General features: G+C 45.6%; 3 protein-coding genes across 6 annotated transcripts in view; all 3 read left to right on the top strand.

Moving 5' to 3' along the window:
- LOC135513915 (histone acetyltransferase KAT6A-like) overlaps nucleotides 1-22411 on the top strand; it is a 58416-nt gene extending 36005 nt beyond the window's left edge. Inside the window, exons 2-16 of one of the 2 annotated variants that reach the window (XM_064936925.1) lie at nucleotides 2234-2342; nucleotides 2619-2734; nucleotides 3014-3095; nucleotides 3462-3576; nucleotides 3976-4313; nucleotides 4594-4706; nucleotides 5597-5712; nucleotides 5854-5995; nucleotides 6834-6995; nucleotides 8296-8389; nucleotides 14825-15056; nucleotides 15264-15444; nucleotides 15548-16255; nucleotides 16417-16684; nucleotides 16862-22411. In XM_064936925.1, coding sequence (XP_064792997.1) covers nucleotides 2234-2342; nucleotides 2619-2734; nucleotides 3014-3095; nucleotides 3462-3576; nucleotides 3976-4313; nucleotides 4594-4706; nucleotides 5597-5712; nucleotides 5854-5995; nucleotides 6834-6995; nucleotides 8296-8389; nucleotides 14825-15056; nucleotides 15264-15444; nucleotides 15548-16255; nucleotides 16417-16684; nucleotides 16862-20157 — 6072 coding nt within the window. In that variant the 3' untranslated portion in view covers nucleotides 20158-22411. Of the gene's footprint in view, nucleotides 1-2233; nucleotides 2343-2618; nucleotides 2735-3013; nucleotides 3096-3461; nucleotides 3577-3975; nucleotides 4323-4593; nucleotides 4707-5596; nucleotides 5713-5853; nucleotides 5996-6833; nucleotides 6996-8295; nucleotides 8390-14824; nucleotides 15057-15263; nucleotides 15445-15547; nucleotides 16256-16416; nucleotides 16685-16861 lie in introns of both variants that reach the window. The other variant, XM_064936924.1, reaches the window with a different exon arrangement.
- Nucleotides 22412-23261: 850 nt separating this feature from the next.
- LOC135513914 (AP-3 complex subunit mu-2-like) lies at nucleotides 23262-32439 on the top strand. 3 transcript variants are annotated; one of them, XM_064936921.1, is made up of 9 exons: nucleotides 23262-23354; nucleotides 23824-24108; nucleotides 24340-24511; nucleotides 24834-24971; nucleotides 25108-25193; nucleotides 25733-25866; nucleotides 26485-26692; nucleotides 28813-28957; nucleotides 29372-32439. In XM_064936921.1, the coding sequence occupies exons 2-9, from the start codon at nucleotides 23836-23838 to the stop codon at nucleotides 29470-29472; spliced, it is 1257 nt and encodes a 418-aa protein (XP_064792993.1). In that variant the 5' UTR covers nucleotides 23262-23354; nucleotides 23824-23835; the 3' UTR covers nucleotides 29473-32439. The 3 variants fall into 3 exon arrangements, with proteins under 3 accessions (XP_064792993.1, XP_064792995.1, XP_064792992.1); XM_064936923.1 differs by having other exon boundaries at nucleotides 23262-23588; XM_064936920.1 differs by having other exon boundaries at nucleotides 23262-23604.
- Nucleotides 32440-41097: 8658 nt separating this feature from the next.
- Nucleotides 41098-106712, top strand: LOC135513913 (methylcytosine dioxygenase tet3-A-like). Its single transcript, XM_064936919.1, is given in 12 exon segments — nucleotides 41098-41891; nucleotides 52907-52966; nucleotides 72097-72603; nucleotides 72606-74952; nucleotides 89437-89527; nucleotides 95074-95167; nucleotides 96080-96288; nucleotides 97384-97534; nucleotides 97857-97946; nucleotides 99291-99428; nucleotides 99650-100010; nucleotides 100372-106712. Coding segments are annotated over 12 exon segments (6117 nt in total). The 5' UTR covers nucleotides 41098-41501; the 3' UTR covers nucleotides 102051-106712.
- The last annotated feature ends 37467 nt before the right edge of the window (nucleotides 106713-144179 follow it).

The raw sequence follows: 144179 nt of genomic DNA, 5'->3' as shown, positions 1-144179 counted from the left end.
GTAGCTGCCCTGTGTCTGTTATGACTGTGTGAGGATGCGTGTGTGTGTGTGTGTGTGTGTGTGTGACTCACTCTGTGTAGCTGCCCTGTGTCTGTTATGACTGTGTGAGGATGCGTGTGTGTGTGTGTGTGTGTGTCTCACTCTGTGTAGCTGCCCTGTGTCTGTTATGACTGTGTGAGGATGCGTGTGTGTGTGTGTGTTTGTCTCACTCTGTGTAGCTGCCCTGTGTCTGTTATGACTGTGTGAGGATGCGTGTGTGTGTGTGTGTGTCTCACTCTGTGTAGCTGCCCTGTGTCTGTTATGACTGTGTGAGGATGCGTGTGTGTGTGTGTGTTTGTCTCACTCTGTGTAGCTGCCCTGTGTCTGTTATGACTGTGTGAGGATGTGTGTGTGTGTGTGTGACTCACTCTGTGTAGCTGCCCTGTGTCTGTTATGACTGTGTGAGGATGCGTGTGTGTGTGTGTGTGTGTGTGTGTGACTCACTCTGTGTAGCTGCCCTGTGTCTGTTATGACTGTGTGAGGATGTGTGTGTGTGTGTGTGTCTCACTCTGTGTAGCTGCCCTGTGTCTGTTATGACTGTGTGAGGATGCGTGTGTGTGTTGTGTGTGTGTGACTCACTCTGTGTAGCTGCCCTGTGTCTGTCTGTGTAGGATGCGTGTGTGTGTGTGTGTGTGACTCACTCTGTGTAGCTGCCCTGTGTCTGTTATGACTGTGTGAGGATGCGTGTGTGTGTGTGTCTCACTCTGTGTAGCTGCCCTGTGTCTGTTATGTGTCTCCTGCTGTGTGTCTGTTATGACTGTGTGAGGATGCGTGTGTGTGTGTGTGTGTCTCACTCTGTGTAGCTGCCCTGTGTCTGTTATGACTGTGTGAGGATGCGTGTGTGTGTGTGTGTGTGTCTCACTCTGTGTAGCTGCCCTGTGTCTGTTATGACTGTGTGAGGATGTGTGTGTGTGTGTGTGTGTGACTCACTCTGTGTAGCTGCCCTGTGTCTGTTATGACTGTGTGAGGATGCGTGTGTGTGTGTGTGTGTGTGTGACTCACTCTGTGTAGCTGCCCTGTGTCTGTTATGACTGTGTGAGGATGCGTGTGTGTGTGTGTGTGTGTCTCACTCTGTGTAGCTGCCCTGTGTCTGTTATGACTGTGTGAGGATGCGTGTGTGTGTGTGTGTGTGTGTCTCAGAGAAAGGGTCCTGGGTGGCTCTCCTCTTCTCATGCTGAATGATTTATGGCGTCCCAGAAGCACATGTCAGATGGTGTGTTACAGTATAAGCAACAAAACAGAACATGGCCTTTAGTGGCCTCAGACTTAAGGCTGGGACGATACCAGGATCACTATATTGTTTTCCAAGGCAAAAATGAAATCACGAATCAAGCAAGTAACTCTTTCGTCATTTTAAAAACCTGCTGTATATAAAATATTGTTTGCTACAGCTTGGAAAATAAATAAATGTGACTCTTGATAACAACATAATGATGTTTCCAACATTAGGGCTGTTCTCCTAAAGAAGTTAAATCCGCTTGTTGTTTTGTTTCCTTGCCATGATACTAACAGGTATCCCGGCCTTACTCACACTGTACAGCGCAGCGCTGCTCTGGAAATGAAATAGGAATGTTGTGCAGCCATTCAAGCCGAGTCAAGGGAGGGACGGTTCATTCAGGTCATGCGACATGTTCTAGTATCAGATCAGGTCTGATCAAGCAGTAAGTTAGGAGCAGAACCAAGACCTCTGGGTACTGTAGAAACTATTATCTCTGGGCCCATATGTTGTAGTTGGACTGCTGATCTAAGATCATGTGTCCATTCATTATAATTGAAAAGGCAAAACTCATCCTAGATCTTCACTCTTACTCTGAGACACTTTGTGAATAATATGGGCCTTGATCTTCTGTAGTATAGGCAGGCTTTCATCATCATCATCATCATCGCCTTTAATGGTCATCTGTTAGATCACAACATCCTCACCAGGGAAGAGTCTGTTGCCTCTGCCACTCACTTAATCTCACTGACAAATGAACTGTATTCATTTCCTGTCTGATTGAACTTTAACTGCTGTCTCTGTGGCTGGTTCAAACCTTCTCCTCACAGCAGGCTCATTGACAGTGATCTGAATGTGGACACAACGATGCGCTGTTGTTTTACCCCTCTGTCTGGTACAATGGACCTGTTAATAAGTGACTCTCCCTCTGTGTGTGTGTGTGTCTCTGCCCCCCCCCTCTTTCTCTCCATCTCTCAGCCTGTGGCAGAGCCCATCCCTATCTGCAGCTTCTGCCTGGGCACTACGGAGTCGAACCGAGACAAGAAGCCAGAGGAACTCATCTCCTGTGCAGACTGTGGCAACAGTGGTGAGTCGCACTGTGGCAGCACGGTTTCTATACGCTGAGACATCAAGGCAGCACTGCCTGCTACTTCTGCCTGCACCTTGTTCTATTGGATTTGTCTTCACTTTAGTTAAACCTGTAATTTCACAGGTTGGTTCTCGTAGATGTCTGAATTTGTTGTTATGGTTGATTTTGGCTCTATAGGGCCTTTTGAGTGTATTTTTTTTCTATTGTGAGGTGGTGGTGTCCTGCGGTTGTCAGGATAGTGAGTGTGTGGCTCTGTTGAACTGTGTCCCCTAGGCCACCCGTCCTGTCTAAAGTTCTCACCAGAGCTCACTGTGCGAGTCAAAGCTCTGTGGTGGCAGTGCATCGAATGCAAGACCTGCAGCAACTGTCAAGATCAAGGCAAAAACGCAGTGAGTGTTTGTGTCCGTGTGTCGCTGTGTCAGCCAGTGTGTCTGCCTGTACTTCAGCACAATACGTAGGAATCAGATCTGTTGTTTTTCAACAAACAGAACTATTTTAGACAACTGCTGCAGATGGTTCTCTCTCTCCTCAGACCTGCCAAGTACAGTACAGTTCTGGTTGGAGGGAAATATGCAAATGGTGGAAATGTCAACTATGTAAACATGACGGCAGGGAGTGACCAAATGTTTACTGTGTATGTGTGTGTGTGTGTGTGTGCGTGCGTTTAGGAGAACATGTTGTTCTGTGACTCCTGTGACCGGGGGTTCCACATGGAGTGCTGTGACCCCCCACTGATGCGGATGCCAAAAGGTAACCCCCCTCTCCACTACTTCTTCTCCTACCCCTGACCCTCCTAATGTACCTAATAAACCCACTTAAACATGCGCTGTCCCTGGAAATTCCTACCTCTGTGCAGTAAATGGATCCACTGTACATCTAAATGACTATGGCCATGAGATAATTGGGAACAAATGACAAAGCTCAGAAGGACCACAAACCAAGACGGTACCTCTTTCCACCAGTGTAATGACATGGATCTTTATTGTGGTTTTAATGCTGGTGGTACTGTGTAGTGATGTCAGTGTATGGTGGTAGTACTGAAGAAGAGGTTTCAGGCCAGCTAAGCTAATACACTCCTGATCGGATCTCTTCTGATCTGTTCTGCTCTCCCACCAGGCATGTGGATCTGTCAGATCTGTCAGCCCAGGAAAAAGGGAAGAAAGCTTTTGCATGAAAAGGCAGCACAAATCAAACGGCGCTACAACGCACCACTGGGACGACCCAAGAACAGGTTGGTAACGACATGAAGAGAGCAGCACCGCCTGGGAGCTAGCAGTACGACACGGTGCTAGACCTGTAAAACACAGCGGGTCGCTTCAGATCAGCCCCACTAGAGTTTCACTGGCCAGAAAGACTGTTTTTAATGACTGCCTATTAGTCTAAGAGCTGAGTTTCATGCCATAAAAGAAGCTTCTTTGGAGCCTAGAATCTAGCTATATGACACTCGCTGATCAACCAAATGGAGTTGTTTAATGTGGGAGTGGGGAACCTAGCCGTACTCAAAACATTTTTGACTGTCTTCTGTTGCTCTTGTTGCAATGTAAATGTATTCCAAATGACCAGGCCTTAGTCTATATAGGGTGTTGCTATTAGCTGGTGGGTGTCTGAATGGTCCTGTCTCCCATTGCAGACCGGGCAGGCCATTCAAGAAGCTGCGAGGGCCGGGTGGGCGTGGCAGGCGGAAGGGGGGGCGTCGCTCGCAGGGCTCCTCCTCCCCACACTCGTCGTCTAGCTCGTCCTGCGAAGGTTATCCTGGCGACGACCGGCTGCTGTTCTCCCTACGAGAGGACTCGTCGGAGCAGGGAGGCCTTCGCTTCAACAAGAAGACCAAGGGCCTGATTGACGCACTCACAAAGTTTTTCACGCCCTCGCCCGACGGACGCAAGGCCCAGCACGAGGTGGACTACTCCCAGCAATACCGCATCCGCAAGAAGGCCATACGCAAGGAAGAGGGGGACGACAGGACAGGTGAGGAGGGTATGCTGAATAATGCATTGAATACTGAGGGTGAATGAGGGGTTGTAGTGGCTGTATTTGTATCAGTCAAAAGCTGTACTTCATACTATGTCCTTCAGACAGACCCAACACCTGCATAGTGGTTGTTGGTCTTTGAGAACTGGCCCAGTGTCCACACAGTTGTCAGTTCTAGCACTTTGTGTGTCAGTCAGAACCTTAAAACATGAATATACTGTCCCCTTTCTGTAAGTGTCCCACAGACGTACTGTCCCCCTCTGTCTGTCCTTCACAGACAATCAGGACAGTAGTGACTGGCGTGAGGATGAGGACAAGCTACCAGGAAACGAGAACCTGACAGAGAAAGACGTGGAACTCTTCAGACACATCCAGGAGCTGGCGCTACAGGTAACCACAAAGACGGAGACAAAGAAAGTGTTTGTGTGTGTGTGTGTGGGAGAGAGGGGGCACTGTGATTCAGTGCATTGTCAGGGCAGAGCTGATCTATCTATTCGTTGTGATCCCTCACTGGCACAGACAGATCAGAGCTTCAGATCACTGCCGTACATCACAGGAGAAACGCTCTGTCCCAACGCAGGGTTTGATTCTTGTCTTAGGAGAATAGGAAAGGCTGGTGAAAAGTAGGTGCAAGCTCAGCGTTATTTCAACTTTGTATTTTATAATTGATGGTTTCCTGTTGTGGTTTGTTTACAATTACATTGTAGACTAGACCCATTGTGAACCTGTTTGTGTTCCTCTGAGAGTGGATCCTCTCACATCAGTCAGTGAAAAAGATTCAAAGCAGACCTGACTCTGTAGGCAGGGTCGACTGGCCTTTGTGTGTGTGTGTGTGTTTTTGTTTGGGAGTGTGTGATTACCAGCGCGTGTCAGCAGAACCCAGTGGCAGATGCTTGGAGTTTCCCCTCAAGACAGACCAGAGAGCTAATAATAATTATGGAAGCAGGCGTCAGGGTGCCAGCTGCACAGGAGCCAGAGTGGGTGTGCCTGTTTGTTTTACTGTGCCTGTGTGGGTGTGCATTGGCGTGTGTATATGTCTTTCTGTCACTGTGTTTGAGTGCTGGTGCGTGCCAGGCCCTAGTGTGTGTGTCGGGCATACCGTGCTGGGTTAGGCAGGGGCAGTCAGAGGCCCAGTAATCCCTGGTGTGTAATCTCGGTCTGATCCATGTTCTTTTCTTAATCCCTTGTTGGAAAACCTGGCCTTCACTTGATACTGGAGCTCCAAACCTGAACCCCCCTTCTCTGCTCTCGTTTTCTCTCTCTTTCTCTTGCCTATGCAGAAAGTGGGGGTGACCGGCCCTCCAGATCCCCAAATGCGTTGCCCGTCTGTCATCGAGTTTGGCAAGTTTGAGATCCAGACTTGGTACTCTTCTCCGTATCCGCAAGAGTTCAGCAGGTAAACGAGCACAAACATTTCACATGTTCCACTCTGAGTCAGTCCACTGTTAGTTTGTGTTCGTATAATTGATGTTAATGACTTAAAGTCAGTTTTGCTCTTGTCTGGTCCTCATCCATTTCCCTCCATCTCCTGTCCCAGACTGCCTAAGCTCTACCTGTGTGAGTTCTGCCTGCGTTACGTGAAGAGTCGCAGCATCCTCTTCCAGCACATGAGGAAGTGTGCCTGGTTCCACCCTCCAGCCAATGAGATCTACAGGAAGGATGGTGTCTCCGTGTTCGAGGTGAGATAGACTTAGAGACAGAGGAATACAGACAGAGAAAGAGAGAGAAGCAGATGGAGGCCACCGCCATGCCACAAGCCACACCGCTCCTGCCACATCCTGTGCTCAGTGTCACAAAGACTCTCTGTGGACTGAAGGTTGAGAATTGAGAACTCTACATACTGCGTTTACACAGGCAGCCCAATTGTGATCTTTTTTTCACAAATTTGACTTTTGACCAATCAGATCGGCACTGAAAAAGAGCTGATGTAAAAACATCTGATGTGATTGGTCAAAAGACCAATTGGTGGGAAAGAGATCAGAAATGGGCTGCCTGTGTAAACGCAGCCTAATTGAGGGGCAGTCCGTCTGTCTGGTAGGATGGCGTCTGCAGCTCTGGTTTCATTGCCTCTGCAGCCCGTCCCGTCCTGACTCGTCCCCTACTGACTCACCCTCAGAGCAGAGTAGAATAGCTGGGATGTCAGGCTATGTGCCAGGGAGCCCCTCTCCTCCTCTCTCACTCCCAGCCAGGGACACCAGAGATGCCATGGCTCACATCATTGTCATTACTGTCTGAGACTAGTCCCCACCTCCCATATCCCACGTGTGCCTGTCTCATAGTTACTCATTTTAAGGTTCGGAAATAGGCTGAATGGTGCAGTCACGACTGCCCTTTTAAACGTGGATCATTGTAGTCAAACTCATGTAATACTTGTATTTGGTATATTCATGTGCACGTTTGCCCCGGCAGCTTGGTGGTTGCTCTCTGTGCTCATGTCATGCAGATCAGATTCCTTTCAGGCAATACAGGTTTTCATTCATTTCATTTATTCATGGTGTGTTTGTTTTGTTTTCTTAGGTGGATGGGAACATGAGCACAATCTACTGTCAGAACCTGTGTCTATTGGCCAAGCTGTTCCTGGATCACAAGACGCTGTACTACGACGTGGAGCCCTTCCTCTTCTACGTTCTAACACAGAATGACAGCAAGGGCTGCCACCTGGTGGGCTACTTTTCTAAGGTACGTCTAACCACCAAATTATCCAAAATAAACACATCCATAAATAATCACAACCGGTTAAACCCTAAAGTTGCCTTTAGGGACAGATCTTGGATCAGCTTACCCTCACATAAATCCTAACCTTAACCATTAGTGGAATTGCACAAAGTTGTCTTTAGATCAGTGTCTGGATGCACCTTCATTCTGTTCTAGTGAAATACCTCAGTATGCTAGTGAAATACCTCAGTATGCTAGTGAAATACCTCAGTATGCAAGTGAAATACCTCAGTATGCTAGTGAAATACCTCAGTATGCTAGTGAAATACCTCAGTATGCTAGTGAAATACCTCAGTATGTTAGTGAAATACCTCAGTATGCTAGTGAAATACCTCAGTATGCTAGTGAAATACCTCAGTATGCTAGTGAAATACCTCAGTATGCTAGTGAAATACCTCAGTATGCTAGTGAAATACCTCAGTATGCTAGTGAAATACCTCAGTATGTTAGTGAAATACCTCAGTATGCTAGTGAAATACCTCAGTATGCTAGTGAAATACCTCAGTATGCTAGTGAAATACCTCAGTATGCTAGTGAAATACCTCAGTATGCTAGTGAAATACCTCAGTATGCTAGTGAAATACCTCAGTATGCTAGTGAAATACCTCAGTATGCTAGTGAAATACCTCAGTATGCTAGTGAAATACCTCAGTATGCTAGTGAAATACCTCAGTATGCTAGTGAAATACCTCAGTATGCTAGTGAAATACCTCAGTATGCTAGTGAAATACCTCAGTATGCTAGTGAAATACCTCAGTATGCTAGTGAAATACCTCAGTATGCTAGTGAAATACCTCAGTATGCTAGTGATATACCTCAGTATGCTAGTGAAATACCTCAGTATGCTAGTGATATACCTCAGTATGCTAGTGAAATACCTCAGTATGCTAGTGAAATACCTCAGTATGCTAATGAAAAACCTCAGTATGCAGAGAAACCTCTGCTGCTTTGATGCTCTGTCTCACCGCTTACTGTCTGTACGGATGCAGGTGCTCTTATTAACATACAGAATAGCTGCCAAAACACTGCAATGATCTTTACACACACACACACACACACACACACACACACACACACACACACACACACACACACATACACATACACACACACATACACATACACACACACACACACACACACACACACACACACACACACACACACACACACACACAGAGAGACCTCTACTTTTTCTCAAGAGTACATTACCATGCCTTTCCCCCCCTCATTGGAATCTCTCACGCCCTCTTTCCCCCTCCAGGAGAAACACTGTCAACAGAAGTACAACGTATCCTGCATCATGATTCTTCCCCAGTACCAGCGCAAAGGCTACGGTCGCTTCCTCATCGACTTCAGTAAGGAGCTCCGCCCAGGCTCAGCTACAGCTTCTCTTTGATGCAGTGCAAATTGCTCTAAGCTGCTGTCGAGTTTTGGGTCAATGCCATCAGAATAGCAGTCAATCCCATTGAATTGAACGAGCTTCACTTTGGGATCTGATTCAAAGTGGCTGTAATGAAACCTCATTGGCCCCTTCCTACTCCGCTTCGGTGTTTGGAATGGGATGCTTTAGAAGGTGGTTGTTTTGAGGAAAGCTGAACCACTATCATGTTGTTGTAGAGAGAGTAGCATTTTTTTATACAGACTGAATTGTTACACCAGCAGTCAGACTGAATTGTATACACCAGCAGTCAGACTGAATTGTATACACCAGCAGTCAGACTGAATTGTATACACCAGCAGTCAGACTGGATTGTATACACCAGCAGTCAGGCTGAATTGTATACACCAGCAGTCAGGCTGAATTGTATACACCAGCAGTCATAGGCTGAATTGTATACACCAACAGTCAGACTGAATTGTATACACCAGCAGTCAGACTGAATTGTATACACCAGCAGTCAGACTGAATTGTATACACCAGCAGTCAGGCTGAATTGTATACACCAGCAGTCAGGCTGAATTGTATACACCAGCAGTCAGGCTGAATTGTATACACCAGCAGTCATAGGCTGAATTGTATACACCAGCAGTCATAGGCTGAATTGTATACACCAGCAGTCAGACTGAATTGTATACACCAGCAGTCAGACTGAATTGTATACACCAGCAGTCAGACTGAATTGTATACACCAGCAGTCAGACTGAATTGTATACACCAGCAGTCAGACTGAATTGTATACACCAGCAGTCAGACTGAATTGTATACACCAGCAGTCAGACTGAATTGTATACACCAGCAGTCAGACTGAATTGTATACACCAGCAGTCAGGCTGAATTGTATACACCAGCAGTCAGGCTGAATTGTATACACCAGCAGTCAGGCTGAATTGTATACACCAGCAGTCAGGCTGAATTGTATACACCAGCAGTCATAGGCTGAATTGTATACACCAGCAGTCAGACTGAATTGTATACACCAGCAGTCAGACTGGATTGTATACACCAGCAGTCAGGCTGAATTGGATACACCAACAGTCATAGGCTGAATTGGATACACCAACAGTCATAGGCTGAAATGGATACACCAGCAGTCATAGGCTGAAATGTATAAACCAACAGTCATAGGCTGATTTGGATACACCAGCAGTCAGACTGAATTGTATACACCAGCAGTCAGACTGAATTGTATACACCAGCAGTCAGACTGAATTGTATACACCAGCAGTCACACTGAATTGTATACACCAGCAGTCAGACTGAATTGTATACACCAGCAGTCAGACTGAATTGTATACACCAGCAGTCATAGGCTGAATTGTTTACACCAGCAGTCAGACTGAATTGTATACACCAGCAGTCAGACTGAATTGTATACACCAGCAGTCAGGCTGAATTGTATACACCAGCAGTCAGGCTGAATTGTATACACCAGCAGTCATAGGCTGAATTGTATACACCAGCAGTCAGACTGGATTGTATACACCAGCAGTCAGGCTGAATTGGATACACCAACAGTCATAGGCTGAATTGGATACACCAACAGTCATAGGCTGAATTGGATACACCAGCAGTCATAGGCTGAAATGTATAAACCAACAGTCATAGGCTGATTTGGATACACCAGCAGTCAGACTGAATTGTATACACCAGCAGTCAGACTGAATTGTATACACCAGCAGTCAGACTGAATTGTATACACCAGCAGTCAGACTGAATTGTATACACCAGCAGTCAGACTGAATTGTATACACCAGCAGTCATAGGCTGAATTGTATACACCAGCAGTCAGACTGAATTGTATACACCAGCAGTCAGACTGAATTGTATACACCAGCAGTCAGGCTGAATTGGATACACCAGCACACATAGGCTGAATTGTATACACCAGCAGTCAGGCTGAATAATATACACCAGCAGTCATAGGCTGAAATAGGTACACCAGCAGTCATTGGCTGAAATGGATACACCAACAGTCATAGGCTGAATTGGATAAACCAGCAGTCAGGCTGAATAAGATACACCAGCAGTCATAGGCTGAAAGGGGTACTCCAGCAGTCATAGGCTGAATTGGGTACACCAGCAGTCATAGGCTGAATTGGATACACCAACAGTCATAGGCTGATTTGGATACACCAACAGTCATAGGCTGATTTGGATACACCAACAGTCATAGGCTGAATTGGATACACCAACAGTCATAGGCTGAATTGGATACACCAACAATCATAGGCTGAATTGGATACACCAACAATCATAGGCTGAATTGGATACACCAACAATCATAGGCTGAATTGGATACACCAACAGTCATAGGCTGAATTGGATACACCAACAGTCATAGGCTGAATTGGATACACCAGCAGTCATAGGCTGAATTGGATACACCAGCAGTCATAGGCTGAATTGGATACACCAGCAGTCATAGGCTGATTTGGATACACCAACAGCCATAGGCTGAATTGTATACACCAGCAGTCATAGGCTGAATTGTATACACCAGCAGTCAGACTGAATTGTATACACCAGCAGTCAGACTGGATTGTATACACCAGCAGTCAGGCTGAATTGTATACACCAGCAGTCATAGGCTGAATTGTATACACCAGCAGTCAGACTGAATTGTATACACCAGCAGTCATAGGCTGAATTGTATACACCAGCAGTCATAGGCTGAATTGTATACACCAGCAGTCAGACTGAATTGTATACACCAGCAGTCAGACTGAATTGTATACACCAGCAGTCAGACTGAATTGTATACACCAGCAGTCAGGCTGAATTGTATACACCAGCAGTCAGGCTGAATTGTATACACCAGCAGTCAGACTGAATTGTATACACCAGCAGTCAGACTGGATTGTACACACCAGCAGTCAGGCTGAATTGGATACACCAACAGTCATAGGCTGAATTGGATACACCAACAGTGATAGGCTGAATTGGATACACCAGCAGTCATAGGCTGAAATGTATAAACCAACAGTCATAGGCTGATTTGTATACACCAGCAGTCAGACTGAATTGGATACACCAGCAGTCATAGGCTGAAATGGATACACCAACAGTCATAGGCTGAATTGGATAAACCAGCAGTCAGGCTGAATAAGATACACCAGCAGTCATAGGCTGAATTGGGTACACCAGCAGTCATAGGCTGAATTGGATACACCAACAGTCATAGGCTGATTTGGATACACCAACAGTCATAGGCTGAATTGTATAAACCAACAGTCATAGGCTGAAATGTATAAACCAACAGTCATAGGCTGAATTGGATACACCAACAGTCATAGGCTGAATTGGATACACCAACAGTCATAGTCTGAATTTGTAAGTCGCTCTGGATAAGAGCGTCTGCCAAATGACTTAAATGTAAATGAATTGGATACACCAACAATCATAGGCTGAATTGGATACACCAACAATCATAGGCTGAATTGGTTACACCAACAATCATAGGCTGAATTGGATACACCAACAGTCATAGGCTGAATTGGATACACCAGCAGTCAAACTGAATTGTATACACCAGCAGTCATAGGCTGAATTGTATACACCAGCAGTCATAGGCTGAATTGTATACACCAGCAGTCAGACTGAATTGTATACACCAGCAGTCAGACTGAATTGTATACACCAGCAGTCAGGCTGAATTGTATACACCAGCAGTCAGGCTGAATTGTATACACCAGCAGTCATAGGCTGAATTGTATACACCAGCAGTCAGACTGAATTGTATACACCAGCAGTCAGACTGGATTGTATACACCAGCAGTCAGGCTGAATTGGATACACCAACAGTCATAGGCTGAATTGGATACACCAGCAGTCAGACTGAATTGTATACACCAGCAGTCAGGCTGAATTGTATACACCAGCAGTCAGGCTGAATTTTATACACCAGCAGTCATAGGCTGAATTGTATACACCAGCAGTCAGGCTGAATAATATACACCAGCAGTCAGGCTGAATTGTATACACCAGCAGTCAGACTGAATTGTATACACCAGCAGTCAGACTGAATTGTATACACCAGCAGTCAGGCTGAATTGTATACACCAGCAGTCATAGGCTGAATTGTATACACCAGCAGTCAGGCTGAATTGTATACACCAGCAGTCAGGCTGAATTGTATACACCAGCAGTCATAGGCTGAATTGTATACACCAGCAGTCAGGCTGAATTGTATACACCAGCAGTCAGGCTGAATTGTATACACCAGCAGTCATAGGCTGAATTGTATACACCAGCAGTCAGGCTGAATAATATACACCAGCAGTCATAGGCTGAAATGGATACACCAACAGTCATAGGCTGAATTGGATAAACCAGCAGTCAGGCTGAATAAGATACACCAGCAGTCATAGGCTGAAAGGGGTACTCCAGCAGTCATAGACTGAATTGTATACACCAGCAGTCAGGCTGAATTGTATACACCAGCAGTCAGGCTGAATAAGATACACCAGCAGTCATAGGCTGAATTGTATACTCCAGCAGTCATAGACTGAATTGTATACACCAGCAGTCAGACTGAATTGTATACACCAGCAGTCAGACTGGATTGTATACACCAGCAGTCAGGCTGAATTGTATACACCAGCAGTCAGGCTGAATTGTATACACCAGCAGTCATAGGCTGAATTGTATACACCAACAGTCAGACTGAATTGTATACACCAGCAGTCAGACTGAATTGTATACACCAGCAGTCAGACTGAATTGTATACACCAGCAGTCAGGCTGAATTGTATACACCAGCAGTCAGGCTGAATTGTATACACCAGCAGTCAGGCTGAATTGTATACACCAGCAGTCATAGGCTGAATTGTATACACCAGCAGTCAGACTGAATTGTATACACCAGCAGTCAGACTGGATTGTATACACCAGCAGTCAGGCTGAATTGGATACACCAACAGTCATAGGCTGAATTGGATACACCAACAGTGATAGGCTGAATTGGATACACCAGCAGTCATAGGCTGATTTGTATACACCAGCAGTCAGGCTGAATTGTATACACCAGCAGTCAGACTGAATTGTATACACCAGCAGTCAGGCTGAATTGTATACACCAGCAGTCAGGCTGAATTTTATACACCAGCAGTCATAGGCTGAATTGTATACACCAGCAGTCAGGCTGAATAATATACACCAGCAGTCAGGCTGAATAATATACACCAGCAGTCAGGCTGAATAATATACACCAGCAGTCAGGCTGAATTGTATACACCAGCAGTCAGACTGAATTGTATACACCAGCAGTCAGACTGAATTGTATACACCAGCAGTCAGGCTGAATTGTATACACCAGCAGTCATAGGCTGAATTGTATACACCAGCAGTCAGGCTGAATTGTATACACCAGCAGTCAGGCTGAATTGTATACACCAGCAGTCATAGGCTGAATTGTATACACCAGCAGTCAGGCTGAATTGTATACACCAGCAGTCAGGCTGAATTGTATACACCAGCAGTCATAGGCTGAATTGTATACACCAGCAGTCAGGCTGAATAATATACACCAGCAGTCATAGGCTGAAATGGATACACCAACAGTCATAGGCTGAATTGGATAAACCAGCAGTCAGGCTGAATAAGATACACCAGCAGTCATAGGCTGAAAGGGGTACTCCAGCAGTCATAGGCTGAATTGGGTACACCAGCAGTCATAGGCTGAATTGGATACACCAACAGTCATAGGCTGATTTGGATACACCAACAGTCATAGGCTGAATTGGATACACCAACAGTCATAGGCTGAATTGTATAAACCAACAGTCATAGGCTGAAATGTATAAACCAACAGTCATAGGCTGAATTGGATACACCAACAGTCATAGGCTGAATTGGATACACCAACAGTCATAGGCTGAATTGGATACACCAACAGTCATAGGCTGAATTTGTAAGTCGCTCTGGATAAGAGCGTCTGCCAAATGACTTAAATGTAAATGTAAATGAATTGGATACACCAACAATCATAGGCTGAATTGGATACACCAACAATCATAGGCTGAATTGGATACACCAACAATCATAGGCTGAATTGGATACACCAACAGTCATAGGCTGAATTGGATACACCAACAGTCATAGGCTGAATTGGATACACCAGCAGTCATAGGCTGAATTGGATACACCAGCAGTCATAGGCTGAATTGGATACACCAGCAGTCATAGGCTGATTTGGATACACCAACAGCCATAGGCTGAATTGGATACACCAACAGTCATAGGCTGAATTGGATACACCAGCAGTCTGAATTGGATACACCAATGTCAATTGACCTTGTATAGTCCGATTATAACATTGATCTTGTTCTCACCCCTCCTCCTTCCCTTCCAGGCTACCTGCTGTCCAAGCAGGAGGGCCAGCCCGGCTCCCCAGAGAAGCCCCTGTCAGACCTGGGTCGTCTGTCATACATGGCCTACTGGCGCAGCGTGGTGCTGGAGTGTCTCCATGAGGTCCGCGACCGCCAGCTCACCATCCGACGCCTCAGCAAGATCACTGGCATCTGCCCCCAGGATATCACTGCCACGCTGCACCACCTCAACATGCTGGAGCAGAGAGGGGAGCGGTGAGAAACTCTCACACACTCAGAGGCATAATCATGACACAAATTCAACGATGCAGAAATTAGCAACAACCTGCTAAACTACAAGCTCATTGAAAGCTGGCGTGACGATTCTACAGCATAGAACGCGTCTGTTTGGCAGCCGTCATTTGTTCAGAGTAGTTCTTCCTTCCCTGTAGAGTTAACCAAACTGTCTCTGTCCCCCTGTAGGCTAGTCCTGGTGCGTAAGGAGAAGCTGGTGTCCAGCCACATGGCTTGTCTCACCGCCAGGCCCCGGCTGCTAGAGGTGGACCCGGACTGTCTCCGCTGGACCCCCGTCATCGTCACCAACACTGTGGTTTCAGAGGGCGAGGAGGAGGAGGAGGAGGAAGGAGAGGATACCTGCAAGGAGGTGCATAAAATAATACTTCAGTATATATATATTTTTTTCAGATGAATGACATTACAACAATGACTTGAATGGATTATAGGTAAATTTAGTTAATATATTACAGATCAAGCCTAGCCACAAAGTGTCTCCACTCCCCTGGCTCGTCCGAGGAGAAGAGGAAGAGGAGGAGGAGGAGATGATAAAGTGCTTCCCGGGGTTCCCCACCAGCCAAAGCTCTCCAGCCTCCTCCCCAGTCCGCTGTCCCCCGCCCGTCCCCGACCACCGGTCCCCTCCCCCCGCCAACGGAGAGCGCAGGGGCAGGGGCCGCCCACCCAAGAACTGGCCCTGGGGCAAGGTGAAGGATGGGCCACGGACAGAGAGGAGGCCGGGACCGGGACGACCTCCAAAGATACGGTTGGAGGTGCAGGATTTCGATGAGGAGGAGGACAGGGCTGAGGGCACTAAAATCAGCTCCACCTCTGGCAGCAGCCCACCCTCCCTGTTCTCTTTAGACAGACAGCTGGCTGATTCTACAGGTACCTTCAGGCCCCTAGAGATGCTTGGCAGGCACCCTGCTGTCCCTCCCCCACGCAGCAGAGGGCGCCCTCCCAGGAAGAAGAGTGGCCTCAAGCGCAGGCTGAGTGAGGGTCCCGGAGAATCCTTGCCCCAGCTGCCCCTGGCGCCCAGGCTCAGCGACCCGCCTCCAGTCAGACGGAGCTGCTTCAGTGAAAGCAGCGAGGAAGAGGAGGAGGATGAAGATGATGATGACGAGGAGAGGGGGACTCACTCCCCACCCATCCTCACAAAGCCCACCCTGGGGCTCAAGTGCAAGGTGAATGGAAAGAATAAAGTTCTTCTTGATACAGGTCACTTGAAATGATGAGATAGTAGGAACCTCTAAAGAAACATTTGCAAGATTATTTGTTACTACTTACTGCTTGTTTGCAAAAAAATGTCTATTATATTTCAATAGCTGTTCCCATGTCTCCACAGAAGCCATTGAGGAAGAGGCGCATGCGTCAGCGCAGCCACAGCCACGCCCACAGCAGCGTGGTGACAGAGACAATCTCTGAAACCACAGAGGTGCTGGACGAGCCCTTCGTAGACTCTGACTCTGAGAGGCCCATGCCCCGGCTGGAGGAGGAGAGCCCCCTGGGACACCCCCTGAGGTGTTACCCCCCGGCCCGCTCCGCCCTACGACACACAGAAACACCGCCCAAGAGAGCCCAACGAGCCAACCTCACAGAGTCAGAGGAGGATGGTGAGGCAATAGGAGTCCTTAGGGCTAACAGAGCAGTTATATATATACCACGGTGTTGGTGTATAGTACATGTTGGAGCAGAGCTGTATGTTAGCTAGGCATTGATATACAGTACTTGCTTGAGTAGATATGCATGTGTAACAATGGATTTCTCTCCCATTCTCTGTTCTTGTACAGAACCCACTCCTGTTCTGAAGCCAGCGTCCTTTCTACGGAACCCAGAGCCCACGGTCTCAGCAGAGACCCCGGTGGTCAACCCAGATACCCCCGTCAAGAAAAAGAAAGGCTGGCCCAAGGGCAAGCCCCGTAAGCCCCTGCACTGGAAGAAACGGCCGGGCAGAACCCCTGGCAGAGGGGCAAAGCCGAATGCAGGGGACACTAGCCTGACCAACTCGGGGGACCCTCCACCCCCCAAGATCAAGATGAAGCCGGGCCGCAAGCCCCAGAGCTGGTACCTACAGCGGGCCCAGGAGGAGGCCGAGAGGCAGGAGGCAGAGAGACAGAGGCTGGGTCTGGGAGGGGTGCAGCAGCTAGACAAGCCCCTCCAGCAGCTAGAGGACCGAGCATGCAAGAGGGCCTCCAGAGCCACAGCTACCGACAACGACAAACACAAAGACTCTGATGAAGAGGATGACTACCTCCCCAAGCCCGTGGAGCAGAGAATCCCCAAGAGGCGGGGGAGACCACCCAAAAACCCAGCCCTGCGACAACAACCAGTCCCAAAGCAGCCCACTGTCTCAGAGCCAGAAGAGGAGGAGGAGACAGCGAGGGGCTGGGTAGAGGACAAGCTCAGCCATCCACCGTCCCGTTCCCTGCTCTCTCCGTCCTCTACCGGAGGCCCCAGGGCTCCCCAGCCCAGTAGACCAGACATGGACAGAGTCATGGCCGACAAGGATGAGGAAGATGAGGAGAGGGAGGATGAAGAGTGTGCCACCCTGGGCACCAGCAGCAGAAGGACTGCGGCCACGCCGGGCTCAGGCAGCAGACGCAGCGACGACCACGATGCAGACGATGAAGGAGACGGACACCTGGAGGACAAGAGCAACAGCAAAAAGCGGAAGAGCCAGGACTCTGAGGAAGAGGATGAAGACGACGAGGAAGAACCTACCTCTCCTGCCTGCTCTCCTCCCGTCAAAGAAGAACCCCAGGGCGGGGAAGGTTTTTTAGACATGCAGGGCAGTGTGCAGGCCAGAGACTCCTACGTCAGCAAGCAGGAGGAGGACGAAGAGGAAGACGAAGAGGCGGAGGAGCTGCAGGAGGTGAAGTGCCGGCCTCTGGACGCGGCACAGGACGAGAGAAGGCGGCGGGAGGCAGAGGAGTCAGCAGCAGCGGCCGCGGCGGTGGAAACTGTGACGGCCATCTCAGTCCCCTCTGAGCCCCTGGAACTGCAGCTGCTGCACCCTGAGGACAAGACTGTCACGCTGCTGATGGAGCCCCAGCACCCTCACCAGCACCCCGACTCCTTCAAGGAGGAGCTGAGCCACCACCACGGGTCCCACCATGGTCAGCACCACCACAGCAACGAGCTGGACCTGGAGACGGTGCAGGCGGTCCAGTCTCTGACCCAGGGAGAGGCCCAGGACGAGGAGCCAGAGAGCCACGGGGTCTCCCACGGAGCCTACCAGGACTGTGAAGAGACGCTGGCCGCCTGCCGCACCCTACAGAGCTACAGCCATGCCGGGGAGGCCGAGGAGGAGACTACCCACCTTGCCCTGGTGGAGGAGTGTGGAACCTCCCAGCACAGCAGCCCCCTGCCCCACACTAACCCCCCCATGCCCCCCTTACCCAGCCAGTCAGTCCGCTCCATCAACAGCCCAGCAGGCATGATGGAATCTGGGCTGGGCCAGCAAAGAGGGGGCACACCAGGCCCTACTGGGGGAACAGGGGCAACGGGAGGAGGGTACACCCAGATCACTCCTGAGCACCCCAGTTCCTTGTCGGCCCCATCCCAGCAGAACATGGAGACCAGTCCCATGATGGACGTTCCGTCGGTGTCTGACCACTCCCAGCAGGTGGTGGACAGTGGCTTCAGCGACCTGGGCAGCATCGAGAGCACCACAGAGAACTACGACAATCCCAGCAGCTACGACTCCACCATGGGCGGCGGGGGCAACGGGGGAGGGAACAATGGCAGTAACCATGCGGCGGTGGCTGTGGCTGCCTCTTCCTCGTCATCGACGGGCTCCTCTTCCTCCAGCTCGGTCACACCCTCCTCACAGGGCAGCAGCTGCTCCTTTGTCCCGGCGCCCTGTCTCACGTCTTCCAGCGGCGCAGTGACATCACAGCTCGCCATGGGCAGCTGCAGTCTCATCCAACAAACTGGACCAGGGCTCAATAACGGGCCGGGAGGCAACAATGGTGGCAACAACAGCGTGCCACCGCCACCCCGTCCCCCATCTGCCAACACCCACCAAGGCATCAAGTCCCCTCAGAGCTGTGTGATCGAGAGGCTGCCCAGCGCCAGCCAGCAGTCCCAGAAAAAGGTGCAGCATCAGCCCCCTCAGCAGCAGCAGGCTCCCCACCCCCCGCCCTCGGCCCCTCCAACCCCCCACCCGCCCCAGCAGCAGCAACCTCTGTCCCAGTGCAGTATGGGGAACGGCTTTGGCTCCACGCCTATGATCATGGAGATCCCTGAGAGTGCCTCCCAGGGAGGGGGCCGCAGCCTGTATGAGCGGATGGGCCAGGACTTTGGCGCAGGGGGTTACCCCCAGCCCTCGGCCACATTCAGCCTGGCTAAGCTGCAGCAGCTCACCAACACCATCATGGACCCCCACGCCATGCCCTACTCTCACTCGGCCTCTGTCACATCTTACGCCACCAGTGTTTCTCTGTCTAACCCCGGGCTGGCCCAGCTCTCCCCCTCCCCACTCCCTCCCTTAGCCCAGGGCCAGGCCACCATGACCCCCCCTCCCCAACTGAGCTCTGGCTCCATGAACCTGGGCTCCCTGCAGCTGCAGTGCAACATGCCCTCCAGCAACATCGGCCTGCCTCCCCCGCCCCACACCCAGCGGCTGCAGGGCCAAATGGCCACGGTGAAGGGCCACATCTCCATCCGTTCCAAGGCCCAGCTGGCCCCCGCTCCCTCCCCGCACCAGCAGCAACTGTACGGACGCAGCTCTGGGGCCGTGGCCATGCAGGGCTCGCCCCGCACACTGGCTGTGCAGCGTGGCATGATGCCCAACCTCATGCCCACGCCGGCCGGCTACAACACCATGAACATGAACCAGCTGAACGCCATGTCGGCAGGCTACCGCATGCCACAGCCCATGATGAACAGTGGTTACCATGGAAACCCCCCTTACATGAACCAGCCCACCCAGTACCCCATGCAGATGCAGATGGGCATGATGGGGGGACAGGGGTACCCACAGCAGCCTATGCAGCCCAATCACCACGGCAACATGATGTACACGGGCCCCACCCACCACAGCTACGCCGGCGTCCCCAAACAGTCGCCTTACATGAGCAGATGAGCAGAGCACCGAAGAACACCGCAGCTCTAGAGACGGAGATGGGAGGAACACTCTCCAACCTGACCTGATACTCGCTGATGGAGGGAGGGACTCTGCCTCTCTTTACTGAATGACTTACTGTTGTATCCACCCTCTCCAAAGCCCGAGCGAGTGCAAAATGAGGGAGGACTATGTTTTTCTGTTTTGTATGTTGTCATTTTGTTCCATTCAGTTGGACACATTTCCCCCCCCAAGCTGGCTGTGTAGGGAGTGAGCTGGCAGAGCTGGGGCGATACATCACGGCTAAATGGTCCCCTGGTACTGTATGGCAGACTGCTCTAGTCTAGTCAGACCTAAACAACATGCTCCTCTGGCACAGTGTCTACGCTAACGGAAGCGCTCCTCTCCACTGTTTACCTGGCAGAGAGTGGAGGAGGTGGAAGAGGAAGATGGACTTTGGAGGACCTTACATTGTCAAAACTGAGAAAGGAAAAAAAGTGGTTAACTAAATATATGAAACCATGCACACAATCTTTTAATTGAAATAGGAAGCCTTACCTTTAAAAAAGAGACTATGATTATAATTGTAGATGGACTTGTTTTTTTAATTTTATTATTATTTTGAATACTTTAATTTTTATTTTGACAGCTGTTGAAAAGAACTTGTGTGCAGTCCAACCTGTCTATGCTTTGATCGTGGCATACTGGAATGGTGGTTCACCCTCTAGCTCCGACATGTTCTCACACACACGGTGAGCCGTGGCATTTGTCTCAGATATGAGTAGAAGTGGGGCCTCATTGGAGAACAGAGTTACAAGTGTGGAGGGTCTTCCAGGTAAGACGGTGTGTATCAGGGCAGAACAGAGGAATACAGTGATGAAGCAGAGACAAGGGGTCCATTAGTCTGTCCATAAATAAATAAACCAGTAGTAATCTCAGCATCACCCACAGGATGCTGTAGCTGTTTGTTCTGAAATGATTAGGTGTAAATGTTCTGGTACTTCCTGTTGATTCACAGCACAGTCCACCAGTCTCCCATTGCAGCATTCACACGTTTTTCATCACACTCCATAGAAGGCTATTAGGCCTTTTTACTCCATTGATGGTGTACATCTGTCAGCCCCATGCAGTTTACCTTCCATGGAATAAATAAATACACAGAGATTTGAGGTCAAACTCACTGCTTTAAGGAACATCCGCTGTTGGAAATCAGCTGAGCCGCTTCGTTAAGTGTTAGTGACAGGCATCCTCTCTGAAGGGTGTTTTCTGTTAACCAGTTAATCTGTGCAAGTCTAACGTGCACTCCCATTGACTAGTAGAGATGTCTGAGCTCTATGGACCATCAGCATCTAGAGAGGTGGCCAATGCCAAATACTGTGCATTGTGTACGCCCACCACACACGCAAACATCTGGATGGTTACTGTGTTCGGATGGGGAGGGTGGGTTAAGAATTTACCCAGTTGTCTCAGTGTTCCAGTATTCAAAGTCAAAATGAGGATACTTTTCTTACGGACCTGACGTTTCATATATTATTTGTGTGTATTGTTTTTCGTTTGTTTGTTTTATTTTCTCTGAATTTTATCAGACTGGGCAGCTTTCTTTTATGACACAAGCTGACTCTTTTTGACTTTAGAACCTATTGTAGAGAATGTTTTTTCTATAATATAAAGAAATTCTGACGTTGATATTGGTACTGTCATTTTTTTCACTTCTGTTTCAGGAACAAAAACAATACATATTTTTTAGCTTGACTCTTGAGGTAATATTATAAAGAAATAAAAAAAAAAAAAAAAAAATACCACTCACTTTTAGTGAATTTAAGATGCCTTTAACCTCTCCATTCCACTCATCTCTAGAGTTTTCTATCTTTGTGTAGTATATTAATGCTATTTTAAAACAAAAGGAAAAAACAAATATCTAAAGGTCACTTAGCTGTTCTTTTGTTTGGATTATTTGTGTGTGAATAGGACGACTTCTTTACATTTAAGAGGCATGTAAAAATGAGCTCAGTATATTTGTCTGTTTATATCGCTTCCCTTTTTGTATCCTTTGTAATTGTACATGGTGCGTTGTAAGCTAAGAGAGAGCGCAAGATATAGAGAGGAATGGGGCTGGCTGGGTGCCTTGTGAAGGTTGATAGTGCCCGGCTGCCTCGATCTCTCTACTTAGTCCCTGTATGTATTTCCATTTATTAGTTTTTTCTTTCTTAGCAAGTACTTTCAAAGAACTCTGTACATTTTAACATAAAACAAAAATAAATTATGTTGAGCCATTTATGTTGTCATGGTATTTCTTGGCTCTATTGTTCTGACTCCTACCAAATCTAATAATTGCTCCTTGGCAATGATAATAGTTTCTTTATTTAGAAACGAATGTTGCTTGCTTACATTATTTGTTCCTCTTTGCAGATAAAAAGCCTGTAAATATTGCTATGCGAAGCGGGCTCATATAAGATACAGGCTCGTCGGTGACTGCAAAAAGTCAGACATTCCATTCAAAGGAACCCTATGAAGAAAATGTACCATCATCCCCATCAACAGCTTTCTACTTGTCAAGACACCTGCCACATCTTCAATACCTGCTACATCTTCAATATAAGCCAGAGTAAGCGATTCTATTATCCTATTTATCATTTACAGAATCACATAGGGAACTGTCAAAGGGTCAGATGATATACTGATTTAACAGTTGGCCTATTATCTCTATTGCACATATGTATCACATTAGTGGCCTATTGTGTGTAACATATTCAAGTAGCCTTCGCTATTTTAAAATACAAAAATATAATACTATCCTGGCGTCGCAAACACCATGCTCTACCAACTGAGCTACAGAGGACCATTTAAAATTGCATTTCTCATGAATAGAATGTATCCACAAGATGAAATCTGATACGATCCGTGGACGATGTCTTGACACAAAATGTCAGACGCAACCGTTTTGGTGAGCCAATCAAGGTGCGTGTTCTTCTGCCGTTTAATAAGCGCTGTCCAATTACAATCGAATTCCGAGTCTGATGTTAAGAAACTTCCGCACTTTGGACCAATCACTATTTGGGAGAGGCGGGCAATTCTTGCTGTTTCTCGTCTCCGATTGGTCCTCTCTGGTGTCAGCTTCCTCAATCCGTTCCAGCTAACGGAGAAGAAGCGAAGGCGTTTTCTAATCTTTCATTGAGAAAAGGTGAAGGCGAGAGGAAAACACCAATAGATTGTCTTTGGTATGTAATTACACTTTCTAAACAGACGGAATAGCAGTAAAATATTGAGAGCAATGCATGATTAATTCCGTTCTCGGTATTCACCATCGCTGAATGACGGGATCGCCTGCTGTCACAAGACAACTGTGTGTGGCGGGAGGAGGGTCTGAATCACGGATGTTGTAGGGATACAGATGCAGGCCCGTCTTCCAGTAAAATACCATATTACCGTCGACTCATCTTATTACTGCACAGGTTCGTGTGCATGCAGGTAACCTACCCGTAGCACGGCCGCCCACTGCGGAACCTGATAGCAGGACCGAATATTTAATGAAATCGTGTCACCCAACATGAAACATTGTCACTGCTCATTAATGTATGTCTATATCTATTGAAGGTACCACAAGCGCGGCGTAACTGACTTTATTCCAACTGCATGGTATAGCTAAAACCGTTTTAGAGTCGCTAAATTCTTATTTTCCTATCTCAGCTTCCAGCCAAAATGATCCACAGCCTGTTCCTCGTGAATTCCTCCGGGGACATTTTCCTGGAGAAACACTGGAAGAGCGTTGTGAGCCGCTCGGTGTGCGACTACTTCTTCGAGGCGCAAGAGCGCGCCAGTGAGCCGGAGAATGTGCCCCCCGTCATCCCGACCCCCCACCACTACCTCATCAGCGTCCTCAGGCACCGCATCTACTTTGTGGCGGTCATCCAGAGCGAGGTGCCGCCGCTCTTTGTCATCGAGTTCCTACACAGGGTAGTTGATACATTCCAGGTTTGTACTTGGTATACTAACTTTTCATCCTTTCACTTGTACTTGTTCAGGCTCTTCATCACCACCACCTAGGTCTACCTTGCAATGTAATCTGTCTAGCAGGCTAGTCTTAGAACTGGTCACTCTCTCTGAGTTACTGATTGTCTTATTGTTAAGTTACAAGTGTTTTTACATTTTTAAAGGAAGTCGTAAGTCATTGATCAGAATATACTCATCCCTCCCTGTTATTAGGACTATTTTGGGGTGTGCACAGAGGCAGCAATCAAGGACAATGTGGTGGTAGTATATGAGCTGCTAGAAGAAATGCTGGACAATGGCTTCCCCCTGGCCACAGAGTCCAACATCCTCAAAGAGCTCATCAAGCCACCCACCATCCTGCGCACAGTGGTTAACACCATCACAGGTGCCTGAAGATTACCATGTCTGCCTCTACACAGTCACTATGTCACCACTTTTTCCTGACCATTAAAAACCTCAACCTCATAGTATTATGCCACATAACCTGACCATGAAAAACAGGCCCTTAGTCATGACATGTGTTAACAGGCTGTATATCATTATTTACATTATTTCTTAATTATTCATAATTATTTGCATATTATTGGCAGCATTGGAAATAATACTGTATGTTTTTAAACTTTTCATTTAGACCCATGTCACTGTACACAACTATCTGAATGTGTACATCATGTTTGTGTCATATTTGACTGTTCTGTTGTCTGTAGGCAGCACCAATGTAGGGGAGCAGCTCCCTACTGGACAGTTGTCTGTAGTGCCATGGCGACGCACTGGAGTCAAGTATACCAACAACGAGGCCTATTTTGATGTCGTGGAGGAGATTGATGCCATCATTGATAAATCAGGTATAGTTGGCCCACTGCCCCATCATGCTGTCAGCTAAACCTGACCTGACCTATTAAAAACAACAGAAACACAGAGCTTGACATTCTGATTGACTCTTTCTCCATCTCTCTCCATGTTTCTCTCACACACTGTTAGGCTCCACTATCACAGCAGAGATCCAGGGGGTGATTGATGCCTGTGTGAAACTAACAGGCATGCCTGACCTCACTCTCTCGTTCATGGTGGGTCCTCTCTCTCTCTAGCCCAGGGGTAGGCAATAATCTTGGCTCGAGGGCCACATCGGGGTTTCAAAATTCAGCGGATGGCTGCACAGATTTTTTTTCCCCAAACCTGTTTGTTTTGTCAAAAGCAATTTTAGGTCAAGAAAAAGGGCAGTTATTTGAAAATATATGTCCATTATAATTTCTACATACTTTCTATCTCCTTTTGGATGTTCAAGAGTAGCCTGGCGTGTTTGTTTTTTAACCCATTGAATGGTCTTGCGGGCCAGATCCGTAGTTTGCCCACTCGTGCTCTAGCCAGTAGTTTATATCCACTCTTGTCCTTGGCAAATAACCTTTCCCTCTCTTCCTCTCCTTATGAAATAATTCATGTTTGTAATGTTTTTGACCTGTGTTGTGTAACTGTAGACTTCCTGTCTGTTTCTCTTCTGTCTTGAAACCATATTTTTAACTATTGTACTGAATAACTGTCAAAATGGTCCTGTCTGTTTCTCCCCCCCTTCTCTCTATCTTGATACACCTGCCTGATCCTGTCTCAGAACCCTCGTCTGCTAGATGATGTGAGCTTCCACCCGTGTGTGAGGTTCAAGCGCTGGGAAGCTGAGAGGATCCTCTCCTTTATCCCCCCAGACGGAAACTTCCGGCTGCTCTCCTATCACGTCAGCTGCCAGAAGTCAGTACTGTGCTCTTTTTTACCTCTGCAAAGCCTGACTAAACATCATGTTATGTGCTCAAGGCATAACTCTCACACACACACACCGTATCTGAATGTTTGCTTTTTCTTTTCATTGTCTTAATTCAGTCTCCACCCATTAAGGTCAACAAGGTATTTCAAAATTGACATTGTCGTTGGGGCTCAAACTAAAACTCGAGTTGTTGTAAAATGTTAGCAAGATGAAGTCCTGTGTTTGGTTTAACGTTACATTAATTAATAAATGGATGTTTTTGGCGAAGCATTAGATGTCCACAACACTATACTATTGTACTTACATCTATTCGTATAGATTGGATCATTATTCACTTGTGGTTTGGCTTGGGAAAACCCAGAAACAATATTTTACAGCAATGCCAATGTTTACATTATATATACACATTTTTTTGTTTGAAGTTTCATGTTTAAAAGTTGTAACAACAATGTAACAAACTGCCATCTGTGCAGAAAAGAATTCACTTGTTCTTTCAGTATTATTCACTTACTTGCACACTTTGTGTTCAGTGTGCTTTGTGCTGTTTCTGTCTCTGTGCCCGTCCTACCTGTGTTATTCTGACACTCTCTGTGTCTACCCCTCAGTCTGGTGGCCATCCCAGTGTACGTCAAGCACAACATCACGTTTAGGGAGGGTAGTTCTCAGGGCCGCTTTGAGCTGACCCTGGGCCCCAAGCAGACCATGGGGAAGGGGTTAGAGGCTGTTCTAATCAGCAGCCAGCTACCCAGAGGAGTCCTCAACACCAACCTCAACCCCTCCCAGGGGACATACAACTTCGACCCTGTCACTAAGGTAAGGTGGTGGGAAAAGGTGTGTGTGTGTGTGTGAGAAAGGGAGTGACAGTCTGTGTGTGTGTATGCAGACATGGATTTACCTGACAGGTTTAGTGTCTGCTGTAAACATACAAAAGGGTATACAGTGCATTCGGAAAGTATTCAGACCCCTTGATTCCCCCCCCCCCACGTTTTGTTACGTTACAGCCTTATTCTGAAAATAGATTAAATAAAAATTGTCATCAATCTACACACAATACCCCATAACGACAAGCGAAAACAGGTTTTCTAAATATTTGCAAATACATACAAACAGAAATACCTTATTTACATAAGTATTCAGACCCTTTGCTATGAGACTCGAAATTGAGCTTAGGTGCATCCTGTTTCCATTAATCATCCTTGAGATGTTTCTACATCTTGGGAGTCCACCTGTGGTAAATTCAATTGATTGGACATGATTTGGAAAGGCACACACCTGTCTATAAGGTCGTACAGTTGACAGTGCATGTCAGAGCAAAAACCAAGGAAGGTGACCAAGAACCTGATGGTCACTGACAGAGCTCCAGAGTTCCTCTGTGGAGATGGTTGTCCTTCTGGAAGGTTCTCCCATCTCTGCAGCACTCCAATCAAATCAAATTTGATTTGTCACATGCAAATGTTAATGCGAGTGTAGCGAAATGCTTGTGCTTCTAGTTCCGACAATGCAGTAGTAACCAATGAGTAATCTAACCTAACAATTCCACAACTACTACCTTATACACACAAGTGTAAAGGGATAAAGAATATGTACATAAAGATATATGAATGAGTGATGGTACAGAACGGCATAGGCAAGATGCAGTAGCTGGTATAGAGTACAGTATATACATATGAGATGAGTAATGTTGGGTATATAAACAAAGTGGCTATTGATACATGTATTACATAAAGATGCAGTAGATGAAATAGAGTACAGTATATACATATGAGATGAGTAATGTAGGGTATGTAAACATTAAGTGATTGTTTAAAGTGTCTAGTGATACATTTGTTACATCAATTCCCATTATTAAAGTGGCTGGAGTCGAGTTAGTGTGTTGGCAGCAGCCACTCAATGTTAGTGGTGGCTGTTTAACAGTCTGATGGCCTTGAGACTGTTAAACAGGCCTTTATGGTAGATAGGCCAGACAGAAGTCACTCCTCAGTAAAAGGCACATGACAGCCTGCTTGGAGTTTGCCAAAAGTCACCTAAATGACTCGCAGACCATGAGAAACAAGATTCTCTGTTCTGATGAAACCAAGATTTAACTCCTTGGCCTGAATGCCAAGTATCATGTTTGGAGGAAACCTGGCACCATCCCTATGGCGAAGCATGGTGATGGCAGCATCATGCTGTGTGGATGTTTTTCGGCTGCAGGGACTGGGAGACTAGTCAGGATTGAGAGAAAGATAAACAGAGCAAAGCACAGAGAGATCCTTGATGAAAACCTGTTTCAGAGCACATAGGACTTCAGACTCGGGTGAAGGTTCACCTTCCAACAGGACAACAACACTAAGCACAAAGCCAAGACAACGCCAGGAGTGGCTTCGGGACAAGTCTCTAAATGTCCTTGAGTGGCCCAGCCAGAGCCCGAACGTGAACCTGATCAACACATCTCTGGAGAGACCTGAAAGTAGCTGTGCAGCGATGTTCCCCATCCAACCTGACAGGGTTTGAGAGGATCTGCAGAGAAGAATGGGAGAAACTCCCCAAATACAGGTGTGCCAAGCTTGTAGGGTCATACCCAAGAAGACGCGAGGCTGTAATCGCTGCCAAAGGTGCTTCAACAAAGTACTGAGTAAAGGGTTTGAATACGTATGTAAATGTGATATTTTTAATGAATTAGCAAACCTTTCTAAACCTGTTTATGCCTTGTCATTATGGAGTATTGTGTATAAATGATGAGGGATTTTTTTATTTTTTATTTTAGAATAAGGCTATAACGTAACAAAATGTGAAAACAGTCAAGAGGCCTGAATACTTTCCGAATGACTGTATAATCTTACATTTAATTAATTGGTTAATTCCTCCTCGCACCCACCTGTTTGTGTTCAAACCAATACCCTTCTCCCTGTGTGGGAATAACATTGGAAGGCTGCTGTGTTGTCCCTTTGCAGCTCTTGTCATGGGACGTGGGTAAAATCAACCCTCAGAAGCTGCCTAGTCTAAAGGGCTCTATGAGCCTGCAGGCAGGGGCCTCCAAGCCAGACGAGAACCCCACCATCAACATCCAGTTCAAGATCCAACAGTCGGCCCTTTCAGGTTAAACGCACCTTATCAGAATTGGTTATTACACTCTAGAGTGGCAGTTGCTCCTTAGCCGCTGAACTAGTATTAGTTAACTTTACCCATATTCTTGACCGTAATAATTTTGTGATGAAATAAATATCTAACCCTAGATAATATATTAATATTGTATCTACTAACTCCATATTAGTCAGCCACATGACATCCACACAGTTTATTCACAGTGACACCTTCTACCACTAGATGGAGACAAGATACTCTATTTGTATTTGCTCTATCGGATCCCCACAGAGGTTTGCATCTGTTTCCAAAAGGGATGTGTGCTACTTCTCTTGCAATGGCCAAATCAATGATTTATATGACTTTCTGCAGAATACATATTAAATAGAAATGTGACACCTCTCTTTTAATTGACTTGTTCTTCTCCAGGACTGAAGGTGAATCGGTTGGATATGTACGGGGAGAAATACAAACCATTCAAAGGCATCAAGTACATGACCAAGGCCGGCAAATTCCAGGTGCGGACATAGAGGCTCGGCTCTCCACTCTCTGGCCTCTGCACCAATACTACTACTGTAAAAGAGAGAGGGGGAGGATTCCGATGCTGGGGAATAAATATAGGGAAGGGAGTGGCTATGGTACATTCCCTGTGTAAATGCATTTCAGGATTCATCCACACAAACTGTGTGCTCTGCTGTCTAACTGAACTAGCTACCACAGAATGTGTGACACGACACACAAAAGCATATTTAATGGAGTTGTTTGCACAGTCAAATAGGTGGCGATAAGAGACTATCCGTCTCAATGTGTCTACAGCATTTTTAGTAAGCTAAAGCCTGGAATTGGTCTCCTTGTTGTGTCATTTCTGGTTCCTTTTTCCAATCTCTTTGCTACCCTTTGAGTTCCTTTTGTGAGTGAGAATAGCAGGCAAAATGGTTTGTGTGCTTCTACTGCTACTACCTTTCTTCTCATGCTCCCATCCATTCCTTATAACCAACGGCCCAGAGTTTGGGTCAATTCGAGTTAACACAGCCACACTGTCATAATTATTTATTGAGTTTATTAAAAAATGTTAACCTTTATTTAACGAGGCAAGTCAGTTAAGAAAAAATTCTTATTTACAATGACGGCCTACCAAAAGACAAAAGGCCTCCTGCGGGGACAGGGGCTTAGGATTTAAAAAATAAATACAATATAAATATAGGACAAAACACACATCACTACAAGAGGGACTCAACACTACATAAAAAGAGACCTAAAATAACAACATAACAGCAAAACATGACAGCAACACAACAATGGTAGCAGCACAAAAACATGGTACAAACATTGGGCAAAGTCAACAGCACAAAGGTCAAGAAGGAAGAGACAACAATACATCATGCAAAGCAGCCACAACTGTCAGTAAGAGTGTCCATGATTGAGTCTTTGAATGAAGAGATTGAGATAAACTGTCCAGTTTGAGTATTGCAGCTTGTTCCAGTTGCTAGCTGCAGCGAACTGAAAAGAGGAGCGACCCAGGAAAGTGTGTGCTTTGGGGACCTTTAACAGAATATGACTGGCAGAATGGGTGTTATATGTGGAGGATGAGGGCTGCAGTAGATATCTGAGATAGGGGGGAGAGATGCCTAAGCGAGTTATATAAATAAGCATCAACCAGAGGGTCTTGCGGCGGGTATACAGAGATTACCAGTTTACTGAAGAGTGTAGAGTGCAGTGATGTGTCCTATAAGGAGCATTGGTGGAAAATCTGATGGCCGAATGGTAAAGAACATCTAGCCACTTGAGAGCACCCTTACCTGCCGATCTATAAATAATGTTTCCGTAATCTAGCATGGGTAGGATGGTCATCTGAATCAGGGTTAGTTTGGCAGCTGGAGTGAAAGAGGAGCGATTACGATAGAGGAAACCAAGTCTAGATTTAACTTTAGCCTGCAGCTTTGATATGTGCTGAATTAAGCACTGCACTGTCTAGCCATACTCCCAAGTACTTGTATGAGGTGACTACCTCAAGCTCTAAACCCTCAGAGGTAGTAATAACACCTGTGGGAAGAGGGTATTCGTCTTACCAAACCACATGACCTTTGTTTTGGAGGTGTTCAGAACAAGGTTAAGGGTAGCGAAAGCTTGTTGGACACTAAGAAAGCTTTGAGGACCTTTGAGGTTGCAGTGACACATCCATAATCTGAGCGGAAACCAGATTGCATACCAGAGAGAATACTATAGACATCAAGAAAGCCAGTCAGTTGATTATTGACAAGTTTTTTCCGACACTTGATAAAATAGAAATGATGGCTAAGCCCGGCCCATTTCTACAATTTTCTTAAAATCTGATTTCACCCTAACCTTAAAGTAAGACCAAATATATATATTTTTCCATCAATTTTGACTTTGAGGCTGTAGAATCTGACTTTGTGGTTGTGTTATCTAGTGGGATCCCAGAGTTTCTTCTGGCCAGGACTGGATAAGTTCCTGGCTCTACCTATATTACATGTTATTCTAAATTCTGTATTCCCTTGCTACTTTCTCCCTTTACTTATTCCAATGCTCCCTGTTTTCTGAACTTCTCTCTTCAGTCCTCCAAACCAAATGCATTTCTGTGTCTCTCTGTTATCAACTCTGGAGTCACGCGCTGGAGTTTGAGAATGCAACATGAAATTCCTCCGCCTGACTCATTCACTACCATGCCTATTGTTCTGTCAACAGTTAATACTGTAGGCATAACCATGTCATTCTCAAATCCAATCTAGTGGTTTGTAGGATGAGGTTGACACAGTATGTTACTGTTTTTCGCTCTTTTTCTATATCATGTAAGGCGTCAGGTTGAGCACCTTGCTGTGGCCTACCTGATGTTTTATCCACCTTAATCCATCCTGATGGCCTTTTTAAAAGTATTATTTATTCAACAATGATATAATCCTGATACGAGCACCAAATCGCATGCTGAATAACCCAGCTCATATCATGCAGCTCAAATGTATCTTTATTACTCTATAGTGAATTTTACAGAGGCTTGAGCATCATGAAGACCAATAGCATGAAACATGCTGCCCCCCTATGATGTTATTGAAGCTGTTACTCACAGTGGCCTGGCTTTCCTCTGTGTAGGTATGTTTTCTATAAGTTCTCCATACTGCAGTTTGATGACACGGTTGGTTGGGTTTCCCTATCAAGAATGTTCAAGGTTCGGGTTTACAGCTTTTGTTTGTTTTGTTTGTGTGTTTGTCAAATGAATTCAAATTTAGTTTTACAATGCTATGACATTAAAGAATTAAGAAGTGATATGAAATACATTGAATTATCCAGTCCATTGTGTTCCCCTCTGATAGATACCAGGACATCACAAATCAATGTAGTGGTTGTACCAACTAAAATAACCTAATTTGTCTACATGTTTGTAACAACAAACACATTTCTGTCTAAAAATCATCTTGAGTATTATAAGAGCCCATTTATGATGATGTATGTGAGGTTTGATTAAAGGTTCATGCCATCCTTTTTAGTTTCACTTAATTTCAATACAATGATCTTGAATTAAAGTATCATCAAAAATGGGAAACGAATGTTTTGGGGTCTGTTTCTTTTCTACCCCATGTCATAGGCTCAGGGGTTAAAGTAAGGCGGTATGGACAGGTACTGCATCCAGGTTAAATAAATAGTGGGGGTATGCCGTACCGGTAAAACGCGAGCCTATCACGATTAATACAACATGCCCAAACAAATGTAGGCTTATTTAACATAGCAGCATGACAAATTAGTGAATTGACTGGAAGCCGAGTGGTATACGCTCCAAATTGCGTTGTGGTTTTATAACACTTACATTTTGTCAAGGCAGGGAAGAGTGGCTGACGGAGGCGCTCGTGAACAACAGTGGATGCATCAATTCAGGCTACAAGTGTAGACCTCATGACAATCTCAGAATTTCATTACACTACACGTAGGTGTTGTAACTGATGTCTCTTTCCATTCATCGAATTGTGGATGAACAGTGCACTGTTGGGGTCTGAATGCTAAAATTATTTTGTGAGTGACCGAATGCGCGCAGGTAGCCTTACTGGAGCGGCTCTGTTAAGTGCTTGTTTGACAATCAGGTGAAAACATCACGACTGGTTGTGTTTATTGCACATTAAAAGCAATAGGCAGCGTGTCCATAAGGCTTTCCCTAAAGTAAATTGCCCAAATTATATAGCCTAATTAGCTTAGTCCTGTCTATATAGAAATATATATAAATCATTCGAAATAGAGCATACAGCATGATTTGGCCTCAAAGGATAATTTAAAAAAAGCTGTGGATTGTTTTATATTGGATAGCCTACAGTCGGAAGGGCCCGCAATTTAGACAGCGCGTGCTACAATTAACAAATAGATTATTGTTAAATTGCGACTGTCGGTGAAAAGCAGAGAGACCCAGCCAGGCATATCACAATATTTAAAAATACAATTGCGGAAAAAACTGTTTTGAAAGCAAATAAAGAGATGACAATGAAAACACTCCAATCTGTATTTGAGTTATCAAAATTCTTAATTTAATTGAGCGAACAGTAGCATATTGGCACCAGCTGAGAACATCGGCCATATCCCTGGTGAGGTGCATATTGACCCTCTTTATAATTGGGCCAGTGCCACTTTTGTTTGTTTTTGGACTATAATTTCCCCCTCCAGGTTAAATGGTTGTCATATTGTATTTGAGTCTCCCCTTTTCATAGGCCGATTAGATGGATCACACATCGTTTTTATTGCTATGTTTGTCAGTGTCAGCAGAGTAGGCTAGCTTGTCATTTTTGTAGTTTAAAAAAATGCGTGCGCACACTTGGGTGTCCTGTACCAGTAAGAAATCAATTAAATCGACTTTAATCCTGCATAGGCTAGAATGAACATCGCTCTCAAATTCTTCTGTCTTAACATTAAGACATGGCTAACGCCAATTACTAATACTGGGCGTTCTATGGATAATGCCATCATGGCCAATACTTGTTTTTATTTTAATAACATTTTCATAAAATTGATCAGGAGGACATAGCTCATCTGATATGTGTTAACTTAGCTTCTGAAAAGTAATGCCATAATTTATAACTGATGCCATTGCATGTTTGAATTCTATTGAAGGTCTGTGTAAAAACGCAAAAAATGTGTCCTGTTTGAGATGAGAATGACGTTGTCCCAGGGGGCGAAGAGTTAACCTTGTTGTTCCACTGCATTTATCGAACTCCATTCCGTAATTTGCTGATCACTTTAACACCAACACAACGTTTTCTTCTCTTCCTCCTCCTCTTCGCCTTTTAACTCTAACCAGACCTCAGACTTTCGACGACTCATACGCGAATAAGTGTTTAAATAAATGTAAGACAATCGCGATTTTTTTTCTTCATCTGATCACTTATTGGGTTATTGTTTGTTTTATTCTGGGAGTTGAGTTGCTGTTTAAGTTACTTTAATTTTTTATAACTTTTCACTTTTCACATTATTATAATTCATATAATTCACCTTCAATATTATTATGTCGACTTTGAAGAGGGAGTTTTTTTTCTGTTTTTCTCCCTTCACTTAAAAAAGTTGTCTTAGGTGAAAAGTCGAACCATTTAAAGAACCACCCTCAAACGTGGTATGTATCCTATTAACTACATTTCTCTATTTACTTTACTTTCTACGACCATCGGCCTCTCTAACAGCCTAAGAGCTTGTTGTCAAAAGAAATCTAGACGTGTAGACTATTTGCCCAGTGAAAGTAAGTAGTTTCTCAACTGTAAAGCAATTAGTCAAATACACATTGGGGCCACTGATAAACTCCATTATTAGTTGTGACTTCAAACATGCCCTAACAGATTTATAACGTGTTCGATCTGACAGATAATAGGGTTTATGTAAATGTAATGATCCCATCTAATTGTGTATTGTTGTATCTGATGTTTTTCTCACTTTTATCCTTTAATCATTGTTCTTGTCTATTTTGCTTCCTGGGGTGATGTTTTGAAAGTCTAGGGGGGGCTTCCTTATTTGAGGTTTTTCCCCCTCCACCCCTTTTACTTGAAACTTCTGTAAACTATATAAAAATGGTTTTATACTTAAGTAATAACCGGACTGTAACAGTCTTGAGCAGCCGTGGCTTTGCGGCCAGTTAAAAGACCGGTTATAAATTGCTGAATAAGCCACGTGCTTATTTGGGAAGGGTGGCGGAGCGTGTTACTTTGTGGAAACGTTCGGTTGCATCTTGACTGATTCTGCCCAAGACTACGAAGAAGGTAAGTAGCAAAAATAACGACATTAAAAACAATGTTTGGGATGATTGACAATATTGCAATAGTAAAGTAAGAAATCAAATGTTTGGTTCTCCAGGGCGATTTGCACAACTGATGCTTTTTTGGCTTCGTAAAACGTAAAAGTATTTTCATTCGAATTTCAGACACGTTGACAGTTTTCAGTATATTAATGAGCCTAATAATAACTAAGCTATATCAGTCGTTCGAGCTCATTCAATTAGAAAGTCTCATTATACATATTTCGGTGTGTCTTTTTATATGCACAGCAGCATGCTACAGCAGTGATTCAACATGAGCGTAATGTTACTGCCACGGAGAAACAAGTTGCCTACGGCGGGTTTATCGACACAGTTAAAACAACATTGCAGTTTATTGACGGCTGACTGGAGTCTGACTGCGGAACAAAGAGCACCGTCGCGGGTTCAACGAGACCCCCTTTCTCATTCATAGAGAGAGGGCAAACAAAGCCTCCTCATGGGAGGACTCGCCATTATAGAACTCAGCATATTCCCATATCGACCCATGAGCATGACATCTTTCTGGCATCCCCAGCCATTTCAAATTACAGGTCTAGACTACTAATAACTGTCATTAGGTGAGATTCATGTCTTTCCCAGTAAAGCAGTTATTGATTAAGGTTTGTTGGGGGAAATGACAGGTGAGTTTGTTTTGTTATTGTGGCGTGTCATATTTTTATGGCATTTATATATTTTTTATAGGCCTAAATGGAACAACTGCGGGAAGTAGGTGTGCTGCAGCACCCGCTGGTAAATTTAAATAATTTTGGCAAAATTAGGCTATACGTTTTTTTCCCTGCCCAAAAGGATATTACTCCTGTCTGAACAGATATAAATACAATTATTCAAAATACTACACCAGAGAGCATAATTTAGCTGCAGAGGATCAATAACATAAAAACAAAAAATGCAGAGCTGTGGATAAAGTTATCACAAGCAGTTCTTGGGAATACCACAATTTGGGCAGCATGCATGCCAAATACCTTTTCCACATTTAGTTTTCTTACAGCCTTACAGCCTTATTCTCAAATGGATCAAATAATCCCCCCCCCCCCCTCCCTCATAAATCTGCACAAAATACCCCATAATGACAAAGGGAAAACAGGTTTAGACATTCTTGAAAATGTATTCAAAAACAAAACAGAAATACCTTATTTACATAGGTATTCAGACACTGCTATGAGACTCGAAATTGAGCTCTACCACGTTTGAGGTAAGACGCTGATGCAGACAAACGTCGAAGTAACAACAGTTTATTATTCCAACAGGGGCAGGCAAAAGACGGGTCAAGGACAGGCAGGGGTCAGTAATCCAGGTAGGTGGGGCAAAGACACAGGACGGCAGGCAGGGTCAGGGTAGGCAGGGGTCAGTAATCCAGGTAGGTGGGGCAAAGACACAGGACGGCAGGCAGGGTCAGGGTAGGCAGGGGTCAGTAATCCAGGTAGGTGGGGCAAAGACACAGGACGGCAGGCAGGGTCTGGGTAGGCAGGGGTCAGTAATCCAGGTAGGTGGGGCAAAGACACAGGACGGCAGGCAGGGTCTGGGTAGGCAGAGGTCAGTAATCCAGGTAGGTGGGGCAAAGACACAGGACGGCAGGCAGGGTCAGGGCAGGCAGGGGTCAGTAATCCAGGTTGGTGGGGCAAAGACACAGGACGGCAGGCAGGGTCTGGGTAGGCAGGGGTCAGTAATCCAGGTAGGTGGGGCAAAGACACAGGACAGCAGGCAGGCTCAGGGTAGGCAGAGGTCAGTAATCAAGATAGGTGGGTCAGGGCAGGTAGAACATGTCAATACGGGGAAAACTAGAAAACAGGAACAATCGAGAGACAGGAACAGAGGCGAAAAGGCTGGTAGGCTTGACGAAACAAAACTAACTGGTAACAGACAAATAGATAACACAGGTATATATATACACAGGATTAGGGGGAAGCTGGGTGACACCTATAGGGGGGTGGAGACAATCACAAAGACAGGTGAAACAAATCAGGGTGTGACAAGCTCAGGTGCATCCCATTTCTATTGATCATCATTGAGATGTTTCTACAACTTGATGGGAGTGCACCTGTGGTAAATTCAATTGATTTGACAAGATTTGGAAAGGCACACACCTGTCTATATAAGTTCCCACAGTTAACAATGCATGTCAGAGCAAAAACCAAGCCATGAGGTCGAATGAATTGTCCGTAGAGCTCCGAGACAGGATTGTGTCAGGCACAGATCTAGGGAAGGGTACCACATTTTCTTTGAAGCATTGAAGGTCACCAAGAACAGTGGCATCCATCATTCCTGAAATAAGTTTGGAACCACCAAGCTGGCCACCTGGCCAAACTGAGCAATCAGGGGAGAAGGGCCTTGGTCAGGGAGGTGACCAAGAACCAGATGGTCACTCTGATAGAGCTCCAGAGTTCCTCTGTGGAGATAAGAGAACATTCCAGAAGGGCAGCGATTACTGCAGCACTCCACCAACCAGGCCTTTATGGTAGATAGGCCAGAGGGAAGCCACTCTTCAGTAAAAGGCACATGACAGCCCTTTTGGAGCTTGCCAAAAGACACCCAAAGAACTCTCATACCATGAGCAACAAGATTCTCTGGTCTGATGAAACTAAGATTGAACTCTTTGGCTTGAATGCCATGTGTCACTTTTGGAGGAAACCTGGAACCATCCCTATGGTGCAGCATGGTGGTGGCAGCATCATGCTGTGGGGATGTTTTTCAGCAGCAGAGACTGGGAGACTAGTCAGGATCAATGGAAAGATGAACAGAGCGACATACAGAGAGATCCTTGATGAAAACCTGCTCAGGACCTCAGACTGGGGCAAAAGTTCACTTTCCAACAGGACAATGACCCTAAGCACACAGCAAAGACAATGCAGGCGTGGCTTTGAAACAAGTCTCTGAATGTCCTTGAGTGGCCCAGCCAGAGCCCGAACTTGAACACTATCTAACATCTCTGGAGAGACCTGAAAAAAGCTGTGCAGCGACGCTCCCCATCCAACCTGACAGAGCTTGAGAAGAATGGGGAAAAACTCGCCAAATACAGGTGTGCCAAGCTTGTAGTGTCATACCCAAGAAGACACCAGGCTGTAATCGCTGCCAAAGGTGCTTCAACAAAGTACAGATGACCACAGGGGTGCGTGCTTAGTCCCCTCCTGTACTCCCCTCCCGTTCACCCACGGCTGCCTGGTCACACACGACTCCAACACGATCATTAAGTTTGCCGACTACATGACTGTGTAAGGCCTGATCACTGATGACGATGAGACCACCTATAAGGAGGAGGTCCCCATTCACAACGACAGAGCTGTAGTGGAGCATGTGGAGAGCTTCAAGTTCCATGGTGTCCACACCACTAAGGATCTATCATGGTCCACACACCAACACAGTCGTGAATAGGGAACCACGTCTCTTCCCCCACAGGACGTTCAAATGGTTTGGCATGAGCACTCAGATCCTCAGGAAATTATACAGCTGCACCATTTGAGAGCATCTTGAATGGCTGCATCGCCGCTTGGTATAGCAACTGCTTGGCATCCAACAACAAGGTACTATAGAGGGTACTGCCATCCAGTACCTCTATACCAGGCAGTGTCAGAGGAAGACCCTAAAAATGTTCAGACTCCAGCCACCCAAGTCATAGACTGTTCTCTCTGCTACCACACAGGAAGTGGTAGCGACGAACCAAGTCTGGATCCAACAGGACCCTGAACAGCTTCTACCACCCCAAGCTTCTACCCCCCCAAGCCAAAAATATACTGTTGAAGTCGGAAGTTTACATACACTTAGGTTGGAGTCATTAAAACTCGTTTTTCAACCACTCCACAAATTTCTTGTTAACAAACTGTAGTTTTGGCAAGTCGGTTAGTTAACCAAATAGCTACCTGGATTATCTGCATGGACCCTTTATGCATTAACTTATTTTGGGACTCATCACATACGCTGCTGCTATTGTTTATTATCTATGACTTTAGTCCTAGTTATATTTACATATATACCTCAATTACCTCGTACCACTGCACATCAACTTAGTACTGGTACCCCGAGTATATAGCCAAGTTAGCGTTACTCATTGTGTATTTATTATTAGTTTTATTATTACGTGTTTTACTTTGAGAAACAGACACCTCACAAGTCCTCAACTGGCAGCTTCATTAAATAGTACCCGCAAAACGCCAGTCTCAACGTCAACAGTGAAGTGGTGACTCCAGGATGCTGGCCTTCTAGGCAGAGTTCCTCTGTCCAGTGTCTGTGTTCTCTTGCTCATCTTAATCTTTTCTTTTTATTGGCCAGTCTGTGATATGGATTTTATTTGCAACTCTGCCAAGAAGGTCAGCATTCCGGTGTCGCTTCTTCACTGTTGATGTTGAGACTGGTGTTTTGCGGGTACTATTTAATGAAGCTGCCAGTTGAGGACTTGTGAGGTGTCTGTTTCTCAAACTAGACACTCAAATGTATTTGTCCTCTTGCTCAGTTGTGCACCGGGGCCTCCCATTCCTCTTTCTATTCTGGTTAGAGACAGTTTGCACTGTTTTGTGAAGGGAGTAGTACACAGTGTTGTATAAGATCTTCAGTTTCTTGGCAATTTCTCACATGGAATAGCCATCATTTTTCAGAGCAAGAATAGACTGATGTGTTTCAGAAGAAAGTTCTTTGTTTCTGGCCATTTTGACCCTGTAATCGAACCCACAAATGCTGATGCTCCGGATACTCAACGAGTCTAAAGAAGGCCAGTTTTATTGCTTCTTTAATCAGGACAACAGTTTTCAGCTGCGCTAACATAATTTCAAAAGGGGTTTTCTAATGATCAATTAGCCTATTAAAATGATAAACTTGAATTAGCTAAAACAACATGCCATTGGAACACAGGAGGTTGCTGATAATGGGCCTTTGTACGCCTATGTAGATATTCCATAAATCAGCCGTTTCCAGCTACAATAGTCATTTACAACATTAGCAATGTCTACACTGTATTTCTCATCAAGTTGATGTTAATTTAATGTACATTTTCTTTTGCTTTTCTTTCAAAAACAAGGACATTTCTAAGTGACCCCAAACTTTTGAACGGTCGTGTAGTTCAGCGATATAATAGGCTAATAGCTACACCACACCGAACCTTTACAAAAGTTTCTAAATTGTGTTAGGGTAATATCAAAAGTAAAACAAGCCGTTGTTTATAGGGAAACTACAAGCAGGATATTATATCACTGCAAAAACAACATTACAGTTGGAACTTTATTTTGCAAAGAAAATGGCTCATCAGAATTAAACAAAACACTTGTGAACTTGTTTAAACCTTCACAAAAGTTAGAATGCAGCAATTACCTAGAAAAGCTAGTGCCTACCGTACACAACAAATGACAGCAATAGGCTAATAAAAGGCCTATCTTAAACTAAATATGTAGCTCCCAATTGAAAAGACATATCGAACTTAATTTAGCCAATGAAAATGCCTCAACAGAATGAAAACTAAACATGTTTTGCATATTTAAAGAAATGGTTTAGATTAATTACTAGGCCTACAATAATAACAATGATATACAATAATAAGGATTATGATTATAATAATGATTATAAATACGAGAAGAAAAAAACGTTTTTTAAATTGCATCTTACCTGATTAGTGTGTTGCACAGTAGCCTGCATTTGGCCATTTGTATGATATAAACAAATATTCTGTAGAAATGCGTTTAAAAAAGTTTCATGTTTTTTCCAGACCATGCAATAACAAAAAATCCATTGTATGGAAATCTCCAAAATGATTCTGCTCAACTGTATGCCATCAGCAAATGCAATCATAGATGAATTATTTTTTTCCTCTTCCCCCCCAGCACCCCCGACTCAAAACATCCTCCCACAGCTATGAACAGACACATTTAAATTGTTCATTGTAAGTAGGCCTAACTGTTATTTTCCATCTTTCTTTCCCATGCCGTCTATTCCCACTTCCAGAAAGCACCCAGGTAGGCTACTGCTGGACAGGTGAGACCAGACCATGGCTCCTCTGACACCTCCTCCCCTGTTGTGGTTATGGCTGACCCCTGTCCATCCCGCTGGGTAGCTGGGAAAGATGCTCTATCATTAATGACCTATCTCATCCAGCAGCCCAACCAGGAGACTGACAGGACAGGATGGACTAACATACTCTTTAGCCCTTCTCAGCTCTTACAACAACTACCTCCCCAACTCCAGACCATTACACTACACTACTCTGTTACTGTGCTGTTCTGTTTGTGTCCCTCACATTTCCACCAGGACAGTGCAGCTAGGCTTTAGGCTGGACTGTCTGTCATCATGCACAGGGCCAAGGGAGGGTCTGGCCCCCCACACTTCCAGGACATCTATGAATTCTCCCTGGATGGTGACGAGACCACAACCCAGATCTTTCTGCGGAGCCCGGGGAAAGCTATGGAGGGCCCGGGAATGCCCCTGTCCCCTCACAACAAGTACATCCAGACTGAGCACCAGCAGGGGGGTCTCTTCTCCCTCGGGCTCCCTACACATGGAGAGGCCCTCGTGGCCCCCCAGGGAAAGAAGAGGAGGCGGTGCGGCGTGTGTGGCCCCTGTATGCAGAAGGAGAACTGTGGCACCTGCAGCAACTGTATGAACCGTAAGATTGGGAAGCAGATCTGTAAGCTGCGTAAATGTGACCAGCTGAAGATGAAGGGACAGAAGGACTGGGAGGTGAGTGGAAATGACTGACCAGACTTATAACTAACACACATTTTCATGATATATTCCCAGTGGCTATTTCTCCTAGGTCAGTGGGAGACTGTTTGGAGCTGGTTGAGGGAAATTGAAGTTGTAAATCTTTACTAGAAAATGTCTCTACTATATAGGGCCCTAAAATGTAAATGTCATGATCCATATCAATTTAACAGTTTAAACATTTAAGGGTTTTATAGGTTGAGTTTTGTATACAGATAATGGCCATATGTGGATGTACCACAGCAGAGGAGGATGGTATTTGTGTTCCATAACTGATTAATCACATTCATTTTAAAACAGCTAACTTTCCTTTTTGAGTTTGTCAAATAGATTTTCAAGTGCATGTAGCAGGCTGTCTTAGGTTTTCATCAGACCACCGAAGTCATAACAAACTGATGTTAAAGCCCCTGTCTGGATCCACCCTGGACATTATTTAGTTGTCAGCTCTGGACAGGCATCACCCCAAGGCCCGGCTATTAGAATAGTCCACCCAAATGACACACACCTCATCTTACCTATCCATAAACTCACCTATGTTTTCCTAGGAACAGCTTACCATTGTTAGTCTCTAACAGTCTATTATTCCACTCCTTGCCACTCCTGTCATGCTAAACATCTTTGGCATATGACACAGAGTACAAGGAGTGGAATGTTAGCTCAACAGACTGGTACCCAGGCTATACCATTGTCATTGTTTAGTACAAAACAATGGGGGAGGTAGGACCCCTGTTGGTATGCTCCAAATAGCATGTCTGAATGGACAACTTAGACAAAATTCAAGCTAAGTTGTTGAGCAACTAGTGGACCTGTCCTTGTCCCAGACAGACGTTGTAAACCAGTCATAATTCCTCAGCAGATTTTCAGCCTGTTCGACCAGCGGGTTGTCATTAAAGGTCAGGGAAACAGATGAGATGTCCACTGAAGTGTGTGTGCCTGTGGCAATGTGCGTGTGTAGATATAAACTAGATTTACATGTATTGCAGAAGATTTTGACCTCCAGAAAGCTTAATATATTACATTTTGGTTTGGCCAAGTACTGAGGTTTTGTGCCAATGTAAGCAACCACCCCAACGTTCTCCATTAGCTCTGTTTGTGGAATAATGAAGATGAGGGTTGTGTTGGTTCCTCCTTCCATTCAACAAACAGCAGCAGTGTAGAATTCCTTCTAGCTCCCTTTGCGTTTTCTCCCCTGACTCCTGAAGCCCCGCACTGGCACTCGGGGTGGGGGTCAAGCTTAGGGCCAGGGCCACTCCGAGTGAGGGTTGACCCTAGGGCCAGGGCCACTCCGAGTGAGGGTTGACCTTAGGGCCAGGGCCACTCCGAGTGAGGGTTGACCTTATGGCCAGGGCCACTCCGAGTGAGGGTTGACCTTAGGGCCAGTGCCACTCCGAGTGAGGGTTGACCTTAGGGCCAGGGCCACTCAGAGTGAGGGTTGACCTTAGGGCCAGTGCCACTCCGAGTGAGGGTTGACCTTAGGGCCAGTGCCACTCCGAGTGAGGGTTGACCTTAGGGCCAGGGCCACTCAGAGTGAGGGTTGACCTTAGGGCCAGGGCCACTCCGAGTGAGGGTTGACCTTATGGCCAGGGCCACTCAGAGTGAGGGTTGACCTTAGGGCCAGGGCCACTCCGAGTGAGGGTCGACCTTAGGGCCAGTGCCACTCCGAGTGAGGGTCGACCTTAGGGCCAGGGCCACTCCGAGTGAGGGTTGACCTTAGGGCCAGGGCCACTCCGAGTGAGGGTTGACCTTAGGGCCAGTGCCACTCCGAGTGAGGGTTGACCTTAGGGCCAGGGCCACTCCGAGTGAGGGTTGACCTTAGGGCCAGGGCCACTCCGAGTGAGGGGGCCAGTGCCACTCCGAGTGAGGGTCGACCTTAGGGCCAGGGCCACCCGAGTGAGGGGCCAGGGCCAGTGCCACTCCGAGTGAGACCTTAGGGCCAGGGCCACTCCGAGTGAGGGTTGACCTTAGGGCCAGGGCCACTCCGAGTGAGGGTTGACCTTAGGGCCAGTGCCACTCCGAGTGAGGGTTGACCTTAGGGCCAGGGCCACTCAGAGTGAGGGTTGACCTTAGGGCCAGGGCCACTCCGAGTGAGGGTTGACCTTATGGCCAGGGCCACTCAGAGTGAGGGTTGACCTTAGGGCCAGGGACCTTGACCTTAGGGCCAGTGCCGAGTGAGGGTTGACCTTAGGGCCAGGGCCACTCAGAGTGAGGGTTGACCTTAGGGCCAGGGCCACTCCGAGTGAGGGTTGACCTTAGGGCCAGGGCCACTCCGAGTGAGGGACCTTAGGGCCAGGGACCTAGGGCCAGTGCCAGTGAGGGTTGACCAGGGCCAGTGCCACTCCGAGTGAGGGTTGACCTTAGGGCCAGTGCAACTCCGAGTGAGGGTTGACCTTAGGGCCAGGGCCACTCCGAGTGAGGGTTGACCTTAGGGCCAGGGCCACTCCGAGTGAGGGTTGACCTTAGGGCCAGTGCCACTCAGAGTGAGGGTTGACCTTAGGGCCAGTGCCACTCCGAGTGAGGGTTGACCTTAGGGCCAGTGCCACTCCGAGTGAGGGTTGACCTTAGGGCCAGGGCCACCAGAGTGAGGGTTGACCTTAGGGCCAGGGAGGGAGGAGGAGGGAGGCTGTAGTGGTTGACCTTAGGACCAGGGTCACAGAGGGGGGAGGGGGTGTGTGTGTGTGTGTGCATACGCAGGACGGGGGATGGGGTTGAAATGTAGGATTAGGGTGGGGGTTGACCTTAGGGTCAGTGCAACGGTGGAGGGAGGGTGTGGGGGTTGACCTTAGGACCAGGGCCCCGGAGGGAAGAGGGGAGGGGGGTGAGGTGTGGTGAGTACACAGGATGGGGATGGGGCTAAGAGGCAGGAGGACAGGAAGAATGTAAATAAATAGTCAGCAGCGAGGAGGAAGGGCTCAGGAAAAACTGAACTGGCTTGGCAAGGCCACAGGAAAGAGGCTGCTGCTCATCTACTCTTTCCTCCCTTCTTCCCTTTCTGTGTGGGTTTAAGAAAGGGGAGGGGGGGCTGTACACAGAGACATGGACAACATTTTGGACATGGTGGCCTATAGCCTTGGGGACAGAGGATAAGATCTGATCAGGGGGAAGAGGTTCAGTCATTCACAGGAAATATTGGCTTACCTCCTGGACTGCCCTCCCCTGCACTGTCACTCTGTCCCCTTTGTTTTCACACGGTCACTTTCCCAGTCGGATTGGTTACCTAGACCTCAAATGTGGTCATATTTAAGATGAGGGTCATGGAGAGGAGTTGTAACTTGTAACCCAGACATTTCAGTAGTCTTGCTTTAGTGGGAATGACTTCAATTCATGGATTTATCCTAATTTATCATCCTGCATTCACTTACAGCACTTGTCAAAGTCATTCCAGGGAGGGCCGAGTGTCTGCAGGTTTTTGCTCCTCCCTTGTACTTCATTGATGAATTAAGGTCACAAATTGTTAAGGAACTCCCCTCACCTGGTTGTCTAGGTTTTAAATGAAAGGAAAAAACAAAAACCTGCAGGCCCTCCGTGGAATGAGTTTGACACCCCTGACTTATAGTAACTGTATATTCAGGGAACAACATTGTAGAAACACCCAGCTATATCTAACATGATACTCATGACCTCTTCTATCTGTCTCAAGAGAGGAATACAGAAGCAGCCCAGCTAGTGTTTATGGACTGGAAAGATGATCCTATGCCACAGATTTTCACTCAGTGCCATTGTTGTTAGAAGTAGAATGTTTATGGCCACCATAGATTAGACCAGTGACCTCGTAGGAGAACTCTACCTCTGTTTAACCTGGAGTAGGCCTAGCTAGGGTCTGATCCAGACTAGTGTCTGCCCTAAATCATTTTTATTAACCATTAATACTGATCTGTCTGTTTCTGTATCTGTCTTTTTAGCTGTGTAGATCTAGTTATAAGTTAGACCAACAACTTAACAGTGTTGGAACATGTAACTGCCAAAATAAAGGAAACGCCAACATAAAGTGTGTCAATAGGGTGTTTGTCCACCACAAGCCACCAAAACAGCTTCAATGCATCTTAGCATAGATTCTACAAGTGTCTGAAACTCTATTGGATGAATGTGACACCATTATTCTACAATAAATTTTGTTGTTTTTGGTGGTGGTGGAAGACTCTGTCTCAGGCACCGCTCCAGAATCTCCCATAAGTGTTCAATTGGGTTGAGATCTGGTGACTGACACACACACACACACACACTTTAAACCCCCTATGGTCCTTTGAGACCCCTTTTTCAAAGTCACTGACATCTCTTCTAGCCATGGTAGACAAAATATTGGCCAATTGGGCATTTTTATACAAATTCAGGAGTATTTCCTTTATTTTGGTAGTTACCTGTATATTGATGGTGATTTTCTCATAGAAACAAACCATTGCACCCTGGTAACAGTGTGATTAGAGATATCAGAGTTATAGGTGATGTGTGACTAATAATGTCTGTCTATCTGAACCTGAAAATTCCCTCCCCGTCACTCTTACACACCTAACACACAGGGATAGAGTGTGTGTGCGGTGGGTGTTTGTATGGGCCATGCTATAACGCGGACTGTATTTACAGTGTAAGATTGTAATGGCCAGCCATGAGTAGGATGGACAGAGAGAAGAGGAATACCTAGGATAGGATAAAGTAATCCTTCTCACCCCCCCCCCCTTAAATGATTTAGATGCACTATTGTAAAGTGGCTGTTCCACTGGATGTCAGAAGGTGAATTCACCAATTTGTAAGTCGCTCTGGATAAGAGCGTCTGCTAAATGACTTAAATGTAAATGTAAATGTAAGAGGCTGTAGCTGTTCTCTTTGGTTGAATAGCTCCCTCCCATCCCCCTCACCTCTGTCTTCTCTGAGTCCCCATCGCCTTGAGATCTGTGGTTGCCATGGAGCCATGAGGAAGCTTTGGCAGAGAGCTCTGTAAATATTGTACATATTTTTGTTAAGTTTTTGCATTTAAAATATAAATTTTGGGGTAAAAAATCTGAAGGTTGAGCTAAAATATCTGGTGGTGACCCATGGAGTTGCAGGACTGATGATGGGAAGTCTGTTTGCTTGGCTAGCTAGCTGACCAATCTAATTTGAATGATGCATCAACGCCTGATCAACACAGCAGTGGCTTTTTATTCCACCTGCCCCTGTTTCTGGAAGGATGTGGACTGCATGAGGGGATGACAGAGGCTCGCCTCGTAGGACACTTACTGATTACTGCCGAGGTGTGGTGGTCTCAGGAGCTTATAGCTGCCACGCACTTGTGATCGTGCTACACTTTCGGTAGTGGATGTTCCAGCCTTCCTACAGAGGAGAAGTACTAGCTGTGAACTTCAGAGACAGAGGTGTCTGAGGAAAAGCTCCGGGCCTGCCTGTCTGATGTTTCTCCCTCCCCGGCTAGACAATCGTCGACACCTCCACTCACGCTACTCCTGTACTGAACTGCATCATGGTCTGGCTGTGGAAGACCTTCTCCCATCAACTACTAGCTCCCCTGAATTATTTTAATATTTTTAAAGCGACTTTGAGATTCTGTATGAAAAGAGCAATATAAAATACATCTATTATTATTTATCTCCATCCATCATTGTCCTCTCCAGATGAGAGCTGGCCACACATCATGGTGTTTACACCCTTATTGCCTTAGCCTCGGGAGACCAGGTATATCATTTGGAAGGATGTCCACGCAAGACTACTTCAGCCTATATACAGTTGAAGTCTGAAGTTTCCATACACCTTAGCCAAAAACATTTAAACTCAGTTTTTCACAATTTCTGACATTTAATCCGAGTAAAAAAATATTCTATAGGATTCTATATGTTCTATAGGATTGAGGTCATGGCTTTGATGGCAACTCCAATACCTTTGTTGTCCTTAAGCCATTTTGCCACAACTTTGGAAGTATGCTTGGGGTCATTGTCCATTTGGAAGACCCATTTGCGACCAAGCTTTAACTTCCTTACCGATGTCTTGAGATGTTGCTTCAATATATTCACATCATTTTCCTCCCTCCATGAAGCAATCTATTTTGAGAAGTGCACCAGTCCCTCCTGCAGCAAAGCACCCCCACAACATGATGCTGCCACCCCTGTGCGTCACGGTTGGGATGGTGCTCTTCGGCTTGCAACCCTCCCCCTTTTTCCTCCAAACATAACAATGGTCAATATGACCAAACAGTTCTATTTTTGTTTTATCAGACCAGAGGACATTTCTCCAAAAAGTAAGATCTTTGTCTCCATTTGCAGTTACAAACCTTAGTCTGGCTTTTTTTATGGTGGTTTTGGAGCAGTGGCTTCTTCCTTGCTGAGAGTCCTTTCAGGTTGTCGATATAGGACTCATTTTTACTGTGGATATAGATACTTTTGTAACTGTTTCCTCCAGCATCTTCACAAGTTAATTTGCTGTTGTTCTGGGATTGATTTGTACTTTGTACCAAAGTACGTTAATCTCCAGGAGACAGAACGCATCTCCTTCCTGAGCGGTATGACGGCTGCGTGGTCCCATGGTGTTTATACTTTATACTTGTGTACTATTGTTTGTACAGATGAACGTGGTACATTCAGGCATTTGGAAATTGCTCCCAAGGATGAACCAGACTTGTGGAGGTCTACAATTTTTTTTCTGAGGTCTTTGCTGATTTCTTTAGATTTTCCCATAATGTCAAGAAAAGAGGCACTGAGTTTGAAGGTAGGCCTTTAAATACATCCACAGGTACACATCCAATTGACTCAAATTATGTCAATTAGCCTATCAGAAGCTTCTAAAGCCATGATATCATTTTCTGGAATTTTCCCAGCTGTTTAAAGGCACAGTCAACTTGGTGTATGTAACTTCTGACACATTGGAATTGTGATATAGTGAATTATACGTGAAATAATCTGTCTGTAAACAATTGTAGGAAAAATTAGTTGTGTCATTCACAAAGCAGATGTCCTAACCAACTTGTCAAAACTATAGTTTGTTAACAAGAAATTTGTGGAGTGGTTGAAAAACGAGTTTTAATGACTCCAACCTAAGTGTATGTTAACCTCCGACTTCAACTGTACATTACTCTATATTTAAAGATGTATATGGTGTTTTATAGGTCTACTGCCTCTTTTATTTAGCCTGTATTAAGCCAAGTTTTTTTTTTTTAAGTACGTAATTTAGACATCTTCTTACAATAACCATGTGGCATGTTTTGATCACATACTCGACTGTGAACCTTGGCCTAATAAGCTGTGAGCAGTGTGAGTACATATGACAGGAGCGATCACACTTCTCTTAGTTCAATGTAGTGATGGGTGACAGCCAGTGGTGTGTGTGTGTGTGTGTGTGTGTGTGTGTGCTGTTGAAGAGGGAGGGGAGTGGTTGTTATTAGGGATTAACCGGAGGCTCTCATGGTCAGGACAGGGTGGATGGAGTCAGACCTGAAATAACACTGTTAATAGTGTTGTAATTACAGCCGGCCCACCACCCCACCCCACCCCCCACCCTCCTTTGAATTGTAGATCTTTACAACTCATCATTAAAGTGGTTGCAATGAGTCTCCCTCCCCTGATTCTGTTCCTCAGTCTAGAGGGGTGTGGGAGTGGAGGTGGGTTGTCACAGGTCTGGGTGAGTGAGGAGAGTCCTGGGGGGTTGGTAACTTGTTTACACCAGACTGAACACCACTCATTCTTGTTTAATTTGTTCAGTCTGGTATAAGCAGGGTTGATAGGGAGGATGGTGAGGCCTGTGTTACCAGGCCCTGTCATTTGTGTGAGTGGGGGTGAGGGAGACTGACTGACAGGGTACGTGGGAATACGCTGAGATTTAGTTATGGGGGGGCTTGTTTTTTATTTCAGGATTACAGTCATGTCATTGAGCAGATGGGATTTTACGTGTGTGTGTGTGTGTGTGTGTGTGTGTGTGTGTAAAGACATGGTGAGGGCCGTCTGGGGTTGCCGGGTGTAGTGTGACCAGGTCAGTCAGTACTGAGTATTGAGATGTGTTGGAGATATATACGGTACAGTACGTGAGACTGAGTAGTCCACAAACTTCTGCGTTAGTCTCCACTCTGAGTCGCATGTCTAACAGACCTTATTACAGATATATTTTTAACACTCGCTTAATGTAAGCACTGCAGAGCAAGAGCATGCTCTCCCGCGTGCCACAGACACACAAGAAAGGCATGGCACGCCGTCAGATACATGATGATGTTGGTCGGTCACCACCCATAACACAGCCACGCTGCACATCTGCTCTCGCTGTCCCCCACACACACAGTCTGTCACATGGGGATGACGCTGGAGAGACGAAGCAGGTACGGGGAGTCAAACATTTAATAAGGAACGGACATGGAACCAGACGGGAACAGCGTCAGCACAAGGGTAACAAAGACAAAAACAATCAATACAGCAGTGGGGAACAGAGCAGGGGAACTGACAAATATAGGGGAGGAAATAAACAGGTGATGAATGAGTCCAGGTGAGTCTAATATCGCTGATGTGTGTGACAAGGGTAGGCAGGTGTGCGTAATAGATGGCAGGAGTGCGTGATGCAGGGCAGCTTGGCGCCAGGGGGGAGGGAAGCGGGAGAAGACGTTACACACTCACTCACACTCACAGACTCTCTCTCTCACACACACACACTCTCACACACGCGGCAGCGGGCGTCTCCAGTGAGTGACGTCAGAGCAGGGGATTTCACAAACCAGCCATATAAGAGGCTGTGGCTCAGACAGACATTACAAACGCTGTGTTACTCACTGACTGCTTTACGACCACTCCAGTCCCGCTCTTTCTCTCTCTCTTTCTCTCTGTCCGTCCTCAACATGAACTCGTTCACTCCGTTAGGGTAAAAGTCTATCTTTTTCAGTAATTTTTCTCTATGCCATTTTTTTCCCCCCCGTTTTCTACTCTCTCTTTCGTCATTCTGTTTTGGTGATTTGTGCTTTTTCAACAAAGAATTTTCACTTGTAAAAATCAAAATGTTGCCACTATACAGCAACACTATATCCAGGTAAGCCCATATACAGTATATCTGTTGCCTGGCACTCTGATTGGGAAGTATAAGAAACTGGCAAAACCCTAGACACAACTCTGCTCATGCCAATAGTTCACTGGCATTCACAGACCCATTTCTAGTGTCAGTAAAAACTAAACAGAGAGCATATGAACCTTTTACCTGGGTCTGAAACGGTACTAGCAGGACATCTCTCTCTCCCTTTAAATTGACATAAGCAAAACACTTCCCCCCCAGACCTCCTAGATATGATCGGTGTATTAGTCTCGCAAGGTCAGGTTCCTAAAAGAGAAGAACTCCTCTGCAGAATGGAGGGGGAGCAGTTTTATTGTATAACCTTGGGGGTTATTTTGTCAGAATGATACAAAATAGGCAATGTGTTTTCTTTAATTTCATCTTTTGTCAATGACTAGTGTTCGCTACATTACACTGTCCGTGTATGTGGATGTTGAGTCAGCATGTTTAAATGGCTGTGGTGCTGTGTAAGTGTCGGTTCCCCGCTACACCAGGAGCGTGTGTGGGTGTGCATGCGCACTCTGCACTGTGCAGTCCAGTCCAGTTATTGCAGGCAGCCCTGACACAGATGGTCCTCAGTGATACCACATACCAGAGTCATTGTTTAGGAAAGCCGAGCTCCAGGAGATAATTGACAGCCATAGAGTGGTCCCATCCCCCAGTCCACCTTCTCTCTCTCTCTCTCTCTCTCTCTCTCGCTCTCTCTCTCTCTCTCTCTCTCTCTCTTTCACCCTAGCAGCAGAGCTCAGGATGGCTGCTGATTGGTTGCTTGACTCTCTTTGTGTGCTATGTGTAGCGTGACGTCTCGCCGTGTGTGTGTGTTTTCATGCAAGTATATGGTTGAAGGGGTAGGGGGGAGTTTTCACAACACGAATGCAGTTAGCTTTACTCGCTGGAAAGACAGAGAGGGAGGAGGGGGGTTAAAAGATTAAAGAGGGAGTGGGAGGAGGTAGTGTGTAGTGCAGCAGTGAAAGCGATCAGAGGCTGGCTTAAAAAAAAAACCTCTCCCGTGTGTGTTCGCGGTAGACCTATTGGTGTAGGGGAACAAGCGAGAGAGAGAGGGAGGGACAGAGAGAATGTGTGTTTGTACTTGGGCTGAAGTAAAACAGGATTTAAAACACAAGATGGCTTCCTGAATGGATTGGAGCAAAGACGAGTGATAGTAGGGGTTAGACGAGAGGAAGCTTGAGTCTTCTGATGGGGATACGGCCAGCCGACGGAGAGAGAGAGAAGCACACCAAGGCAGATTGGCTCACTGGGTAAATATTAATTACCAGGCAGAATGCCGGCCCTGGAGGGGGTATATTTGAGATAGAGTAGAGGGGGGCGGAGAGACCAGGAGGGTTAGCTGGAGACAAAACACTGCCGGCACTCTAAACAGCTAGATGGGGGTAGGGTTAGGGGGACAAATGTAAACTGATGCTATTGTTTCATTTACTTAAATGATTACTGTTGTTACTGTAAATGTAACAACCCCATTGCAGTGTCTGAACGTTGCTTTTATTCTCTTATTGACAGTAATCTATACATGAATATAAACTGTATATGAATTATGAAGATGTAATAATGCATGACCATTTACCTGAAATATTAAATTGATATGAGGTCATGGTGATATTTAAAGGCAAATACAGTAGCTACAATCGTGAGTAGAGGCTATCCTCTTTCATGATGCATTACATAATTTTATCATTAAAACAGAACCCTTGCTCTCTCACTCTCTCACTCTTGCTCATAGCGGTGAGGAAGCACCAGCTTGGCGTTTGAAGACAAATGGAAGTGATATGTGTTAGGGTTGTTTTCTGTCAGGATGGGAGAATATGAGAATGGGATTATATAGGTAAAGATGAATGAATATAACTATTCTTTAGGCAGTCATGTGTGGAGTGACACCTCTTTAAAAAGGCTCATCATATTATTCTATTGATTGTTGTTCTCTCTCCCTCCCTCCCTTCTCTCTCTCTTTCTACCTGTTTTGAATGGCTGGAAAGGTGGAACATTTTGAGGACAACAGTAAAGCCTGGTTTGTAAAGGCCAATCTGGGGACAGAGGTAAGAGAGACTCGACCTGGGGCAGATAGACAGAGCTGGTGGGTGTAATATCTGGTCTATTTCTTTGTTATTAGTGTGATTGGAGAGCCTCAGTCCTTGTGTTCCTGCTGGTCTCTCATCTGTCTGTGATGTCACAGGGGAAGTTTAATGTAAGTCGCTCTGGATAAGAGCGTCTGCTAAATGACTTAAATGTAAAATGTCCCTTGTCTGTTTTGTTGTCTTAGTGTTGTTGGTTTAAAATAAAGAAGAGTTTAGTAGGTTTAGAGTAGTAGGTTTCCATACATTGGGAAGGGAGGTAGGCTATATACTGCTGCAGCTTTTTTAGTTTGTGTGTGTGTGTAAGCACATGTCCATGTTTCTGCATCATATTAGTGAGCTTCACACTTGCCCCTGATCTACAAACAGACATACTGTAAATAGACATCCACTGTCGTCACTGTCGTGCCCATTGCATCGGTCTGTTGGCGCTCAAGCCGGTGACCATGTTTGGTTTGTGTTCAGAGTTGTCTGAGCTCTGTGTCATAGAGGAGAGGTGTTTAAAGTCAGGTGTGTAAACCAACACATATTGTAGTGCAGTGTGTAGTTAGTTCTCTTCCCCCTCCAGCTCGCTGCATGGCTGCTAGTCCAGCGCTCAGGCATTCTGGCGGCTGCGTCGTGCACTAGGTTGTTGTGATTAAGTGGCTGGCGGCAAGGCTGGGTCGGATTTTAAAGCGTCCCGGGCTGGGTAGCGATTGGCGGCAGAGTCAGGCATGTGCTGAGAAAGGCGGCCAGCGAGAGAAGGAGGAGGAGGAACCGTACTCAGCTAAGAGACTGGGGGCAGGCCCTCCTCTCAGAGTTCTGAAGTCAGCTGAGCTAAAAGTTAGTGGGTCACACAGACACACATGCGCATGTGTGTGTGTATGTTTGTGGTAACCTGTAGCACGTGGCCTCTAAGCACTGGCGGGCTGTTGTTCCCTGGTCTACCAAGTCGTGGCACGCTTGTGTGTTTATATACGGAGTGAATCTGCTACGGTTTCAGACAGAAGATTCTGTCCGTGCTGTTGCTGAACTGGCAGTCTGTTTATAGCAGGAGACTAGCAAAGCTGATCAATGTCCAATATTCTGACACGTGTCTGTTTTTGGAGCATTCTGTCATTGTTAGACTGGTTATCAATGTTGAGTTTTGACATGTGTACCTCTGTATACTCTGTATAGTCACTTTATTTTGGGCAGAATTGAGTTGTAGGCTTTTCTTGTTGAACTGACTGTTTTCACAGTTTCAGTTAGACATGTTCAGACAGTCAGAGAAATGGTTGTCATGTTAGTTTTGACCTCAGTGAACTTCTTCAGGTTTGCTGATAGGCTACATTCTTATCAGCTAAGGCTCTTGGCCACCATCTGTTGTCATGATTAAAGAGAGAGTTCACCCAAATTACAAAATGAACAATTGGTTTCCTTACCCTGTAAGCAGTCTATGTACAAGGTATGACAGCAATCCATGCTTGGGTTTAGTTTATTTGTCCGTGTCTGGCAGTGTTTCCAAATGCTAACATTTTAGCATTTGTGACACAATTCCCATTCAAGTCATGGGGCCGTTATTAGCATTGTTCGCATGTTCAAATCATCTATACGTGACTTTGGTGAGCTTCGCAATCAATTTTTGGATGATTTGGACATGATGCGCGAAAAATGCTAATATCGGTCCCATGACTTGAATGGGTTTTTGCCACAAATGCTAAAACGTCATTCTGGAAAATAGTCAAGGCCAGCTCACCCCATCCATACAAACATCCCCCCCGTTGAAGAATCACTTCAGCATACTCTATAAAAATCTAGTTTTCACTCTTTAATTCTACATTGTATATACATACGATATACAAATAAATATACACATTCAATGTATACATTTTCAGTTCTAGAAGGGTTATACTGGGCTTTGTAGTAGGGTTCTAACACTTTGTAGTAGCTTTTCAGGAAATGCTAGAGCAATGTTAGTTACCACAGACTGCGCTGGTGTGATTTCTCTTCTCTTCAAATGAAGTGTTTCCTTTTCATTCATCAAATGTGCACCTGCACCATGCGCAAATACACGTAGACTGTAAACCGGAAAGCTGGATGGAACAAAGACACTGAGTCATTGTGTTTCTGACTACAGATGGAAAGTCCAGTGCTAGCAGGTTTGGTTTAACCAGGGTGTGTTCCAAATGGCACCCTATGGGCCATGGTCAAAAGTAGTGCACTAAATGGAATATGGTGCCATGTTGCGGAATCCCCTCCCTTGATTTAGAAAGGGTTAGCCGTGACCTCGTTTCTGTGGCAACAGTGAGTGGCGGATGACATCATGGCATGACCTCCCTCTAGGATGGTCATGTGTTGAGATGGGTTGCGTGTGTGTGTGGGAGCGATGTGTATGTAGTATTTACAGAAAGTTTCAGGATAGCTATTCCATTCAGCTTGTTGGCAATAGGCCATGGACTGTTTGTTGGATTGAGAAGGTGGAGTTTTGAAAAGACTGCCCACATGTAGAGAACAAATGTCAGAGCTTTCGATGAAGAATCACAATGCACCTGTGTTCTGTAGAAAACAGCTCACAAGTTCTTAGGAACGTATCTGTAGAGCACAATGAACAATTATTCCTTTTGGTTGTATTTGCATTGGTTACGTCAGATATTCTTTAATTATCAATAAAACCTGTTTAATACCACTTGAAATCAAGTGTCTGTCACCCCATAATACTCCTCAACCAAGATGTGCATGAAACATATTGAGCCTCAGTGGGAACCTAAATGACATTTGGATTCATGTTCTGTATTCACCAACTCATTCTCCTCCCCTGATGCAGTCTACAGGGACCACTCAAATGTCAAGAAGGGGTTGAGTATCATCAGCATCCCTGTTGCATGTTTCTGCTCTAATGAACACTCTATAATGGACTCTCCTGCAAGTGGTGTCTCTTCCCCCTCATCGAACCAGTCTGTGGGGCTGACTGAGGACCCATGGCTTGGCCTAAGTGGTGTCTCTTCCCCCTCATCGAACCCGTCTGTGGGGCTGACTGAGGACCCATGGCTTGGCCTAAGTGGTGTCTCTTCCCCCTCATCGAACCCGTCTGTGGGGCTGACTGAGGACCCATGGCTTGGCCTAAGTGGTGTCTCTTCCCCCTCATCGAACCCGTCTGTGGGGCTGACTGAGGACCCATGGCTTGGCCTAAGTGGTGTCTCTTCCCCCTCATCGAACCAGTCTGTGGGGCTGACTGAGGACCCATAGCTTGGCCTAAGTGGTGTCTCTTCCCCCTCATCGAACCCGTCTGTGGGGCTGACTGAGGACCCATGGCTTGGCCTAAGTTTACGGTGCCCTGTATATGGTGTAGCATGGTTGTAGTGTTGTGGCTCTCGCACGTGCCGGCTGGCCTCTGGTTTCTCCTGGAGTACAGAATGGCTAAGGCAGTTAACGAAAAATGAATGGGGGAGGAGGAAGAGGCTGTAGTGGCATGTGTTTAACTCGCACCCCTCTGCTGGCTACTCTCCCTCTCAGACTGGGAACTGTTTGTGTACAGCACTGTCATGAATCCTGCCGAACCATGATTACACGTCACAATTTAGAACGTATCCCTGTAGCTTTGTTTTGAGTTTTCATGATATTGGAGGCATGTCAGGTGTGTTGCTTGGAGCCATGTCTGGTGTGTTGCTTGGAGCCATGTCTGGTGTGTTGCTTGGAGCCATGTCTGGTGTGTTGCTTGGAGCCATGTCTGGTGTGTTGCTTGGAACCATGTCTGGTGTGTTGCTTGGAGTCATGTCTGGTGTGTTGCTTGGAGTCATGTCTGGTGTGTTGCTTGCGGTCATGTCTGGTATGTTGCTTGGAGTCATGTCTGGTGTGTTGCTTGGGGTCATGTCTGGTGTGTTGCTTGGAGTCATGTCTGGTGTGTTGCTTGGGGGCATGTCTGGTGTGTTGCTTGGGGGCATGTCTGGTGTGTTGCTTGGGGTCATGTCTGGTGTGTTGCTTGGGGTCATGTCTGGTGTGTTGCTTGCGGTCATGTCTGGTGTGTTGCTTGGAGCCATGTCTGGTGTGTTGCTTGGAGTCATGTCTGGTGTGTTGCTTGCGGTCATGTCTGGTATGTTGCTTGGAGTCATGTCTGGTGTGTTGCTTGGGGTCATGTCTGGTGTGTTGCTTGGGGTCATGTCTGGTGTGTTGCTTGGGGGCATGTCTGGTGTGTTGCTTGGGGTCATGTCTGGAAACTATTTATACACATGGATACAATCTGCTAGGCTACAAGCTTGGTATATAGACGATACAATATGGCTTGAAAACGTTAGATATTTTACAACAGACGTCATGGTTATTGGATATGTATGGTATGTAGTGGTTGATGTAAAGCATGACAGAGCACAGGGATTGATGGTGTGTTCTCTGCAGTGCTACAGGCAAGGCGAGCGTTGGCCCTTTAAAACGGGCTACACCTGACTTGAACATATGGGGAGCTAATCTTAGCCTGACTCCTGGGAGAGACAAGGCTGGCAAAATGCCACTGTGCAGGGGAAGGTTCTCTCTATTCTTTCACTTTAACTCCCTCTATATATTTATATTTATCTCCTCTCTCTAGTTCTCTCTCCCACTCCTCTCTCGATCTAGCTCACTCTCCCTTCTCTCTCTCTCTCTCTCTCTCTCTCTCTCTCTAGCTCTTTCTCCCACTCCTCTCTCAATCTAGCTCTCTCCCTTCTCTCTCTCTCTCTAGCTCTTTCTCCCACTCCTCTCTCAATCTAGCTCACTCTCCCTTCTCTCTCTCTCTCTCTCTAGCTCTTTCTCCCACTCCTCTCTCAATCTAGCTCACTCTCCCTTCTCCGTCTCTCTAGATCTCTCCCACTCTTCTCTCGCTCTAGCTCACTCTCCCTTCTCTAGCTCTCACCCACTCCTCTCTAGCTCACTCTCCCTTCTCTCTTTATCTCTAGTTCTCTCACCCACCTCTCTCTCTCTCTCTCTCTCTCTCTCTCTCTCTCTCTCACCCATCTCTCTCTCTCTCTCTCTCTCTCACCCACCTCTCTCTCTCTCGCACTCACCTCTCTCTCTCTCTCTCTCTCTCTCTCACCCACCTCTCTCTCTCTCTCTCATTGGTGTTAGGTTGTTGCACCATAGTTGTATTATTTTCTAATATTTTCCTTCACTGTACTGCTGTAGCCTACTGTTTGTTGTATATCTGTCTTTGATGCATGGGTCTTGGTCAGATTCCTACCCATAGTAATCCAACTGAAAGAAGGTGCTATTGTGGGATTTAAACAGTATGACTTCATCTAACTACAGTGACATCATCTGCTATCCATTCCACTGTTTGTCAAATACAGTATTTGAACCATCCTCCTTTTGTTCACTACGTTAAACCCTTTCACCCTTTCTTCCCCCCATCTCTCTACCCTCTACCCCCTTCCCTCCACCCATTCCTTGCCTCCTCATATTTCCCTCTTTTCCATTCAGTCCCAAGTCTTTCCCACAAAGACCACTCTTTTAAAAACACTATTCCTTCTTCCTTTTCCTCCCCCTCTCTTGGTGCTGGAGTGTTTTTGGTGACTCCACCCTGGCCTCTCCCTCCCCTCTCCTTCCTCATGCCTCCTCTCCTCCTCTCTCCCTTTCTGAGGAGTGGTGCAGTGGGGTAGGCAGGCAGACCTCACACCCCCAGGTGGGCTGTGTGTGCGCGTGCTGACTTGCACATGCCTCGTGTCAGGGAGGGCAGAGTCAGGTGGATAACCTACACCGCCACCCTACGTCTCTCTGTGTCCCTCTCTCTGTCCCTCTATGTGTTTCTCTCTGCCCAATTCTGTTCCTGCCCAGAGCAGAGTAGGAGCCCACAGGTCAGGGACAACACAGAGTAGGGGAAAAACAGAATTAGTGAGCAGAAAGATGGATGAGGATAGATTCTCAGATATTTTTGTTATTCCTGTTTTCTATGCTACACTTTCAGTCCCACTCAGCATTCATCCTCACCAGTGCACCCACTGACCCTCTGTCATTGTGTATGTATGCGTGAGAGCACAATCCAATGTGTTACACAAGCCAGCCAGCCTGTACTCTGCAGTATTCACTCTTCTGTGTACAGATAGAGGAACAATCCTCTAAATGTTAATTTGCGTGTGTTCCCCTGTTTATGTGACCCTTAGTGTGTTTGCCTGTGTGTGTTTCTCTGCCTGTGTGTGTGTGTGTGTCACATGGAGCATGTGTGTCAGAACAGATGACCTTGATGGTATGAGGCTGAAGGGGAGGAGGGTGTGTAATGTGGTAATGTGGGTCAGAACAGATGACCTTGATGGTATGAGGCTGGAGGGGAGGAGGGTGTGTAATGTGGTAATGTGGGTCAGAACAGATGACCATGATGGTATGAGGCTGGAGGGGAGGAGGGTGTGTAATGTGGTAATGTGGGTCAGAACAGATGACCTTGATGGTATGAGGCTGGAGGTGAGGAGGGTGTGTAATGTGGTAATGTGGGTCAGAACAGATGACCTTGATGGTATGAGGCTGGAGGGGAGGAGGGTGTGTAATGTGGTAATGTGGGTCAGAACAGATGACCTTGATGGTATGAGGCTGGAGGTGAGGAGGGTGTGTAATGTGGTAATGTGGGTCAGAACAGATGACCTTGATGGTATGAGGCTGAAGGGGAGGAGGGTGTGTAATGTGGTAATGTGGGTCAGAACAGATGACCTTGATGGTATGAGGCTGGAGGGGAGGAGGGTGTGTAATGTGGTAATGCGGGTCAGAACAGATGACCTTGATGGTATGAGGCTGGAGGGGAGGAGGGTGTGTAATGTGGTAATGTGGGTCAGAACAGATGACCTTGATGGTATGAGGCTGGAGGGGAGGAGGGTGTGTAATGTGGTAATGTGGGTCAGAACAGATGACCTTGATGGTATGAGGCTGGAGGGGAGGAGGGTGTGTAATGTGGTAATGTGGGTCAGAACAGATGACCTTGATGGTATGAGGCTGGAGGGGAGGAGGGTGTGTAATGTGGTAATGTGGGTCAGAACAGATGACCTTGATGGTATGAGGCTGGAGGCTGAAGGGGAGGAGGGTGTGTAATGTGGTAATGTGGGTCAGAACAGATGACCTTGATGGTATGAGGCTGGAGGGGAGGAGGGTGTGTAATGTGGTAATGTGGGTCAGAACAGATGACCTTGATGGTATGAGGCTGAAGGGGAGGAGGGTGTGTAATGTGGTAATGTGGGTCAGAACAGATGACCTTGATGGTATGAGGCTGGAGGGGAGGAGGGTGTGTAATGTGGGTCAGGGACTGACGGGAAGACATTAGAGTGGGGGTTGGACCCTGCTCTGTCAGGAACACAGAGCAATGATCTGATTTGGGTGTCTGGACTCTGCCATCTATTGATGACCTAGGCTGTGTTCCTCCATAAGAAGATATGCACTGTATACTGCATAGTCCTCTGCTGTTAGAGAAGATGGGACCTGAATGGAAGACACAGTGGTTGTTCTGACACAAGCCTCCCTACACATGAGGGGAGAGGGTTGCATGTGGTTGCATCATCCGCTAGGACTACCTGATGTCTTACACCTGCCATCTTCTACACTGAGAGCTGGGCTCCTCTGTATCCTGTAGAAATAAATCATATGCTCTGTTTGCCATGTTTTGTAATTTACATCATTGAGATTCACCCCACCTGTCTTGATCAGTGGAGGCTGGTGGGAGGAGCTGTAGGAGGATGGGCTCATTGTAATGGCTGAAATGGAACGGTATCAAACACATCAAGCATATGGAAACCACGTTTGACTCCGTTCCGATTATTCCATTCCGGCTAGTTCAATGAGCCCATCCTCCTACAGCTCCTCTCACCAGCCTCCACTGGTCTTGGTAAAGTAGGTACATACATGCGTTGGTGTGTGTGTGTGTGTGTTTTCTTGTCAGTGTCGGTGAATGGTTGGATGAGAAGATGAGTCAGACTAGTAGTCATGGTAAAAATGTGAACACAGCTGCACTTCTCTATACTGTCAGCAGTCCTACAAGGCCAATACTCTGCTTTGTGCATGTGTGTGTGGAAGAGTGAGAGACGGAAATGGAGGAGTTGAGATGTTGAATCACACGTCCTGATGATTGTCAAGTTAATTTCATTTCTGAGAAACCACATACCACGCACCTCATGTTCAAATAGAGTACTCCTACTGTACGTGTTGAATTGTCCGTCTGTTTTTGGAGTCATCACATTCTCCTTCTTTAGGTGTCCCTCATCAAACAGCACCTGTGTCGTTATTATTCACGATGTCAGTTTATCATTTGTTGCTATGGAACTACCTTGTATTGTTTTGAGAGCAGAGCACTCACTTTTCTATGAAGTCGTCTGTGCTAGTTGTGTGCTTTGTGGTTAGAGAGTAAACAGGGTTGTTTTGTCTGTTAGGGCTTTAGGAGAACACAGAGGGCCTTCAGAAAGTATTCATACCCCTTGACTTATTCCACATTATGTTGTGTTACAGCCTGAAATCAAAATGGATTATATTGATATTTTTTTCTCACTCATCTAATACTCTGCATGCCAGTCTATATTGTTGAAGAGTTAAGGAAAGACTGACTGCGTCACTTCTTGTTTTGCTAAGAAACTACAAATTGTTTGCATAGTCAACTTACACACAGCACTGACACACACACTTACCCCACCAGACATGCCACCAGGGGTCTTTTCACAGTCCCCAGGTCCAGAACAAATTCAAGGAAACATATAGTATTATACAGAGCCATGATTACATGGAACTCCCTTCCATCTTATATAGGGCAAGTCAACAGCAAACCTGGTTTAAAAAACATAAATACAAAAATACATCACGGCACAACACCTCTCCCCCAAGTGACCTACTTGGTGTGTGTATGTACTGACATGCATGTGTAACTGATAGATGCACGCACACCACATGTTTTTAAATTAATGTAAATTGTAAAGTATTTTGTATTTTTCTTTATGTGTCAGACCCCAGTAAGACTAGCTGTCACCATTGGCTTTGACTAATGGGGATCTGAATAAATCAAAAATCATCTACACACAAAACCCCATGATATTTCAACTGTTATTTACATTTCACTTTGAAAAGAGTGGATGTTAATTTGTCCCCATCCGACACATAAAGGGCTGGTTTACTGGACACCAGAAAGGGTACGCGGGTAAAATCACTGGGGAAGCTGGAGGGGAGGAGTGTGTTACTTTATGGGAAGCCTGGCTTCCCTTGGCATGAATACATACCACTGCTGAACACAGATTCAGCCTAGTCTTGGATTAGAAACAAACTCAATGGAAATTCTAATCTGTGTCCAGAAAACAGCCCTTTATGGGTCCATAATACAGTCCGGACACGGCCGTCAACTGAAGTGACTCTGACGTACTGAGGTGACTACCAGGGCCAACAGGGCTCATCAGGGAGGTGGCGGTCTTGCCATACTAGATAAGTAGGTCTGTTGTCTGAGGTATGATGGCTGCTGGTCTGCTCTTCTCTGGCGGTCTATCACAAAACAGTAGCACTAACCTAAAACTACCTCAGGGTTACCGTAACAAACATTGATTATGTTTGCTTACTTTTTTGGGAAAGAAATTAATTTAAAAAACAGTATAGTTCTGACAGGAGAATTGGAGTGTAGACTTCTATTAGTAGATGTATCTGTTGTATTTAGTGGCCAACTGGTTGCTTAAAAGCATCACGATTATTTAACCGAACTCCAACTGTCTATATGGCATAGCGAGAACAGCTTTTTAGAAATAGGTTTGGCTAATCAAATTCATATTGTGAATTCATATTCATGTTGTATTCAAGTGTCAAATAATGTAGCATTTCTGGTTCTAAAAACTGGCGAGTGGTACGCGGTGATACAGTTTGCTTATTTTGTTGTTTTACATGCTCATCTGCTCACAACAAGAGAGTGTGTGTTATTCTAGAGAATGGAGAGGGTTAAGTTCGCTCTAAGCTCAAGAAATGCTGTGTCACTGTACTGGGGGAGAGAGCAAGCGTAGTCAGGAGGGTGGATGAATGAGTGTGTGTGTGATGGGGGAAGGGGGGGGGTCTACACACTGTCATATGACACATCCGCCCAGCCTGTGCGAGCGGGTGGGCAGGGTGGGAGCGAGGTTGTGAGATTCTGATGATGTAACAGCTATGTCATAACTACATGCTTTCACTAGCTCTCACGCCCACCTGCCCCCTCTCTCTCTCTCTCTCTCCCCCCCCCCTCTCTCTCTCTCTCATTGGTGCTTCCTGGGCATGTGACATAACAAACTTCCCTTTACTAGGCACCGGCTTGGGTTGTGCCGTGTTTGTCTTTGGGTTGTGAGTGTGTGCCAGACAGCGCTGGTGGAGGACTGTGAACAACAGGGCCAGAGAGTAAAAGCCTCAAAGGGTTGGAGAGACACTGACTGTGATGAACCTGGAGCGAAGGAAAGCAAAGGAAGGGACGGAAACCAAACTAGTGAGAGAGAAAGCAGGAGCAAAAAAAGAGAGCGTCAAAGAGAGAGATCGAGGGAGAGGTTACTCAAGTTAATCCAGCAAGTGCGCAGCGCTCACATGCTCAGTGAGGGATAATAAGAGAACGATACTGCGCAGGAGCCAACAAGGATCTCATCTGCATGGAGGAGAGAAGAGACGTCGGCCATGTTTTTTCCCCCTCTTCTGCCATAAATCCGATTCCAAACTTCTAGCAGTGCTGGTGAAGGAGAGAGTGAGGACAGAGAGAAGGTGCAGAGAAGGGCGGTCAGAGGGGTAGCATGAACAAGTGGAGCGAGCCAGCGACGATGGTGCTAAAGCTGAGCAATGGTGAGGGGATAACGTTGGAAAAACATTGGAGGGACCGAGTGAGACTGAAAGACCAACCCGGCTGACTGGAAGGAGAGGCAAAGCAGCCACGCCGTGGAGAAGGAGAGACGCCGGAATCGTTTCTGTCCTCTTAGGCTTTGTTGCAAATGATGTTGCTGTTTGTCGACGTCTCTAGTACCACCATGTCACTGTGGACGTTCTCTGTCAAGCGACAAGCCGCTCGATCTCTGTTCCCGCTTCCTTCTCGTATCCATGGTCTCCTCTCTTGCTAGAGCCGAAGTCACATGAATAAGACAACTTACTAGGTTGTTGTGTGAGTGTTGCATTTCTGTAGCTCAACATCTCTCCTTACTCTCCCCTCTATGTTCCTCTCCTCTCTACTGTCTCTCTAGCTTCCTTTATCCCTGTGGTTAGTATCTTGCCAAACTGTCGTCGACCGCTGCTTGTTCTGTTCCCCAGCCTCTAGTCCTCTAGTCTTTATTCCTCTCTCTCAATCACATTCAATCCTCCATTCTCTTCGTCTTTCACGTGTATGAATCAGGAAATGAAAGGCATTAGAAACGATTGAGTGTAAAACGTATTGGCACCTTTTTAAAGTCATCTCAAGCCATCGCTATCCTCTGGTATTTAGGAGACTCGCTGTGCACTGTCTCGCCTTCACAAGTCCTAGACTGCTCCTCTTCCCCCGGTATTACCTCGCAATGAGCGACACATCAGCCGGCGGTGAAGGTAACAGACCTGTAGAGAAATAAATAGTTATTATTAACATAGTTGTGGTAAAAGGCAGAGAAACAAACAGAGAGATGGTCATCGGCTTTGTGGCGGCCAATGGACTATGACAGAAACAGACGTAAAGATGGAAGTACAGCTTGTCTCGCAGGAGAAAGACGAGTCTGAATCGATCAGATTCAAACCACCTACAGAGATTCTAGTTGTTTTTCTTTAATTTTTTCAATTTTCCTGTTAATGTTCAGAGAGGGCTGCTGAGATTGGCGTTTGCCTGTGAAGCGTCTTCCATCACCTCCGTGCTCAAAAACCGCTCCGCTCTCAGATATCCAAATTATTAGACGTTACTGGATGGACTAAAACATATAACATCATGTTTTATGAAACACACTGTTATGTATTCAAAGTGTTAGTTTTCAATAAGGGTTTGTGTGAGAGAGAGAGAGAGAGAGAGAGAGAGAGAGAGAGAGAGCATTGCCTGGTAACAGCTCTGCTGCAATGTGCTGCTGTTTCTAGGGCTGCCACTAGCCTCCAACACCCAGCTCCTCTCTCTCTCTCTCTGTCTCTCTCTCTCTCTCTCCGCTAGCTGCACACTCCTCCATTCCCTCTTACGTGCCCACTGTGCCTCAGAAAATGGCCTCTCACTCTGCACACACAGAAGAGAGAGGGGGAGGAGAGGGAGAAAGAAACTGACTGAGCGAGAGGTAGAGGAGCGGAGGGAGAGAGAGAGGGGAAGGTGGGGGCTGCAAGGAGATCCAGACTGTGAGCGTAAGAGAAAGGAAGGAAGGAGCAGAGAGGGATAATGGGGGAGGAAAAGGCAGAGAACCGAAAGCGACGGCCGTAAGAAGAGACAGAGAGCGAGCGTGTTGGTTGGTTGGGGGAGGTGTGTGTGTGTGTGTGTGCGTGCGTGTCAGCTCTTATGAATGTGTGCCGCACTGACTATAAAAAAAGCCTCTGCCAGATTGCTAGTGGCTCCTAGCACCACTATTCTATGCTCCTCTTTACCTCTTCTCCCCTCTGTGTTTCTCCACTACGACTGTCAGGACGTCTAGACCCATGTAAGTACTGGAGCTGTCTGGGGCTCTTTGCTGTTTTTTTTTCTCATGGTTCTTCTTTCACGTTTTCTCTGTGAGAGACAAGGCAGGAAAGGCAGTGGAGGGGTTGGGGGTGGGAGAAGGGAGGGAGGGAAGGAGTGGGGTGGAGTGAGAGAGTGGGGTAGGAGAATGAGGGAGGGAGTGGGGTTTGGGTTGGGGGTGGGAGAAGGAGGGAGGGAGTGGGGGTGGGAGAATGAGGGAGGGAGTGGGGGTGGGGGTGGGAGAATGAGGGTGGGGGTGGGAGAATGAGGGAGGGAGTGGGGGTGGGAGAAGGAGGGAGGGAGTGAGTGGGGTTGGGGGTGGGAGAAGGAAGGAGGGAGGGAGTGGGGTTTGGGTTGGGGGTGGGAGAAGGAAGGAGTGAGGGAGTGGGGTTTGGGGTGGGGGTGTGAGAAGGAGGGAGGGAGTGGGTTTTGGGTTGGGGGTGGGAGAAGGAAGGAGGGAGGGAGTGGGGTTTGGGTTGGGGGTGGGAGAAGGAAGGAGGGAAGGAGTGGGGTTTGGGGTGGGGGTGGGAGAAGGAAGGAGGGAGGGAGTGGGGTTTGGGTTGGGGGTGGGAGAAGGAGGGATGGAGTGGGGTTTGGGGTGGGAGAAGGAGGGAGGGATTTGGGTTTGGGGTGGGAGAAGGAAGGAGGGAGGGAGTGGGGTTTGGGGTTTGGGTGGGAGGAGGGAGGGAGGGAGTGGGGGTGTCTAAATGTGTGGATTTATGTTCAGCTGTCTACTCCCAGGCTTTATGCCCACCTCCTCCCCTCCCTCCCTCATTTTTTGCTTTGTGCTGTCAACCTTGAGGGCATCTGTTTTGGTCTGGTGGAGGTGGGGATGGACGTGTAGTGGTAGTTGCATGTTGTTTGAAGGGACTAGTCTCAGTGACTATGGTGTCTAACAGGTTAGGCAGTCTCTTCTAGTTTGGCGTGTTGATGTTTTGGAATGGAAGCGCCGTGTGTGTGTGTGACTGAGTGTCCTGGCAGGAGAGAGGTGTGTGTGTGTGTGTGTGTGTGTGTGTGTGACTGAGTGTCCTGGCAGGAGAGAGTAGGGTGTGTGTGTGACTGAGTGTCCTGGCAGGAGAGAGTAGGGTGTGTGTGTGTGACTGAGTGTCCTGGCAGGAGAGAGTAGGGTGTGTGTGTGTGACTGAGTGTCCTGACAGGAGAGAGTAGGGTGTGTGTGTGTGACTGAGTGTCCTGACAGAGAGAGAGTCCTGACAGGAGGGTAGGGTGTGTGTGTGTGACTGAGTGTCCTGGCAGGAGAGAGTAGGGGTGTGTGTGTGACTGAGTGTCCTGGCAGGAGAGAGTAGGGTGTGTGTGTGACTGAGTGTCCTGGCAGGGAGAGAGTGACTGAGTGTCCTGGCAGGAGAGAGTGTGTGTGTGACTGAGTGTCCTGGCAGGAGAGAGTAGGGTGTGTGTGTGACTGAGTGTCCTGGCAGGAGAGAGTAGGGTGTGTGTGTGTGTGTGACCGAGTGTCCTGGCAGGAGAGAGTAGGGTGTGTCTGTGTGTGACCGAGTGTCCTAGCAGGAGAGAGTAGTGTGTGTGTGTGACTGAGTGTCCTGGCAGGAGAGAGTAGGGTGTGTGTGTGACTGTGTGTCCTGGCAGGAGAGAGTAGGGTGTGTCTGTGTGTGACCGAGTGTCCTGGCAGGAGAGAGTAGGGTGTGTGTGTGACTGAGTGTCCTGGCAGGAGAGAGTAGGGTGTGTGTGTGACTGTGTGTCCTGGCAGGAGAGAGTAGGGTGTGTGTGTGTGTGTGTGTGTGTGACTGAGTGTCCTGGCAGGAGAGAGTAGGGTGTGTGTGTGACTGACTGTGTGTCCTGGCAGGAGAGGAGGGTGTGTCTGTGTGTGAGAGTCCTGGCAGGAGGGTAGGGTTTGTGTGTGACTGAGTGTCCTGGCAGGAGAGAGTAGGGTGGGTGTGTGTGTGTGTCCTGTGTGTGTGTGTGACTGAATGTCCTGGCAGGAGAGAGTAGGGTGTGTGTGTGACTGAGTGTCCTGGCAGGAGGGTGTGTGTGTGTGTGTGTGTGTGTGTGTGTGAGATGTCCTGGCAGGAGAGAGTAGGGTGTGTGTGTGTGACTGAGTGTCCTGGCAGGAGAGAGTAGGGTGTGTGTGTGACTGAGTGTCCTGACAGGAGAGAGTAGGCTCTGGCACGCTGTAAATAGTTTTTCGAGCACATGGTCTGCACTGTCAGAAGCACCGTGGTAGGTACCTGCAGGTGTGAGCGTGCCACAGTGTGTATAGTGCAGTGTGTAGTACGGCGTGTATGAAGAGAGAGAAGGTATTCGTGACAGTCTCATTTGGCTAAATATACACTATATATACTAAAATATGTGGACACCACTTAAAATTTGTGGATTCGCCTATTTCAACCACACCCGTTGTTGCCTGGTGTATAAAATCACGCAGTCTCCATAGACAAACATTGGCAGTATAAGGGCCTTCCTGAAGAGCTCAGTGACTTTCAACATGGCACCGTCATAGGCTGCCACCTTTCCAAGAAGTCAGTACGTCAAATTTCTGCCCTGTTAGAGCTGCCCTGTTAGAGCTGCCCTGTTAGAGCTGCCCAGGTCAATTGTAAGTGCTATTATTGTGAGGTGGAAACGTCTAGGAGCAATAACGGCTCAGCCGCGAAGTGATAGGCCACACAAGCTCACAGAGCGGGAACGCCAAGTGCTGAAGCACGTAGTGTGTAAAAAATTGTCTGTCCTCGGTTGCAATACTGACTACCAACACTCACTGGAAGCAACGTCAGCACAATAACTGTTCGCCAAAAGCTTCATGAAATGGGTTTCCATGGCCGAGCAGCCGCGCCAAGCCTAAGATCACCATGTGCAATGCCAAGTGTCAGCTGGAGTGGTGTAAAGCTCGCCACCATTGGAGCAGTGGAAACACATTTTCTGAAGTGATGAATCATGCTTCAGCATCTGGCAGTTCGACGGACGAATCTGAGTTTGACGGATGCCAGGAGAACGCTACATGCCTGAATGCATAGTGCCAACTGTAAAGTTTGGTGGAGGAGTAATAATGGTCTGGGGTTGTTTTTCATGGTTCGGGCTAGGCCCCTTAGTTCCAGTGAAGGGAAATCTTAACGCTACAGCATTCTAGACGGTTCGGTGCTTCCAACTTTGTGGCAACAGTTTGGGGAAGACCCTTTCCTGTTTCAGCATGACAACGCCCCCGTGCTCAAAGCGAGGTCCATACAGAAATGATTTGTCAAGAGTGGTGTGGAAGAACTTGACTGGCCTGCACAGAGCCCTGACCTCAACCCCATCAAACACCTTTGGGATGAATTTGAAGACTGGTTGCGAGCCAGGCCTAATCGCCCAACATCAATGCCCGACCTCACTAATGCTCTTGTGGCTGAATGGAAGCAAGTCCCTGCAGCAATGTTCCAACATCTAGTGGAAAGCCTTCCCAGAAGAGTGGAGGCTGTTGTGGCAGCAAAGGGGGGAACAACTCCATATGAATGATTTTGGAATGAGATGTTCAATGAGCAGGTGTCCACATACTTTTGGTCATGTAATGTATCTCGAAAGTCCCAGTTAACCGGTTATGAGAACTGTCATTATGGTCGTGTTATTGTTTGCACAGTAGATCCCTGTAAGTTTCAGTTTGAGACGTACAAAGCAACGATACAATTGTTATTGTATGTGTTTAAGAGTGAAAAAGAGTATCAGTGTATCAACTGTATGAAAAGAGAGCAGCAATGTGACTGACTGTGGGTTGTTGGGTTGTGCATTTTAGTGACCGCTGATTCAACAGACAAGTTATCCAAACTCTTGTTACTCACAACCCCGTCTCAGTTGAGTCTGCGGTAGGGCAACTTGGGGCCTCTCACTTATCGTCGGCCGGCTGTCCTCCCCCCACCCCTCCAGGGACCCCCACCAGACACCCGGAACAAATGGTGAATTATAAGGGCCTGAGCAAGCGGCCCATCCAATAAGACACTTCAAAAGCCCATTTAAATAGATTCAAACCACGGGAAAAGCAGGATGTCTTTCTACTTCAGCTGTTAACCAACTATATGAACTACAAACGAGAGCTGTGTTCGCACTGTGAACATACTGTAGATATGATCAAGTCTGCATTGTAAACCGACTAGCATTGTACACAGACCTGTTGGGTCATAACTCAAACAACAAACCAGTCTAGTTCCTCTCTTCTAGACATGTTTAATGGTGTAGCCTACCTTTTATGTCTACCTGTATATGTGTGTACAGTAAACTGTGAATGTTTGTGTGTATGTGTGTATAGTACGTGTGTGTGTGTGTGTGTGTGTGTGTGTGTACAGCATACTGTATGTGTGTGAGGTGGACATTATTATGACTGTGTAGTCCTTATAGAGCTCTGTCTGTCTGAGCTCACAATGCTTCAGGCTTTATTAATATCTGTCTGTCTGAACAATAGGGCAGGACTTACCTGCTGTAGCCTCACTGTAAAACTTCTAGAATTAGACTTGAAGATGTTCAGAGGCAAATAAAAAACGTTAAATGTATTATTTGGTTATTGTGATATTTAGTGTGACATAGATTTGTGTCTCTTGTGTCGTTGTTGAACATACAGTACCAGTCAAACGTTTGGACACACCAACTCATTCCAGGGTTTTTCTTTATTTGTACTATTTTCTACATTGTAGAATAATAGTGAAGACATCAAAACTATTAAATAACATATGGAATCATGTAGTAACCATACAATTGTTAAATAAATGATATATTTGAGGTTCTACAAAGTAGCCACCCTTTGCGTTGATGACAGCTTTGCACACTTGGCATTCTCTCATTGCCAAAATCCCAAAGTATCCCTTTAACTGAGCTTGAAACAGTGCAGATACACGATTTAAGCAGAGATCTGTTGCATTTTTTAAAGTCAGTGTTATGTTGAGAGGGCTGCACTGAGTATACCAAACATTAGGAACACCTTCCTAATATTGAGTTTCACCCCCCCCTTGCCCTCAGAACAACCTTTATATGTCGGGGCATAGACTCTACTAGGTGTTGAAAGCGTTCCACAAAGATGCTGGCCCATGTTGACTCCAATGTTTCCCACGATTGTGTCAAGTTGACTGGATGTCCTTTGGGTGGTGGAACATTCTTGATACACACGGGAAACTGTTGAGTGTGAAAAACCCAGCAGCGTTGCAGTTCTTCACACAAACCAGTGCGCCTGGCTCCTACTACCATACCCTGTTCAAAGGCACACACATATATTATTTGACTTGCCCATTCACCCTCTGAATGGCACACAGACACAATCCATGTCTCAATTGTCTGAAGACTTAAACATCCTTCTTTCACCTGTCTCCTCTCCTTCATCTACACTGATTTGAAGTGATATCAATAAGGGATCATAGTTTTCACCTGGATTCCCCTGGTCTGTCTATGTCACGGAAAGAGCAGGTGTCCTTAATGTTTTTTACACCCAGTGTAGAGTGTTTTGACAACAGCACTGCTTTGGTTGCACTGTCAAAATGTCACTTTTAGTTTTTCCCTCCAAAATCATCAGCCAGGCCAGATCCTCTCCATAGTGTTTCAGTCTCTTTTCTGAAGGTCTAGTAAACAGTGATGTCATGACAGCTAATCTATTGGATGAGCAGGTTCAACCCCCAGATGAGATCATCAGCACTATGCTCTATCTCTAATGGATGCTAATCGAAGGCTGTCGCTACTATCATCTTATTAAGCACACTTGTGAAAGGGCATCAAGATCGTAACCATATACTAACAATAGCTACTCTTTGCTACATCTTTGCTCTCTCGATCCTTCAAACATTTGTTGAGGCATCATGCATTGATTGTGTTTAGTCTTACATCATGGTGATATGACATACAGGTGTTGAATGCTGCAGTCTTGTAGAGATACAGTAGATAGTCCCTTGTCATAAAGGCCTGAGGGGGGAGAGGTTCAGGACCAAAGGATCAGAAACCAGGAATCCTGCTTGGCTAACCTGATTCAGACAACACTGTTCAGTTGGCCAATATAGTAGACAGTCGTTGACAACACAGAGAGCTAATTGACATTTATAGACTGGTAATATACAGTATGTTGACATTCAAACGGGGAAGTTGAGTTGCAAGTTTATTACCAGTAATGATAGAAGTGAATGGTAGATATGCACTATACAATGGATGCTGTAGTTCACCTCCTTCTCCTTCGCCTTTCACTTGTTCTTCCTCATATAGAATAGATGTTAATAATAATAATAATAATGGCCCTGAATTGTGTGTGTTTGAGTACTTTTTCAATGATCCTTTGTGTCTTTGGGAGGGGGGGGGTTGGTAAACCTTTACATGGTCTGACTACTGTAATAGTGTGCATATTACTGTGACGTGACTTTAACACTCAGAGAGATTTTTAGCCAGTGCCCTATCATAATCATTATTATTTGTCTGTTCTCTGTGAATGTTTTGTTTGAGTATAATGTTATATTAAGATGATCAACTGAAGAAACCTAGTTGTAAACATGTTTGAACTATATTATTTTGTATATTGATTGCGATTGTTTATTCTGTGTTGATGCATAGTTCCTATTTAGTTTTTCTGGTTCCTTGTCCCTAACCTGTGTCCTCTCACTCTCTCACTCAGACTGTTTCGGACGCTCGTTCAGTGGATGGCCCCAGAAGAGGAGGCCAGATGGAAACTGGGTCACATAACCGCCTCAAGGAAGGCGGTTTGCTGAGCCTGGAACCGACCAATGGGGTGAGCCGGCATCCCAGGGACACCCATGAGGAGGGTGGAGCTGGCCTGGAGCCCCAGAGGGAGCCCCAGCGGTCAAGGAGTGTTTCCCCAGGACAGGGCTGTGTACCTGGGCACAGCAAAGCCACCCAACCCCATCTGCAGCAGCACTGCAATGGCTGGAGCAGTAGTGGTAGGACACCTGGGAAGCCTGTCCATGAGGCAGACATGGAGGTTGCACGCAACCTGGTAGCCTTCTCAGCCAGCGTGAGTGTTGGCTCCCTGCCCCCCTCAGGTCACCTTGAGCCCCAGTCCCACGCCATCCAGCTGTATGAGAAGTTCAACCAGGAGATGGGCACGGGTGAGGGGGCCGCGGCTCAAGACAGACTCCAAGCCCCAGAAGGGGAAAACCAGGCTAGCCCCCAGAGGACCTGAACACCCTGCAGAATGCCCTGAGCCAGGCGCGCCACGGCCACAAGCCCCCCAACTGTGACTGTGATGGGCCAGACTGCCCGGACTACCTGGAGTGGCTGGAGAAGAGGATCAAACAGACATGGGCTGGGGAGGAGCGGGACAACAACACGCCCTGCTCCAAGATGACCACTGACACACTGCCTCATCTACAGCCCCCACACTCACAGCAGCCCCCCCACCCCCAAACCCATGTCAATGGAGGTAACCCTCCCTCCGGTCCACCACTACACCCACATCAACAGGGCCAACACCCAGCCCCTATCCCCTGCTCCCCTCAGGTCCTCTTCATCGCCAAGGAGAAGAACGTCAGTCTGCAGACGGCTATTGCCATCGAGGCCCTGACCCAGCTGTCTGCCACTGTCCCCCAGACCGTGGTCCCTCCTGCCCAGGCCTCCTCCACCAACCAACCTCAACACCCCCCTCTACACCTCCAGTATGGCACCCGCCTGAACCCCTCCTCCTCCAACCCCATCTCCTCTTCGTCCTCCTCGCGTTCACAATCCGTCCCTCCTGGACTATACCCCCAGCCCCAACAGAGCCCTGTGTCGCAGGAGCAGCAGCACAGACCCCAGTCCCATGGTCATCCGGCCCACGCCTCCCATCTCCCGTCCTCCACTTCACCCTTCCCCCGGCAGCCCCAGGCAGGCAGCCTCCTGCCTCACCACCAGCAGTGGCAGCAGCAGCAGGGCCCTGGGGGATCCCAAGAGCAGAGGAACCAGTGGATGAACTCAGATTCCCAGCAGCCTCGCTTCGCCCCTCCGTCCGGTGGCCACAGCACTGGCGACCCCATGTTCGAGCTCAAACAGCTACTTGGGGACTCCAGCGGAAAGTACATAAGCGGCCCCTTCAAGTTGCCCGTCCCACACCACCACATCAAGCAGGAACCAGGGATGCCTCGGGTCAAGCAGGAGGTAGACTCTGGGGAGTACCAGAGCTCTGCCTGCGCCTCCATGGGGGGCTGCTACAGCTTGATGAATGGCCAGCAGCAGCCTAGGTACCCTGGTCCTCCTCTCTCCCCGGGCAGCGCAGCCATCCGCCACTCCACCCAGACAGCTCTGCAGCAGCACCTTCACCACAAGAGGAACCTCTTCTCCAACTCTCCCGGCCTCCCAGGCCTCTGCCCTCTGCGTCCCGCCAAGGCCTGCCAGAACCTCCGCAAGTGGTGGCCCCAACAGATGGGCCCCGAGGGCCAACCCGTCCCCGTGGCCATCAAGCAGGAGACCAAGAGAAGGAAGAGCACAGCAGGGACATCTCCGCTCCTCAAGCAGCAGGCAGGGGGTGGGATGCTGCTCCAGCCAGGCCCCAAACCCAAGACGATAGTCATCAAGAAGACCAAGCAGAAGGTCTCCCTGCCAACCTTCCTGCCTCACAGACAGATCTCCATACAGAAACCGTCTCCCCTCACCATTACCGGAGCCCTGCCTCTAGCCAGCGCCCACCCAGTTTCTCTCCCTCTCCATACCTTCCCCCTCCTCAGTAACCCAACTCAGGCTGCCACAGGCCTCCCTGCCCCTGCCCAATCTCAGGTATCCATTTTAAACTCTTCTATTGCACCCTCTGTCGCTGCTTCTGCCTTGTCTGTAAACACTCCAGACGTCTCAACCCCTCAGCCTCTCCCTGTAGCCCTGGACATCCCAGCAAGCTCAGCGGAGGCCAGCGCCACACAGACCTCCACCACCTCTCAGTCCATACCAGGCCTCAGTTCCCTGGACCCCAAGTTTGAGGAGCTGATCTGCCAGTTTGAGGCAGAGTTCGGGGACAGTTCATCCTCAGCCCCAGAACCCTGCCCTTCACAGATCCAGAGCCAGCCCCAGGACCAAGCCCCCTCAGCCTCAGCCCAGCCCGTGGTGACAGAGTCTCAGCCCAAAGTTAACTCAGGACAAGCCAGGCCCCCATCACCATCCAGCGCTGCTCCATTAGCTCCTACCACAGCTCCACCTGCAGACAAGGAGGAGTCAGGGAGTATGAGTAAAGTAACCTCCATCACACAGCCCTCCACTGAGAGCCCCATGGAGGAGCAGCGGGAGGCAACCAAGCTGCCTCTCTCCCCGTCCCAGCTGCCCAAACGCATGAAAATTGAGACCAATGGGAACGTAGCTGTCCTCTCCACCACTGGATTATTCTCTGATGGGGGCGAGGACGACACCCCCACTAAAGACGGATTCCCTCTTAACCCCTCCCTAAAAGGCTTCCTTGAGTCTCCACTACGCTACCTGGACACGCCCACTAAGAGCCTGCTAGACATGCCCGTCAAGGACCTCCAGGCTGAGTTCCCCACCTGCAACTGTGTCGGTGAGTGGTGTGTGTCTGTGTTTGTATTGAACCGTTTTTAATGTAGCTACATTTAGACCACTGTTGGCCCCGCAGAGGTAAACATGGCTGTACACTCCCAGTGAGTGGGCTTGGGCTGCACACAAATGTTGTTGGTATATAATTAAAGTATATAGTATAGAAACACACAAACTCATTTAAAAGACTTACAAAACCAATAACTAGCCTACAGATTTTTCTGCACTTGTTATGTCTAGGTGTCTTAGGCCTAGATACATGGTGTTCATGTGTGTATTAATGTGAGGAATCAGAATTTTACAACGGTGTTAGATGCCCAGGGAGAGAGCAACCTTACCTTGGTTCAGGTCCTGCTCTCTCTATCTTGACCTCTTGGTCTGTCAGTCCATGTGGATTATTGTTGGTTCAGATGGTGACAAAAATGAACATACAAAATGGAAAACTACCAACAGGCATGCCCAAACTAAAGATTCAAAAGAAACGAAAGGCCTCAAGGCAACCAAAACCAGCAGCCTAACGGCTCTCCAAGCTGACACTCTGACTGAGGACCTTAACTCTTAGCCTACCGCCGCGTCCCCCGTTGAAATCTAACAAATCAAAAAAATCCCCATCAAAATCTGTCTGTTTAAGCTAGAGATATCTGGTATATTTCTTTTGCATGGGTCACGTCTGAAACCGCGATCTGCGGTGAAAGGTGAAATCGTCTATAGCGTCCGAACGGTTTGGCCTACACTAATATGACCCCTCTGGAAAGTTGAGACTCTCATGAACATGATGGAGTCCTCTGTTTTGCTCTAGGATGCCCACAAGATTCTACCTAAGGTCCCCGGTACCAGTTTTAAATCATTTATTGAAGTATACTACATGACCGAAAGTATGTGGACACCTGCTCGTCGAACATCTCATTCCAAAATCATGGGCATTAATATGGAGTTGGTCCCCCTCTGCTGCTATTATTATTATTGCCCCCACTCTTCTGGGAAGGCTTTGCACTAGATGTTGGAACATTGCTGCAGGGACTTGCTTCTATTCAGCCACGAGCATTTGTGAGGTTGGGCACTGATGTTGAGCGATTAGGCCTGGCTCGCAGTCGGCATTCCAATTCATCCCAAAGATGTTCGATGGGGTTGAGGTCAGGGCCCATCTCGCTTTGTGTACAGGGGTTTTGTCATGCTGAAACAGGGAAGGGCATTCCCCAAACCGTTGCCACAAAGTTGGAAGCACAGAATGGTCTAGAATGTCATTGTATGCTGTAGCGTTAAGATTTCCCTTCACTGGAACTAAGGGAAAACAGCCACAGACCATTATTCCTCCTCCACCAAACTTTACAGTTGACACAATGCATTGGGGCAGGTAGTGTTCTCCTGGCATCCGTCAAACCCAAATTTGTCCGTCAGACTGCCAGATGGTGAAGTGTGATTCACCACTCGAGAACGCGTTTCCACTGCTCCAGAGTCCAATGGTGGTGAGCTTTACACCACATCAGCTGACGCTTGGTTTGTGCATGGTGATCCTAGGCTTGTGTACGGCAGCTCTAGCAGGGCAGAAATTTGACGAACTGACTTGTTGCAAAGGTGGCAGCCTATGATGGTTCCACGTTGAAAGTCACTGAGCTAAGGCCATTCTACTGCCAATGTTTGTCTATGGAAATTGCATGGCTTGGTGCTCAATTTTATACACCTGTCAGCAACGGGTGTGGCTGAAATAGCCAAATCATCTCATTTGAAGGGGTGTCCACATAATTTTGTATATACAGTACTAGTCAAAAGTTTGGACACACCTACTCATTCAAGGGTTCTTCTTTATTTTTAATGTGTTCTACATTGTACAGTAATAGTGAAGACATCAAAACTATGAATTAACACATGGAATGATGTAGTAAACAAAAATATATTTTAGATTCTTCAAAGTAGCCACGCTTTGCCTTGATGACAGCTTTGCACACACTTGGCATTCTCTCAACCAGCTTTACCTGGAATGCTTTTCCAACAGTCTGGAAGGAGTTCCCACATATGCTGAACACTTCAATCTGCGGTCCAACTCATCCTAAACCATCTCAATTGGGTTGAGGTTAAATCACTCTCCTTCTTGGTCAAATAGCCCGTACACAGCCTGGAGGTGTGTTGGGTCATTGTCCTGTTGAAAAACAAATGATTGTCCCTCTAAGCGCAAACCAAATGGGATGACGTATCGCTGCAGAATGCTGTGGTAGCCATGTTGGTTGTGTGCTTTGAATTCTAAATAAATCAGTGTCACCAGCAAAGCACCCCCACGCCATCACACCACCTCCATGTTTCACGGAGGAAACCACACATACTGAGATCATCCGTTCACCTACTCTGCATCTCACGAAGACACGGCGGTTGGAACTCGAAATCTCAAATTTGGACTCATCCGACCAAAGGACTGATTCCACATGTCTAATGTCCATTACTCATGTTTCTTGGCCCAAGCAAGTCTCTTCTTATTATTGATGTCCTTTAGTAGTGGTTTATTTGCAGCAATTCGACCATGAAGGCCTGATTCATGCAGTCTCCACTGAACAGTTCATGTTGAGATGTGTCTGTTACTTGAACTCTGTGAAGCATTTATTTGTGCTGCAATTTCTGAGGCTGGTAACTCTGATGAACAAACTTTCTCTTTGTTTATTTGAGCTGTTTTTGCCATAATATGAACTTGATCTTTTACCAAATATGTATATCTTCTGTATACCTCCCTTAGCTCTTCACAACACAAGTGATTGGCTCAAACGCATTAAGAAGGAAAGAAATTCCACAAACTAACTCGTAACGAGGCACACCTGTTAATTGAAATGCATTCCAGGTGACTACCACATGAAGCTGGTTGAGAGAATACCAAGTGTGCAAAGCTGTCATCAAGGCAAAGGATGGCTACTTTGAAGAATCTGACATCTAAAATATATCATGAATTGTTTAACACTTTTGTGGTTACCACATGATTCCATATATTATTTCATAGTTTTGATGTCTTCACTGTTATTCTACAATGTAGAAAATAGTAAAAACAAAGAAAAACCCTGGAATGAGTAGGTGTCCAAACTTCTGACTAGTTTGGACACATCTATGTATACAGTACCAGTGCCTAAAATAAAGGGATAATTACATTCAGAATAAACTTCCTTTAGATTTTTTGGAGACTATATGTTGTAGTGAATCTGTTATTCAATGTGTTTCTATTGGCTAATAGCAGTAATGCCAATGTGATCCATGGTATCTTAATGTTTAATCAAATAGTTAAATGATCCTTTGTATGACCATCTTAAAACATTTCCATATGTTAGCTTAGACCCTCCCTCGGCTTAGACCCGGGCTTAGACTCTGGAGGGTTCATTGGCAGAACCTGATGTGCTTATCAAACCTTGGCTCAGCACCTAGACCCAGTTGCTGCCACCTAGGGGATGAAGTGTGGAAGTGTATCCTATGATCGCATACATTTAGTGTTAATTGAAGACATTTCACATACTGTACAGCAGAGGCTGAGGCTATACAGCAGCCGATGTACACTCTTAGAAAAGGTACTCTCTATAACCGAAAAGGGTTATTCAGCTGTCCCCATAGGAGAACCCTTTTTTGGTTCCAGGTAGAACCTGATTCGGTTCCATGTAGAATCATTTGAACAGAGGGTTCTACATGGAACTCAAAAGGGTTGTAGCTGGAACGTAAGAGGGTTCTCCTGTGGGAACCCTTTTTTCTTGATGTATAGAGGCTGTTACTACTGTTCATCAGGTGGTCCAATCACTTCTTCTCCAGCTATTCTTGCTGGAAATCAAATGAGTGTGTCTGAGAATGTGTGTTGCTAGCCAGCCAGGGTGGGTGTGTGTATGTTGCTGGGATGTGCGTCCCGAGCCACTACTCTCCAGTAAGCTACAGTGCAATGTGCATAGAGAGACAGCGGTAACAATAGGGCAGCCATTGTGTCCATTGTGTGGGGTGGCTGTGTGGATGTGGCTGGCAGACAGCACAGAGCAGACACTCTGTCTAGGCTACATGTCTGACAGAGTGGGACACAGTCTCTTTGGCTTCGTCCCAAATGGCACCCTATTTCCTATTTAGTGCACTGGTCGAAATTAGGCCACTGCTGGGATTCTGACATACAGAGACTAGCTTGACATATGCAGTAAGTACTGTGGTAGATATACTGTAGACCTGGATAGTAGTTTATGTAGTCGACAGCAATGTATGTTTATATATTGTAGTCCTGTAAGTCACTACTGTCAAAGTTTTCTAGTGTTCCGTGTCAGTTGTCTAAATGGTCTGATAGTGTGTTAATTTAACATTTGTAAGTGTTCAGCAGTGGTAAGCAGAGCCAGTGTTTCTCTAAACAGTTTAGTGTGCTCGGCGCAGTGAGAAAGAGAGAGGCGAAGAAGGAGACAGAATTAATCAAAGCGAGAGCATGGTATGAGAAGTTCTCTTGGTGACGACTCCCCCACCCGAGCGAGTTTGATCACACCTCTTCAAACTGTCCTGCAGACGAGGATAGTCACCCCCCCCCTCCCAGTGCTGAACACACCCAGGTCCACAACCATACTGCTCCTCCATCATTGGGAGGGATACATTCACTGAGCTGGAGAGAGACATGGTGGAGCTCAGAGAGTTGGCGAGAGACATGGTGGAGCTCCGAGAGTTAGTCCACACAGTCTAGGCAGCACAGACACACACTCCAGATGAGCATCCCCCCGGAACACACAGCCCCGCTAGCAGCACTGCTGGAGGAGGTGAGAAAGCTGAGGTGTGACAAATAACCACTCATTAGAGAGCTAGCCACCCCCCTAGAGAAGCCAACAGAACAGCCCACTTCAGACCTTAACCACTGCCTTAACACCACAACAGGACAGACAAGGAAGGATCCACCAACTCAGCAGCCTCCCCCCACTGGCATCCCTCTGTCAGCCCACTGGATAGCTCTCCTGACAGCACCCCCACACCCACTGAGGACACACAAAAAACAGAGATTGTACTCTTAATTGACTCAAATGGGAAATATGTTTATGAGAGGAAACTTTTTCCAAAACACCAAGTGGCTAAACTCTGGTGTCCAAACACCCGGCGTCCCCTGGAGCTGCTGTCAGAGGACCGAGGTGCCCCCAGCCACATTATAATACACACAGGCACAAATGACCTGAGAGCCCAGCAGGAAAGTGTGGCCACAGCACTCAAAGGAGTGATTGAAAAAGCCTCTTCCACTTTCCCCCAATGCACAAGTGGTTATCTCCACCCTGCTAACCACAAAAATAATTTCACTTTGCAGCGGGTGAATGCAAGCATTTCCTGGGACTGTGCCTCAAAACCAAATGTTTACCTGACCAACCACTCCTCCAGCCTTTATGACCAGGTCCACCTCTACAAGGCAGCAGTCCCCACCTTTGCCAGGACCCTGAAGGATGTCACCCTCAACTGCAGCCACAGCACCTCATATAGGAGCAGCAGAGAAACGGACACCCCGCCAGACACTCTCCCAGAACTGCATGATAGAGGATCTGCACCAACAGGATCCACACCAAGAGGACCTACACCCAGACCACAGCACCACCAGCTATATCCCCACCCCAACCAGTTGACCCCTCCCAAAACAAACCCTAGCAACACCTTATATAGGCCCTCCAGATCAGTCTTATGCCCCTTCTGCCCCTGCAGCAAGGACCTCAACATAAAAGTTGCACATATGCCCAGGCTGTGAGCAGAGCAACAGGCCCAACCCCACTAGTACACCCGCCCAAACACCATCCTGTGACCTAAGAGGTATGTAGCAGATGCTCAACATGCTCGGCTCACACCTACTGTAATGGTCCCAGCCTAAACCACACGAAAACAACACTAGACACTATGAAACACAAAACCTTCTCCATCTCATCCTGGAGTAAATAAGGTCTGAGGTCATCTGCCTTTGGTCTAAAGAGCAGGAACCCAGACTTCACCAAAGAAATTGGAAATACAGACATTGTCATCCTACAAGAAACATAGTATAGAGGAGACGGACCTACTGGTTGCCCTCTAGGCTACAGAGAGCTGGTAGTCCCATCCACCAAAATACCAGGTGTGAAACAGGGAATAGACCCACTCTATTAAATTAGTCACAACAGGAACATTTCACATCTGGCTGGAAATGAATAAGGATATGATGTAAACAGAGAAATGTCCTTGTGTGCTACCTACAGTGCCTTGCGAAAGTATTCGGCCCCCTTGAATTTTGCGACCTTTTGCCACATTTCAGGCTTCAAACATAAAGATATAAAACTGTATTTTTTTGTGAAGAATCAACAACAAGTGGGACACAATCATGAAGTGGAACGACATTTATTGGATATTTCAAACGTTTTTAACAAATCAAAAACTGAAAAATTAGGCGTGCAAAATTATTCAGCCCCTTTACTTTCAGTACAGCAAACTCTCTCCAGAAGTTCAGTGAGGATCTCTGAATGATCCAATGTTGACCTAAATGACTAATGATGATAAATACAATCCACCTGTGTGTAATCAAGTCTCCGTATAAAGGCACCTGCACTGTAATAGTCTCAGAGGTCCGTTAAAAGCGCAGAGAGCATCATGAAGAACAAGGAACACACCAGGCAGGTCCGAGATACTGTTGTGAAGAAGTTTAAAGCCGGATTTGGATACAAAAAGATTTCCCAAGCATTAAACATCCCAAGGAGCACTGTGCAAGCGATAATATTGAAATGGAAGGAGTATCAGACCACTGCAAATCTACCAAGACCTGGCCGTCCCTCTGAACTTTCAGCTCATACAAGGAGAAGACTGATCAGAGATGCAGCCAAGAGGCCCATGATCACTCTGGATGAACTGCAGAGATCTACAGCTGAGGTGGGAGACTCTGTCCATAGGACAACAATCAGTCGTATATTGCACAAATCTGGCCTTTATGGAAGAGTGGCAAGAAGAAAGCCATTTCTTAAAGATATCCATAAAAAGTGTTGTTTAAAGTTTGCCACAAGCCACCTGGGAGACACACCAAACATGTGGAAGGTGCTCTGGTCAGATGAAACCAAAATTGAACTTTTTGGCAACAATGCAAAACGTTATGTTTGGCGTAAAAGCAACACAGCTCATCACCCTGAACACACTATACCCACTGTCAAACATCGTGGTGGCAGCATCATGGTTTGGGCCTGCTTTTCTTCAGCAGGGACAGGGAAGATGGTTAAAATTGATGGGAAGATGGATGGAGCCAAATACAGGACCATTCTGGAAGAAAACCTGATGGAGTCTGCAAAAGACCTGAGACTGGGACGGAGATTTATCTTCCAACAAGACAATGATCCAAAACATAAAGCAAAATCTACAATGGAATGGTTCAAAAATAAACATATCCAGGTGTTAGAATGGCCAAGTCAAAGTCCAGACCTGAATCCAATCGAGAATCTGTGGAAAGAACTGAAAACTGCTGTTCACAAATGCTCTCCATCCAACCTCACTGAGCTCGAGCTGTTTTGCAAGGAGGAATGGGAAAAAAGTTCAGTCTCTCGATGTGCAAAACTGATAGAGACATACCCCAAGCGACTTACAGCTGTAATCGCAGCAAAAGGTGGCGCTACAAAGTATTAACTTAAGGGGGCTGAATAATTTTGCACGCCCAATTTTTCAGTTTTTGATTTGTTAAAAAAGTTTGAAATATCCAATAAATGTCATTCCACTTCATGATTGTGTCCCACTTGTTGTTTATTCTTCACAAAAAAATACAGTTTTATATCTTTATGTTTGAAGCCTGAAATGTGGCAAAAAGCTGCAAAGTTCAAAGGGGCCGAATACTTTTGCAAGGCACTGTATATCTGCCAACCCAGATGTCTTAGTCGTGTCTGAATCCTGGCTTAGGAAAACCACCAAACACCCTGAAATCTCCATTGCTAACTATAACGTTTTCCGCCAAGATAGAACTGCCAAAGGGGACAGTGTTGCAATGTACTGCAAAGATAGAAAGTAATACAGAACTCTGCAGGCTAAGTCTGTACCCAAACAATTTGAGCTTCTACTTCTAAAAATTCACCTTTCCAGAAACAAGTTTCTCACTGTTGCCGCTTGCTATAGACCTCCCTCTGCCCCCAGCTGTGCCCTCGATACTATATGTGAACTGATTGCCCCCGATCTATCTTCTGAGCTCGTGCTACTAGGTGACCTAAACTGGGACATGCTTAACACCCCGACCATCTTACAAACTAAGCTTGATGCCCTCAATCTCACACAAATTATCAATGAACCTACCAGGTACAACCCCAAATCAGTAAACACGGGCACCCTCATAGATGTCATCCTAACTAATTCGCCCTCCAAATACACCTCTGCTGTGTTCAATCAAGATCTCAGCGATTCCTGCCTCATTGCCTGCATCCGTAATGGGTCTGCGACCAAACGACCATCCCTCATCACTGTCAAACGCTCCCTGATACACTTCTGCGAGCAGGCCTTTCTAATCGACCTGGCCGGGGTATCCTGGAATGACATTGACCTCATCCCGTCAGTAGATGATGCCTGGCTATTCTTTAAAAGTGCCTTCCTCACCACCTTAAATAAGCATGCCCCTCTCAAAAAACTTAGAACTAGGAATGTATATAGTCCTTGGTTCACACCAGACCTGTCTGCCCGTGACCAGCACAAAGACATCCTGTGGTGTTCTGCATTAGCATCGAATAGCCCCCGTGATATGCAACTTTTCAGGGAAGTTAGGAACAAATAAACACAGGCAGTTAGAAAAGCTAAGGCTAGCTTTTTCAAACAGAAATTTGCATCCTGTAGTACTAACTCAAAAAAGTTCTGTGACACTGTAAAGTCCATGGAGAATAAGAGCACCTCCTCCTAGCTGCCCACTGCTCTGAGGCTAGGAAACATTGTCACCACCGATAAATCTGCTATAATTGAGAATTTCAATAAGCATTTCTCTACGGCTGGCCATGCTTTCTACATTGCTACCCCTACCCCGGTCAACTGCCCGGCACCCTCCACAGCAACCCGCCAAAGCCCCCACCATTTCTCCTTTACCCAAATCCAGATAGCCGATGTTCTGAAAGAGCTGCAAAATCTGGACCCCTACAAATCAGCCGGGCTAGACAATCTGGACCCTCTCTTTCTAAAATTATCTGCCGAAATTGTTGCAACCCCTATTACTAGCCTGTTCAACCTCTCTTTCGTATCGTCTGAGATTCCCAAAGATTGGAAAGCTGCCGCGGTCATCCCCCTTTTCAAAGGGGGTGACACTCTAGACCCAAACTGCTACAGACCTATATCTATCCTACCCTGTCTTTCTAAGGTCTTCGAAAGCCAAGTTAACAAACAGATTACTGACCATTTCGAATCCCACCATAACTTCTCCGCTATGCAATCTGGTTTCAGAGCTGGTCATGGGTGCACCTCAGCCACGCTCAAGGTTCTAAACGACATCATAACCGCCATGGATAAGAGACATTACTGTGCAGCCGTATTCATCGACCTGGCCAAGGCTTTCGACTCTGTCAATCACAACATTCTTATTGGCAGACTCGACAGCCTTGGTTTCTCAAATGATTGCCTCTCCTGGTTTACCCAACTACTTCTCTGATAGAGTTCAGTGTGTCAAATCGGAGGGCCTGTTGTCTGGACCTCTGACAGTCTCTATGGGTGTGCCACAGGGTTCAATTCTCGGGCCGACTCTCTTTTCTGTATACATCAACGATGTTGCTCTTGCTGCTGGTGATTCTCTGATCCACCTTTACGCAGACGACACCATTCTGTATACTTCTGGCCCTTCCTTGGACACTGTGTTAACTAACCTCCAGACGAGCTTCAATGCCATACAACTCTCCTTCCGTGGCCTCCAACTGCTCTTAAACACAAATAAAACTTAAATGCATGCTTTTCAATCGATCGCTGCCCGCACCTGCTCGCCCATCCAGCATCACTACTCTGGACGGCTCTGACTTAGAATACGTGGACAACTACAAATACCTGGGTGTCTGGTTAGACTGTAAACTCTCCTTCCAGGCTCACATTAAGCATCTCCAATCAAAAATTACATCTAGAATCGGCTTCCTATATCGCAACAAAGCATCCTTCACTCATGCTGCCAAACATACCCTCGTAAAACTGACCATCCTACCAATCCTCGACTTCGGTGATGTCATCTATAAAATAGCATCCAACACTCTACTCAACAAACTGGATACAATCTATCAAATCAAATCAAATTTTATTTGTCACATACACATGGTTAGCAGATGTTAATGCGAGTGTAGCGAAATGCTTGTGCTTCCAGTTCCGACAATGCAATAATAACCAACAAGTAATCTAACTAACAATTCCAAAACTAATTTCTTATACACAGTGTAAGGGGATAAAGAATATGTACATAAAGATATGAATGAGTGATGGTGCAGGTCCTTTCCCATCAATTCCCATTAGTGAAGTGGCTAATGTTAGTGGTTGCTGTTTAACAGTCTGATGGCCTTGAGATAGAAGCTGTTTTTCAGTCTCTCGGTCCCAGCTTTGATGCACCTGTACTGACCTCGCCTTCTGGATGATAGCGGGGTGAACAGGCAGTGGCTCGGGTGGGAGTTGTCCTTGATGATCTTTGTGGCCTTCCTGTAACATCGGGTGGTGTAGGTGTCCTGGAGGGCAGGTAGTTTGCACCCGGTGTTCTCAACTAGCCTACCTGGTTAAATAAAGGTGAAATAAAAAATTAAATAAAAAAATTATAATATCCCCCCACTAGAATCCCCATACTTTAATGAAGACATCTTCTCCATCCTGGAGGGGGAAATCAATCATTTCCAGGCCCAGGGACATGTACTAGTATGTGGTGACCTAAATGTCAGAACTGGACAAGAACCTGACACTCATGAGAGTACACGGTGTGCCATCAGAGCAGCAAGAAAAGGGCAACCAGTGAAGAACAAACACCATTGTAAATACAACCCATATTTACGTTTATTTATTTTCCCTTTTTGTACTTTAAATATTAGCACATCATTACAACACTGTACATACCTATAATATGGCATTTGAAATGCCTCTATTCCTTTGGAACTTCTGTGAATGTAGTAATGTTTTCTGTACATTTGTATTTCGTTTGCTTCGGCAATGCAAACATATATGTTTCCCATGTCAACAAAGCCCTTTAGGGAGAAGGAGAGATGCAGGGAACACTTGCTGTGCTGTAAAAGGCTGTTGGCTGTTACCAAAAGCCAAGGGCGCCAGACAACGGGCCTCCATAGTGAAGCCTACACACTCCCCTGACAACACCACACTGAAACACCCCATGTGTAACCTGACTGGGGCTGTTGCTGTGACCGTATTACCACCACACCGGAAATCATGAGTCATGAACGCAGTAAAGTTTTGCGTGACCGTTGAGTTACAGTAATCTCCTCTTATGCACTCTGGACATTCTATGGTAGTACCCAACAGGTCCTAATTGCCTGGTACTCAGGGCTCTATTGTCCATCTAACCACTGACATCAGTGCAAATGCTATTGAAAATCACATCAAAAGCGTACCATCAAAACAGTAGGCCTATCTGACTTTTAAAACTTACCTCACTCACTGTGATGATCAATTTAAAGAAAGAAGTTCAACAGCAGTTTCAAACGGTGTAAAACATGATTGTTGTGGATGTTGTTTCAAAGCCTAACGGAATTGACAGCGTTTTCTGATGTGATGATTCATTAAATCACGTTACCTGCCCCAATGCATAGTGCCAACTGTAAAGTTTGATGGAGGAGGAATAATGGTCTGGGGGTGTTTTTCATGGTTCGGGCTAGGCCCTTTAGTTCCAGTGAAGGAAAATCTTAACGCTACAGCATACATTGACATTATAGACGATTTTGTGCTTCTAACTTTGTGGCAACAGTTTGGGAAAGACCCTTTCCGGTTTCAGCATGACAAAAAGCGTGGTCCATACAGAAATGGTTTGTCGAGATCGGTATGGAAGAACTTGACTGGCCTGCACAGAGCCATGACCTCCTCAACCCCATCGAACACCTTTGGGATGAATTGGAACGCCGACTGCAAGCCAGGCCTAATCGCCCAACATCAGTGCCCGACCTCACTAATGCTCTTGTGGCTGAATGGAAGCAAGTCCCTGCAGCAATGTTCCAACATCTAGTGGAAAGCCTTCCCAGAAGAGTGGAGGCTGTTGTAGCAGCAAAGTGGGGAACAACTCCAAAGGAATGCACATGATTTTGGAATGAGACGTTCGATGAGCTGATGTCCACAAACCTTTGGTCATGTCGTATATGTTTAGTTTCCAAAATGAAGCATGGGTACAGGGTTGGAGAGCCCACGGCATACAGAGTTTGACTGGAATATCCCCTGTCAGGCAGCGAGAGCATGCTCCTCAAATAGAGGTTGATGTATGGAGTGAAATACATTTTCTTATATTTAATGCTTAACTACTCATCGTAGGGATGGTGCCAGGTTTCCTCCAGACGTGACGCTTGGCATTCAGGCCAAGGAGTTCAATCTTGGTTTTATCAGACCAGAGAATCTTGTTTCTTATGGTCTGAGAGTCCTTTAGGTGCCTTTTGGCAAACTCCAAGTGGGCTGTCATGTGCCTTTTTACTGAGGAGTGGCTTCCGTCTGGCCTATCTACCAAGTCCTGATTAGTGGGGTGCTCCAGAGATGGTTCTCCAATCACCACAGAGGAACTCTGGAGCTCTGTCTGAGTGACCATTGGGTTCTTGGTCACCTCCCTGAAAAAGGTCCCTTCTCCCCCGATTGCTCAGTTTGGCTGGACGGCCAGCTCTAGGAAGAGTTTTGGTGGTTCAAAACTTCTTCCATTTAAGAATGATGGAAACCACTGTGTTCTTGGGGACCTTCAATGATGCAGACATTTTTTGGTACCTTTCCCGAGATCCGTGCCTCGTCACAATCCTCTCTTGGAGCTTTACGGACAATTCCTTCGACCTCATGGCATGGTTTTTGCTCTGACATGCACTGTCAACTGTGGGACGTTATATAGACAGGTGTGTGCCTTTCCAAATCATGTCCAATCAATTGAATTACCACAGGTGGACTCCAATCAAGTTGTAGAAACATCTCAAGGATGATCAATGGAAACAGGATGCACCTGAGCTCAATCCCATAGCAAAGTGTCTGAATACTTACTTCAATACATTTGCAAACATTTCTCAAAACCTATTTAAGCTTTGTCATTATGGGGTATTGTGTGTAAATTGAGAAAAAAAATATGAATCCATTTTAGAATAAGGCTTTAATGTAACAAAATGTGGAAAAAGTCGAGGGGTCTGAATACTTTCAGAATATGCTTGGCCTTTTTTCCCTGCCCCTGTTCCTGCCTGTTTTGATAATGGCCAATTTATAAATCACAACTAGTTTGACATATTAGTGAAGACCAGATTAAATTGAGAACAGTCTCATGGTTGAAAATATGAATACTTGAGAGAACAGTCGTGCCGCCTGAAACAAGGAAAAGAGATCAACCTTTTTTTTTGCTACTTTATCAAACCATCAATAGCCTATAGTCATGTAGCCCATATACTGTATGTTTGTATCATTAACAACTAAAGTTGCCAAATAACTCTAAATCTAACGTACCCTATAGGACCTGTTTCAAATGATCACTTTTACGCTCAACATAGCCTTCATATGTGCACTCGCTCCATAATGGGAAAAATATCCTTTCTACTTTATTCAGCGAAGTTCAATTATATTCTTCTACATTTAAAATCATATAAAATAATGGAGGGGATTTATAAGCATATATTGTCAGCTGAATGAACAAGCCTACAGCCTGTGGCATGGAGCTTAGCCAGATAACATACAGTAGGCCGACTCATATTTTGTTCTCCTGAAATACATTTTCTTCATATCATGTTTCTTTAGACCTGACTAAAATAAATATTGGATTTATTGTGATGGTTATTATTAAATTGATTCATTAGACTTTTTTAAACGTAGATGTTCCGAAAGCATGCATCACTGGCTTGTATGTGTGGAGGCCTGGAGATGCTAAACATGTTTATGTTAATTAAGTGTCAATTACCGTGAGAAGTACGCCGAAGAAGTAACATTTGACCTTGCAGGGACTAACAAAATGTCCCCAGTTGGTCAAATGTTTGTTTGTTTACTACTACTTCTGGTCCCCACAAGAAGAGTTAAACACACTCACACCACACACACTGATTCATTCACTCCCTCAAACAGCCTTGGTTCTAATGTAGTGCCCCACCCCGACTATACCCCAGTCATAACATAGTCAGTTTCAGGTTACAGGAAGTGTGTGTGGCTTTACATCTATCTTCAGTCACACTTATCTATGGTCCCTCTTGGTTTCCATGGCCTGTTACATATGAATAAGCAATCACTACTACTTCCGATACCTTAAATGTCACAGAACAGCCCTGCACTAATCCAAATAATACAGATATTATTGTGACGAAGTAAAAAAGTATGTGGTTGAATTAGAGGTGTACTATATTGCATTGTGAACTCTTTGTAATTTGCTCTCTCTCTCTCCTCTTCCCAGAGCAAGTCCTGGAGAAGGATGAGGGTCCGTACTACAATCACCTGGGCTCCGGGCCCACTGTGGCCTCCATACGAGAGCTGATGGAGACCAGGTGAGACTTCTGGAGCAGACTTGCTGTAGCGAAGATTTCCCTTCACTGGAACTAAGGGGCCTAGCCCGAACCATGAAAACAGCCCCAGACCATTATTCCTCCTCCACCAAACTTTACAGTTGGCACTATGCATTGGGGCAGGTAGCTTTCTCCTGGCATCCGTCAAACCCAGATTCGTCCATCGGACTGCCAGATGGTGAAGCGTAATTCATCACTCCAGAGAACGCGTTTCCACTGCTCCAGAGACCGTTGGCGGCGAGCTTTACACCACTCCAGACGACGCTTGGCATTGCGCATGGTGACCTTAGGCATGTATGCGGCTGCTCAGCCATAGAAACCAATTTCATCCCAATGAACAGTTCTTGTGCTGACATTGCTTCCAGAGGCAGTTTGGAACTCGGTAGTGAGTGTTGCAACCTAGGACAGACAATTTTTACACGCTTCTGCACTCAGTGGTCCCGTTCTGTGAGCTTGTGCGGCCTACCACTTTGCGGCTGAGCCTTTGTTGCTCCAAGACGTGTCCACTTCAAAATGACAGCACTTACAGTTGACCGAGGTGGTGCCACGTTGAAAGTCACTGAGCTCTTCAGTAAGGCCATTCTTTTGACAATGTTTTATTGCATAGCTGTGTGCTGTGTCCACATACCTTTGTGTATATGTAGTGTATTTCCCTATAGATAAGACATAGTGCAAAGGAGCAAGGACTGAAATAGCCTTAACCTGAAGGGAAATATCAGGGAATAGATGGGTGGAGGAAACACTACAGAATACTGTTGTAGTGTGCTTGTTCAGGGATTTTAGCCCCCTAGATTATAGCCACAAAACTCTTGATGGCAGCCTCCTGATTTTCCTGGAACAGAGTTAGCTGTTCTCTCCCTTTCCCCCTCCATCTCTCCTTTTCTGTCCTTCTCTTCCTCTCTCTCCCTTTCTTTCTCCCTCTCTCTCCTCTCCCTCTCTCGTCACCTCTGCCTGTGAACAGGAGGTTATCCAGAGCTGCTGGCTATGGCCTGCTGTCTTGGCATCCAACCCTCCCACAGCTTTGAGCTAGCATCACTCTCTCTCCCTCCCTCTCTCCTTGCCTCCCTTTCTCTCTCTTTATTCCTCTTCCTCTCCCTTTTCTCCATCCCCTTCTCCCCTCCCCTCCCCACTCCTCTGATCCTGTCCCCAAGGAATCCCTGACCCAGAATCCAATAGGAGGAACTATCAGCATCAGCTGTTTAGACAGAACAGAGGGATAGGCACAGTGAGAGGAGAGGAGAGGAAAGGAGATGAGGAGAGATAGGTAGCCTAGCGGTTTAAAGCATTGGGCCAGTAACCGAAACGTCACTGGTTCGATTTCCAGAGCCAACTAGGTGAAAAATATGTCTATGTGCCCTTGAGCAAGGCACATAACCCTAATTGCTCCTTAAATCACTCTGGGTAAGAGTGTCTGCTAAATGACTGAAATGCAAAATCAGAGGAGAGACAGAGATGAGATGAAGAGACAGAGGAGAGGAACAGAGAGCGGTAGAGAGCAAAGAGAGAAAGAAGGGGGAGAAATTGAGAGAGAGTCAAACAGGGATACATTTGCATTAGCAAATAGATAGACTCGGTTTGAGGCTTTCTCTTGGGAGTATTGTAACGTGAAACTAGTGGAAACATTACATACAGCAGCTACTTATTCACATTGACCAATTCAGTACCCTAAAAGTCGGGGAAATCTCAACTGACAAAACAGGAATAGTTCATTGGCAGCAGGAATGTCTTGGGATCAGTGTTTTTGTTGACTAAACATGGGGGAGGGAGGGGGGGGGGGCTGCTTAGTGCATGTTCCATACATTGTTGTATAGGGGACCGGGGTCGAGAGTGACTGGCCATTTATAGTAACAGAGGATCATTTCCATTGACCAGTGACTCATCACTCTCCTGAGAGAGGGCGGGGTAGCAGATGCGGGGGATGGCTGAGGAGAAGAGGGGAAGATCCCTCTTTGTTTGTATTTGAGAGGTGACTTAAGAACTAAAGCCCTCTATAGTCTTCTCCCGACCCCTGAACCCACCTCTGACCCCATTGGCCCACCCCTATGGAGGCCAAGCCCACTCCTTCCGACTGGCTGGTGATTGGTGAATGAGTTCCCATTCAGGACAGAGCCATATGTGTCCCACCATAGTAGACCCGCTCAGGGGTGACGTTATCAACATGACATGTATGATACACAGGGAGGAAAGGGTGAGCTGTGGGCGAACATCTGAGTAATGCTGGTAGTTAATCCAACCCCCTGCACATTGTGCAGAGACACACGCCAGAACGTAACCAGGCACATACACACACCGAGCAAACACACATTCGTGTGGTTGCACTTTATTTGGATAGTCCCCTATAAATGATCTACAGATGCTCACACTCTTAGGTTCTAGATAGCAGATAGTATATCAACAAACTCTGTTGAAATGCAACCGCCTGCTAGGGTTACTGTAAGGGTTAGGAGTAGCCCTTTTCTGAAGTCAAATGACCAAATCGCCCTCTAGTGGCCTCATGGGTGGAATGTTATTCATATTTTTCATAATTTCAAAATTACTAAACAATATTTAAACAAAATTTCAAACGATTTTGTTATATTTCAGTCTTCTGTGATATACACTGCTCAAAGAAATAAAGGGAACACTAAAATAACACATCCTACATCTGAATGAATGAAATATTCTTATTAAATACTTTTTTCTTTACATAGTTGAATGTGCTGACAACAAAATCACACACATTATTCAATGGAATTCAAATTTATCAACCCATGGAGGTCTGGATTTGGAGTCACACTCAAAATCAAAGTGGAAAACCACACTACAGGCTGATCCAACTATGATGTAATGTCCTTAAAACAAGTCAAAATGAGCCTCAGTAGTGTGTGTGGACTCCACCTGCCTGTACGACCTCCCTACAACGCCTGGTCATGCTCCTGATGAGGTGGCGGATGGTCTCCTGAGGGATCTCCTCCCAGAACTGAACTAAAGCATCCGCCAACTCTTGGACAGTCTGTGGTGCAACGTGGCGTTGGTGGATGGAGCGAGACATGATGTCCCAGATGTGCTCAATTGGATTCAGTTCTGGTGAACGGGCGGGCCAGTCCATAGCATCAATGCCTTCCTCTTGCAGGAACTGCTGACACACTCCAGCCACATGAGGCCTAGCATTGTCTTGCATTAGGAGGAACCCAGGGCCAACCGCACCAGCATATGGTCTCACAAGGGGTCTGATTATCTCATCTCGGTACCTAATGGCAGTCAGGCTACCTCTGGTGAGCACATGGAGGGCTGTGCGGCCCCCCAAAGAAATGCCACCTCACACCATGACTGACCCACCGCCAAACCGGTCATGCTGGAGGATGTTGCAGGCAGCAGAACTTTCTCCACGGCGTCTCCAGACTCTGTCACGTCTGTCACATGTGCTCAGTGTGAACCTGCTTTCATCTGTGAAGAGCACAGGGCGCCAGTGGCGAATTTGCCAATCTTGGTGTTCTCTAGCAAATGCCAAACGTCCTGCACGGTGTTGGGCTGTAAGCACAACCCCCACCTGTGGATGTCGGGCCCTCATACCACCCTCATGGAGTCTGTTTCCGACCGTTTGAGCAGACACATGCACATATGTGGCCTGCTGGAGGTCATTTTGCAGGGCTCTGGCAGTGCTCCACCTACACCTCCTTGCACAAAGGCGGAGGTAGCGGTCCTGCTGCTGGGTTTTTGCCCTCCTACGGCCTCCTCCACGTCTCCTGATGTACTGGCCTGTCTCCTGGTAGCGCCTCCATGCTCTGGACACTACGCTGACAGACACAGCAAACCTTCTTGCCACATCTCGCATTGATGTGCCATCCTGGATGAGCTGCACTACCTGAGCCACTTGTGTGGGTTGTAGACTCCATCTCATGCTACCACTAGAGTGAAAGCACCGCCAGTATTCAAAAGTGACCAAAACATCAGCCAGGAAGCATAGGCTCTGAGAAGTGGTCTGTGGTCCCCACCTGTAGAACCACTCCTTTATTGGGGGTGTCTTGCTAATTGCCTATAATTTCCACCTGTTGTCTATTTCATTTTCACAACAGCATGTGAAATGTATTGTCAATCGGTGTTGCTTCCTAAGTGGACAGTTTAATTTCACAGAAGTGTGATTGACTTGGAGTTACATTGTGTTGTTTAAGTGTTCCCTTTGAGCAGTGTATATAAAGTGTAATATTGGGATGCAAACTCAAAATGTAATATATTATATCTGACATGGTAAATGTGTCTTCTTTTTAAGCCCATAACAATGTGTGTGAGGTGTATACATTTGTTTCTAAGTAGATTTGTTTAAGACAACAAAGAAACACTATGTGACCCTAAAAGGTTTTAAGGGAAGAGGAAAGGGGGATACCTAATCAGATACCTAATCAGTTGTACAACTGAAATTCAACTGAAATGTGTCTTCCACCCAACCCCTCTGGTTCAGAGGTGCGGGGGGCCTCCATAATCAACATTCACGCTTTGGCGCCCAGGGAACAGTGGGTTAACTGCCTTGCTCAGGAACAGAGCGACAGATTTTTACCTTGTCAGCTCGGGTTGGAGTAAGGATTACTTTTAGGGTCAGATTTAGGTCTGATTATGTTGGTCTTTGGCTGCTACTGTAAGCCTCTGTGAACACTCCTCTTGGCCAGCCAGGGTCAGCCAGCTTGTGTTGTCTTTGTTTGACAAGACACGTCCAACTCTCATGGAGACCAAAGGCTTACATTATGGTCTTGCAGAAGGACATAGGCTACTTGCTTATTAAGAAATAAGGCCAGAGGGGGTGTGATATATTGTGAATATACCACAGCTAAGGGGTGTTTTTAGGCACGATGTGAAAGTTTTATAATTAAGCAAAAGGGCACCAGGGGTGTGTTACATGGCCAATATACCATGGCTAAGGGCTGTTCTGAACAATTAATAAAACCGCCACCGATTTACCTTGACCCCCCTTGTACACTGCTGCCACTTGCTGTTTATTATCTATGCATAGTCACTTCACCCCCACCTACATGTACAAATAACCTCAACTAACCTGTACCCCCGCACCTAACTTGTTACCAGTGCCCCCTGTATATAGCTTCGTTATTCTTATTGTGTCACTTTTTATTATTACTTCTTATTTTAGTCTCCTTGGTAAATTGGTAAATATTTTCTTAACTCTTCTTGAACTACACTGTTGGTTAAGGGCTTGTAAGTAAGCATTTCACGGTGAGGTCTACACATGTTGTATTCAGTGCATGTGACAAATATAAAATTTGATTTTGATTTGATTTAGCTGTGGTATATTGGCTATATACCACAAACCCTCGAGGTGCCTTTATGCTATTATAAACTGGTTACCAATGTAATTAGACCAGTAAAAATAAATGGTTTGTCATACCCGTGGTATACGGTCTGATATACCACGGCTGTCAGCCAATCGGCATTCAGGGCTCAAATGACCCAGTTTATAATGAACACTATACAATACAGTTAAACTGTTGTGTTCAGTAAGACACACACACTCACACTGTGCTGTCTGTCTCTCTGTGTAGGTATGGAGAGAAGGGAGATGCTATCCGTATTGAGAAGGTGGTCTATACCGGCCGGGAAGGCAAGAGCTCTCAGGGATGTCCCATTGCCAAGTGGGTGAGTACAAGTAGCCATACATTACAAACTGAACCTATACCTTTCACAGAACAAATCAAGCCTAACCACCCTAAACAATACTAGCCTGGTCTCAGATCTGTTTGGGCTCTTGCCAACTCTACTGTTGTCATTGTCAAGCCAAACAGAAAATGAGTGTAAATGGTTGGCATGGTAGCACAAACAGACTGGCCCTCGTTGGGCTAACGAGTGTAGGCAACCAAACACTTTCATATCATCACACAATGTTTCATTAGACTTGTTGCATCTTTATTGTCTGTGCATTTTAATACCAACAGACACCAGACAAGAATATATTTTCTCTTCTATATACTAAGAGCCATGAGGTAAAAAAAAAACATGCAAAAATGAACAAGAGTAGAGTAGATGGCACCACAGCCTCACCCCCACAGGCACCACAGCCTCACCCCCACAGGCACCACAGCCTCACCCCCACAGACACCACAGCCTCACCCCCACAGACACCACAGCCTCACCCCCACAGACACCACAGCCTCACCCCCACAGACACCACAGCCTCACCCCCTCAGACACCACAGTCTCACCCCCTCAGACACCACAGCCTCACCCCCACAGACACCACAGCATCAACCCCTCAGACACCACAGCCTCAACCCCTCAGACACCACAGCCTCACCCCAGACAGTAAAGCAGTAGGGGGTCCAGCAGGGGGTCTCCCTGGTCCCTATCCCTCCCAGTTGGGTTTATCCACCTCTGTCACTCCCTCTGACACCCTGCTAATGGCTTTATGGATTCAAAACCGACACTATAGAGAGAGTAGAGGAGAAGACAGGTTGTTAGTGACAATATAGACACAAGGTGGGAGGGAGCTGGGGGAAGACAAGACAGGTGTCGATCTTACCCTTTCTCTCTTTCTCCCTCTCCTCATCTCAGGTGATTCGTCGGGGCAGTGAGACAGAGAAGTTGCTGTGTCTGGTGCGTCCCCGGCCGGGTCACCACTGTCCCAACACTGTCATCATCATCCTCATCATGGCGTGGGAGGGCGTGCCACGGGCGCTAGGCGACAAGCTCTACCGAGAGCTCTCCGCCACCATCACCAAGTTCGGCAACCCCACCAGCCGCCGTTGTGGACTCAACGACGAGTAAGTAACAGCACAGACCCATGGCTCATCTGAATAAGTGACAGCACAGACCCATGGCTCATCTGAATAAGTGACAGCACAGACCCATGGCTCATCTGAATAAGTGACAGCACAGACCCATGTCTCATCTGAATAAGTGACAGCACAGACCCATGGCTCATCTGAATAAGTGACAGCACAGACCCATGGCTCATCTGAATCAGTGACAGCACAGACCCATGGCTCATCTGAATAAGTGACAGCACAGACCCTTGGCTCATCTGAATAAGTGACAGCACAGACCCATGGCTCATCTGAATAAGTGACAGCACAGAACCATTGGTTCATCTGAATAAGTGACAGCACAGACCCATGGCTCATCTGAATAAGTGACAGCACAGACCCATGGCTCATCTGAATAAGTGACAGCACAGACCCATGGCTCATCTGAATAAGTGACAGCACAGACCCATGGCTCATCTGAATAAGTGACAGCACAGACCCATGGCTCATCTGAATAAATGACAGCACAGACCCATGGCTCATCTGAATAAGTGACAGCACAGACCCATGGCTCATCTGAATAAATGACAGCACAGACCCATGGCTCATCTGAATAAGTGACAGCACAGACCCATGGCTCATCTGAATAAGTGACAGCACAGACCCATGGCTCATCTGAATAAGTGACAGCACAGACCCATGGCTCATCTGAATACGTGACAGCACAGACCCATGGCTCATCTGAATACGTGACAGCACTTATCTGAATATGTTCATGTTCTTCTGTTAAATTAGCATTAAACTTGAGGAGGCTATACAGTGCAGTGCGTTGCCATTTAGATGGCACACTGAGGGAGGCTTTCAGCCAAAACATCTGTGCATGATAATCGCTGTTGTAGATTGAAATAATATAATAAGTTGATATGTTATTCTAGTTCTACTTTTGGACTGCAGATCACTTCATTATCCTTTTTTCTTTTTTTACTGATATTCAATGCACTGAGGCATCTGTTCCAGAATGATGAAGATGACTGTGTCAGTGTCTGACTGTGTTCGTTGAGTGGTGCTGACTGTGTTCGTGCTCTATGTCGCCCCTGGCCTGCCTGCCTGCAGTCGTACATGTGCGTGCCAAGGCAAGGACCCTGATAGTTGTGGAGCTTCCTTCTCCTTCGGCTGCTCCTGGAGCATGTACTTTAATGGCTGCAAGTACGCCCGCAGCAAAACACCCCGCAAGTTCAGACTGGCAGGAGACCACCCCCAAGAGGTAAGGGACCACGAGATCTACGGTCTATCTCACAGGAGGTTGGTGGCACCTTAATTGTGGAGAACGGGCTTGTGGAACACACAACTCTGATACCACCTTCACAGCACTGCTATATTATTGACAGCACCACACCAAGATAAAACTGTTACTGATGTGGTTATGCTGACCTGTGTGTGTGTGTGTGTGTGTGTGTGTGTGTGTGTGTGTGTGTGTGTGTGTGTGTGTGTGTGTGTGTGTGTGTGTGTGTGTGTGTGTGTGTGTGTGTGTGTGTGTGTGTGTGTGTGTGTGTGTGTGTGTGTGTGTGTGTGTGTGTGTGTGTCAGGAGGATCAACTCAGGGATAACTTCCAGGATCTGGCCACTGAGTTGGCTCCCCTGTACAAGCAGCTGGCCCCACAGGCATACAATAACCAGGTAACACCTGCCTTCACACCCACCTTCACCTAGCTGCAGCTGTTAAGTTATAGCGCCAGAGCCCTCTAAATAGTAGACTATCCCTCCAATAGTAAACGACACAAGCTGCAGGATGCTATGAGTTTTTGATATGTTGTGTGTAGTAACAGGTTGCTCTTGGATATGACATCCTCCTCCCCCTGTGTCCCTCAGTGTCAGAATGTATAGTCTGTGTAACATGGTGTCCTTTGACATGCTGACCATCGTCTTCCCCGTGTCCCTCAGTGTCATAATGTATAGTCTGTGTAACATGGTGTCCTTTGACATGCTGACCACCCTCTTCCCCGTGTCCCTCAGTGTCATAATGTATAGTCTGTGTAACATGGTGTCCTTTGAAATGCTGACCATCGTCTTCCCCGTGTCCCTCAGTGTCAGAATGTATAGTCTGTGTAACATGGTGTCCTTTGACATGCTGACCATCGTCTTCCCCGTGTCCCTCAGTGTCAGAATGTATAGTCTGTGTAACATGGTGTCCTTTGACATGCTGACCACCCTCTTCCCCGTGTCCCTCAGTCTCAGAATGTATAGTCTGTGTAACATGATGTCCTTTGACATGCTGGCCATCGTCTTCCCCGTGTCCCTCAGTGTCAGAATGTATAGTCTGTGTAACATGGTGTCCTTTGACATGCTGACCACCCTCTTCCCCGTGTCCCTCAGTGTCAGAATGTATAGTCTGTGTAACATGGTGTCCTTTGACATGCTGGCCATCGTCTTCCCCGTGTCCCTCAGTCTCAGAATGTATAGTATGTGTAACATGGTGTCCTTTGACATGCTGGCCATCGTCTTCCCCGTGTCCCTCAGTGTCAGAATGTATAGTCTGTGCAACATGGTGTCCTTTGACATGCTGACCACCCTCTTCCCCGTGTCCCTCAGTGTCATAATGTATAGTCTGTGTAACATGGTGTCCTTTGACATGCTGACCACCCTCTTCCCCGTGTCCCTCAGTGTCAGAATGTATAGTCTGTGTAACATGGTGTCCTTTGACATGCTGACCACCCTCTTCCCCGTGTCCCTCAGTGTCAGAATGTATAGTCTGTGTAACATGGTGTCCTTTGACATGATGACCATCGTCTTCCCCGTGTCCCTCAGTGTCAGAATGTATAGTCTGTGTAACATGGTGTCCTTTGACATGCTGACCATCCTCTTCCCCGTGTCCCTCAGTAGTTTTACACTCTACTGGAGAATTACTTGGTATACTTCCCACCAAAAGTACACACTAGAAACTCAAGGATGATATGAGTGTTAGACATAGTCTGTAGAGTATTCCCATGCTTACCTTGCTGTGTACCCTCTCCTGTCCCTCAGTGTCAGAATGAGGTGACGGCTCCAGACTGCAGGTTGGGTCTGAAGGAGGGCCGGCCCTTCTCTGGTGTCACCGCCTGCATGGATTTCTGTGCCCACGCTCACAAGGACCAGCACAACCTCTACAACGGCTGCACTGTGGTACGACACACAGCCCTACCTCTCTCTCTTTCTGTCACTCTCTGTCACTGTCTTATTAGCTTCCAGTCTTCTTTCTCACTCTTTCCCTCTCTTTGTGTGGACATCAAATGGATGCTCTGCTGTGTGTGTTTAAATGTGTGGCAGGGGTGTAAGGTGGTATAGAGACTGTTTGGATTGGTACAGACAGTGAGTGTCCCACACTAACCTCCCCCCTCCCCAAGGTGTGCACTCTGACTAAAGAGGACAACCGTACAGTGGGGGAGATCCCACAGGACGAGCAGCTCCATGTACTTCCCCTCTACAAGGCCGCCCTCACAGACGAGTTTGGCAGCGAGGAGGGTCAGCGGCAAAAGATGCGCACTGGCGCCATTCAGGTGCTTAGCAACTTCCGCCGTGAGGTCCGCAAACTGCCTGAGCCCGCCAAGTCCTGCCGCCAGCGCCGCCTGGACGCTAAGAACCGTGCCTCGGAGAAGAAGAAGGCCAAGCAGCAGCTGCCAACGCCCACGGAGACGCCGGATAAGACGGTGATCAAGACGGAGGTCCGGCACGCTGGCTCCCCTCTCAGGCAGCATGGCAATAAAGGCGAGATAACCCCTGAACTCTACTAGAAACATGGGAGAATGGCTTCATGAGTGTTGTGAGCTTTATGCTAATAATAAACCCCAGAACTCAGGTGTTTTAAACAAAACTCCAGCCAACTTTACAATATGACGATAATAATATGGTCATAGGAGGAGAGTATATTTAATCCAAGCTGAGCTTGGGGTTAAGACTTATAGCTAGTCAGCATACAGTATGCAGCCCATTCAGGAATCAAACCCACTAGTGGTGTTCTAAGTAAAACTCCAACCAAGTGAACCATAAAAACCACAGATTTGTGCAGAGGCAAGTGATTATCTCATGTCTTATCACCCCTCTCTCCTCTGCCTACTCTTCCCCACAGTGATCCCTAAGCAGGAGGTGAAGCCCACCATAAAGAAGGAGGCAGTGGACCAGTGCCAATACCCCTACCACGTCTACCCCTCCCACCCTGGCTACTACACACGGGGAGGCCCCCCTTCCAATGGCCAGCCCCCTGCACTTCCACCTCCACCAGGTCCTGTCAATGGCTACCACCCCAATCTACCCTCAGCACTGCCTTACGGCTATTACAACTATCCCCCCAACCCAAACACACTTTTCCCCCGTGAGCTCACTTCCGAGGGCCGTAACAGCTCCTGGCATCACGCAGGGCACAATGCTTCCCCCAGCCCTGTGGACAAGAAGCCAGACATTCACAGCTTCCAGGCCAAGCTGGCACACTCCTACTCAGGCCCAGGCCTCCCTGAGCAGCAGCATGGAGACCCAGCCAACCAACACCAATGCAACGCTTACCCACACCCCCACCAGCCTGACTACAACCAATCACGTCCCTCCTCAGTCTCCTCAGAGCCCTCCCACAGAGGGACCCCTGTCATCAAGCAGGAGCCCATGGATATGCCAGTGTGTGAGGGGGGAAATACCCAGAGCTGTCCCGACACTCCCATCCTCACCCCACAGCCAGGAGGGCCCTGGTCCGGGCACAAGCCCAACGGGAGTATGGTACCAGGCAGCTGGGAAGGCAACCCCCAACCACCATGCCCCCCGGAGGCTCCCTTCACTTCAGACAAGCAGCAGGTCCACCAGCAGGGACCTCACCAGACTTCCCAAACTCCATACTCCCAACAGCAGCATCAGTATCCCCCACAACAGCCCTCCCCATACCCCCAGCAATGGAACTCTTACCCTGGCCCCAACACCCCCAAGGCCTCCCCTGTTCCCTCCCCGTCACCCTCTCCTTCCCCACACCCCGGCACCCCCCGCCACTGGGACAGCTCTGCTCCCAGCCCTCAGCCTAAGGCTTGGCCCATGGACATGGTTCCTGCTGGGTACTGCCCTAGCCCTCCCAGAGGCTTCCCCGACAAGATATGCTCCAAAGCGGGCGAGAGTCGGAGCTCGACCCCTCTAGGTCTCCAGGAGAAGGCCTGGAAGTCTTTTGGAGGATCCATGGCAGGTACACAGTCTCCAACCCCAGAGGCCTGCTGGGACCCTAACCGGGCGGAGACCCCGAGCGACGTCGAGAGCCAGAGAGGTCGCGACCTGGATGAGGAAGAGCAGTGGTCGGACAGCGAGCATAACTTCCTGGACCCCAGCATCGGAGGGGTGGCGGTGGCACCCGCCCACGGTTCCATCCTGATCGAGTGTGCCCGGCGTGAGCTGCATGCCACCACGCCACTCAAGAGGCCCGACCGCTCTCACCCCACCCGCATCTCCCTGGTGTTCTACCAGCACAAGAACATGAACCAGCCCTGCCATGGCCAGTGGCTCTGGGAGGCCAAGATGAAGATGCTGGCGGAGCGGGCTAGAGAGAGGCAGCAGGAGGCAGCACTACTGGGGCTGCCCTATGAGGACATCAAACCTGGGAAGAAACGCAAGTTGGGGGCCACGGCAGGAGGGGCCAGCCCAGGTCCTGGCCAGACCACGGAGGGGACAGTGATGGGGATGGTGACGCGGTTGGCCTCCACCCACCACACCACCTCCACGGTCACTGTGTCCCCCTATGCCTTTACCACCCTCACTGGGCCCTACAGCCACTTTGTGTGATGATGAACAGACAGACCGACACACAGGCTGGTGGAGGGAGAGCGGGCTGAGCAGACAACCCCTCCTTTAGTCCTGTGTATCTCCATCCTCCTCCTGCTCTGTTTTCTCACTCTGGTGCTCTGGGCTGGAAGGAAGGGGACTACTGGTTTGAATCCTCGTTTTGTTTTGTTTGTTTTTTACCTCATGTCAGGCAGCAGTATGGGCCCAACCCTGGACCAGACAGACACACTGCCTGTGGTGCTCTTTCTCTCTCCTCTGCGGGAGGGACTCCATTGCTTCTCCTTCTTCATAAAATTTTAATGATCCTCCTAATTATTACTATTATTATCAATATTATTACGATTGTTATTGTTACTGTCAATGTTGTTATTACAGGTATTATTATTATTATTATGAAGATTTTGATTTGTTTGTTTATTGATGTGGTTGTTTTTTCATGTTGTTATTAATTATTATTTTGTTGATGTTGTGTTTTTTTTACCGAGGGGTCTGTCTTGCTTTTTTCCCATATTTCTGTAAATCTGCCCTTTTCTTTTTTTTTCCTTTGGCTTTTGAAATGTTTGTAACTGTACTTGGAGAAAGGCTGTTCTCAGCACTGCAAGGCTCTTCAAGACTGTCTTTCCAACAAGCATGACATACACGTTTTACATTTGAATAATTAGTCTTGACCAAAAGAGGGAAGAGAAACCCACAGAAACTTCTCTGAACCATCCCACATAGCCTTTTTTAAACCAACTCCTGTCCAGTCTGCCTTGCTGTGAAGAGAAGGGTTCTTCTCTCTCCATTTTTACTCTCACCCCACCGATCCGCCTCACTCTACTGCTGTGGTGCTTCATTGATCTTTATCACTTTTACAGGGATCATATCGGTCTCTCCATTCATCTCTCCTTCACGGCACTAGATGCTGAATATAAGGGTGCTCTTATAGCATAGATGTAGAGTGAGAACAACAGGCACTAGATGCTGAATATAAGGCTGCTCTTATAGCATAGATGTAGAGTGAGAACAACAGGCACTAGATGCTGAATATAAGGGTGCTCTTATAGCATAGATGTAGAGTGAGAACAACAGGCACTAGATGCTGAATATAAGGCTGCTCTTATAGCATAGATGTAGAGTGAGAACAACAGGCACTAGATGCTGAATATAAGGCTGCTCTTATAGCATAGATGTAGAGTGAGAACAACAGGCACTAGATGCTGAATATAAGGCTGATCTTATAGCATAGATGTAGAGTGAGAACAACAGGCACTAGATGCTGAATATAAGGCTGCTCTTATAGCATAGATGTAGAGTGAGAACAACAGGCACTAGATGCTGAATATAAGGCTGCTCTTATAGCATAGATGTAGAGTGAGAACAACAGGCAGTAGATGCTGAATATAAGGCTGCTCTTATAGCATAGATGTAGAGTGAGAACAACAGGCACTAGATGCTGGATATAAGGCTGCTCTTATAGCATAGATGTAGAGTGAGAACAACAGGCACTAGATGCTGGATATAAGGCTGATCTTATAGCATAGATGTAGAGTGAGAACAACAGGCACTAGATGCTGGATATAAGGCTGATCTTATAGCATAGATGTAGAGTGAGAACAACAGGCACTAGATGCTGGATATAAGGCTGATCTTATAGCATAGATGTAGAGTGAGAACAACAGGCACTAGATGCTGGATATAAGGCTGATCTTATAGCATAGATGTAGAGTGAGAACAACAGGCACTAGATGCTGGATATAAGGCTGATCTTATAGCATAGATGTAGAGTGAGAACAACAGGCACTAGATGCTGGATATAAGGCTGATCTTATAGCATAGATGTAGAGTGAGAACAACAGGCACTAGATGCTGGATATAAGGCTGATCTTATAGCATAGATGTAGAGTGAGAACAACCCGCAGTAGAAGTCCTCATCTTCTTTCAGGTGTTGGTTGAGAGATCTATCCCTCCAGTTCTAAGGGTCCTGTGGGGATTAGTGAGCGCTTTCTATTTGAAGCACAAGAGGGCAGCACTGACCCCTGTAAAATGGTGCACTGATATACACAGACACCAACTCTCACTTACACACACACACAAAGGTCCTGTCATCCAGCCAGCACAGCTCCTGTCATACAGCCTTACTGCTTTAAACGACGGAAGCATGGCCGCCAAAGTCTGGTCCTTCCAATGACCACAGGCAGCACGGGCCACGCAAGCCCTTTATCCTGAAACCGGAGACATTGATGGGAATAGTGTGTGGACAGAAATGCACTCCTAAACACACTGGTGCTTTCCCTACACATGTTGACACACAAAGGGCTCAGTCAGTGAGTCCTGCTTTTGCCTGGTGCTGTTATTCGTTTTGAAGCAGAGCAAGGTTTGTCTCTATGCACACACTGTCACGACATAGCCAGTAAATCCTTATTCACCAGTCATGGCTGCCTCTGTATTGCTTGCATGTCAGAGCCAGATCCTGCTTGGGACTCACTTTTGAGATGAGAAATCTTGGTGCTTATGAAGTGGTTGAGATAGAGCTCTCTATACCTTGCAGAGACACTGGTCATGGTTGCAAAACGCTACAAACACACACACAGGCACCAGGTCAGAGGAACATGATGAATATTAGTCCAGATTCCCCATGTGCTCTACAAACTCATTTTAATCCACTTTTTTATTATTTATTACATGATAATGATGATGATGATTGTTGTTATTGTTTTTTTGTTTTGTTATAGCTAATAGAAATTGTACATACAGAAGAAAATATTTTATAAAAGCACTTTTAATCTTAATTTCATTGAGAGAAAAAGAGAACAGATTATTGACAACTTGAAGCTTACTTTTTTAAACTTTTTTTTCTCTCTCAAGAGAGAGATTAAAAAAAATGTACATATTTAAAATATTTAGGTAAGATTATTTAACTGTTGAGGGATAATGACTAAATCATAAATGATTCCAGGCTTTTTAGTCCAGTCAGTTTGCCAGACAGCCTTTAGTAACAGAAAACAACTCAGTGATTTCCAATGTGTTGTTATGTCTGCAGATGTGTACTCAATACTGCTGTCCTGATTTCATAAGTACTGTACTACACGATACCTCTGACAGCAGCCAACCAGCCACCCTTCCTTCATGAGAAAAGATTGGCGTAATCAGTAACCAGGCCATTTGTAAGCCAGAGTATGATATCTCGCCATTCCACACTGAGAACCAATGAGAAACAAAGTATTTCTTGTTTTTTAACACAAGAATCAAACAGTTGCCGAATCAAAGTTGTCAGAAGTGCTTGTATGAGATAACTCTAGTGACAGAGGTGAGGTGTAGCCCCAGCAATCTGTCTTGTCCATTGTGTTAGACTGAGGTGAGAGGTTGTCACCACCGTAACTTGTTTTTAATGTGGTATTATCAATGATAGTGATTTTAACAGTAGTAAAAGATGTAACAGTAATGGAGAACCATGACAACTTAACACTTGTAGTACCAGACTGAAGGTACAGTGTATTCATGGAAGACACCAGATAATAACTGGTAGTTTAGGTTGTAATATCTTTTGTTGGTTGTTGTAGATTGTCACAGACATGACCAACAGGACTTTGACTAATTTAGGGACCTGGGGAATATGGCTATTCTATTCCCACCGTAAGAACAAACTCCCCCTTTAATAACGTAAATGCATGATCGACACACAGTTCTAATGATTCAGTCATATTTATGATCTATGTAATAATGGGTGCTGATCATATATACTGCATATTAATATTTTATTTGTACAACATTTTTGGGGAGGCTAATGCTATGGTGCTACTCCATAACTTCACTGTGGAATAAAATGGGGGGGAGACATGATTCATATCACTGATATTTGTCTGAGCTCTTAGAATGATAAGATAAACTATTTCTTTGAATATTGCAGTTTCAATGATGGAACTACTCCGGTGCTGATTTAATGGGAAACTCCCATTCATGTTCAAGGTAATAAAAAAAAAGAAAACTGTTGAATTGAACTACTCACACAGTTCATACAGAACTTTTGTTAATCCTTTGTCCATATAAGCTACTTGAAAAGGGACTCTATTCTCGCTTTGACTGGTATGGGGATTGAAGAATCATATTATATTGAAGTGAACAGACTGTTATCTTAATTAAAAACTTGGTGCAGTGTATGTGCTGGAAGCTATTATACATGACTCTTTTGGGTATGTTGTACATTTTTATGGTGATGGGAGAATGTTAAGATATTGGAACAACGAGCATACTCCCCTATGTTTCTCACAGGTTGGCATTTATTGAGATGACTCATGTACTAGAGGCAGCTCTGCAGGGTGTTCATTAGCTTGCACAGCCACAAAGTCTTAAAATCTGATTTTAAACCTGACCTTATCCCTAACCTTAACCACACTGCTAACACTAATGCATAAATAACCCTTACCTAAATTGAAGACCAAAAAGCAAATGTTTGTTTTCAAACATTACTACGATATAGCAAATTTTGACTTTGTAGCTGTCCCATCTAGCGGAAACATCTCAATTCTGCATCCAGGGCAAGACTTATGACAATAAACCCCAACCTGCATGTTTCTCCCTCATAGACGTATTTACTTACATACTTATACACTCGCTAACTCCTTACATATACACACTTCACATATTTTCCATTCTCATCTCATACTTTCTTTCTCTCCCTCTCCTCTCTCTCTCTCTCTCTCTCTCTCTCTCTCTCTCTCTCTCTCTCTCTCTCTCTCTCTCTCTCTCTCTCTCCCCACACACACACAAATATTATCAGGATGTATACTCTGCTCGCAGTACTGATCTTCATTGATCACCCCATCTGCCCACTCTTCCAAGCTGGGTTTAGGGTGGACTCAATCTGGGCTCAGGCTTATATCCTGTCCCAAATAAACAAAACATCACATCTGGCAGCTACATTCCTTTTTGAGTTTAAAGATTGTTCATGGTTCTATTTTTTCATGTCAAGTATGCAGTATGTTAAAAAAAAAAGGAAAAAAAAGAATTGTTTCTTTGTTTTTGTTCAGTCTCTATTTGTAGCTGTATGGTGTACTATGTGAATACATAATGTATGTGGTACAACCCACAATATTGTTTTATGTTGCGAGATAATAAAAAACTACAAATAATTAGTGTTATGATCAACATTTTTGCTATATACAGGTCATTCAGAAAGTATTCAGAACTGTAGACTTTTTCCACGTTACGTTACAGCCTTATTCTAACAACGATTAAATAGTTTCCCCCTCAAATCTACACACAATACCCCACAATGACAAGCAAAAACCCTTTAAGAAATACAAAAATGTAACATCACATTTACATAAGTATTAAGACCCTTCACTCTGTACTTTGTTGAAGCACCTTTGGCAGTGATTACAGCCTCCAGTCTTCTTGGGTTACAAGCTTGGCACACCTATATTTGGGGAGTTTCTCCCATTCTTCTCTGCAGATCCTCTCAAGCTCTGTCAGGTTGGATGCGGAGCGTCGCTGGACAGCTATTTTCAAGTCTCTCCAGAGATGTTAGATCGGGCTCAAGATCCGGGCTCTGGCTGGGCCACTGAAGGACATTCAGAGACTCCCGAAGCCACTTCTGCATTGTCTTGCTGTGTGCTTATGGTCGTTGTCCTGTTGGAAGGTGAACCTTCCAGTCTGAGGTCCTGAGCGCTCTGGAGCAGGTTTTCTTCAAGGATCTCTCTGTACCTTGCTCCGTTCATCTTTCCCTTGATTCTGACTAGTCTCCCAGTCCCTGCCGCTGAAAAATATCCCCACAGCATGATGCTGCCACCACCATGTTTTACCGTGGGGATGGTGCCAGGTTAACTCCAGACGTGACGCTTGGCATTCAGGCCAAGGAGTTAAATCTTGGTTTCATCAGACCAGAGAATCTTGTTTCTCATGGTCTGAGAGTCTTTAGGTGTCTTATAGCAAACTCCAAGCGGGCTGTCATGTGCCTTTTACTGAGGAGTGGCATCATCCTGGCCATAAAGGCCTGATTGGTGGAGTGCTGCAGAGATGGTTGTCCTTCTGGAAGATTCTTCCATCTCCACAGAGGGACTTCAGAGCACTGCCAGAGTGACCCTCGGGTTCTTGGTCACCTCCCAGTCAAGGATGATCAATGGAAACAGGATGCACCTGAGCTCAATTTCGAGTCTCATCGCAAAGGATCTGAATACTTATGTGAACAAGGTATTTCTGTTTTTTATTTTTATTTGCTAAAATTTCTATAACCTGTTTTCACATTGTCATTATTGGGTATTGTGTATAGATTGATGAGGAAATACATATTTAATACATTTTAGAATAAGGCTGTAACGTAACAACATGTGGAAAAAGTCAATACTTTCTGACTTGTATGACAGTAAATAGTATATTAGTTTTGAACTAGTATAACAACCACACAAACCATGGTTCAGTTAACTCTTCACGTCCACATGAGGGCAGCACAGCAATATGATGTTCAATGGGTGTCTGTCTGTCTGCACATATACTTCTGCAATAAGGGGCCAATTCCAAATGGAATGTTATTCCCTTTTCTTATGCACCTTCCTCTACGTGTGTTCTGACGTTGAACTTAAGCATGAGAATAGCATGCTATTCAAACGCTATTCATTTTGGGAGATCAAAGAAATGAAGGTGTTGCGGTGTGTCTACAGATACACCATATTTTGAACTTGACTTAATTCCCTCATAATTGCATCACCTTTACGCACAATGAATAAGGTCGCGCAACCTGTCGGTTCCAAGTGAAACAACATCTACTTTCTTTTTCTCTGATAGAAACAACACCATTCTTCATGCACTGCAATTTTACAAATTTATACGAGCTAGATAAATGAGTATTCCGTTTGGATAAGGGGATCATAAATATAAATTACAATTTTTTTTATATACACACCACATGACCAAAATGATGTGTACACATGCTCGTCGAACATCTCATTCCAAAATCATTGGCATTAATATGGAGCTGGTCCCCCCTTTTGCTGCTATAACAGCCTCCACTAGATGTTGGAACATTGCTGCAGGGACTTGCTTCCATTCAGCCACGAGCATTAGTGAGGTCGGGCACTGATGCTGGGTGATTAGGCCTGGCTCGCAGTCGGCGTTCCAATACAGCTGCAAGATGTTCGATGGGGTTGAGGAGATCAGGGCTCTGTGCAGGCCAGTCTAGTGCACGGGGACATTGTCATGCTGAAACAGAAAAGGGCCTTCCTCAAACAGTTGTCTAAGAGTTGGAAGCACAGAATTGTCTAGAATGTCATTGTATGCTGCAGCGTTAAGATTGCCCTTCACTGGAACTAAAGGGCCTAACCCGAACCATGAATAACAGCACCAGACCATTATTCCACCTCCATCAAACTTTACAGTTGGCACTATGCATTTGGGCAGGTAGCGTTCTCCTGTTATCCGCCAAACATAGATTTGTCCGTCGGACTGCCAGATGGGGAAGCATGATCCATCACTCCAGAGAACGCAATTCCACTGCTCCAGAGTCCAATGGCGGCAAGCTTTACACCACTTCAGCCGACACTTGACATTGCGCATAGTGATCATAGGCTTGTGTGCGGCTGCTCGGCCATGGAAACCCCTTTCAGGAAGCTCCCTATGAACACTTCTTGTGCTGACTTTGCTTCCAGAGGCAGTTTGGAACTCAGTGGTGAATGTTGTAAATGAGGACAGACGATTGTTACGCGCTATGTGCTTCAGCACTCGGCGGCCCCGTTCTGTGAGCTTGTGTGGCCTACCACTTTGCGGCTGAGCCGTTGTGGCTCTTTTAGACATTTCCACTTCACAATAACACGGTGCCACGTTGAAAGTCACTGACCTGTTCAGGAAGGCCATTCTACTGCCAATGTTTGTCTATGGAGATTGCATGGCTGTGTGCTCGATTTTTATACACCTGTCAGCAACAGGTGTGGCTGAAATAGCTGAATCCACTCATTTGAAGGGGTGTCCACATACTTTTTGTGTGTATATTTGGTGCATTTTACCTTATAATCGCTGAAGACACATGTGAAACCAGTAACATGGCAGCAAACTGAAGCATATCAACATATCACCTTTTTCACAGTAAATGAAACGCTGGCCTTATAACATGCAAATATTAAATATGGAGACCCAAGCTATAGGCTTCTGTATCCATTTGTAAATGACATTATAGCCCCAAACCTACCGAGCTGATTTATGATTTCTAGAATGTTTTAATTTGTATGCCTAGACTTTTCACTGCAATTTGTATCATGTTAAATATTAGCCACTATCGGTAGCCACCGTCAGTTACACCCACATACACTACCGTTCAAAAGTTTGGGGGACACTTAGAAATGGCCTTGTTTTTAAAAGAAAAGCACATTTCTTTTGTCCATTAAAATAACATCAAATTGATCAGAAATACAGTGTAGACATTGTTAATGTTGTAAATGACTATTGTAGATGGAAACGGCTGATTTGTAATGGAATATCTACATAGGCTTTCAGTGGCCCATTATCAGCAGTCATCACTCCTGTGTTCCAATGGCACGTTGGGTTAGCCAATCCAAGTTTATAATTTTAAAAGGCTAATTGGTCATTAGAAAACCCTTTTGCAATTATGTTGCGTATCTGGAGCATCAGCATTTGTGGGTTCGAATACAGGCTCAAAATCGCCAGAAACATAGAACTTTCTTCTGAAACTTGTCAGTCTATTCTTGCTCTGAGAAATTAATGATATTCCATGTGAGAAATTGCAAAGAAACTGAAGATCTTGTACAACGCTGTGTACTACTCCCTTCACAGAACAGAGCAAATTGTCTCTAATCCAGAATAGGAAGAGGAGTGGAAGGCCCCGGTGCACAACTGAGCAAGAGGACAAGTACATTAGAGTGTATCGTTTGAGAAACAGATGCCTCACAAGTCCTCAACTAGCAGCTTCATTAAATAGTACCCGCAAAACACCTGACTAGTCTCCCAGTCCCTCCCACTGAAAGACATCCCCACAGCATGATGCTGCCATCACCATGCTTCACCATAGGGATGGTGCCAGGTTTCCTCCGGACGTGACGCTTGGCATTCAGGCCAAGGAGTTAAATCTTGGTTTCATCAGACCAGGGAATCTTGTTTCTCATGGGTTGAGAGTCCTTTAGGTGCCTTTTGGCAAACTCCAAGTGGGCTGTCATTTGCCTTTTACTGCGGAATGGCTTCCGTCTGGCCTATCTACCATAAAGGCCTGATTGGTGGAGTGCTTCAGAGATGGTTGTCCTTCTGGAAGATTCTCCCATCCCCAAAGATGAACTCTGGAGCTCTATCAGAGTGACCATCAGGTCGGTTAGTTTGGCCGGGTGGCCAGCTATAGGAAAAGTCTTGGTGGTTCCAAACTTCTTCCATTTAAGATTGATGGAGGCCACTGTGTTCTTAGGGACCTACAATGCTGCAGATATGCTCTGCTACCCTTCCTTAGATCTGTGCCTCGACACAATCCTGTCTGGGAGCTCTATGGACAATATCTTTGACCTCATGGCTTTGTTTTGCTCTGACTTCCACTGTCAACTGATAGACAAGCTTGTGCCTTTTCTAATCATGTCCAAACAATTTAATTTACCACAGGTGGACTCCAATCAAGTTGTAGTAACATCTCAAGGATGATCAATGGAAACAGGATGCACCTGAGTTCAATTTCGAGTCTCATAGCCAAGGGTCTGAATACTTATGTAAAATTTCTTAAAACCTCTTTTTGATTTGTCATTATGGGGTATTGTGTGTAGATTGATGAGGGAGAAAAACTATTTAATACATTTTAGAATAAGACTGTAAAGTAACAATGTGGAAAAAGTCGAGGGGCCTGAATACTTTCCGAATGCACTGTGTGATTATGATAGTCATAATGGTTCTTGACAGTGTCATAAAGTGTATTTTATCAGTCCAAGTAAATTGACACAGAAGGGTCATAATGGTTCTTGACAGTGTCATAAAGTGTATTTTATCAGTCCAAGTAAATTGACACAGAAGGGTCATAATGCTTCATGACAGTGTCATAAAGTGTATTTTATTAGTCCAAGTAAATTGACACAGAAGGGTCATAATGGTTCTTGACAGTGTCATAAAGTGTATTTTATCAGTCCAAGTAAATTGACACAGAAGGGTCATAATGCTTCATGACAGTGTCATAAAGTACATTTCCTGCAAGTTGTTTAAAATAAGATGAAGAAAAAAAACATGACTGCAAAACATTTATTATAACACAACAAAGGGCAAAATAAATACACTTTCAAATGAAAGGAAACTTGGCAGGGAAAAAACACATTTGAATTAATGTGGGTTTTGACACTCTTGTGTGGTGTCATAAACAACCATAAAATAACACGACATATGTTACAACAGATGTAAATATATGGGTCATGACAGTGATATGACCATATTATGACAGGTTAAGACAAGTTATGTCAGCTGTTATGACATATTATGACATGGTTATGACGCTGAGCGTGTTACCGGAAATCCTAATTAAAGATACTTAAAGGGATGGCTTTAGATAAATGTACTGAAAACACTATTGAATAAAAGCTCCATGAGAACATTTGTTGGCCAGCAAGGGAGAGGGCTTCAGTGGCTGAATTCAATTTATTCAGCATGTGCAAGGGAACAACATCTGCAAAGCCCGTTACACACCTGAAAATATGTTGAGTCTGAATACCAACTACTGAGAAGTGCTTAAAGCAAAAAATGTAAAAAATAAATAGATTTCCGACAGTAATTCTGAATCGGGTCCTAAGAGCCCAGGAGCAGGGGGCAAGGCATGATGATATGCAAAATATGATGATTTTATTCCCTGGGCTGAACTGCCATTCAAATGTGAAGATGAGAAAAGCATAGACTACATTCAAATAAATAGACACTTTCACATCTGGAGGGAACTCAGGGCAGATCAGCACGTATGCCCGCCAGAGTGTAGGGCAAATGACACAGTGCTTTTTGGGCTTCTCCAGAAATCAATTTCATAAAAGCAAGGCAAAGGCACCATATAAATAGAATGACCCTATCTGAAGAGACACGGTCCAGTTGTTTTAAAAAGAATAATAATCATTTGAGGGGGGGGTGGAACAGCCTTAATATTGCAAATAGATTGTGGATTCTATCAATGTAATTGTCTGCATCATTTCCAATCCCCCATATATTTTTTGCATATATACAGTACCAATCAAACGTTTGGACACACCTACTCATTCAACGGTTTTTCTTTATTTTTACTCTTTTCTACATTGTAGAATAATAGTGAAGACATCAAAACTATGGAATGATGTAGAAACCAATTTGTTTTTAAACAAATCAAAATATATTTTAGATTCTTTAAAGTAGATAAAAAACCATGAGCTGGCGCACACCCAGAATAATAGCTTGTGTGGAGGTGCTGACTAACGGCGAATAAACTATAAACTATCATAATAAAGAAAGTCGCACACTCCATGTATAAACTCCCAGCAATTTAATGGGTATTTACCAACGTTTCGGCATCACTGTGCCTTCCTCTGGGTAATGTCATGAATACTTGAACCAGGTTATGTAAACACACAGTGCAATTAGTGTAACCAATGACAGTGGTGAGGGGTGTCTCATAATGATTAAGTTAATTCAAGTGAATTAGTGAAACGGTTAAAAAAAAATAGTATATGACATATTCAATATATTATGTTATCATATAGAAACCTCATGGAATGTTGTACATCCTATTAGCGTCAACATACATTATTGTTTTATTCAATTTCACATAATTTCATATGTCCTTTTTTTACATGTAATATTGGTTCAACCTTAATATGTAATGTACATCATCAACAGAGGGAACACATTAGGTGTACGCTAATAAGCTGTAAAAAGAAAAAAAATATTTGCTCAATTTATAAGACTTGTTCATAAAGGAAAATGTGTTCATAAGAAGGGCCTGAGATCAAAGTCAATATTCAGACCACTAGGGGTCAATGTTTTTAGACTGGATATCCAGTAGGCCTGGACTGGTGCTCTGTAGGATCTCAATGTTACCTCCTCTCCTTGGTAGAGCAACATGCTCAATGCCTGTGTATTTGAGGGAGGAGATGGGATGGTTAGATTCAACAAAGTGAGCTGCTACTGGATAGTCAATGTTCTTACACCTGATTGAGTTGCCATGTTCATCTATGTGTTGTTTTAATTGTCTTTTTGTTTGTCCTACATAGGCTTTTCCACATGAACAGGTGATGAGGTAGATTACTCCCTTGGTCTTGCATGAGATGATACTCCTAATAGGGATCTTTTGACCTGCATGTGGGTGTCTGAAGAAAGATGTTTTTATAGTGATATTACACTGTGTGCATGAGACACATTTGTAGTTCCCATTTGGGATAGGTGTTAAGAATGTTTGAATGGGCTCAGAGGACATGTCAAATCTCATGTCAAATGGGAACTACAAATGTGGCTCAGGCGCACAGTGTCATAGCACCATAAAAACTATCCTGTTTGCGCTTGGTGGGACTATCATTTGTTTTTCAACAGGACAATGACCCAAAACACACCTCCAGGCTGTGTAAGGGCTATTTGACCAAGAAGGAGAGTGATGGAGTGTATGGTTTTGGATGAGTTGGACCTGCAGAGTGAAGGAATAGCAGCCAACAAGTGCATATGTGGGAACTCCTTCAAGACTGTTGGAAATGCCTTCCAGGTGAAGCAGGTTGATAGAATGTCAAGTGTGCAAAGCTGTCATCAAGGCAAAGGGTGGCTACTTTGAAGAGTAGCCACCCTTTTTTGGTTACTACATGATTCCAAATGTGTTATTTCATAGTTTTGATGTCCACTATTATTCTACAATGTAGAAAATAGTAAAATTTAAGAAAAACCCTTGAATGAGTAGGTGTGTCCAAACCTTTGACTGGTGCTGTATTTTTGTATAATTTCCCCCTAACCCTAGCACTCCTCCCCTAATTGGAGTAAACTAATAGACAACAACACTTAGGCTTCTACGTCTAGTTTATACATACTATATACTGTACATGTTACGGACACAGTATATTCGACGTTAGTTATAGTTTGTTTGTTTTTAGCCCCATCTTTCAGCTACCCTCAACCCCTTCCATCTACTGTATCTCTGATGCACATACAGTTTTGATTTCTATTTTACACGGTCCAGTTGTTTACCCTACAAAAAGGTTTATATTGAGGAAATGGACACTCAAAAGAGTATCTATGTATCTAAAGCGGCACTTAAGCTGGTTCCAAGTTTTTATTATTGCTATGTACAGGATAAGGATACACATGCTATGCACTGGAGGCCTGGTACCTTAAAACCTTCTAATGGATGCCCACTTTTCCTAGTAAGTCAGTTGATGCATACAGGTTAAGGATCTTAATTTGATCACTCTTCTTTTGTTGCTTAGAATTTTCCTGTGCCATAGGATATGCGTATGAGCTTCATGATTTACATAAATTCACTGAAAACCTGCACTGAAACATGGTTATATTAACAGTATTCCGCTTTTTGTGTAGCCTCATTTTGATCAGCAAATTTGATCCACCAATCAAGCAACATCATGGATTAAAAGCTCAAATCCTGTTTCTGTGACAATATAGGTTAAATTAAGATCCTACATCTGTATGTTACATCCCACACATCCCATATTTTATTCTATTTAAGTGCTATTCATTCAACATTGTGTTTACATGTGCCTTGGGCAAAAATAGTTACAGTTTTGAATGTTTTTTAATGTTTTACGCTATGAAAAACACACGTTCTCTGTCTCTGTTTCAAGAGCCAGGATGGATGGATACCATTTTTTCTTTTTGTCCAGACCCTTTTCATTGTTCAGTCCAGGGAGGTCAAAAAACTATTTTTCTTCAATCATGTCTTCAATGGGAAATAATTGTCCAAAAAGCATATGTTGCCAAGAAGCACTTTGTGGCAAAAATCAATAGGAACTGAAGACTTGCCCTTTGTTCAATGTCATTGACTGAGTGTCTCGCCATTTTTTGTACAGTTAGCAAGTCAAAGCCCTGCAGGATGTAATGACAGTGACCGGGATCAGTCATTTTTAAGCGGACAATCGAGGAAAATCTATTTAAAGTTCAAAAGCAAGAGCACGATAACACGAGGCATTTTCCACTGGGCACAGACTTCAATACAATGTCTATTCCACGTTGATTCAACATAATTTCATTGAAATTACATGGAAATAACCTTGATTCAACCAGTGTGTGCCCAGTGGGTTGACTCTGCTGCCAAAGACTGGCCATGCTGTTCAAATTCTATAAACCGTCACAAAAACATAAACAATTGCTTACATAGGTGCCAAATCTACAGTAGGTTCCCACCTGTTATTTTATATATTAGAAGCATTTCCCTACCAGCCAACACAGAGAATATCCTTAATTCAGCACTTCTTGAAAACCCTGAAAATGTCATTACCAGGCAATTTCCCTTGGAAAACCTTTCATCATATATTTCTCATCAATTTACCATTAATTTGGTCCCAAAATATCATTGTTTTTTTCTCGCACATGAGCCTCATAGCTATCCTAATGTCAGGCCTGCATGTAAGGTTAGACGACAGCACTAAAATATAAATGAAATACAGATAATGCAGTCTAATGGATAACACATTTGATCGAAGGTCAAACGCCCCATCGATGGAGCATTGTTTAATGGAGCGTTAAACTCTTGGAATGTGATGCACATTCTGGAATGCAAGGCAAAGCACTGAGATGGTTGCACAGCATATTGATGCATTGAATATGCATTGAAATCATTGAAGCACATCTATACAGATAGTCTGCTTGCTATGGCTACCACTCGTAGAAGAAAAGGTTCCTAAAGGCTTATTCAGCTGTCCCCATAGGAGAACCCCTTTGGTTCCAGGGAGAACCCCTTCTGGTTCCAGGTAGAACTCTTTTTGGGTCCCATGTACAACCCTCTGTAGAAAGGTTTTTTACATGGAACCCAAAATGGTTATTCTACCTGGAACATAAAGGGTTCTTCAAAAGGTTATCCCATGGGGACAGCCAAATAAACATTTTAGGTTCTAGATTGCACATTTTGTTTTTCTAAGAGTGTACTGATAAAAGGAGCATAACCAATGGATTTCTAAGCCATGATGGTAGGTTGATTGTAGGCTAAGATTGTCAAACACACCCACTGCTCTCAAGTGGACCAGATGTGCCCTATAGAAGTCAAATGTATTTGTCATATGCACAGGATACACATGGTACACAGTACAATGAAATGCTTACTTGCACACGTGTGTGTCTGTGTGTACATACAGTGGGGTCTGAAATGATTGACAACCTTGTTAAAGATATGCAAAAATGACTATAAAATGTAGCTGTATTGTATACTCTAAACAACTGGGAAGTTATACTATTTTATACTAATACAATTGCTGAGAGAAAGAGATTTTGTTTAACAAATTGTTAACAACTCCGTAGATGGAAGAGTGTGTCACGTGTGGTAGTGGAAAACCAAGAGTCAGGCAAGGCAATTCAGTTCTCAAATGGGGATTGATTAACTCAAAAGGCTTAACAGGTAGCTTGGAAACTCTTCATGTCCCAGAATAAAGTTCACTGAAACACTCCAAAACACTCCCAAATGAAACACTGTCCCTTTAAGGCAATAACTAAAGTAAACTTAAGTACTGGGAAATATATGATTTTACCCCAGGTCAGAGAGAGTTTCTAATCTTAATCCTATTGGGGTTCTGTTCTGGCTGGTCCAACGATTGCGACAGAGCTTCAAAGAACTCTATTTTCATGTCATCCAACACATGCCTGGAGTTTGCTAAACTGCATTGCCACTTGGATTGGAACTGGTGCTTTGGACAGATGGGCACGCACACCAGTGGTGGGTTTGGCTTCGAAATGACAATGCATGTGCAGAAAATAACCCCATGTCTACTGTAAAATATGGTGGTGGATCTTTGATTTTATGAGGCTATTTTGCATCCATTGGCCCGGGGGACCTTGTTAAGGTTAATGTCATCATGAACTTTACCTAGTCGCAGGACATTTTAGCAAAAAACCTCTTTGCTTCTGCCAGGAGGTTGAAACTTGGCCGCAAGTGGATAACCCCAAGCACACATATCAAAATCCACAAAGGTATGGTTAATTGGCCCCAAAATAAACATTTTGCAATGGCCATCTCAGTCTTCGGACTTGAAACCCATTGAAAACCTGTGGTTTGAATTGAAGAGGACAGTCCATAAATAAGTGCATGTGAAGGATATCAAGGATCTGAAAGGATTCTATATGGAGGAATGGTCTAAGATCCTTCCCAATGTTTTCTCTAACTTATAAAACATTTTAGAAAAGGGCTCAGTGCCGTTATCCTTGCAAGGTGAGGTATCAGTATTTAATAATATAACTTCCCTATTTTTTGAAGCTGTATTTGAATAATTTATTTTATACAGTCATTTTTTATAATCTTTATCAAGGGTTTCAATCATTTCGGGCCTCACTGTATGTGTGCATGTGTGAGCTAAGATGTAGTATTACTAGTTGTTTGCCCGAGCACCAGAGTGAGCATTGCGCAGTGTCTTCACCCCGCCTGAGACTTTCCTTTGCTCAACCAGTCCAAGACCATGGTTTTGGTAGAGCGATTGGTTGGAAGTTGCTTTGTGAGTGTGAGGTGATGTTATGTAGATGTCACGTCTTCATGCCCAGGTCGGTGACCTGATTAGTTACACAAGGCAGATATCGAGCTATGGTAGACACACCTTCACACCAGACACCACACAGTGTTACTGTGATTCATTCAGAAAAAGGTTGGAAAGGTTTCATAACTGTCCTGAGATCACCTGATTATGCTCTCTGGACAGTTGCACAGTGTCCCGTTGAGTCTGAGACCATTTTAAGGGCCCTAGCTTGACTCAGGCTTTCTATCCATAAGACAGAGGTGACACAATGCCAGATCAATCAAATAGTCTGTGAGAACCCTGGGCTGTCCGAGCAGCCTATAGCAATATAGCATCAATACATCTCCCATACTGACAGCATCGTCTGTCTCACACTAGAACCCTGCTACAGACTACTAAACAGATGGTGTCTTAGGGTGGAGAAGTCCAGATGCATAAAACATCTTAAGTGAAACCCTAATCTCGGTGCCCAGAACCAAATCGGCAGCGAGAGACCAGTGAAATCCATGTTTTATACAACGGGCTACTACTCCACATGAATCCACTGTTGTGGTTGTGTGCCGTTCTTCCTTATTTATACAGTTGGTCACTCTTCCATTAAAATAGTCATTAACATCAATATGTTGTGTGAGAGTGTTACAGAATTGGAAGAGAGCGTAGACAGCGTGAGAAATGTTTCGGGATTTAAAATACAGGACTACATTATGCTGTATCTGTAGTACCTCAATCAATATTAGAAACGTGGGTCACTTATAATAGTATGTGTTACTTAGCAGATACAGTACCTTCAGAAAGTATCCACATTCTGTTGTGTTACAATGTGGGACTAAAAAATATTGAATTGTCATTTTTTTGTCAATGATCTACACAAAATCATATGTAATGTCAAAGTGGAAAAACAATTATAACATTTGTAATAAAAATAAAGATACACTAATATATTTGGATTGGATAAGTATACACACCCCTGAATCAATACACAATACACAATACACAATCACCTTTGGTAGTGATGACAGCTGTGAGTCTTTCTGGGTGGTCTCAAAACAGTAACACGGCCACCCAGGAACATTCACTCTTTTCCAGTCTTCTTCTTATTCAATTCTCGTGTAGATTTGGCCTTGTGTTATTGTCCTGCTGAAAGGTGAATTAATCTCCCAGTGTCTGGTGGAAAGCAGACTGAACCAGTTTTTTTTTCTTGGAATTTGCCTGTGTTTAGCTCCATTCTGTTTTTTTTAATTCTGAAAAAGTCCCCAATCCTTTACAACCTTCCCAAGCATACCCATAACATTATGCAGGCACCACTATGCTTGAAAATATGAAGAGTGGTAATCAGCAATGTTTTATATATGCCCCAAACATAAAACTTGGTATCCATTCCAAAAACTTAATTGCTTTGCCACATTTTGGCAGCATCACTTTAGCTCTTTAGTGACTTGTTGCAAATAGGATGCATGTTTTGCAATGTTTTTTATTCTGCTTCCTTCTTTTCATTAGGTATGTAGAGGACGTACAATGTTGTTGATCAATCCTCAGTTTTTTCCTATCACAGCCGTTAAACTCTGTAACTGTTTTAAAGTCACATTTGGCCTCATGGTGAAATCCCTGAGTGGTTTACTTCTTTATAGTGACAGGGTGTGTAGATACACCATCCAAAGTGTAATTCATAAGGGACATTCAATTCTTTCCCCATCTACCAATTGGTGGACTTCTTTGCAAGCATTGGAAAACCTCCCTGGTGTTTGTGGTTGAATATGTGTTTGAAATTATTTACTCGACTGAGCAACAAAACGACAAAAGAAAATTGCCTTTAAAAGTCAAGTGCAGTCTGCTTGTCGACAATGTGCCTTTGTCAGTTTATTAATGGATTTGATCAAACAGAAAAGCCAGATTAATAGCCGTTCAATAACAATGTTAAAATCAGACAAAATATGTGCAGTGCAGAGATTATGTAGTCATTCATTTTTTTGTGGTACTTTTTACCCCTTTTTCATGATATCCAATTGGTAGTTACAGTCTTGTCCTGTCGCTGCAACTCCTGTACAGATTCGGGAGAGGTGAATATCGAGAGCCATGCCTCCCCCGAAACACGACCCTTCCAACTGCTTCTTGACACACTGCTTGCTTACCCCAGAAGCCAGCCCCACCAATGTGCCGGAGGAAACATCGTACAACTGGTGACCGAAATCAGCGTGCATGGGCCCGGCTCGCCACAAAGAGTCACTAGAGCACAATGGGACAAGGACATCCCAGCTGGTCAAACCCTCCCCTATCCCGGACGACACTGAGCCAATTGTGCGCCGCCTCATGGGTCTCACAGTCACGGCCGGCTGCGACACAGCGGGATCGAACCCAGGTCTGTAGTGACGCCTCTAGCACTGCAATGCTAGTTCATGCAACGTATTATGTGACCTGTTCAACACATTTTTACTCCTAAACTTATTTAGGCTTTCCGTAACAAAGAGGTCAAATAATTATTGACTCAAGATATTTCAGCTTTTCATTTTGTATTAAAAAAATCTAAAAACATAATTCCACTTTGACCATTATGGGGTATTGTGTGTAAACCAGTGACCCCATAATAATCACAATTTAATACATTTTTAATTCAGGCTGTAAAACAAACAAATGTGGAAAAAGTCAAGAGCTGTGAATACTTTCTGAAGGCACTTTATACTGTCTATAAAGGGACACAGAGTGCATCCATATTTTAGTAGACTTATGCGTATGTGATCCCTCCGGGAATGGACACGGGATAGACATTATGCATTAACATTTTGGTAATTTAGCAGACACTCTTACCTAGAGCGACTTACAGTCAGCGCATTCAACTTTAATAAGGTAGCTAGGTAAGAAACCACATAACTCACAATCATTCTAAGTAAATCAGATATCAGCAAAATCATTGCTGGCAAGAAGAGACTGTAATGGCTGCCAAAGGTGCTTAGACCAAATATTAACTCTGTGGTGTGAAGAGAAAATGTTTCTGTAATTTCTCCTTCACTTAAATGTGGAGTAGGTTGTGTAGATCGACAAGAAAACAAAGGTGAACCATTTTGGCATTAATTCACCATTTCAAGTACGTGTAATTAGGCCATAATCCATCATTTGGCCTGTGTAAAGAGCTCTAATGAAAGTGCTGTAAGTCATAGTAATTCTAATACTTATTAATTAGAAAGAAAGCTTTTAATCCTTTTTTAATGGAATGGAAATGTGTCTTTATGCTCTCTACCTAACCATCTGAACTCATTGCACATTGCATAAATTGAATAGCCAAGTCAACAACTGCATCCCAATTATACAAACATCCAAAATATCTGATAATTAATACATCAACCAGAAAACATCCATTCATGACAACGTGATCATCCGTCTCCCTGCGTCACTTATAACAGTGTCTTGTCCACCTGCTCTACATGACACAGTTCAATTAATAAAAACATTCCTGCATTTAATTGGCAGCCTGTTGTCTGTGGGGGGATGTTTCCTCTCCATCTGCACCATGGTCTCTTAGATTGACAGAGCAACAAGCATTCAGTAAGTAAGCCTTGTCTAAGCTAGACAGCCCATAGGCTGTTTTTAGCGTTACATAGCTTGATTTACAAGTACACCCCCTGGACAAGAAGCTAGTCTGATGCAGGGTTTTACACACAATCCATCTCCTTAAAGGCCCCGGGCAGTGAAAATTAAGTTTTTCTTGTGTTTTGTATCATATTGTACAACAGTTGATGAAACTAACACTGTAAAAGTGTGAAAACATTTGATCAGTGTTATCCCGTAGAGTCAATGTCCGCACCCCCTCGGAAATCGAATTAGCATATTTTAAAAATCCCCATCAAAAAAACACAGATAGAGAGATAAACACTGCTTACGAGTGTTTTAACGATGCTTGTTTCTTACAACACAAAGATGTAACATGCCGCGCAGAGAGAACGTCGCTAAGTGCCTGGTTGGAGCATGTGTCCATACTGATATGATCAAAAGAAAGAGAGCACTGCTCTTGGATCAGTTTTCTCCATTCAAATCTTTCCTTTAATAAAGAGGCAATCTGCAGTTGCTACATCCATTTTTGGACTTGTAAATTAATGATATGTACGCATTGATTCTTAAAGAATACAACTTACACACTGGGTGTACAAAACATGCTCTTTCCATAGCACACAGTAGTTTGACCTGGTGAATCCAGGTGATCTTTTATTGATGTGACCTGTTAAATCCACTTCAATCAGTGTAGATAAAGGGGAGGAGACAGGGTTAAATAACTATTTGTAAAGTCTTGAGACAATTGAGACATGGATTGTGTATGCACAATTCAGAGGGTGAATGAGCAAGAGAAAAATGTAAGTGCCATTGAACTGGGTATGGAAGTGGGTGCCAGGCGCACCGATTTGTGTGTGTCAAGAACTGCAATACTGCTGGGTTTTCCACGCTCAACTGTTTTTCGTGTGTATCAAAAATGGCCCACCACCCAAAAGACATCCAGCCAACTAGACACAACTGTGAGAAGCATTGGAGTCAACATGGGTCAGTGTCCCTGTGGAATGCTTTTGACAGACAACTTGTAGAGTCCATGCCCTCAAGCATCGAGGCTGTCCTGAGGGCAAAAAGGGTGCAACTCAATATTATGAAGATGTTCCTAATGTTTTGTTCACTCAGTGTAAATGCCTCATGAGCTTATTTAAACTGTCGTACCCCATCAGAACCCAAAATATAAGCTTGTTTTACGCCAATGTTTGTAAAGAAAGTCAATGTAAAAAAACACTATATAGCCTCATAACATGATTAAACTATACTTTTTATATCATGGATGGTCAGTCCTTGAATCTATAGTTCTCTCTATTAATTTAAGAGTGGTAAAATTTCTCCAGCACCATCCCTCTGCTTTTTACTCAGCCTTTTACTGTAAAAGGGGTGAGGATGTGAGTTGTTATTGTTTCAACTGCTGATTGAAGCTATAACTTTAGAATTATTTCACAATACTGATGACGGATCAGCTCCTAGAGAGATATTACCTCCTAACCCTGTTGGAACATTATTGCTCACGTGTTAGGCTACACATCATTAAATATATTGAGACAAATTACAGGCAGTAGCCCACATGTAGCAAAATAGAACTCAATTCATTGAACATGAAATGTATTTCAATATGATTGAAATAGGCCTATAGCCTACTGTTTTTATGCAGTCATCTTGGTTTTCATTTGAAGTATTTTTTTTATAGCCTACATCGCTTGTTTGTATACATTTCAAAGGCAGTGCAACAATTTCTAAGATTTTACTGAGTTACAGTTCATATAAGGAAATCAGTCAACTGATATTTATTAATTAGTCACTAATCTATGGATTTCACATGAGTTAAAGAAGAGATACCTTAAAAAAGAAATACCTTAAAAAAGAGGTAGGGGCATGGATCAGAAAACTATTCAGTATCTGGTGTGACCACCATTTGACTCATGCAGTGCAACACATCTCCATCGCATAGAGTTGATCAGGCTGTTGATTGTGGCCTGTGGAATGTTGTCCCACTCCACTTCAATGGCTGTGTGAAGTTGCTGAATATTGGTGGGAACTGGAACGCTCTGTCGTACACGTCGATCCAGAGCATCCCAAACCTGCTCAGTGGGTGACATGTAGGTGAGTATGCAGGCAATGGAAGAACTGGGACATTTTCAGCTTCTAGGAATTGTGTGCAGATCCTTGCAACATTTGCCTGTGCATTATCATGCTGAAACATAATGGGATGGCGGTGGATGAATGGCACGACAATGGGCCTCAGGATCTCGTCACGTTATCTCTGTGCATTCAAATTGCCATAGATAAAATGCAATTGTGTTCGTTGTCCGTAGCTTACGCCTGCCCATACCATAATCCCACCGCCCTCATGGGGCACTCTTTTCACAATGTTGACATAAGCAAACTGCTCACCCACACGACGCCATCTTCCCAGTACAGTTGAAACCGAGAGGATGTCCTGGGTTGGCGTGGTTACTTATGGTCTGCAGTTGTGAGGATGGTTGGACATACTGCCAATTACTCCAAAATGACGTTGGAGGTGGCTTATGGTAGAGAAATCAACATTAAATTCTCAAGAGCTCTGGAACAGCAGGAATGTCTGTCGACAGCACAAGCTTCACCTGCATAATGATCATGCTATTTAACCAGCTTCTTGATATGCCACACCTGTCAGGTGGCTGGATTATCTTGGCGAAGGAGAACATGGGACCAACACTTTACATGTGGCATTTATATTTTTGTTCAGTATATTTGTAGTTAACTTTGTTCTGAAGTTATCAGCCTTCACAGAGAGTTGCATAAACCATGTGATTCTATGTTTAGCAAATATGTTCTGTGTATAAAATTATGCCGGAGGGCGAAAAATTAATTTAACTACACACTCAGCTGTTCTATGAGTTGACTGAGGCCGGCATTATGAGCGTTTTCAAGTGCGATATTAATAACGATCATTTTGGGTAACAGCTCCGAGATTTAATGATGCTCCTTAGAAGGCTCTTACAATACATTTAGTCTTAAGATGCTTTTGGGAAGCCGGGCCCTGATCTGTTCCATCAACCTTATTCATTGATACAGCATATACAGTGGGGCAAAAAAGTATTTAGTCAGCCACCAATTGTGCAAGTTCTCCCACTTAAAAATATGAGAGAGGCCTGTAATTTTCATCATAGGTACACTTCAACTATGACAGACAAAATGAGAAAAACAAATCCAGAAAATCAGATTGTAGGATTTTTAATGAATTTATTTGCAAATTATGGTGGAAAATAAGTATTTGGTCACCTACAAACAAGCAAGATTTCTGGACTCAAATCCTGCAGTGCCAGACGTGTCCCCCTGCTTAAGCCAATACATGTCCAGGCCCATCTGAAGTTTGCTAGAGAGCATTTGGATGATCCAGAAGAAGATTGGGAGAATGTCATATGGTCAGATGAAACCAAAATATAACTTTTTGGTAAAACCTCAACTCCTCGTGTTTGGAGGACAAAGAATGCTGAGTTGCATCCAAAGAACACCATATGAAGCATGGGGGTGGAAACATCATGCTTTTGGGCTGTTTTTCTGCAAAGGGACCAGGACGACTGATCCGTGTAAAGGAAAGAATGAATGGGGCCATGTATCGTGAGATTTTGAGTGAAAACCTCCTTCATCAGCAAGGGCATTGAAGATGAAACGTGGCTGGGTCTTTCAGCATGACAATGATCCCAAAACACCGCCTGGGCAACGAAGGAGTGGCTTCATAAGAAGCATTTCAAGGTCCTGGAGTGGCCTAGCCAGTCTCCAGATCTCAACCCCATAGAAAATCTTTGGAGGGAGTTGAAAGTCCGTGTTGCCCAGCAATAGCCCCAAAACATCACTGCTCTAGAGGAGATCTGCATGGAGGAATGGGCTAAAATACCAGCAACAATGTGTGAAAACCTTGTGAAGACTTACAGAAAACGTTTGACCTCTGTCATTGCCAACAAAGGGTATATAACAAAGTATTGAGATAAACTTTTGTTATTGACCAAATACTCATTGTACACCATCATTTGCAAATAAATGTCACACCCTGACCATAGTTTATTTGTATGTTTCTATGTTTTGGTTGGTCAGGGTGTGATCTGAGTGGACATTCTATGTTGGATGTCTTGTTTGTCCATTTCTATGTCTGGCCTGATATGGTTCTCAATCAGAGGCAGGTGTTAGTCATTGTCTCTGATTGGGAACCATATTAAGGTAGCCTGGTTTTCACTGTGTGTTTGTGGGTGATTGTTCCTGTCTTTGTGTTTGTGGCACCAGATAGGACTGTTTTGGTTTTTGCACGTTTCTTGTTTTGTAGTGTTTGTGTTTTAGTTGTTTTATTAAAACATGAATCTCAATAGCCACGTCGCATTTTGGTCCGACTCTCCTTCTCACCAAAAAAGCCGTTACAATAAATTCATTAAAAATCCTACAATGTGATTTTCTGGATTTTTTTTCTCATTTTGTCTGTCATAATTGAAGTGTACCTATGATGAAAATTACAGGCCTCTCATCTTTTTAAGTGGGAGAACTTGCACAATTGGTGGCTGACTAAATACTTTTTGCCACACTGTACCTCCACTACACTACTTTGATATGCATTGTGGGGTTTAAGAAGTGAGTATACGCAATGTCAATTGAAAAATAAGTTGGTATACGGTGTATTCCTGCGTCTAGCCTCCACTACAACACTGTACACAATACCTGATAATCAGCAGGTTTGCATGGTGTCACATTCTGACCTTTATTTCCTTTGTTTTGTCTTTATTCAGTATGGTCAGTGCGTGAGTTGGGGTGGGCAGTCTGTTTGTTTTTCTATGTTGGTTTTTGTGTTCAGCCTGGTATGGTTCTCAATCAAAGGCAGGTGTCGTTAGTCAAATCAAATCAAATTTTATTTGTCACATACACATGGTTAGCAGATGTTAATGCGAGTGTAACGAAATGCTTGTGCTTCTAGTTCCGACAATGCAGTAATAACCAACGAGTAATCTAGCTAACAATTCCAAAACTACTACCTTATACACATAAGTGTAAAGGGATAAAGAATATGTACATAAAGATATATGAATGAGTGATGGTACATAGCGGCATAGGCAAGATGCTGTAGATGGTATCAAGTACAGTATATACATATGAGATGAGTATGTAAACAAAGTGGCATAGTTTAAAGTGGCTAGTGATACATGTATTACATAAAGATGCAGTAGATGATATAGATTACAGTATATACTTATACATATGAGATAAATAATGTAGGGTATGTAAATATTATATTAAGTAGCATTGTTTAAAGTGGCTAGTGATATATTTTACATAAATTCCCATCAATTCCCATTATTAAAGTGGCTGGAGTTGAGTCAGTGTGTTGGCAGCAGCCACTCAATGTTAGTGGTGGCTGTTTAACAGTCTGATGGCCTTGAGATAGAAGCTGTTTTTCAGTCTCTCGGTCCCAGCTTTGATGCACCTGTACTGACCTCGCCTTCTGGACGATAGCGGGGTGAACAGGCAATGGCTCGGGTGGTTGTTGTCCTTGATGATCTTTATAGCCTTCCTGTGATATCGGGTGGTGTAGGTGTCCTGGAGGGCAGGTAGTTTGCCCCCGGTGATGCGTTGTGCAGACCTCACTACACTCTGGAGAGCCTTACGGTTGTGGGCGGAGCAGTTGCTGTACCAGGCGGTGATACAGCCCGACAGGATGCTCTCGATTTCTGTAGAAGTTTGTGAGTGCTTTTGGTGACAAGCCAAATTTCTTCAGCCTCCTGAGGTTGAAGAGGCGCTGCTGCGCCTTCTTCACGATGCTGTCTGTGTGGGTGGACCAATTCAGTTTGTCTGTGATGTGTACGCCGAGGAACTTAAAACTTACTACCCTCTCCACTACAGTTCCATCGATGTGGATAGGGGGGTGTTCCCTCTGCTGTTTCCTGAAGTCCACAATCATCTCCTTCGTTTTGTTGACGTTGAGTGTGAGGTTATTTTCCTGACACCACACTCCGAGGGCCCTCACCTCCTCCCTGTAGGCCGTCTCGTCGTTGTTGGTAATCAAGCCTACCACTGTTGTGTCGTCCGCAAACTAGATGATTGAGTTGGAGGCATGCGTGGCCACGCTGTAGTGGGTGAACAGGGAGTACAGGAGAGGGCTCAGAACGCACCCTTGTGGGGCCCCAGTGTTGAGGATCAGCGGGGTGGAGATGTTGTTACCTACCCTCACCACCTGGGGGCGACCTGTCAGGAAGTCCAGTACCCAGTTGCACAGGGTGGGGTCGAGACCCAGGGTCTCGAGCTTGATGACGAGTTTGGAGGGTACAATAGTTGTCTCTGATTGAGAATCATACTTAGGTAGCCTGGGTTTCACTGTTGGTTTGTGGGTGTTTGTTTCCGCGTGAGTGTTTGTCACCACACAGTATTGGTTCGGTTTTCATCACATCGTTTATTGTTTTGTATTTCAGTGTTCCGTTCGTTTTTAATAAATCGTCATGAACACTTACCACGCTGCATCTTGGTCCGATCCTTACTCCTCTTCGGACGAAGAGAAAATCTGCCGTTACACATGGGCCGGAGTTTCGGCATGCCTGGTGACATCAGGAGGTAAATTGGTTAATTGACCAATAACAAAGACTTCCAAACGTCTTTGCCAATAACATCTAGTTTGAATTTTTCCCTTCCCTACTCAGATCACGCCCAGACAGTCCTAGCAAAAAGGTTTTCTGCTAAAAAGCAATTTTTTTGTCAATTTGAATGGAAAACTATTACAGGAAGGTAGTTAATTTTTACCCAGAAATGATTTGATATTGATATAAAAAGGGTTGCATTGGGCCTTTAATGCTTAGTGCCAACCAGAGAGGCATCAGGTTCCATATTTAGAGTCGTTGGTATGACTGGTGATCAAACCCCCAACCTTCGGATATCAGGGCAGACATTCTAACCACAAGGCCAATGAGGGCATGTCTAAATCAAAATCAAATCAAATTTATTTATATAGCCCTTCGTACATCAGCTGATATCTCAAAGTGCTGTACAGAAACCCAGCCTAAAACCCCAAACAGCAAGCAATGCAGGTGTAGAAGCACGGTGGCTAGGAAAAACTCCCTAGAAAAGCCAAAACCTAGGAAGAAACCTAGAGAGGAACCAGGCTATGTGGGGTGGCCAGTCCTCTTCTGGCTGTGCCGGGTAGAGATTATAACAGAACATGGCCAAGATGTTCAAATGTTCATAAATGACCAGCATGGTCGAATAATAATAAGGCAGAACAGTTGAAACTGGAGCAGCAGCACGGCCAGGTGGACTGGGGACAGCAAGGAGTCATCATGTCAAGTAGTCCTGGGGCATGGTCCTAGGGCCGCGGTTCAGTTGAAACTGGAGCAGCAGCACGGCCAGGTGGACTGGGGACAGCAAGGAGTCATCATGTCAGGTAGTCCTGGGGCATGGTCCTAGGGCTCAGGTCCTCCGAGAGAGAGAAGGAGAGAATTAGAGAACGCACACTTAGATTCACACAGGACACCGAATTGGACAGGAGAAGTACTCCAGATATAACAAACTGACCCCAGCCCCCGACACATAAACTACTGCAGCATAAATACTGAAGGCTGAGACAGGAGGGGTCAGGAGACACTGTGGCCCCACCCGAGGACACCCCCGGACAGGGCCAAACAGGAAGGATATAACCCCACCCACTATGCCAAAGCACAGCCCCCACACCACTGGAGGGATATCTTCAACCACCAACTTACCATCCTGAGACAAAGCTGAGTATAGCCCGCAAAGATCTCCGCCACGGCACAACCCAAGGGGGGGCGCCAACCCAGACAGGATGACCACATCAGTGAATCAACCCACTCAGGTGACGCACCCCCTCAGGGACGGCATGAGAGAGCCCCAGCAAGCCAGTGACTCAGCCCCTGTAATAGGGTTAGAGGCAGAGAATCCCAGTGGAAAGAGGGGAACCGGCCAGGCAGAGACAGCAAGGGTGGTTCGTTGCTCCAGAGCCTTTCCGTTCACCTTCCCACTCCTGGGCCAGACTACACTCAATCATATGACCCACTGAAGAGATGAGTCTTCAGTAAAGACTTAAAGGTTGAGACCGAGTTTGCGACTCTGACATGGGTAGGCAGACCGTTCCATAAAAATGGAGCTCTATAGGAGAAAGCCCTGCCTCCAGCTGTTTGCTTAGAAATTCTAGGGACAATTAGGAGGCCTGCGTCTTGTGACCGTAGCGTACGTGTAGGTATGTACGGCAGGACCAAATCAGAGAGATAGGTAGGAGCAAGCCCATGCAATGCTTTGTAGGTTAGCAGTAAAACCTTGAAATCAGCCCTTGCTTTGACAGGAAGCCAGTGTAGGGAGGCTAGCACTGGAGTAATATGATCAAATTTTTTGGTTCTAGTCAGGATTCTAGCAGCCGTATTTAGCACTAACTGAAGTTTATTTAGTGCTTTATCCGGGTAGCCGGAAAGTAGAGCATTGCAGTAGTCTAACCTAGAAGTGACAAAAGCATGGATTAATTTTTCTGCATCATTTTTGGACAGAAAGTTTCTGATTTTTGCAATGTTACGTAGATGGAAAAAAGCTGTCCTTGAAATGGTCTTGATATGTTCTTCAAAAAGAGATCAGGGTCAGAGTAACGCCGAGGTCCTTCACAGTTTTATTTGAGATGACTGTACAACCATTAAGATTAATTGTCAGATTCAACAGAAGATCTCTTTGTTTCTTGGGACCTAGAACAAGCATCTCTGTTTTATCCGAGTTTAAAAGTAGAAAGTTTGCTGCCATCCACTTCCTTATGTCTGAAACACATGCTTCTAGCGAGGGCAATTTTGGGGCTTCACCATGTTTCATTGAAATGTACAGCTGTGTATCATCCGCATAGCAGTGAAAGTTAACATTATGTTTTCGAATAACATCCCCAAGAGGTAAAATATATAGTGAAAACAACAGCGGTCCTAAAACGGAACCTTGAGGAACACCGAAATTTACAGTTGATTTGTCAGAGGACAAACCATCCACAGAGACAAACTGATATCTTTCCGACAGATAAGATCTAAACCAGGCCAGAACTTGACCGTGTAGACCAATTTGGGTTTCCAATCTCTCCAAAAGAATGTGGTGATCGATGGTATCAAAAGCAGCACTAAGGTCTAGGAGCACGAGGACAGATGCAGAGCCTCGGTCCGATGCCATTAAAATGTCATTTACCACCTTCACAAGTGCCGTCTCAGTGCTATGATGGGGTCTAAAACCAGACTGAAGCATTTCATATACATTGTTTGTCTTCAGGAAGGCAGTGAGTTGCTGAGCAACAGCCTTTTCTAAGATTTTTGAGAGGAATGGAAGATTCGATATAGGCCGATAGTTTTTTATATTTTCTGGGTCAAGGTTTGGCTTTTTCAAGAGAGGCTTTATTACTGCCACTTTTAGTGAGTTTGGTACACATCCGGTGGATAGAGAGCCGTTTATTATGTTCAACATAGGAGGGCCAAGCACAGGAAGCAGCTCTTTCAGTAGTTTAGTTGGAATAGGGTCCAGTAAGCAGCTTGAAGGTTTAGAGGCCATGATTATTTTCATCATTGTGTCAAGAGATATAGTACTAAAACACTTGAGCGTCTCTCTTGATCCTAGGTCCACGCAGAGTTGTGCAGACTCAGGACAACTGAGCTTTGAAGGAATACGCAGATTTAAGGAGGAGTCTGTAATTTGCTTTCTAATAATCATAATTTTTCCTCAAAGAAGTTCATGAATTTATCACTGCTAAAGTGAAAGTCATCCTCTCTTGGGGAATGCTGCTTTTTAGTTAGCTTTGCGACCGTATCAAAAAGGAATTTTGGATTGTTCTTATTGTCCTCAATTAAGTTAGAAAAATAGGATGATCGAGCAGCAGTAAGGGCTCTTCGGTACTGCACGGTACTGTCTTTCCAAGCTAGACGGAAGACTTCCAGTTTGGTGTGGCGCCATTTCCGTTCCAATTTTCTGGAAGCTTGCTTCAGAGCTCGGGTATTTTCTGTGTACCAGGGAGCTAGTTTCTTATGAGAAATGTTTTTAGTTTTTAGGGGTGCAACTGCATCTAGGGTATTGCGCAAGGTTAAATTGAGTTCCTCAGTTAGGTGGTTAACTGATTTTTGTCCTCTGGTGTCATTGGGTAGACAGAGGGAATCTGGAAGGACATCAAGGAATCTTTGTGTTGTCTGTGAATTTATAGCACGACTTTTGATGTTCCTTGGTTGGGGTCTGAGCAGATTATTTGTTGCAATTGCAAACGTAATAAAATGGTGGTCCGATAGTCCTGGATTATGAGGAAAAACATTAAGATCCACAACATTTATTCCATGGGACAAAACTAGGTCCAGCGTATGACTGTGACAGTGAGTGGGTCCAGAGACATGTTGGACAAAACCCACTGAGTCGATGATGGCTCCGAAAGCCTTTTGGAGTGGGTCTGTGGACTTTTCCATGTGAATATTAAAGTCACCAAAGATTAGAATATTATCTGCTATGACTACAAGGTCCGATAGGAATTCAGGGAACTCAGTGAGGAACGCTGTATATGACCCAGGAGGCCTGTAAACAGTAGCTATAAAAAGTGATTGAGTAGGCTGCATAGATTTCATGACTAGAAGCTCAAAAGACGAAAACGTCATTTTTTTTTTTGTAAATTGAAATTTGCTATCGTAAATGTTAGCAACACCTCCGCCTTTGCGGGATGCACGGGGGATATGGTCACTAGTGTAGCCAGGAGGTGAGGCCTCATTTAACACAGTAAATTCATCAGGCTTAAGCCATGTTTCATGTCTACACTTGACACTTACATGTGACTTCTGCTATTAGAATAAGATGAAAAGTCTAGATGCACAAAAGTTCCATTGAGGTCTGATTGTGTTCAGGTCAGAGAAGGACTGTGTGTGGATTTACCCTCGTGCTGGACACAGTCAGTCTATCAAAAATGCATACAGTGGGAGATTTCATCAGCATTTTGCTCACAAGTCTCCAGAAAACGCGTGTTTTGGGAGCAAGCTAAACATTTTTGTTAAAACGTTGGAGGGAATATGTTCCTAGTGTGCGAGGACCATGTTTGCTGGCTTCATAAATGTTAGCTAGCTAATATTTAGAAAAACTATTTTTGGGGTTTGGCTGGAGTTAAATAAGATTTTTATGCTAACCCGTTTGCAATCCCGTCAGCTTTGCTAGCTAGCTTGCAGGCTAACTACAGAGGTTAGCAGTTAGCTGAATGGATAGTTAGAGTAACTTAGAGGGAGAGACCACCTATAAAGCATATTCACACCTAATCGTATAGACACTGACTGCACAGTATTACAGATTCCTGGAATCTTGCCTGGAAGTGGCAAGTGTTGTGTATTGGAGTTGTGCTGCAGAGCATCATGGGTGTTGAATGCGTTGAGATGAGCACTTTCTAGTTAAATGGTTGAACTGATTCCCGTCTCATCATTATTGAATTGAATTTTTTCGTGTGGTTAGGAAACCCATGAAACATAACCAAAGTGGTGAAGAGTATGTGTGAACCTACAGTGACCATTCTGTCCGGAAAAAGTTGTTTTTAAAACTGTAATCTTCCATGGTACAGTCTAAGCTAATGTTAGCACAGTGTATTGCTATCAGAAGCAAGTGCATAGTCGAGCTAGCTAAGAGACAGAGTTAGCATTGTCACTACAAAAAAGGATTTGAGACGGACTTCGGAGAAGGAAAACAAGGTGATTTAAAAGGGTGGAATATAGAGTGAGTAAAGGAAAGGACATTTACTCAACTGTGAAGACGAACTTTGAAATTAAAAACTGCTAAATGAGCGAACTTGAGGATGCAATGTTAGTAAGTGAAGTGAATGAAGATCACATGACTGAAGAAAATATTGCCATGATTGAGGACAATATTGAAGTGAGTGACAATCAGGAGCTTATTGAGAAATGAAAAATGTCTGGAATTTTGGAAACATTGGACAGTTTGATGAAAGTATTGAGCAGTGGAGCTCATATACAGAATGGTTTGACTATTTTGTTCTTGCAAATGACATAGATGAGGACAAAATTGTGCCTACGTATTTTTGTGTTATGGGGCCAAAGACATTTAATTTACTATGCAGAAGGCTACAACCAGACAGGCCAGGTAATAAGACGTACAATATGGAGATATTGAGGATATTTTGACCAAAACCACTGGTTATTATGCTGAAAGTTTCCACAGAAGAAATCGGGAAGAGGGAGAATCCGTGATAATGTTTGCTGCTGCATTAAAGAAACTATCTGAGCACTGAGTTTAATGATGTTCTAAATGACACCATTAGAGACAGACTACAATGTGGGCTACAGAGTGAAGCTACACAAAAGCGACTATTGACAAAGTAATCTGAGCTTGGCAAAGGCTGTTGAAGTCAGTGTGTCCTTGGAACTAGCTGCTAAAGAGGCTGGGGAGTTGAGTTTTTCAGGAAAAGTGCACCGAGTTGCAACTGAAAATCAGAGACAGGGAAATCAAGGCACATGCTTCCGCTGTGGCAAAGTAGGACATCAGCCGTCTGATGCTGGTGTAAGGTGTTGGATTGCCGAGTCTGTGGTAAAAGGGACACATCGAACAAGCTGGTAGAAACAAAAAGAGCTCAGAGAAAACATCAAAGACTGAAGAATAAAAAGACATTCCAACAAAAGAAAAATAGACATGTTCACACTGTTGAGAGAGGTGAGTAACTCCTCAGATGAGAAAGTCACACTGAAAATGCTGACTGGTTGTGGGGGGGCTTGTGGGGGGGACCTCGGCGTTACTCTGGACCATGATCTCTCTTTTGACGAACATTTCAAGACCGTTTCAAGGACAGCTTTTTTCCATCTACTTAACATTGCAAAAATCAGAAACTTTCTGTCCAAAAATGATGCTCTGGAGCAACAAACCGCCTTTGCTGTCTCTGCCTGGCCGGTTGCCCTCTTTCCACTGGGATTCTCTGCCTCTAACCCTATTACAGGGCTGAGTCACTGGCTTACTGTTGTTCTTTCATGCCATCCTAGGAGGGATGCATCACTTGAGTGGGTTGAGTCACTGATGTGATCTTCCTGTTTTGGTTGGCGTCTCCCCTTGGGTTGTGCCGTGGAGGAGATCTTTGTGGGCTATACTCGGCCTTGTCTCAGGATGCTAAGTTGGTGGTTGAAGATATCCCTCTAGTGGTGTGGGGGCTGTGCTTTGGCAAAGTGGATGGGGTTATATCCTTCCTGTTTGGCCCTGTCTGGGGGTATTATCGGATGGGGCAACAGTGTCTCCTGACCCCTCCTGTCTCAGCCTCCAGTATTTATGCTGTCGTAGTTTATGTGTCGGGGGCTAGGGTCAGTTTGTTATATCTGGAGTACTTCTCCTGTCTTATCTGGTGTCCTGTGTGAATTTAAGTTTGCTCTCTCTAATTCTCTCTTTCTTTCTCTCTTTCTTTCTTTCTTTCTTTCTTTCTCTCTCTCGGAGGACCTGAGCCGTAGGACCATGCCTCAGGACTACCTGGCATGATGACTCCTTGCTGTCCCCAGTCCACCTGGCCGTGCTGCTGCTCCAGTTTCAACTGTTCTGCCTGTGATTATTATTATTTGACCATGCTGTTTGTTTATGAACATTTGAACATCTTGGCCATGTTCTGTTATAATCTCCACCCGGCACAGCCAGAAGAGGACTGGCCACCCCTCATAGCCTGGTTCCTCTCTAGGTTTCTTCCTAGGTTTTGCCCTTTCTAGGGAGTTTTTCCTAGCTACCGTGCTTCTACACCTGCATTGCTTGCTGTTTGGGGTTTTAGGCTTGGTTTCTGTACAACACTTTGAGATATCAGCTGATGTACGAAGGGCTATATAAATCAATTTGACTTACACAGGTGAATCTGTTGCTGTGAGAGGCATAACTGAGGTCACAGTTCAGTTAAACGGACAAACTGAAAAGCTGCCACTCTACATCGTGAAAGGGGACTTTCCATCACTACTGGGATGTTTGTGGTTGGAGAAAATCACACTGGACTGGCCATCAGTGCATGCAATGACACATGAAGACACAAGCATACCCTCCATCTTAAAGAAACATGGATAATTATTTAATGGAGAGCTGGGAAGCATTAAAGACAACAGTGAAGTTTAGCAATAAGCCAGACACCAAACCAAAGTTTCTGAAAGCACAACGCGTACCTTATGCTATCAGACCAAAAGTCGATGTCACGCCCTGACCTTAGTTATCTTTGTTTTCTTTATTATTTTGGTTAGGTCAGGGTGTGACAAGGGTGCTATGTGGGTTATTGTCTATGTGTGGTTGCATGTCAGCACTCGTGTTTATAGCGTCACGTTGACGTTGAGTGTGAGGTTATTTTCCTGACACCACACTCCGAGGGCCCTCACCTCCTCCCTGTAGGCCGTCTCGTCGTTGTTGGTAATCAAGCCTACCACTGTTGTGTCGTCCGCAAACTAGATGATTGAGTTGGAGGCATGCGTGGCCACGCTGTAGTGGGTGAACAGGGAGTACAGGAGAGGGCTCAGAACGCACCCTTGTGGGGCCCCAGTGTTGAGGATCAGCGGGGTGGAGATGTTGTTACCTACCCTCACCACCTGGGGGCGACCTGTCAGGAAGTCCAGTACCCAGTTGCACAGGGTGGGGTCGAGACCCAGGGTCTCGAGCTTGATGACGAGTTTGGAGGGTACAATAGTTGTCTCTGATTGAGAATCATACTTAGGTAGCCTGGGTTTCACTGTTGGTTTGTGGGTGTTTGTTTCCGCGTGAGTGTTTGTCGCCACACAGTATTGGTTCGGTTTTCATCACATCGTTTATTGTTTTGTATTTCAGTGTTCCGTTCGTTTTTAATAAATCGTCATGAACACTTACCACGCTGCATCTTGGTCCGATCCTTACTCCTCTTCGGACGAAGAGAAAATCTGCCGTTACACATGGGCCGGAGTTTCGGCATGCCTGGTGACATCAGGAGGTAAATTGGTTAATTGACCAATAACAAAGACTTCCAAACGTCTTTGCCAATAACATCTAGTTTGAATTTTTCCTTCCCTACTCAGACAACAGTGAAGTTTAGCAATAAGCCAGACACCAAACCAAAGTTTCTGAAAGCACAACACGTACCTTATGCTATCAGACCAAAAGTCGATGTCACGCCCTGACCTTAGTTATCTTTGTTTTCTTTATTATTTTGGTTAGGTCAGGGTGTGACAAGGGTGCTATGTGGGTTATTGTCTATGTGTGGTTGCATGTCAGCACTCGTGTTTATAGCGTCACGTTAATTTTGTTATTTTTGTTAGTTTGTTTAGTGTTCTTCGTTTAAATAAAGAAAAATGTATTCATCTCACGCTGCGCCTTGGTCTCCTCGTGATGATGAACATGGCAGAATAACCCGCCAAACCAGGACCAAGCAGCGTGAAAAGGAGGAACAGCGCTTAATGGGGAAATGGACCTGGGAGGAGATATTAGATGGAGCAGGACCCTGGACACAGCCAGGGGAGTATCGCAGTCCTAAGGAGGAGTTAGAGGCAGCGGAAGCAGAACGGCGATACTACGAGGAGAAATACAGGAGAATAGAGGAACAGCGAAGATATGAAGGTACACGGCTAGCACTGAAGCCCGAGAAGCTTGGCTGAGTCTGGTAGGAGACCTGAGCCAACTCCTCATGCTTACCGTGGGGAGCGTGTAACTGGTCAGGCACATTGTTATGCAGAGTTGCGCATGGTGTCTCCAGTGCGCTATTCTTGCCCAGTTCGCTCTATTCCATCTCCTCGCATTTGCCGGGCTAGAATGGGCATCCAGCCCGGAAGTATTGAGCCAGCTCTATGTTCTGGATCTCCAATGCGTCTCCACGGTCTAGTGTATCCTGTGCCTCATTCCCGCACTCGCCCTGAGGTGCGTGTCACCAGCCCAGTATCACCAGTGCCAACACCACGCACCAGGCTTCCTGTGCACCTCCAGAGCCCTGTACGCCCTGTTCCTCCTCCCCACTCTCGCCCTGAGGTGCGTGTCACCAACCCGGTACCACCAGTTCCGGCACCACGCACCAGGCCTCCAGTGCGCCTCCAGGGTCCAGTACGCCCTGTTCCTGCCACAGTTGGTTTCCTGGGAAACTTGTGTTGGGAATTACACACATTAGAGGACATTGCGTGCACTATGACTTCATGCAGCTGGTGTTTAAAGCGATGCACACACAGCACTTCCCGATTCAGCTTGTCCTGCACTACCTTTTGCATGCCCCCATGTTTACCAGACATCACACTGGCTCACTCATAACATTGAACAAGAATCTTCTCGGTGCTAAGGCTAACATTTGTTAGCTCGGATAGGACCAAGTTCGTTAGCGATTATGCATCACATTCTTTACCTGTTGCCATTGACCGAAGCCGCTCACCAACAAGATTGTTTTTGTCCACGTAACAGAGTACAATTGAAATGTTGGGTCCCAGTTGGGTCTTTAGTCCCATCCACTTTAAGTGTGTACCATGAGTCACCCACCTCCTTCACAATTTCCTCTTTGACTAACTCACTCATGAGCCCCATTATTTCGTTCTGGATGTCATGAGGTGTATGTGGCATTGTGGGAAATTGTCCTTAAGGCACTAGCAAGTTCCTTGTCTTTACTAAGTGTATAATCTAACATCGCCATCCATCGCATCCAAAGTTCCCCTGAGAGGAAGCTCGTTGACAGCAAGAAATTAAACAATCAATGACAAATACATACGATTTCGTGCAAGCTGTTCAGAATTCACGAGTGTTGAAATCTTCGTTCCCTATGCATTCCTTGCTTGTCTTTCTGTCCATAGTACCATGTATTTTAAATGTTCTTTGCTTGATGCGTGCCTCCCCAGTGCCTTGTTGCTATCAATGACATGTTGGCAGTTGATATATCCTTATCGGTGTTAGCATTGGAGCAGATGTAAAATTTTCAACAAGGACTGCAGAAAGCTGCATCTGCCTTGCAGGAATATTCCAGCCACTCTCTGCCTTTGAATCACACGCTACAAAAGGCCTGTTTTCTCCCACAGTACAAGCTGTTGGTTATTTTCCCAGACAAACCTGCGCTGGCTCCTCGCCGAAGTCGTCAGGCACTAACGTAGGCGTCGGTGCTTGTAATATCCTGGCGGTGCTGCTGCTAGGTTCGGTCTTGGCGGCTGCAGGCCTGTCCTCGAGTTGGTTACCTCCTATGTCACCAAGCTGCAAGACAGTCATGCAGGTAGCTTTGCTGCTGGGCTTGATGGCCTTGGCCTCGGTGATTAGCGTCGGCTCAGCGGCCTTGGCCTCTGTGGCAGACTTCTCCCCCTCCCCGCCTCTTTGATCCGATGCTGCTGATGTGCCCTGGCAAAGACACTTTTTAATATCCATCATGCTATCAGCTACCTACCAAATTGTTAACATTAGCTAAATTCCATCCAGCTGTGAAGTGAAACTTTTTTTCCCTGAAGTACGTAACTTTGAAAGAAAACCTAAACTGTCAAATTGACCCTGCCCTTCTACTGTGAAGGCCAATCAAAAAAATTTTTTTTCAACTGGTAAAATGTGTATGATGTACAGTTGAAGTCGTAAGTTAACATACACTTAGGTTGGAGTCATTAAAACTTGTTTATCAACCACTCCACACATGTCTTATTAACAAACTATAGTTTTGGCAAGTGGGTTAGGACATCTACTTTGTGCATGACACGTAATTAATACAACAATCGTTTACAGTGTCACGACTTCCGCCGAAGTCGGCTCCTCTCCTTGTTCGGGCGGCATTCGGCGATCGACGTCACCGGCTTTCTAGCCATCGCTGCTCCATTTTTCATGTTTCCATTTGTCTTGTCTTGTTTTCATACACACCTGGTTTTCATTTCCCCAAACAATCTACTTGTATTTAACCCTCTGCTTCCCATCATGTTTTGTGTGTAATTGTTTTCATGTCAAGTGATGTTCGTTAAGCGCTTTACTTTATTGTTCCGTTTTTTGAGCGCATTTGTTTTGTTGTGCTCCCGGTTTGGAACTATAATAAAGTGTGCTTTATTTAATCATACTCTGCTCTACTGCACCTGCCTTTGCCTTCATACACACCCTGACAGAATTACACACCAATTTAATGGAGTCAGCAGGACCAGGTACCGCGGTTAGAGTTGAGGAGCGTGTCCAGGAACATTCGGCCATGCTACATCATCTTGGTGCCATGATGGATTGCGTTGTTCAGACCATGGACCACTGGGAGAGACAGGAGGTCTCGACCAGCACAACTGGGGTTGTCTCCACCCGTTCCATCCGGAGGGGATTCCAGGGGGATGCGTCTCTCCCTTCCCAGGGAGTATGATGGAACGGCAGCACAGTGCCAGGGATTCTTGCTACAACTGGACCTCTACCTGGCCACTGTGCACCCAGCTCCCTCGGGAGGGGAGAGAGTGTCCGCTCTCATCTCCTGTCTCACAGGAAGAGCGCTGGAGTGTGCTAACGCCGTTTGGAGAGAAGGAGACACGGCTCCAGATCACTTCGAGGATTTCACCCGTCGCTTCAGGGCCGTCTTTGACCATCCACCTGAAGACAGAGCGGCGGGGGAGAGGCTCTTCGATTTGAGGCAAGGGATGAGGAGCGCCCAGGACTTCGCACTTGAAATCCGATCCTTGGCCGCCGGAGCAGGCTGGAAAGACAGAGCCCTCATCGACCACTATAGATGCAGCCTACGAGAGGACGTCTGACATGAGCTAGCCTGCAGGGATGCCACCATTACCTTTGACCAACTGGTGGATTTGTCCATTCGGATGGATAACCTGCTGGTCACCCGCGGACGTCCAGAGGGGGCTCTGTTGGTTCCATCATCCAGCAACCCCGCTCCAGTGCCCATGGAGTTAGGACATGCCGGGCTAATCAGGGAGGACACAACCTCCTTGGCCAAGGTTCTGCAGGGGAATCATGAGGAGAGAATCATTCTCTTTCTCATTGACTCACCTGCATTTCCTGTGGTACTAGGCCTTCCCTGGTTGGCTCTGCATAACCCCACTATTTCCTGGCAACAGAGGGCTCTCACAGGGTGGTCATGAGAGTGCTCCGGGAGGTGTGTAGGGGTTTCCGTTTGGTGCTACTATTGGTGGAAAGTCCAGATCAGGTCTCCACCGTGCACATCCCCCCAGAATATGCCGATTTGGCTCTCGCCTTGTGTAAAAAAACGGCGACTCAATTACCACCTCATTGACGGGGGGATTGTGCAATAAATCTCCAGGCAGACGCTGCGCTTCCCAGGAGTCACGTGTATCCCCTGTCGCAAGCAGAGACGGTGGCTATGGATGCATATGTCTCTGAATCCCTGCGTCAGGGGATTCGGCCCTCTACTTCACCTGCCTCCTCGAGTTTCGTTTTTTTGAAGAAGAAGGATGGAGATTTATGCCCGTGCATTGACTATCGAGGTCTCAATTAAATCACGGTGGGGTACAGTTACCTCGCTACGGCGATTGAGTCAATGCATGGGGTGTGCTTCTTCACGAAACTGGATCTCAGGAGTGCGTATAACCTGGTGCGTATCCGGGAGGGAGATGAGTGGAAGACAGCGTTCAGTACCACCACAGGGCATTATGAGTATCTCATCATGCCGTACGGGTTGAAGAATGCTCCATCAGTCTTCCAATCCTTTGTAGACAAGATTTTCAGGGACCTGCACAGGCAGGGTGTACTGGTGTATATCGATGACATTCTGATTTACTCCGCTACATGCGCTGAGCATGTATCCTAGTGCGCAAGGTACTTGGATGACTGTTGGAGCATGACCTGTATGTCAAGGCTGAGAAATGCCTGTTCTTTCAGCAGGTCGTTTCCTTCCTAGGGTATCGCATTTCCACATTAGGGGTGGAGATGGAGAGTGACATTTCAGCCGTGCGTAATTGGCCGACTCACACCACAGTAAAGGAGGTGCAGCGTTTTTTGGGGTTTGCCCAATACTACCGGAGATTTGTCCTGGGTTTTGGCCAGATTGCTGCGCCCATTACCTCATTTATTTTATTTATTTTATTTTTAACCTTTATTTTACTAGGCAAGTCAGTAAAGAACAAATTCTTATTTTCAATGACGGCCTAGGAACAGTGGGTTAACTGCCTGTTCAGGGGCAGAACGACAGATTTTGTACCTTGTCAGCTCGGGGATTTGAACTTGCAACCTTTCGGTTACTAGTCCAATGCTCTAACCACTAGGCTACCCTGCCGCCTTCATTGCTGAAGGGAGGTCCTGTAAGGTTGTAGTGGTCGGCTGCCTTTGGGCAGCTAAGAGCTCTGTTTACTTCGGCTCCAGTGCTGGCCCATCTGGATCATTCTTTGGCATTCATAGTGGAGGTGGGCGCGTCCGAGGCTGGGATAGGAGCTGTGCTCTCACAGTGCTCGGGCACGCCACCGAAACTCCACCCCTGTGTTTTCTTCTCGAAGAAGCTCAATCCAGCAGAGTGTAACTATGATGTGGAGGACAGGGAGTTGTTGGCTGTGGTTAAAGCATTGAAAGGGTGGAGACATTGGCTTGAGGGGGCTAAACACCCTTTCCTCATCTGGACTGACCACCGCAACCTGGAGTACATCCGGGAAGCGAGGAGACTGAATCCTGGTCAGGCAAGGTGGGCCATGTTCTTTACCCGTTTTGTGTTTACCTTATCCTACAGACCAGGTTCCCAGAATAAGAAGGCAGACGCACTGTCCAGACTGTATGACACAGAGGAGAGGCCCATGGATCAGACTCCCATACTCCCGGCCTCCTGCTTGGTAGCGCCGGTCGTGTGGGATCTGGATGCGGAAATTGAGCAGGCGCTGCGTACGGAGCCCACTCCCCTCCAGTGTCCCGTTGGGCGTAAGAAGGTACATTCCGTCTGCTGTCCGTGACCAGTTGATCTCTTGGGCCCTCCTCTGGTCATCCGTGGATCGGTCAGACGGTGCGCTGTCTGACTGGGAAGTACTGGTGGCCCACTTTGGCAAAGGACGTGAGGGTTTATGTTTACTCCTGCTTGGTGTGTGCCCAGTGTAAGGCTCCGAGACACCTGCCCAGAGGTAAGTTATCCCTTACCCGTTCCACAACGATTTGGTCACGTCTGTCAGTGGATTTCTTAAAAGATCTTGGTCGTTGTGGATCGTTTGTCTAAGTCCTGTCGTCTGCTCCCTCTGCCCGGTCTCCCTACGGCCCTACAGACTGCGGAGGCCCTGTTTACACATGTCTTCCGGCACTACGGGGTGCCTGAGGATATATTGTGTCGGATCGGGTTCCCCAGTTTATGCCGAGAGTTTGGAGGTCGTTCATGGAATGTCTGGGGGTCTTGATCAGCCTTACCTCAGGTTTTCACCCAGAGAGTAACAGACAGGTAGAGAGAGTCAACCAGGATGTAGGCAGGATTCTGCGGTCTTATTGCCAGGACCATAAGGGGGAGTGGGCAGTGTTCGTGCCCTGGGCAAAGACAAAGATCATACTTTTTGGAGAAATGTCCTCTGGTCTGATGAAACAAAAATAGAAGTGTTTGACCATAATGACCATCGTTATGTTTGGAGGAAAAGGGGAGACTTGCAAGCCGAAGAACACCATCCCAACCGTGAAGCACGGCAGAATCATGTTGTGGGGTGCTTTGCTGCTGGAGGGACTGGTGCACTTCACAAAATAGATGGCATCATGAGGGAGGAAAATTATGTGAATATATTGAAGCAACATCTCAAGATATCGGTCAGGAAGTTAAAGCTTGGTCGCAAATGGGTCTTCCAAATAGAAAATGACCCCAAGCATACTTGCAAAGTTGTGACGAAATGGCTTAAGGACAACAAAGTCAAGGTATTGGAGTGGCCATCACAAAGCTCTGACCTCAACCCTATAAACAATTTGTGGGCAGAACTGAAAAGGTGTGTGCGAGCAAGGAGGTCTACAAACCTGACTCAGTTACACCAGCTCTGTCAGGAGGAATGGGACAAAATTCACCCAATTTATGGAAGGCTACTTGAAACGTTTGACCCAAGTTCAACAATTTAAAGACAATGCTACCAAACACTAATTGAGTATATGTAAACTTGTGACCCACTGGGAATGTGATGAAATAAATACATGC

Source organism: Oncorhynchus masou, chromosome 25 (assembly GCF_036934945.1).
Source record: "Oncorhynchus masou masou isolate Uvic2021 chromosome 25, UVic_Omas_1.1, whole genome shotgun sequence".
NCBI classification, from domain to species: domain Eukaryota; kingdom Metazoa; phylum Chordata; class Actinopteri; order Salmoniformes; family Salmonidae; genus Oncorhynchus; species Oncorhynchus masou.
This window is presented reverse-complemented; position numbering and strand designations above follow the sequence as displayed.

Bases quoted from the DNA above. Each gene is read 5' to 3' on its own strand.
- LOC135513914 (XM_064936920.1), top strand. The intron at 24,972-25,107 runs GTATAGTTGGCC...ACACACTGTTAG, and splicing joins TGCCATCATTGATAAATCAG to GCTCCACTATCACAGCAGAG. The intron at 25,194-25,732 runs GTGGGTCCTCTC...ATCCTGTCTCAG, and splicing joins ACCTCACTCTCTCGTTCATG to AACCCTCGTCTGCTAGATGA.